Raw genomic sequence first — 116,063 nt, forward strand, 5'->3', positions numbered from 1 at the left:
CTTGGTACACATGATGCCCGTGTTCCTATGCACGTGTACGGCAAAGCAAATAACTCTGGCTTTAATATTTACTTAGTTGTACTTAAAAACAACAGACGAGCTTTTCCGTCGCTCAGCGGCGCTCTTGTTGTTATTATTAATCAATTTCTATGGAAACGTTATACCGCGAAGTATTGCAAGTTGCAACGCAGTTTGAAAGGTACGAGTATGTTATAACATATTAATTTCGTTTCCAGAAAAGCGACCAATTTTGATATAAATGTTCCCTACCTTAAACCGTAATACAAGAGAGAACAAGATATTTTTTCAATTTTCTTAATTTACTTCACAACAATAATCACAATATCACAGATTTGCATATAAAACATGTTTTGAGACGAAGTATGCACATAAAAATAAAAATGCACAATGACATTTTCAAGGCATGAAACAACATATTTTACAAAATGTTCGTAGTAAAACAAAACGATCATATTTAAAACGGTCTCCAGACTTGTTTTTGTGAAGGGGAATCTCCGACGACGCTAACCGGAACTGCAACACGTGGTGGAAGTGCGAGCACGGAACTCTGGGAAGTTTTGCCCTCGGATGTACTTGGCGACATACGTACGGTCGAAGTACAAGTGTCTTTTGGCGATACCCGAGATTTGTCCATTTCCGTTTTCACGTTATGGAAAGGCACGGTCATAAGAAGCGGCGAAAATGCGCTCTCAAAACCACTGTCCGGTGAGCAAGTTACATTACACGGGCTCGTCATACTTTCGACCTTGACTTTGACGGGTGTTTTGTGACATTCACTTTCACTCGAGCGCTGACGGGACACAGATAAATCCGACTGTTTGCTGGAAATAGCCAACCGAGGCTGCCCAAGACCATGTCCATATGGTGCCACTGAGTAGGCGACCTTCGTTGTGAGGTTACTACGCATGCGCATAACCATATCCGACGGGTACGCACGCGACGACTCCATGTAGCGGACGGCCTCCGCGGCGCACTCTGTGTATCCCTCACGGTACTTGTGTACGACAGCGGTGGATGCGGCCATGGCGGCGCTGAGCTGCTGGTGGTGGATCTGACGAAGGTGACTGACAGTCATCTCCAGGATGTCCGCTTTGTCGAGTTTGGAGACCTGTGTGCCGCCCTGAGGAAGAGAGGAAGACGTTGATTATAGAATTCAGCATATAAGATTTCAAACATAAAATAGATTTTCTAAACGTAGGATTATAACTATTCGATGCATCTTATAGTTTTAAACTTGATTTTTTTTCTACAAATATGAGTTATTTCTAGCTCCTTTCTTCTGGAGTACCGTTAAAATAGTCAGCAATTGAATTTATACAATTAAATAATATTCTAATTTAACCGTCTTTGTGAGTTTAAGTATTGAAATGATGTTGGCGACTTACATTCTGTTTAATGTTATCAAGCAGGATGGATTTCAGCTGAGTCAAACAATTGTTGATTCTCTCTCGTCTCTTTCGTTCTATCAATGGTTTCTTGATCTGAAAAATAAAAGGGACATATTTAAATATATTGATTTATAGAAAAGCACTTCGTACATAAAGAAGATCCGATACTTTAAGGTACTTTTAAGTAATAAATTCACACACGAAGTTAAAGTATACTGTCTATATCGACGAAATTCAAATTCTTACAATAAAGTCAATAATATTGCTACAGTAAAATCTTTAATCATATTTATTTTACATTATGATCTATAAAGCTTAAAATTTGAACAAAGCTAATTCAAATCAAGAATGTAAATACCAGGAAGTAAGTTTATTCATATTAGTAAAGCATACCCTTTTCGGGGATATAATATTTGAATCAAACAAAGAAAATAAACATTATACATACCTTTCTGAGATAAGATGATGATGTATCCGGTCTCACGGGTGATACTTCAGCAGACGACATTTTATTATCCATGTATGTCATTCAAAAATCACAGTTATGTAGAAAAATATCCAAGTTTTCGATGTTTATGTATCGGTATGTTGAGCAATAATGATTCCACAAGTCGAATTTCCCTCCTTTATACACCGTCTCGCGCTGGTGTATCGGAATGTAAACATAACGGTCAACTGAACAGATGGCGATACATTCAGCCAATCGCGTAGCAGTTCTCAGCGCGTGCTTCGCTCGCGCCGGTGAAACCCCGTTTCTGATTGGTCGAGAGCGCAGCAGACGATAATTATCTTCACATGACACTGATGGAGAGCGGAAAAGAAGCAAAAATAATCTGATGACAGACGCATTGAATCGACACGTGCCACGCGCATTTAAACGGTACAATATGGCTATAATTCGCCTTACTTGAATAATTTTCTATTATTCCAAATGTTAATTATAACTACATTTTGGTCTAGTGGCAGTTGAAAATAATTAAATTCCGACGGTAAATGTTTCCCGTGTATCGGCATTTCTTGAGTTCTGGGTAAACATCTGGCTGTATATTGTTATGACACGAGAAATTAAATCACAAGCAACAGTCTGCTGGATAAAATGTCATTTTGGAGCAAGACTTTAATTTCATGCATTTACAATAAAAACTCCACGCTTTTTACCGAAGCTCGGTGACATATATTAACGTTACAAATATACTGAGAAGTTTAAATCTATAATGAATAAGATATCTATTTATACAGTCACTTATACACTAGATAGAGCGGGCTTAATAGGTTCATAAGTAAAGAGAGAACAAAACGTTCATAATATTGGGTAATATATTAAAATCAAGTAAAAACAAAAAAAACTGACAGACAACAATTCAGTTAAATTCTATCAGAGTTTCTGGCAAAGTCGAGGTGTTGTTTAATTTAGATATTGTACAAAATCATCATCGGATGTGCCGACGGTGCCAGGGTTCAAAGATTTAACTTTCTTCGTGACCATGTGTCCATGTGTGTACAATAGTTGACAAATTTCGGCAAGATCAAACATTTAGTTTAACATTTAATCTGTACAAAGTGTTTAATATATCACTTCACATCCCGAACGCGTTTTCATATCACCAATGCGTAAATACACTATTGTCGTACCTGTTATACAGATACATCCCACGATTAATTTTATCGTGGTACGGGCCTTAATAAAAGATCTTCGCACGCCGATGTACCAATATTTTGATAACGAATTCACAAGAACGCTTGCGGATCCTTTAGATCTTTGGAAAAACTTGGTTATCGCATTTAGGAAGTATATCTAAGTAACGTTAGAAAATCACACTTATATTCCGAAGACAACAATAAACTGTTTATCGTTCCTGTTAAGGCTTTGCACTTTTGTTCCCCAAACCTTTGTCGGCGGTTCTTATGTCATATTATCGCCGTCGGAGATAACCCTTAAAGGTTTTATTTACACTTTCTTCTAAGGCATCGTAGTGGGATATAGCACGTTGATTCTACAAGTGTTTAATATTTGTTTAATTCATTATCGCTCCAATTATCAAAATAATCGTGTTTCTTTATACCGATGTGTTATACCGCTAAGAAAAGTTATCGTAACTGATTATCAGCCTCGCAAATAACAATAGCCCAACAATCCCTTAAAACAGCAAGAAGCGTCTTATGCCTTTGAACATTGTACAGACGCATCTTTAGAATCACCAACATGTCACACGAATACTGCTGTTTCATTTTGATAATTAAATGGTTCGTAACCACTTCTGAATGCGAAAAAAAAATGCCGTTTTGAATATAACATGATTCCAGTGAATAATTTTTGTTTTCATAGCTATTATGGTTTGCATGCATGTTTGTAATGTACTGGTTGTAACAAAATTTTAAAACAAAGCCACAATTAATATTAAGTTAAATTTGCCTTTCCCGACCGAAAAATGGCCGCAGCCCGAAGGTTTTTTATCCTCTCTAGTGGTATTTTTTTCATTACGGAATTAAGGGATTTGGAATTTTAAAAAAACCTGGCCTACCTACCGACTACCTACCAGTCATTAAAAATGGGGGTCGGGTTTGGTTAAACAATAAACATACACTGTGGACCGATAAAAAAATCATATTCTTAAATATAGCCTAAACTCAATTATTTGTAATTGTATAAACCTATTATTGAAAATTTGGTTAGTTATCTCTTAATCATCAATATTCCTTGACTTCGATGAGGGAATATATCAGATATACGAGTTGTTGTTTTTCGAATACTCATAATGAATTAGTATTCTAGTACTCGGACGATCGATCGAATACTCGGATACTCATTGCCATCCCTAGTTTTTACATTAAAACCGATTGTTTATTTATTCTGGCATCTTTATACCTTTCTTTGTGTATTTCAGAAAAAAGAAGACCCTGTTTTAATTAGTGCCAAAGTCAAACGCTTAGACGAAATGACTGCCATCATCATTGGAAAACCACTTTGCAGCTTCTAGAAATAAGACAACGTAGATTAAGTAGCAAAAGACCGGTAGACGATTTAAACAGGAACACAATGTTCTTCAATCAAAAACACATGTCGGTTTGACTTAGTTTAATCAAGAACGCTAGACGGCAACAAGTAAAGCGTTTAGGAAACCTCGTTCCAGTACAATAAACTTGTCACGCACCTTCACCTGTGTATGCCAAGCCAGTAACATCTGTACGTACGAAGTGTCAAATTATGATATTTCAATGTTTCCCACAAAATCTGCCCTCTCGAGTGTATCGGAATGATAATTTTGCGACAATCCTATTTTACTGCAGACGACTTTACAATGCGCGCGCTCGCGCGAGACGAGACTAGACTGTAGCGGAATGCCATTTGATAGTCGTTCTAAATTTAGGGTCGCGTGCCGATAGAGTTGACATTCGGCGTTATGGGACAGCTGGTTTGCCTATACGAGATGGCTTAATGATAAAATCGTTTAACATGTGATTTATTAAAAATATTGACATAATATAAACAAATTTATACCATTTAGTTTTGACACTTTAACGCGTCTCCGAACAAATGTTTTAAGGCTTTATATTGATACATTCAGTACATTTTTAATATAATTCGTGCAAATTATGCAGGAAATGAAGAGTTATAAATCCCATTGCTTTCAGGTACCATATATAGCGATAAAGCTGTCATTTTTTAAATGATATCTATAAGCGAAACACCGATATATTAAAGGAAATATTGGCGATTTATATCACAAATAAACTTTTTTAGGAAGTAGAAGTTATAAGCGGAAAACGTGGAATTGACTGTTCATCTTTGAGAATAAAGAAACTAAAAACATGATAATATGCTGGTATAGGCACCGATTGTTCATACCTTTGTTAAAGTTAACAACGTTGTTAACGACACAATTGTCAACCTTCAAATCGTTACTGCTCTGTGTACTGGTGTATTTCTCTAAATATTTAGGGCAAATGTTTCAGTTGAACTTATTTAAATGTACATATGTGAGCATATCATCAAATATTTCACGTTTAAAAATTAACAGCGATGTTGTCAATCACGCTGTTATCTTAAGCAAAGTTCTAAACAATCGGCCATTCTTAACATTATATTTTATTTTTGAAGTTGACAACAACAACAAAAGCAACAGCAACAGAAACAACAGAACAACCTTTTCAAATGATGTGCCTTATGACCACATACATTCCGGTCAACCAGTGGGGTCAGTGTTTCAGCGCTAACCTTCCTTAATTACCTTAATGATTATAGGTGCTGATAAGCCCCGACCAGATACACATCCCAACGTGCATTCACCGTTACCGTGCACCGCAGATGACATAATATTTCTCACGTTACGTGCCACATTTATTCATTTCATCACTTTCACTGCGCGCATGTAAAATTATGTTAATTTCTTAATTACTGGGAAATCAATTAGTGTCAGCGTTGGTGTTGAAACGTGGAATAAGACGCCAGTCTTTGGGAAATGATGATTTCTCTTTTAAATCCGAAGAAAGGTTAAGCTCAATGCGGGCCTATCGCGTTTCACATGACTCCAATTTAAACCCGGCGTCATTAATTTTCCAATTCTCATAAAGACTGTGCATGATTATTAAAGACTCATGCCGTCTTAATTCTTAATTCTGTTTTAAATAAACTTTCCCACAAGTTTTTCATAGACGCTTGTTCTATTTATATTAAAGTGTTTGTGGGATAAATAATAATAATAATAATAATAATAATAATAATAATAATAATAATAATAATAATAATAATAATAATGATGATGATGATGATGATGATGATGATGATTTTGTTGATGATACTACTACTGCTACTGCTACTGCTGCTGCTGCTGCTGCTGCTGCTGCTGCTGCTGCTGCTGCTGCTGCTGCTGCTGCTGCTGCTACTACTACTACTACTACTACTACTACTACTACTACTACTACTACTTCTACTACTACTACTACTACTACTACTACTACTACTACTACTACTACTACTACTACTACTACTACTACTACTACTACTACTACTACTACTACTACTACTACTACTACTAATAATAATAATAATAAAGGAAACCATTATAATTCTGCTAATATCTTATCACTGCGCGAGTTGACCGATGTCCTTTCCTGTTACTAAGATACCATATGACCTTAGTGATCCATGTTTGGGGTCTATCAGCCGACCGGCGGAGACTCAACAAGTGGACCCATATCAGTCCTTATTACCATTACGTCACGTCCGTCATAACCGATAATTACCATATCTATGACATCTCAAGTGCCGAATTACCGTAATAGGGGACGTCACAATTATTACGCGGTCAATGACAGGTAATGATGGCATCTTGTCGCGAATGCTGAGTGTTGTGAGCGCCGTCCGTGGGGTCGCGCCCGCGAATTTTGAGTGGTTATAAAATAATTAGAGTTGGTCATAAATTTTGGTTGTATCGCTTTTGAGAATTGCCTATCAAGTTGTTTGCGTTTCAGTAATTAAAGTTTTTCGGGCTTATAAGAAAATAAAACCTTTTTCTAATAATATAAGTCCCCGGGAGGGCACTCGCAGCCGCTTAATTGTGAAAAAGAAATGATAGTATTTTTTAGGAGATGTAAATACCGAAAACGAGAAACTAATTCCTATTGATTAAAAGAAACTGATATTTGACAAAACGAGCTCGGCCGTTTTCATAATGCATCTTAGTGAACAAATTCAACTTAGTGAAATTTAAATTTTAAGAAGTTTTTAAACCTAAGATTTGAAAATTAGAAAAGTGTCCATATTATAAAGCCATGTGAGTAAACTTAATGCAAAAAGGGTATTGAAAAAATGTGTCGATAAAAATCGAACAATTCACGTTTGTTTGTTTTTTCACTTAGAAGCTTTTTGAATACATCCCGTTTTAGCACAATGGGACCGCTGCATGTACTATTATCATTCGAAATTCCTCGGCCATTTTTATTTTCGATGGAAAATGGCAGAGGAGTTCCGAATGGTTCTCGTATATGTCCATATCGGGAGACGGAAACTGTTCTTAAAGTGTTCCATAAATGGAGAAAATGATGAGTAATAAAAATGTTTTTATTCTTATGGTTATATTCGGGTCAGATTGCCTATATTTTACCAATTGTTCAGAACTTTGTTAAAGTTAACAACATGATTAACAACGTCGTTGTTAACGTTTAAAGGTGAACTATTTCATGATTTGCTCATATTTTAAAAAGGACAGCTAAAACAGTTGTCTCAAATCTTGCTTCAAATACTGCAGATCATAAGCGTATCCGTAAACATTCCAGGGTAATACAGATTCGAATGTTAACAACAATGACGTTAACAACGTTGTTAATTTATGCAAAGTTCTGAACAATCGGCCCAGTAGTGTTTTCAAAAGACACGAGGAAGCTTTGAAGACAATATTAGTGGGTATAATTTACACTTGAGATTATCTTAAATACAAAGATCCACATTTAAGGTAAATGTTCATAGTCAGTGGCACATGCTAATGTGTCTGGAGTCAATGGATTAAAGAGCTATGCAAACTGTGCCCGATAAATGGACCCTAGGTAAATAATAAAATAAGATCCGGGTAAATAAAGACGCGCGAATAAGGGTCATGTGTGTGCACAAGGAATTAAGGGTCATGATCGGCTTATATAGATGAGAAGGGGCCGGTGGATTATTGTGTACATACGGGTCTGGACAAAGGGCAGGGCCGAAGGTCAATGTTTGCTTTATCAACGGGGGCTGCTCCCGCCGATGACCAGTTGTTCAAATAGTGATGGTCCACTAACTTGCAGTTTATTCTCCAAACATTTGGTCCTTTTGTGCTGCTTTTAATACTACCGCTGCTATTGTTATTACTGCTGCTGCTGCTGCTGCTAGTGCTTCTGCTTCTGCTACTCGCCTACCGCTACTGCTACTGCAGCACTGTAACGCCGCATAGTAGCATCGCCGCATAAACGTGTTTTTTTCGTTTATGAGATGATTTTCAACGCATAAACAGGGCGACCACGTTTATGCGGCGACGCTTAACGCATATAAAGCTGAAATCGCTTATATGGGGGCAACTGTGCCTTTTTGCCACACAAAGAGGATTAACTTAACCATTTATTATAAAGCTAAGAAAGAGTTCTAATATTTCAACAAAAACGATGGTGATGATAATTATGATGATGATGGTTGTGGGGATGATGATGGTGGTGGTGGTTGTGATTGTGGTGATCATGGTGGTGTTTGTGATGATGTTGTTGATTATGATGATGATTAAAATTAGGGCGTAGCATACTACTGTCATTTTGAGAAAAAAAAAACGGAAAAGGGCAGGCAAATTGGTCAAATTTAAGGTAATATTTTAAAGTTGAGCCAAAATTGAACATTTTCTTGGTTACAAATGACTAGTGTATAAAAACACAATCAATGACAGAAAGACGTCCATGATGACCCTATATCATTCATCTGAGTCCTCTTGTTCAAGTGCCTAAAACAAATGTTGTGTTGAAATTTTTGGAAACAATATAATCTTCAAAGGTTTCTCTTTCGTCGCCCTGGTAACCAGAGATATACGCTGATGACCTAGACGTGAATAAATTTTACAGTCGCACAATTACCAGTGGTTCTTGACAAGGAAATAATTCTAAGCTCATCTGAGTACAAAAAGCACATGTGGAACTGTGAGGATTGTTTGATTTCTGTTATTTGTTCGTCGTTAACAATTGACTTTTCTAAAAACGTTTGAAATGACGTTAAAAGTGCGCATTGTCAAGGGTACGTGTCCGTCAGTCTGACAAAAAATGCCAGAATATATGGTACGTCATACGAAGATTCAATTTTCTGATTGTCCCAAATGACGGTGCTGTGCGTTGTCATAACATATATTCACGCCTTAAGTCGGGCCAAATGTCATTTCAAACGTTTTTGGCAGAAAGATAAATTGGTTTGGTTCACTTTTAAACCGATCTTGCTAAATCTCTGTCAGAATGTAAGTCTCTAAAATTCTAGTTCACAGCCTGGTTAATTGGACACAAACAACTAAGTCCGATCTCGATGAAACTTGATGATCAACCACTATTGTACTAGTATGTAATTTAATTGTTTTTATGCGGCGAAAATGTGCCTTTTTGCCACATAAGAAAGTCCTGTTTATGTGTTGAAAATCACCGCATAAACGTGGTCGATTTCATTTATGCGGCGATGCTGTTATGTGTCGTTACTCAGCACTACTGCGAATATTACTGCTGCTGCTGCTGCTGCTACTGCTAACGATGCTTCAGCTGCTGCTGCTGCTGCTGCTTCTACTGTTGCTGCTGCATAAATACAGTGCATCTATGTGCAATGTCAGTCCTAGGCAAATTAACAGAATGTGGGATGATGATGATGATGATTATGACTATATCATATAAAGAATTCACTGATATACAATGCAGAACCCAAAAGCTGCCCCTATGGATATTGTGTTTTGATTGATTTCGGCTATTAGTTGGAAAACTCGGTAAAATTGATGTGCCTGTTAGCTGTTATTTTGATTTTTCTCTGCAGTTAGAGGGCTAAATACTTCAAATCGGATGATATACTAAAGCGCATGCTGTATTTAGGATTAAAAACATGTCGTCATGTTGCTAAATACATGTAGCTAGGAATTGTAAAGACATATGTTATACTTATGTCATAATCATGTGGTTAGCAAATCGCTGAAATATTAAGGACGTCTTTTTAATAGACTGTTTTTCACATGAATATCTATAAGGCGAATAATGCACATTAGGAAGAGCCTACTCAATGTTACATGCCTTATTTCTTTTAATTGACACATGACAGTGAATCAAAGCATGGTAATCTCAGACCACTTGATCTACTTTTTTATTTACGTTTTCACTTTCACGTTTGTAATCCTATTCAGCGTTATATCGGATTTTGGTCACTTTATCGAAACGAAACACTTTCTCTGACTTTGTTGAATATTTAGTAGATGTCATATGTGTGACTTTCGTCTCATATATGACGTTGGAGGTCGTCAAGCACTAGACATTAGTGTTATTTCGCGTACAAATTTGTTGATTATAGAATATAATTTTATAGGTAATTTATTTAGTAGTCTGTGACCTAAAATTAGACCGGGGAACACTACCGCATTCGTACCGTATACAGTATGGCTACATGAGCGCCTAAGCTCTTTTAGGTATTTTATGGTTACATCATATAGACTATTTTCGAGTTACCACTTTTGGAAGTGTGAGGGGCTAAACTTTAAAGCAATTTATGGTTTAAGGTGGAACGCGACTATGAATTTTTTTTCGAGTTACTGTCTGAAAATTGGTATACGAATAGAAGAGCATATGCCCAATTAGGGACTGTTTTTACAATATTATGTGCTATGGGAACGTTAAATAGTTGTCTCTAACCTTAAACCGGCAAATATGCATATTATCCAAAAAGACAAGTAGTCAACAGGTTTCATCTGAGCTGCAGTGTGTCTGTCACATTTTAGAAGAAAACCAGCTTAGAATGTAGTTTTAGCCGCGATAGTCGTACCGACTGTATCAACTGACATATTTAAATTTTAAACTACCGCAATGGTAGAAAAGTCGATATTGCGGTACAGAACATCTATATATTGTATATTCCCGTTCAAAGTGCGTAGGCCTCGTGGCCTAATGGATAAGGCGTCTGACTTCGAATCAGAAGATTGCAGGTTCGAGTCCTGCCGGGGTCGAACTTTTTCGTATTGTTTTCTCCCTTATTTGCGGCACGAACATTATGATTTATAGGTCCGCTTATGCCAGCTTTGATTTTCATATTATACATCTTGGAAAATAGTACTTCCCTTAATACCAGTCTATTAAACAACAAAATCAATACTTTTCAATGGTATTATTTTGGAAGTCTCAGTGAAGCGATTTGGGAAACCGATAAACATTTACAGCATACACTTGCAATATGAGCAAAGTATGTCTTATTAACAACATGCCTGGCAAAATGGAACTTACAGACGTGGTCGACTGGCCGAGGAAAAACTGAGATAAAACCCTCCTTCTGGGGAAAACTCAAAAACATCTGCCCGTTTGTCATCCAGATTTACAGGATTTGTCTCATACCACTAGATGTCGGGCCTTATCACCCGTAAGCTCCTTAATAATTATGTATAAAAACATATAATTACTATGATTCATGTACTGTATACGTACTATATCAAGTTATACAAGTGTCAATTACAACGCTTTGTATACAAGTGATAGCAAAACATCCTTCATATGACGAAATTGTATAATAACAGAAAACTTTCAACATTTGGTTGTAAAAATTAACAATCAATTGTATAGATGTGAACGTATCGGCTTCCCAGCGCTGAATGCCTTTACATTCATATGCGCATAAAATACTCGTGCATATAAATCACTCGTGCTTTTAATACGCCATCTGGCAGTTATTCCATTACAAACATTTTGATACGAATTAGTGTGAGTCCCCGTGAGGACGTGCATAAATTGCGCTCGCCGCCCATATTTCAGGGCGTCGGCGCGGGGTATTGGGTATAGTTTTCAACTAGCAATAACCACGCCTCGGATAAACCTCATTGGCTATGGTACCGCCACTGCGCAAAGCTGAAGTTTCAATGACAAATTATCCATATATACGAATTTCTTTTATTGTTATTACTTGCCTTGATAGTAAGAATTTATTTAATTATTAAGTAAACACAAAAAATAAGCAAAAATTTTCTTTCTCTGATGTTATAATTATTATGATATTGTACTTTATTATATCCCTTTGAAGTTCGCACAAATAAGATAATACGCTCCCTTGAAATAGTCCTGTTAAATGTCTTTTTAACTAAAATGTAATGTCGCCATAATTCACTTCAGTACGTTTAAGCGTGGCTGTATTTCCTCACATTCTTTATTGTTTTTGTTGATGCTGACTTCGACGTTGCTTATATTTTACATTTGTAATTATTAACGATCGTTTGAACAAGATGGAGGTTATGTACGTAAACACTAATTTAAACCGCCAGTGAATTGTGTTTCAGTGAACTCGTGTTTCAATGACAATTCCATGGCTGTAATTCTACCATTTATTGATAGTCTGTTGTCCACGTTCTTTGTAGATGAGTGTGTGGTTTGTTGTCACGGTGTGTACGTTTGTGCCTCGTTTAGTGCCCTTCAAGTTTCTAAAAAGGGTTTATATTTGGTATGTTTTACCACTGAGCTTGTCCCTGTAGTTTTCATTGTATTATTGATAACACTTATCTACAGTTGTCCAAACAACGTTAACTTTACTTTTCAACATTCACATCATTAGGTTTTAGGATATTGTTTCTTTATAGTTCCAAAGAGTGAACGTTTATCATTGTTCTACAAGTTCATTGTGAAATAGAGACCACATTTTAGACTGAAGATGGTCCCAACTTGAATTTTGGTTTAACAGTATTGTAAAGAAACAAAAATATATAGCTGGTGTGAAGTACGACCCCGGCAGAATTCGAATCTGCAATATTCCCCTCCCCCTTAAATCGTCCAAGTTTACTTTATATTTTAGGAGAACAAAATTATGTTATAACATACGCCCAATATTCACCATTTCGGACAAGAAATTGTCTTAAGTTTCATGGGGGAGTACCCCCAAACCCCTGTGCCATAACTTTAAACCAAATAAATTTCGGTTCTGAGAACGGGTGCAAATCAAAAGGTAACGCACCTAAGTTACGCCCCATTTACGTCAAATCCTGGAACCGGCGCTGCATGTCATGATGAAAGTTATTTTTTTTTACTAGAATACTAAATACATACGTTTTGCAATAGAATTACACTGGTTAAATATAAACAAATTTTTACCAAGTGCAAAGTAAACTAGTTGGATTTAAAATGGATAAGTTTAAGTCCCCGTAAGGACGTTCATAAATTGCGCTCGCCGCCCATATTTCAGGACGTCGGCGCGGGGTATTGGGTATAGTTTTCAACTAGCAATAACCACGCCTCGGATAAACCTCATTGGCTATGGTACCGCCACTGCGCAAAGCTGAAGATTCAATGACAAATTATCCATATATACGAATTTCTTTTATTGTTATTACTTGCCTTGATAGTAAGAATTTATTTAATTATTAAGTAAACACAAAAAATAAGCAAATGTTTTCTTTCTCTGATGTTTTAATTATTATGATATTGTACTTTATTATATCCCTTTGAAGTTCGCACAAATAAGATAATACGCTCCCTTGAAATAGTCCTGTTAAATGTCTTTTTAACTAAAATGTAATGTCGCCATAATTCACTTCAGTACGTTTAAGCGTGGCTGTATTTCCTCACATTCTTTATTGTTTTTGTTGATGCTGACTTCGACGTTGCTTATATTTTACATTTGTAATTATTAACGATCGTTTGAACAAGATGGAGGTTATGTACGTAAACACTAATTTAAACCGCCAGTGAATTGTGTTTCAGTGAACTCGTGTTTCAATGACAATTCCATGGCTGTAATTCTACCATTTATTGATAGTCTGTTGTCCATGTTCTTTGTAGATGAGTGTGTGGTTTGTTGTCACGGTGTGTACGTTTGTGCCTCGTTTAGTGCCGTTTAAGTTTCTAAAAAGGGTTTATATTTGGTATGTTTTACCACTGAGCTTGTCCCTGTAGTTTTCATTGTATTATTGATAACACTTATCTACAGTTGTCCAAACAACGTTAACTTTACTTTTCAACATTCACATCATTAGGTTTTAGGATATTGTTTCTTTATAGTTCCAAAGAGTGAACGTTTATCATTGTTCTACAAGTTCATTGTGAAATAGAGACCACATTTTAGACTGAAGATGGTCCCAACTTGAATTTTGGTTTAACAGTATTGTAAAGAAACAAAAATATATAGCTGGTGTGAAGTACGACCCCGGCAGAATTCGAATCTGCAATATTCCCCTCCCCCTGAAATCGTCCAAGTTTACTTTATATTTTAGGAGAACAAAATTATGTTATAACATACGCCCAATATTCACCATTTCGGACAAGAAATTGTCTTAAGTTTCATGGGGGAGTACCCCCAAACCCCTGTGCCATAACTTTAATCCAAATAAATTTCGGTTCTGAGAACGGGTGCAAATCAAAAGGTAACGCACCTAAGTTACGCCCCATTTACGTCAAATCCTGGAACCGGCGCTGCATGTCATGATGAAAGTTATTTTTTTTACTAGAATACTAAATACATACGTTTTGCAATAGAATTACACTGGTTAAATATAAACAAATTTTTACCAAGTGCACAGTAAACTAGTTGGATTTAAAATGGATAAGTTTAAGTCCCCGTAAGGACGTTCATAAATTGCGCTCGCCGCCCATATTTCAGGGCGTCGGCGCGGGGTATTGGGTATAGTTTTCAACTAGCAATAACCACGCCTCGGATAAACCTCATTGGCTATGGTACCGCCACTGCGCAAAGCTGAAGTTTCAATGACAAATTATCCATATATACGAATTTCTTTTATTGTTATTACTTGCCTTGATAGTAAGAATTTATTTAATTATTAAGTAAACACAAAAAATGAGCAAATGTTTTCTTTCTCTGATGTTTTAATTATTATGATATTGTACTTTATTATATCCCTTTGTAGTTCGCACAAATGAGATAATACGCTCCCTTGAAATAGTCCTGTTAAATGTCTTTTTAACTAAAATGTAATGTCGCCATAATTCACTTCAGTACGTTTAAGCGTGGCTGTATTTCCTCACATTTATTATTGTTTTTGTTGATGCTGACTTCGACGTTGCTTATATTTTACATTTGTAATTATTAACGATCGTTTGAACAAGATGGAGGTTATGTACGTAAACACTAATTTAAACCGCCAGCGAATCGTGTTTCAGTGAACTCGTGTTTCAATGACAATTCCATGGCTGTAATTCTACCATTTATTGATAGTCTGTTGTCCACGTTCTTTGTAGATGAGTGTGTGGTTTGTTGTCACGGTGTGTACGTTTGTGCCTCGTTTAGTGCCGTTTAAGTTTCTAAAAAGGGTTTATATTTGGTATGTTTTACCACTGAGCTTGTCCCTGTAGTTTTCATTGTATTATTGATAACACTTATCTACAGTTGTCCAAACAACGTTAACTTTACTTTTCAACATTCACATCATTAGGTTTTAGGATATTGTTTCTTTATAGTTCCAAAGAGTGAACGTTTATCATTGTTCTACAAGTTCATTGTGAAATAGAGACCACATTTTAGACTGAAGATGGTCCCAACTTGAATTTTGGTTTAACAGTATTGTAAAGAAACAAAAATATATAGCTGGTGTGAAGTACGACCCCAGCAGAATTCGAATCTGCAATATTCCCGTCCCCCTTAAATCGTCCAAGTTTACTTTATACTTTAGGAGAACAAAATTATGTTATAACATACGCCCAATATTCACCATTTCGGACAAGAAATTGTCTTAAGTTTCATGGGGGAGTACCCCAAACCCCTGTGCCATAACTTTAATCCAAATAAATTTCGGTTCTGAGAACGGGTGCAAATCAAAAGGTAACGCACCTAAATTACGCCCCATTTACGTCAAATCCTGGAACCGGCACTGCATGTCATGATTAAAGTTTGTTTTTTTAATAGAATACTAAATACATACGTTTTGCAATAGAATTACACTGGTTAAATATAAACAAATTTTTACCAAGTGCACAGTAAACTAGTTGGATTTAAAATGGATAAGTTTAAGTCCCCGTAAGGACGTTCATAAATTGCGCTCGCCGCCCATATTTCAGGGCGTCGGCGCGGGGTATTGGGTATAGTTTTCAACTAGCAATAACCACGCCTCGGATAAACCTCATTGGCTATGGTACCGCCACTGCGCAAAGCTAACATTTGCACGACAAATTATGTTTATATAAAAGATTTTTATTTTTAATATTCTTTGCTTTATTGTTTTGAATATATTTAGGTTTTAAGTTGTATACATCAAATGGCCATATTTTTATTTCCTTAAGTCAAAACGATCATGAATATAAATTTTATTATATCCCTTTCATGATCGAGGAAATGCAACGGTACGCTCCCTTTGAATGTCAACGACAATATATAGTCTACTACCAGCCTGGTTAAATTCACTTGTATAATGTTATATCCCCATAATTTACTTTATTATATTTAAGCGCGACAGAATTTACTCTATATATCATAGTTTTTAAGTTGGTGTTGAATCAAGGCTTATATTATAAGTTTTGTAATAATTGACAAATATTGGACTTGTGTGTGTTAATTTTAAGGAATGAATTGCGGGATTGATGTCATTATCGGGGTATGCACGCAATTGGGCTGGTCAAAGTGTGTGGAGGCCGAAGAAATACCTCATTTCATTTAAGAAAACCAATCATTAATCCTTTCTTACCCATTCTGTAATAGAACGGCCCGACTGTAACCGGAAACATTTTTTTCAAATGACGTCACAATAACGCGGGAAAAGATCAACCTCTTGAAATCACCTTTAAACGTAAAAAAATAAACGATTATGGTAACAATACATTTAAAACATAATCAATTAACATTTTCTAAAATGTTGATTTATATTTTACGGGACCTGCTGACACAATACAAACAATAAACAGATCAATAGTTTTCATGTATAATGTTATGCGATGAATTGCGATCCGAACAAATCCGAAGATGCGTTCATCGATTGCAGTTCATTTATGAAATGGAAGTTGAGGTGTAAGTATATGCATATCAACTAGTTATCAATTAACTCTTGTTTCACTGATATTTTAAAGACATTTTGATGCATGTTTGGATTGTGGCGAGTTTACGTCTCTCTCGTTCAGTGTCGTTTTTGTTCTGATCCTGTGCCTCTAAACAGCGTCTACAGTTGAAAGTTTTATTATTGGGCTCGACCTGTAGTTTACATTGTATTCTTGATTATCCTTTCCTCAAACGAAAAATAGTAATGCAAATGACATTGACTTTACAGCAATCATGTCATTCAGTGTTGGTGGGTTGCAATCTTCTGACTGCAAAGAGAGAACGTATATCATTGTTCTAAATGTTCACGGTGAGCTTGCTTTCGCATTCTTGGTCGGGGTTGGTCCCACCTTGAATTCGGGTTTGCATATCAGTCACTGAAGTGTTAACGAGAAAGAAACAAAATCATAGCTGATGGGAAGTACGACTCCGGCAGGACTGGATTCTGTAATATTCTGATTCATAGTCAGATGCCTTTAGGTTACGATGCTGGCAATACTTTAAATCAAGTGCACAGTGTATTAGTTTGATAGAATATGTTTAAGTGTCAGTCCCCGTAAGAACGTTCATAAATTGCGCTCGCCGCCCATATTTCAGGGCGTCGGCGCGGGATATTGGGTATTGCTTTCAACTAGCAATAACCACGCCTCGGATAAACCTCATTGGCTATGGAACCGCCACTGCGCTAAGCTGATTATTTTAGGACAAATTCTGTTTATTTAACAGTTTATTTTATTGTTATTGCATTCTTTATTATCTAAAATGTCTCGGTTTTAAGTTATATACAACAACTAGCAAAATTTGTTCTTTTCTTATGATGATATGATAATAAATTTACATTATATTATATCCGTATGAAGATCGGACAAGTACGATAGTACATTCTCTTTAAATGTCAACGACAATAGGATCGACTACCAGCCTTGTTAAATTACCTTATTAAATGTAATATCGTCATAATTGACTTAAGTAACAAGTGCGGCTGAATTTACTTCATTCTTCATAGTTTTGAAGTTGATGCTGTTGATGATTAGGCTTATATTTTTAGTTTTGTAATAATTGGCAAATACTGGACATGTGTGTTAATATGCATATCAACTAGTTTAAACCCCAATTAACTCGTGTTTCACTGATATTTTAAAGCCATATTGATGCATGTGTGGACTTTTTGTGGCGAGTATACGTGTCTCTCGTTCAGTATCGTTTTTGTCCTTATCTTGTGCCTCATTACAGCGTCTATATGTAAAGGCTTGTTCCTTTAGTTTTCATTGTATAATGTACATCCTCATCGAAATAGAAAAATAGTAATTATAATAACATTGACTTTACATCATTCATGTCATTCAGTTTTGGTGGGTTGCATTCTTCTGGTTGCAAGGAGAGAACGTATATCTTTGTTCTAAATGTTCACGGTGAGCTAGCGATCGCATTCTTGGTCAGGGATGGTCCCACCTTGAATTCAGGTTTGCATATAGGTCACTGAAGTGTTAACAGAAAAAAATAGGTTGTGGGAAGTACGACTCCGGCAGGACTCGATCCTGCAATATTCTGATTTATAGACAGGCGCCTTATCCATTAGGTTACGGTGCTGGCAATAGTTACTGTTATATCTTTTTACGAACATAGTTTATACATATATCTTTTTGTCGTATAATTACACTGACTGAATATAACCATATTTATACCAAGTGTTCAGTTCAAAAGTTGGATTTGATATGAAGTAGTGTCAGTCCCCGTAAGGACGTTTATAAATTGCGCTCGCCGCCCATATTTCAGGGCGTCGGCGCGGGGTATTGGGTATAGTTTTCAACTAGCAATAACCACGCCTCGGATAAACCTCATTGGCTATGGTACCGCCACTGCGCAAAGCTAACAATTGCACGACAAAGTTTGTTTATATACAATATTTTTTATAATTATTCATTGCTTAATTTTTTGAATATATCTATGTTTTAAGTTATATACAAAAACTGGCAAAAATTAATATTTTCTTATGTCAAAATGATTATGAATTTAGATTTTATTATATCCCTTTAAAGATCGGGCAAATGCTATAGTACACTCCCTTTAAATATCAACGCTAATATGGTTTTCTATCCAGCCTTGTTAAATTACCTTACTTAAAGCTGCACTCGCACAGATTTACCGTTATTGACAGCTTTAAAAAAATTGTCTTCGAATGAGCAAATCTTGTGTTAATATCTGCAAACCAGTGATATAAGACAGCTAACAAAAAAGATCAGATCGCAGATTTTCATACTTATTTAAGTTTTATAAATTGATGTTTTATGCATTTTTCTTAAACCGTAAGTAACGCTTTGAGCCAAAAAACATTAATTGTCGAACGGAAATATTAAAAATTTAAAGCCAGTTTGATGCATGTGGGGAGTGTTTGTGGTGAGTTTACGGCCTTGTCTCTCGTTCGATTTCGTTTTGTCCATATCTTGTGCCTCTTAACATCGTTTATGTTTAAATGTTTGACAACTGAGCCTTGCCTGTAGTTTTTATTGTATTATTGATAATCCATTTCTAAATCGTAAAATAGTAATGCAAATGACATTGATTTACAACAATAATTTCATTCAGTTTTGGTGGGATGCATTCTTCTGGCTCCAATGAGAGAAAGTATATCATTGTTCTAAATGTTCACAGTGAGCTTGCGATCGCATTCTAGGTCAGGGATGGCCCCTACTTGAATTTGGGTTTGCATATCAGTCACTGAAGTGTTAGCAGAAAAGAAACAAAATCATAGCCGGTGGAAGTACGACTCCGGAAGGACTCGATCCTGCAATATTCTGATTCATAGTCAGGCGCCATTAGGTTACGATGCTGGCAATACTTACTGTGTTATCTTTTTACGAAAAATATTTATACTTATTATACCTCACTTCTATAGAACATATAGTAAAAACGTCAGGGCAATATTTTCGACTATCAACCCGCACTATCACCCTCTGCCGCACTGTCACCCTCTGACGTCATGAAATTGAAAATACGCTACAAATACGCCGCCATGTTGGATTTGTATGTGAAAAATTATGATTAATATAAAACTGGCATTGCAACCTTAAAACGCACTAATTATAAAACCTCACTTCTATAGAACATATGAAATTGGCAATACGGTACTAATATGGGATTTACTGATAGTATTTTACTTAAAGTCTGTATTATCTGAGCGCTTTGTTTACCAGCCAACAATTCTTGCAGCAAGATTCGCAGCTGTCAGTGAAAATGGTATTTTTAGTCTTTAAAATACTACAGTTTTTATTCGGTATAATAAAATAGATATTGTATAATGTATGATTTTAAGCTGGAATGAAAAATAGATAAATGTAAACAATTGATAAATAATTGGAGTAAAAGAAATCTAACTGTCTTTGGCAAAATAACTGTTATAAAATCTTTACTTTTTCCAAAACTTGTATATCTTGCTTAAAATATAGTAACGTCTGATTCAATTATAAAGACTATAAAATCCATGGTTTTTGAATTTCTTTGGAGTGGAAAAAAGATAAAATCAAGCGTAAAACAGTTATGGGAAACAGACTTGAAGGTGGTTTAGAGATGCAAGATTTTGAATATTATTCTAAAACAATGACATTAAAATGGGTGATTAATCTGACTAATACAGTTGATGCAAATTGGAAAATTATACCATCAGTAATATTAGACCAATTTGGAAAGAATTTTCTTATTTTTCATATGAATTTAGACTCCATTAAGTCTTTACCTATTAAAACAAACAAAATCACACTGTTCTATAAGCATTTGTTATTAATATGGATTCAGTTTAAGCAACTTCCAGTTAATCAAACGAAAACACCCAAAAGTTACTTCAATGTTAGAAAAGAAATAATATGGAGTAATAAACTCATAAAAAAAAAAGTCTTCTATTTAAGAACTGGATTGATTCCAACATACTATACATAAACGATATTCTTTCGAATTCGGGCATCTTAGACGCTAATTGTATTCTTGATAAGCTAAAAAATAAACAAAATTGGATTGCAGAAGTAAATATTTTAAAACAAGCAATTTCTAACACTTGGAAAGAAACTCTTACATCGGATATATCTACAAAAACAAACGTCAATTCAAAATTACTAATAAGTATCCAAAATAAACCTTTTAAAGATATGACGAATAAGCAAATATATCAAATATATATAAAGCAATTTTATGAAAAGCCTTACATTTATGGTTATTGGGATCGGCGGATGCAAGAGCATATTTGCTGGAACTCTTGGTACTATATTGTTCATAAGTCCATTGGGGATAATAAAGTAAAACAATTTAAAATAAAGTTATTGCATAATCTTGTAGCAACGAATTTAAATTTATTTACTTGGAAATTGAAGGATTGCCCTTTATGTATTTATTGTAGTGAAGTAGAAGACTACGAACACTTCTTTATTAAATGTCCATTTTTGACAACTTTCTGGAATGCTATGCATGATATCTTTAAAAGATGCGGAATACAGAAAGAAATTAAGAATTTAAGATATACAGTAATAGGTTACAAAATCAACCAAAAAGAGTATAATATTGTAAACATTGTTTTAAGTCAGATTGCCTATTGCATCTATAAGACCTACTTTATTTGTGAAAGGAGATCCAAACCAATAAATATTATGTACCATTTATATAATGATTTGAAAGTTCTTCAAACTCACTTGAACAATAAAAGCATTTCTAAACGTTTTTTAAACGATTTTGTTAATAAAATTACAATATAATGTTAAGGCATTTTCAAAATGTTTAATATTTACCTCAATTGTTAAATGATATTGTTCCACTTCGATATATATACTTATATATATTGTATGTAATGTTCGTTTTATAAAATAAATAAAATAAACGGGTTGTCATGAACTGGCAATTCCAAAAAAAAATAATAAAATAAAAATAAAATAGATATTGACTGCCTTGAGAGTGACAGTGCATATTGTCAACCTTCGGAAAACACTGTCAACGTCGGCTTCGCCTCGGTCGACAGTATTTACCTCAGGTCGACAATATGCACTGTCACCCTCAAGGCAGTCAGTATTTATATAATATTTGTTTGTAGTATAATTACACTGATTGAATATAGCCATTTCAATACCAAGTGTTCAGTTCAAAAGTTGGATTTGATATGAAGTAGTGTCAGTCCCCGTAAGGACGTTTATAAATTGCGCTCGCCGCACGTATTTCAGGGCGTCGGCGCGGGGTATTGGGTATAGTTTTCAACTAGCAATAACCACGCCTCAAATGAACCTCATTGGCTATGGTAACGCCACTGCGCAAAGCTAACATTTGTACGACAAATTCTGTGCATATACTATATTTTTAGTATTAATATGCTTTGCTTTATTGTTTTAGATATATTTCGGTTTTAAGTTGTATATATCAACTAGCCATATTTTTCTTTTCTTTTGTCAAAATGATTATGAATTTAGATTTTATTATATCCCTTACAAGATCGGGCAAATGCGACAGTACGCTCCCTTTGAATATCAACAACAATATAGTCTCTTACCAGCCTTGGTTATTTCACTTTTTTAACGTAATATCCTCATAACTCACTTTAATACATTTAAGCGTGGCTGAATTTACTTTATTCTTCAAAGTTTTGAAGTTGATGTTGGATCAGTTAAGGATTATATTTTATTATTTATATGTATTGACAAATGTTTGACAAGTGTGAGTTAATGAGCTTATAAAATAGTTTAAACCCCATTTAACTCTTGTTTCACTAACATTTTAAAGCCATATTGATGGATATGTGGACTCTTTGTGGCATGTATACGTTTGTGTCTCTCGTTCACTGTCGTTTTTGTCCTTATATTGTGCCTCAAAAACAGCATCTATAGTTGAAAGTTTTATTACTGGGCTCGACCTGTAGTCTTCATTGTATTCTTGATCATCCTTTCCTAAAACGGAAAATAGTAATGCAAATGACATTGACTTAACAGCAATCATGTCATTCAGTGTTGGTGGGTTGCATTTTTCTGACTGCAAGGAGAGAACGTATATCATTGTTCTAATTGTTCACGGTGAGCTAGCGATCGCATTCTTGGTCGGGGTTGGTCCCACCTTGAATTCGGGTTTGCATATCAGTCACTGAAGTGTTAACGGAAAAGAAACAAAATCATAGCTGGTGGGAAGTACGACTCCGGCAGGACTCGATCCTCTAATATTCTGATTCATAGTCAGATGCCTTTAGGTTACGATGCTGGCAATACTTACTGTTATATATTTTTACGAAAATAGTTATGCACATCATTTTGTAGTATTAATATACTGGTTGAATATAACCAAGTTTACACCAAGTACTCAGTTCAAAAGTTGGATTTGGTATGAAGTAGTGTCAGTCCCCGTAAGGACGTTCATAAATTGCGCTCGCCACCCATATTTCAGGGCGTCGGCGCGGGGTATTGGGTATAGTTTTCAACTAGCAATAACCACGCCTCGGATAAACCTCATTGGCTATGGTACCGCCACTGCGCAAAGCTGATATTTGTACGACAAATTATGTTTATATACTATATTTTTTATTATTAATATTCTTTGCTTTATTGTTTTGAATATATTTAGGTTTTAAGTTGTATATATCAACTAGCCATAATTTTCTTTTCTTAAGTCAAAATGATTATGAATTTAGTTGAATTATATCCCTTACAAGATCGGGCAAATGCGACAGTACGCTCCCTTTGAATATCAACGACAATATGTCTACTTCCAGCCTTGTTCAATTAACTTATTTATGTGTAATATCCTCATAAGTTACTTTAATACATTTAAGCGATGCTAAATTTACTTTATTCATCATAGTTTTGAATTTGATGTTGGATCAGTTAAGACTTATATTTGTATTAGTATTAATATTTTTTTTTGTTTGCATTTATTGAAAAAAGTTTGACAAGCGTGAGTTAATGAGCATATCATATAGTTTTAACCCCATTTAACTCGTGTTTCACTGACATTTTATAACCATTTCGATACATATGTGGACTGTTTGTGGCGAGTATACGTTTGTGTCTATCGGAAAATAGGAATCATAATGGCATTCACTTCATAACATTCATGTCATTAAGGTGTGGTGGGTTGCATTCTTTTGGTTTAGCGATCGCATTTTAGGTCAGGGTTGGTCCTACCTTGAAATTGGGTTAACATATTGTAATTGAATCAGATGTAAGGCAATATTAAAACTTGAACAGTCCTTATGCTTTAAACCAAAGCCTCAGATGTTCGATATATGGTGAATTTACTATCGATGTGTGGTTCTTAATGTTTCAACCTGACCACATTGAAGTTACATCCATTGTAGTGTTAACAAGAAAGAAACGAAAACATTGCAAGTTGTAAATACGACCCAAGCAGAACTGGAACGTGCAAAGTCAGACGCCTCAACCATGGGGCCTCGATGTCGGCAATGCATACTGTTATATCTGTTTACGAGAATACTATATACATACTTATATGTAATATAATTATACTTGTTTAATATAACCAAGGTTAAACCAAGTGCACAGTGCACTAGTTTTATGGAATATGTTTAAGTGTCAGTCCCCGTAAGGACGTTCATAAATTGCGCTCGCCGCCCATATTTCAGGGCGTCGGCGCGGGGTATTGGGTATAGTTTTCAATGAGCTCACCGTGAACATTTAGAACAAAGATATACGTTCTCTCCTTGCAACCAGAAAAATGCAACCCACCAAAACTGAATGAATGAATGATGTAAAGTCAATGTTATTATAATTACTATTTTTCTATTTCGATGAGGATGTACAATATACAATGAAAACTAAAGGAACACGCCATTACATATAGACGCTGTTATGAGGCACAAGATAAGGACAAAAACGATACTGAACGAGAGACACGTATACTCGCCACAAAAAGTCCACACATGCATCAATATGGCTTTAAAATGTCAGTGAAACACGAGTTAATTGGGGTTTAAACTAGTTGATATACATATTAACACACACATGTCCAGTATTTGCCAATTATTACAAAACTAAAAATATAAGCCTAATCATCAACAGCATCAACTTCAAAACTATGAAGAATGAAGTAAATTCAGCCGCACTTGTTACTTAAATCAATTATGACGATATTACATTTAATAAGGTAATTTAACAAGGCTGGTAGTCGACCATATTTTCGTTGACATTTAAAGGGAATGTACTATCGTACTTGTCCGATCTTTATAGGGATATAATATAATGTAAATGTATTATCATATCATCATAAGAAAAGAACAAATGTTGCTAGTTGTTGTATATAACTTAAAACCGAGATACATTTTAGATAATAAAGAATGCAATAACAATGAAATAAACTGGTAAATGAACAGAATTTGTCCTAGAATAATCAGCTTAGCGCAGTGGCGGTACCATGCGGAGTCGGTTTCGTCGGCTTCGTCGGTTCGTTTTATCCGAATACTAGCTCACTTTTATAACAACAACATCGGGGACAGTGATCAAACACATGTGTTGAAACACCATTAAGTTCAATCGATCATCTGCTGTATCCTTTTTTAAGATATTTAAAAAGAATGGCTACATGCAGAAGCTCTGTCATGCTGTTGATACTGTACACAAAACCATACATTTGTTACTTTAAGCAAACTTTCGAAACAGGTTTACCAAACCCCGAAACCCTTGAAACCCAAGCTTAATCTGGTTTGGTATCAACAAAAAAGCCAATTATGATTACACTGGCTAACTACAACCAAGTTTATACCAAGTTCATAGTGCATTTAGACGTCGGCGCTGGGTATTTGGTATATTTTTCAACTAGCACATCACACCTCGGATAAACCTCAGTATTTAAGAATACTATTAATCCCGCTCACAATTGGAATATATTTCAGTATTCTGTTTAATACAAATATATAGCAAACTGCATTTGTTTAAAATTATAAATGTCTGTTTATATTTTGTATTGAATCCCTTTAGGTTTGACAAATAAAGGAACAGTTAGCTCCCTTTATTGATATAATTTATGTTCGTCGGCAGTTGTATAGGATACCACGGCAACTATGAACGCCACTAACGTTCGCATTATTCCACTGGCCTTTTGCTGTCATTAAACACTCTCAAACTAATCTAAAATGTCGGTTTAATACTTTGGACGTATTTTGTTATTCCGACTGATATATCTTCGTTCATCAAATGTCAATTGGACGTTTACTTGAACAAAAAAACGGACCCCGCTAAAGAAAAGATCATGGTTGAACTGACATCCATCATACTAAGTAGGGATATTAAACATGGACAATAGATAACCAGTTTGATTTTATGAACAGTAGGTAAGAAATGAAGGCCAGTCTTATTACCCATTGTACATTAAAATGGTATGCAATTTGGTTCGACAATAGTGGGTGCTCATGATAGTCGACTTGTCCAATTCCGCACAATATTAGATTTTTATTTGTGTAAGTACATACTTACAACCTTTACTATTACAAAATGCATATTATACACCTTTACAATCAAAATTAAAGCGCTTAAAGCGATTTGTGAGATAGTCATGTACAGTTAAACACCTCTAAGACTATATTAATAATTTAGTTATGGGACTTTGAGAAAATGGTTATATAATAGCAGGTTGGTCTCTTTACTGAAATTGTGCAGATAAGGGTTGGCATAGCACAGTAAACATTTTAGTTGTGTACCAGGCAACATGTGCCACATTATTTAAAAAAATATGGAAGTATAGTTTGAGTTTGCATCTAGCCGAGTAAATAATATTCAAGCAGAGACAATAAATAAAACGTAATGTCATTTATTCATTACATCATAAATTATTCCATAAATAACATGTATCAAAATAACACAGTTTCAATGTTCGCATAGCCCTTAGAATAGATGTATGTTTGTGTCAGTAACATATGATTTTGCCTTACTCATGCATTTTTAATTGAAACAACCACTTAAGGGCATCCTGGTGAGTGTTTATCAACAATGACTCAGTAGCATCAGAGTCATCAGCATTGGCAAAGTAAGTCTCCTCGAAATCCGATCATAAGCATTAAATCAATCAAAAACCCTTCAATTATCAAACATTTCCGTGTTTTTCACTCTTACTATGATCTCTATTAAATCTGTAATATCGAATGGAACGGAAAGTGTGTGAAGATTTCTTAATTGTCCCAGTAGTTTCAGCCCAGAGTCTTGAGCATGTTGCGTATTGTTTAAAAAGTGGTAACAAATTGTTCATTTTGTCTACGAGTGAAATAGGTTGATGGCAATATTAAGATACATCAAAACATACAGGCAAGATAGTATGTGGTTGATTCGATCCAGAGAAAGTTTTTGCGAGGATCCTGCCTTTGTAGAAAGGGATATTATACAAAAACTTTATAAACTTGTCCTACGTATTTTGTTGGGTGCATTTGGTTTAGCGAGCATCCCCTGGTAGTGGATTAAATATGTCAGTCATGTTTGAAGTGTAAAGTAGATTTTACTAAAAATGACTAAATGCTTTATCCGTGACAGTGAATTGTTTTATGAATCCAAAGTTCCATACTTTTTAATGATTATTTCAAGTGACTGATATTCCATGATTAAATTTACTGATTTAATTGAGATAAAAGTATTTGCGAACGCATTCATGAGCATGCATACACTATCTTCAGATGTTTATGTTAATTTGTTTTACAATTACATGACTACAATATTCAACAATGACACAAAACGTAGCATGTCGAAAGCCTTTCAACGCTTTGGTTTACTATCTGTTCGTAGTCGGGTGGTTCAAGCCCTGTGTCGAGTGCTGCTAGTCTTTACAAACATTTAGAACTAATTTTGAATATTATTCTTGTCTGAAAAGAAATGCTCATCCATTTGATATTTGGCTTCAACCCTAGACGTTTGACTAATTATACAGTTTTACAGTTACTTATACCTAGTATGCAGAGGCAAAAAGCCAAATCTATTTAAATTACGAGCCCGGCAGAACGCGAACCTGCAATTTTCTCATTTGAAATCAGACACCTTTTATATTTGTCCAGTAGGTTTGTTATCATGTTCCTGATATCCGTTAAAGAAAGTAAATGTGTTTTTAGTAGTATAGTAAGTTATTGCTTTTAAAGCTGCTCACGACCCCGGCAGGACTAGAACATGTTCTCTTCGTATCCAAAATTAAACGCCTCGTCCATTTAAGGCTGTCAAATACTTACATCATATATATTAGATTCATATTGTATGTAGCATCAATAAACAACTGTGACGTGGTGCGAACGTCAACGCTTGTTTTAAGCGTCGAGCAAAAGGGCTCAAATATTATTAAATCAAAAATTATTGCCCAAGCTTTACATGTGCGTATTGTCTCTTTAAACCAATTTGATTTTGATATCTTTAACGTATTTTAAGTTATGGCAACGGTTGAAAAAAGATTGTTTGCACGACGACGAGTACACCCCGCCAACAACAACGACACCAAGGCTATAACAATACCGTCGAAAACAAACGAGTTGAAACATTGACTGATTGAATCACGGTGTAAGGTTGAACGAGTGGCTTATTTTATATGCATTGTAATCAGATATGAATACATTCAACTGGTGTAAGAAAGTTACCGTAAGGAACTTCATAAATTTTGCTCGGCGTCCATATTTCAGTACATCGGACCTGGGTATTTGGTATAGTTTTCAATGCTGCATATATTAAAACTACTTAAGCATGCTCACGTGTTTAAGCGTGTCTCTGAGCTCTTTAGTTTATCATATGTTTTAAATTTAAAATCAAGACTAATACCTGAGTAGGAACAGTTGGATGAGTGGTGACTACGTCTAAAGTATAAGCAAGAGGCAATAGCAACATAAATGACAATGGATTACTCAAGTTTTTTTAACAAATTAACCATGAAGCGAAGGCCAAGCCCTCTGTGGGAACTGCGTAAGGCATTGTTCTTATTCTTATTTTCGTTGATTATTAAATATATTTGATATTTATTACATATATAAACTTATTTTCGAGAACATAGCAGACATTGTTCTCATTGTTTTTTTCAGTTGATAATTTGAAATGTTTGAAATTGATTGCATATGCAAACTTGATTTTGAGTTTCTTTTCTATCATTGACAAATGTCTGAGTTTGTTATAATATCGGGAGTGTGAACTGTTGGCACCGGGTGTAATAATAGTGTACTATATAATTTGCGGGACTACTTTCACTGCGCCATGGACTTTCCACGAAGCGCAGAGAGTGATGTTACGTCAGTTTCTTTATTCTAAAAATCTTATTGCGGAAGACGAAGCAAGTTGAATCGCGTCCCACTATATCTTGAATTTCTTACTTTTCAGTTTACCCTAGATTTTCTGTCATTATTTTTTGAAACTTTAAAATAGAAGCAATCATTGTTTTGCATTGTCAATTTTCTGTTTTAAGCGCACTAAATAACCGTTTGTAATTTATATACTTTATGTACTCATACCTTCCTGTATATGCTGCTGATTCTTATACGTCAATGTTGATGCGAAATAGTAATGTGTCCCTGGCCGAAAAGTCTCGAAATTTCTAAAGCATAACAAGATTGAACGTCTCTTTGTATTTAACCAAACTACTCAGTAAACATTAATTTTATCAAACCAAAAATAGTTTATCATGATTATCTTAGATCTTAAAATTTTCAGAACTCTTTAAAATGATATTAAAACACAAATAATAACCAATATGTAACTGAGCTTTATCCTATTTAGAGCGAGTGGTTCGAAAAATTAGGACTGGCCTTGCTCGATATTACTCCACGCTATAACCGTTCGTGCAAAGTATTGAATTTGTAATTATGCTGTTTTATCAATCCAATTACTTATTTAACGCACAGCTGATTGATCAGTCCACCATTGAATCAAATTTTATGAATAAATTGTCATTTTTATTTTGTGTTTATTTTTACAATCGTTAAGTGACCTGCATAAAGTATGGCTCCTATGCAATTCAACATAGATATTGAAACATTGGGACCCATTCATTTAGTTCAAAATATCCCCCGCAAGGGAAATAGGAACTCGATATAATAAATATGAGCATGATAAAACAGATTAGTAGAACATGTTATTTCATGTAGAGAGAACCACGGTAATAATACATACACGTATGCGGCAATGGATTAAAGTCAAACACAAGATTATCGACAAAGTTACGACGAACCTATCATGTATTCAGCTTATGCACGTTATGCATGCGTACATGTCAATTTTTTAATATTATTTAAATGTAGCAAAAGTAATGAATACATAGAAAGCATATTGCACATAACGAAAACTGAGCTTGCATAACCAACTTGATTACAGTCTTGATTAGTTGCTTTTGACAAGATGTGCAATAGTGGTATTCTATGGATCATTCGGAACAACTCGGCCATTTTCCATCGAAAACAACCTCGGAGGTATATGGAATGTTTTATTATGTCAGAAATCATTGCAGTTTAACTTTCTGCAAGTAGATCGCTTAGTAATTTCAATACAGCAGTAAAGCTTATTGACGTTACAAAAAACACATGTAAACGCACAATTAATTATTACCATTATTTTTTTCCCGAACTACTTCTACTAAAGAATCGGAATACATCCGAGGTTGTGTTCGATGGAAAATGGCCGAGGTGTGCCGAATGTCTTTGTTTGTGACTATACATTCAACTAGCTCAATATATGGTAATGGGGTTGTCTAGTGGTGAATGTCCTCCGATCATCTGAAATTACAATGATGCGTGCATCACTAGGACCTCTGATGATTGGTACAAGTACTGGCTTCCTGCAAAACGTCGAACTCGAGCGTGGTGTGATCTCAAATTTATTTTTTAGCTACCAGTCCTGAGTTCATTTACCGCTTTGCTCGCTCAAATTATGAAACTATGTGCTTATGTGTCCGTGTCACATCGCAGCTCATAGATTTCAAGCGGGAAACCAAATCGCAAACGTTTTTGTCAAACACCTCAAGTTTGCCTTCACTGAACTCATGGCTGCGTTCTTCGTCATCGAGCTTAAGGCTTTTTCTAATAGGGAACGATAGTGAGATTGTACTTATAAGCTATCAGCTTTCGTCGCACTCAAGCTTAAATTCGTTTTTAATGCAGATGACAGCTTGAATATTGACGCCAGTTATGTTTTGATGGCCAGCGGCATGCCAAACCCGGATGTGTTTCCTTTGAAATCTATGGAGCTGACATTACCGTAAGTCTGTAGATGGGATAGCAATACAATATTAATTTCAGGGACAAGCCCAATAGCCGAAAATTCAAAAACTAAACCCTGTGTTAAGTGGCACAAGGCAAGAGCACGAACGATAATGAACTAGAGACACAAACATATAAAAACCATATACACAAATACAAACACCACAAACATACCACACACACATTAAAATAGCTTTACCGATAAATGGTGGGATAACGGCCTTGGAAGGCTCAGTGAAACACGAGTTGACTGGAATCCAAATCTTCTTGGAGCTTAAACTAATTCATATTGCCATTAGCTTGCACTAGTCCCAACATAAATCAACAAATTATTTGCAGTATGACTTAACGGCAAACGTGAAGACCAGTTTAAAAAAGTTTTTTGCTCTGTCACATGATGATTTCTCGACCAATTATATGAACAGAAATTTAGAATTTTCTATTTAGACTTCAGTCTTAAGAAATGCGTTCAAATAATTACATACACATTGTCATTCTAAACTCTTTTAACTTTAGAGAGGGGACGAAGGTGGAGATTGGTCAGAGAGATCTTCATATTGGTCTGCAGTACCAATCAACGAGAGGGTGAGACATTTACTTTAAAGATATTAAGCTGTTATGTGACCAGTCGCCAGTTGGCTATCATATAATCAGTTCGCCATATATAGTAGGATTATATTGTTAATGTTTAATACTAGTAGCATACACATTATCTTGAGCCTCACAAAGCGACAATGCATTCGCAGTAATCATCGACATAATCCTGTTAATTTAACCAATTGACCAATCAGCGGGCTTAGCCAACACGGCCTCAGACCAGCTCTGCGAAGCATTATTATTCAATGCTGTTTTGATAGTTTATTTCGTTTTTTTTTTCGTGTTAATTGGACGAATTATAACAACCACTGTTAAATTGGTACACAGTCAAAGATCTTTTAAGAAAATAGTTTATGTATTATGGTTATTGAGAATATAATCTAGTATAACAATTGCTTATTATTAAAGTTTTATATGTTAATAATAAATATTATTTAGACAGAATTTGCTCTTGAAAATAATTGATATTGATGTCAAATTCACAATACTATATATTGTAATAAGTTTGTTTAACTTAATAGAATAAATATACTTTGTATTATGAAATGTTAAGCCATCGGGCGAAATTTAAATTGATTGAATTGCAATTGTATATTTTTGCAGATTAGCTGAGCTCATAACGTTTATAACAAGTTTGGTAAAACGTCTCCATGATCCTCCGACATGGAACATTCCCGGGTGTTCAGGCGCGCATTGCATTACAACGTCATGTGGTGCACAAGACGGACTATATAAGGTTTTAATTTTATAATCTAATTTGTAAAAATTAAGGCTTATTTAGAATTAAGAATTTAAAACTTGTAAATATAATTCTACATGGGAGAGAGCTGTTATCGGCCGTTAGTAAGGTCGTTACCCATGCCAAAATGTGGACTCCTTTAGAATACGTTCTGCAATACATTCTGAAAGAAAGAAGAATTATACACCCAAATGTCGGTGTCGTTCTTTCGTCGAGATCATATTCATCTTATTTTCTATCCGGGAAATTCAGGTATGGTTTCCAACTTGGCAGAGGCATCTGTAACGATTATGTTACCTATACAGGTGTTGAGAAGTTGTGTAATAGGCTGGTAGCTCAATCGGTAGAACAATCACCATGTCAGCGAGAGGTCCCGGCTTATGGTACCGGTCTGGCTGAACATTTTCTCTCCCTGTGACAAGTGGCACCCACCGTGAGACCGGAGCTGTAATATATCCTACCTGTGTTTTCATCGAGGTCATGTTCACCTTGTTCATTATCCTTGAAATTCAGAGACGAATTCCAACTTGGCAACATGTGTTGAGAATGAGTGTAAACGGCCCGGTAGCTCAGTTGGTAGAGCACTCGCCATGTTAGGAGGCTTTCTCAGATTCGAGCACTGCTCTGGCTGCACATTTTTTCACGTTGTGACAATAATAAAATGGCAGTATGGCTTGTTATTGATACAAATGTACTACTTTATACGCAATATTCTGAACTACGTCTCTTTTTTTCCCTTACAGTGATAATTATCTGGTGTGACTGTATTTCTTTCGGTGTACCATGTTAAACTCATATACAATTCATCGATTTTGACGAACTTAATCGTTAACTATGACCTTTTAGTTATATAAGTTTTGATCGCAATCTAAATGTTTAAGTGTTCACACAATCAAGCGGCTAGACCTCTCTACACTCTGACTTTCACTTTTCAAATAAAATTAAAGTGTGGATAAAAAATACCAAAAAATTCAATCTTAAATTACCCATATCTCATGTCCAATGATCCCGAAAAAATAGAAAAATAACTTCACTCGGATTTTGCCTTTTCTCGACAAAATTTATGACAGTTTAACATTCATCATATCATGTAGGTCTGTGTTCCTTTCAGACGCTGGAGTTGTTGCTTGAAGATGGGGACATAATACTATCTGAAGAATTTACCTACCCGTCCATGATTGGAACGGTAAGAAAACCATGCAAAAACATATTTTTAAGCTCTGATATTTCCTAATAAAACACCAAAATGATATCGAATGACTCCATTTTGAAATATGATATTTCGGAGATATGACTTTGCCGAAGAATTATAACCATTGGATCAACCGAATGGCTGTAAACCACTTCTAGCATTTATTTATTCGTTAGCTAGATAATGGTTTGAATGTGTACACTTCTAGTCGAGGCCATTCGGTGCTGATGTACAGACTGTACGAACAGACAAACACGGAATCGTGCCTGAAAGTCTAGAAGCACTCCTGTCCCAGTGGCCAAAACCGGAACCAGGCAAGCTGACTGCCGGGAAAGTGAAGGTCTGATTGTTTACACAGTTACTCAATTTGCGTAATAGAACAAAATGCTTTACTCATCTTACCAATCTGTAAACATAAGTACAAATCAACCAACGAACCATCTAACCATTCAATCAACAAAATGTCAAGCAAAAATAATAACCTTTCTATCTATTTTATACATCCAACCAACCAATAAACTTATGTATATACCAACCAGTAAACGCATTATCTAACCATCAATACATCCATCTGTCAATCAATCCATCAATCATCCAATCATCAAACCTCCAAGAAAGCACACACAAAAGAAATAATTGAAATAATGAAATAAGCAACCAACAAACCATACAACCAACCTGAAATTTTACGAGTATGGATAAGTTGGCGAACATTTCGTTAAAAACTCTTATTTTGACAGGCCCTTTACTGTGTACCAAATGGTGATAATCCGACCGGTATACGGTACACAGTTGAGCGAAAGCGAGCAATCTACAAGCTGGCATGCCAGTACAACTTCCTCATCATCGAGGATGACGCTTACTTCTTCCTTGAAGAAAGGGTAAGAGCAGTATTTACTGGTCTGAACACTTCTTTTACAAATAACAAACACCTTTGCCGGGGCAGGACATGCGATAGAATTTACAAATGTTAGTGAAGTCGGCAATCAAATTCAAATCGTGAAACATTCATAATTTAAGTTGTTTTGTGATGAACAATTTTTTCTCTAGACAATCATCAACATAGCCGTCTTTGGCCGTATCTGTCTTCCATCGACCGTGTCTCTTTAAATACCGGTCTGAAACTCCGTCAGCATTTGCTGCTACAGTAGCTCCACTTGCTCTTAAAGAATGAGTCCCCAAGTTTAATGTTGGAGCGACTAATTGTAACTTTGAAACTATGCATTCTCTAGCGCGGGTATAACTGATATTTTTGTTCTTTTTTAACAAAAAACATTTTTTGCCTGATCTGCATGCTGGCCTGAATAAAAACATATCTGAACCGATTACTAGCCCGGCGCATTTCATGTGACGCTCCAACATAAAAACTGGACAAGCCGATGTCGAACCCTTTGCAATTAAAACCTCTTTTCCCCCACGATAAATGTCTGTTTTGCTCTTCTTTATGCTAATAACTAAGTGTTCACTTTCAAATTTAACGTCATTACAAGTCAGTGCACTAAGCTCATCAAAACGTAAAAATCCAGCATAAGAGAGAAGAATCATTGCGAGATCCCGTAGAACTATCACATCCGTTGATTCAATAAACATGTCACAAAGCTTTATCAAATGCTCAGAATTTACAACGTCTTTTTTCTTAATGGGTTTTGAGTTTAAACGCTTTGCACATTCAAGCATTGATTTTACTACATTATTCTCGGTTGGATCTCTAAAATCATTTACAGAGTGGTACCACTTGATGGCATAAAACACTGCCGAAATAACACTGGCAGATTTGTTATTGTCTATCAATGATGATAAATACATTGCAATATGAATGGAATGCGCTGGTCTATATTCGAATCCTTTCTCTATACAAAAGTCTATAAATCCCTTTGCTTGGTGGTGATATTTCAAAACGGTGTTGTCCGCCCTAGCAGCTAAAAGGTGGCTTGCCATTCTGACGACCACATGTTCAGAATTGTCAATAATCGCCCCGGCTTCCTCGAACTTCCGTTTTAGCGTTTGTCTCAAGCCAATACCTGCAATATGTATATATCATGATACAACATGTACGTGTTCCGTATTCGCTTATGATTTAGATACGCGTACGTCAGTCTGTACCTGTAAAACCGTAATCATGACGTTTCTTCTAAACGTCAAGCATATCACAATTTAGCGCCAATAATCTGAAACTCAAGGGATCGTGCATAAATATTCCGTTTTTCCCTTTTCCCTGTAAGACTGCGCCTGTAAGGGGAAATTCATAAACATCTTTTACAAAACTTTTAAAACAATGTTTCCCAATAGTGAGTAACGGCCAAAATGGAGCCGATATCCACCTAGGAACAACCACTGTTCCTCTGCACTTTTCAGCAACCATCTTGTTTAAACATTCAACGATACGATTCGGCGGTGGAACAATCCAATTCATCTCTCCTACCCAGCTTTGCGTAAAGCAATCTATGGCTTCCGTACCTGGTACCCACCACCTTGAATTGAAACGATCACATTTATTGTTATAATGTGACGCAAATCTATAAACTGTAAATGGTCCCCATTTTGTGTCTAAAATTTTAAAATTATTATCACTTATTGACCAATCATCTGAATCTAAGCATCTGCTTAAATGATCTGCTTCTGCGTTATCCTTCCTCGGAATCCATTCTACAAACAAAATGATGTGGTTAACATCGCATATACGATGAATATCAAGACATATTTCGTGTAAATCGTCTTTTTTGCTTCCTGAAATCAGAATGTACTTTACATTTTTGTTATCTGTGTAAACCAGAACATTTTTACCCACAAAATTGTGCAGATTACTAAGCATAATTCGGCGTACAGCTTCCAATTCCCGCCAGGTAGAACTTTTTACCTTCTCTGCATCAGACCAAGTTCCGTGTACTTTTGAATTTTCTGCTACATCAGGAACTTTAATGTGTGTATTCAATTGCGATAAATCTAAACATTTAGACTCACATTCGGGAGCCTCGAATATGGGAACATGTCTTTGAGACGGAAACCGTCTCTCGCTAACATAGCGAACATACTCACTTCCGGGAGCATACCTCTGAGACTCGACCGGCCTCGCGCTATCTGAGCGCACCTGCCCACTTCCGGGAGCATATCTCTGAGACTCAACCGATCTCGCGCTATCTGAGCGCACCTGCCCACTTCCGAGAGCATACCTCTGAGACTCAACCGGTCTCGCGCTGTCTGAGCGCACCTGCCCATTTCCTTGGGCTATGTTCGAATAAACTAAGCAATTATTCTGAAAATACCTCTTTTCCGAGAGCAAACCATCGCAAACCCAGTCTGTGCGTGAGCTGCAATCCGTTTCGTCATCTGATGACGTCACTACCACATTAACTAGTAAACCTGAGGTACGATTATCATCATGATAGAAATCTACCCGTGAACCCTTACCAGAAACTACTCCACTAATCACGAATCCGCCGTAGCCCAAACTGCTTGCGTCTGACCAAAGACTAAACTCAGTGGTTTTGTCATATACCAAAGACTTGCCTTCTATGTTTAATCGTCTTACATTTTCCCGCCAAAACGTCAATTCATTTATGGCGTATTCGTTTACCTTGACTGGAGCATTCCAACTAGCTCTACTATCAATACAACGATGCAAATATCTGGTCATTCTACAAACGATCTTACCGAGCACACTTTGTAATGAAACAATTTGGCCAACGATACCTGCTAAAAAGGCACTCTGACCAGATCCAGCTTATCGCATGCGAGCTGAAACTTTGTAGAGTCTATCGCTATTTCTAGCCTATCTATCCGTTCACAAGAAATGAAAATTCTATTTGATTCATAGTCTAGCGTGTGACCTAACCAGTTACCGATGCGTTTCGGGTACCAATTGCATTTGTCTTCTGCCAACAAAAAAACCAAATTCCCTTACTGACTGGTGAATGAATGAACTTGCTAACATTGCTTTTGTTCGGTGAATGTGGCCGCCTATGTCGTCATCAAGGAACATACTAATCTTGTGACCTTGAGATCTCCAATATTTGACCAACACCCTTAAAGTTTTACTAAAAATAAACCCAGCGGTGGAAATACCGAATGGCAAAGATTTATATACATACCATTTATCCTCCCAACAAAATCCGAGATATATACAATGATCTGGGAAAATATCGATATGGTGATAGGCGCTTTTTAAATCAAATGTGAATATGTATGTGCCTTTTTCAAATAATGTTTCTGTAACCTTAATGTCCTCGTATTTCATTCGAAACAGATGCAAACATTTATTAATGTGTCTACAGTCTAAGACGACTCTAGGCTTACCATTTCTATTATATGCTACTGTAAGAGGATTCACTATATGAGGTTTCTCCTTAACCTCTGAAACGACACCCTTTCTAACCAGGGAAGCAATTTCTCCCTCTACAAAACTGGGATTAGCCCTTGCAGACTTATTATTTCTCATCTCGATTCTCTCTGGAATCACCTTAAATGGTAACTTATAACCATTGGCAACCACATCTAAAATGTATTGATTGTCGGACGTTTCCGACCACTTACTTAGGTGTTTCTTTAAACTACCGACTGGAGTTACGTCATTTATGCTAGAGTCCACCCTATCTTCTTTTAAAGGGTTGATGTCTATAGAAGGACTTACTTGCCTCTCCACTTCCGCTTGAGTAGGTTCCGGATGATTCGTACCTGAATCTTTTACGTCAGTAACCAAGCAATTCATAAAACTACTTATCTTGTTATTCTGCTGGCTTGTGTTCTGCGGGCACTCCATTTTCCAATGGCCAGATTTCCCACACATGAAACACAATCCGGGACGCTGCCTGCTCGTCTGTGCGATGTGCAACGCATGTTGTAATCCCGGCTGCTGTTCCGGTCGGCGATACGGCCAGTTCTTACGCGGCCGCTTCTTGTCCGACTTGGCCTTCCTACTGGCTCGAGCTTCAGCCTTGTATATGCGCTTCTCGTCATCGCTGTCGTCTGCAATGGGATTGGCCTCGTACTCCGAAACAACACGGACGTGTCGGCCAAAAACACCAGTTTCTGGCGGTGTTTCAGCAATTCAGTAGCTAGAAAAACACAACGTAATTGGCGTTATAATGCGCTTTATATGAAGTACTTATTATTTATACATGTGTATATTGACTAAGATGCGCAATGCTTCCAATCTTATAAATGACCATGCATGTGGTCACTATAATCCGTGTTATGTACACAGATAAATTGTTATCGAAAAAGAAAATATCGATGTTATGTTAACCTTGAACAATAGCCTCGTGTGCGGCGGTTAAATTTTGCGCCTGGACGTGCGACCCTGCCGTTTCAATTTTCTCTAATACCCTAGAATTAATCTTGTACTGCTCCTCGTTACTTTTCCTTTTAAATTTAGGAATGTCAAGTAAAGACGAGGGTTTATCACTTATCTTAGATATCATCCCGCTGATGCTTCCGAGTTACTCCTGGTTGTTTGTCCTCATCACTTCCATGATTTTTTGTTCAATCCGTTTGTCCATAACATCTGACATTTCGGACGTCGCCGTGTTTCAAGCAAAAGTTGACCGTTCAGATCGCTGTCGAGCATAGAACTAATCGCCACGACCATTATCCCGCCTAAACCGCCGACCAATAGCCATTGGTCACCTGACTTTTACACCCGATTAAACCGCGCACTAATATTTGCGCGCCAAAATGTTAAGACAAAAGTTTTGCGCTATACTACGTAACGCACAGAACTAGTAAATATAATGGTTTTGGAAAGCGAGGTTGTCAGGATGCTAGAGCCATGACTACGAACATGTTAAGACACAAGTAGCAAAACTCTTTATTCCTTTCTAGTTGAGGTTTGGTTCTAAAACTTGCTGAGTTGTATAACTATTCCGAATTGTACAAGTATACACATTTTGTTTTGTAAAACGAATAAAAGAAAGATGTTGTGTAATAATTTATTGAATGTGCTTTTCTTATTATTTTATTTATTTCTTTATTCCTGAACACGTATGCTCCCCATGCTTTAGACCATATTATTGCTATAGGTCGGGGGCTGGACATCCTTTAACATGTATGCAGCATTTCCATCGGATACCCCCGATACACATTACGCTTTGCTTCGTTGTGTACCGAAAGCAATTTGGCTACAAAAATCTCGTTATCATGAATAATTAATGAGGCAGTTTCATTGGTTCCGCAAAGTACCAGATGCTTTACGGTTAAAATTTATTCTGGCTATTGCCGGAGTTGAACACATGCGAATTCACTGGAAGAAATGTTGTCTCTACTGCCTCATACATATTCATTTAACCAAGATTTTGTCTGTCAATTGTCCCACGATATGTATAAAGTTTAACGGAAGAAAGTACCGTGGTTGCCGACGATTCATATATATAGTAAAAGCGGCAACTAAAATATTCAAGGGGTTAACGTTGACTCTACGAAGCCCCTGGTCAATCAATGGACGTCGACTCATGTGAGAGTATCAGTCTTATCATATCTTTGGTCATATATATATAGTGTCATAATACTTATGTGCGGCATATACCAGTATGTCGGCCTGTGTAAGGCCGGACCAAGACTTCTTTCTGTTTTACATATCTTTGCCTTCCGTTACGTTTTCAGCCACTCACTCAAAGTTTCCTTTCCCTCGACACTGAAGGTCGGGTGATTCGTCTGGATACGTTCTCCAAGACAATGGCGCCCGGATTTCGACTGGGTTTTGCGACGATCCCTCGACCCCTCTACCAGAAGTTTAATCTTTCCGCTCAGGTGTCCACGCAGGGAAGTTCAAGTCTGAGTCAGGTAAGTCCGGTTATATAAAACTTAGGAATGCGGGCTTATTGTTACGTTAATTGCAAAGCGTCTTAATATTTAATTGTGAAATTGCCTAAATACTCGTTGACGCTGTGCATTTTTTAATGTATTGTGTAACTACATAATTATTTAATAGGGACTGCCTCATTGAAGTATGCGATGTTATAAATACTACATTGTCATTAATTGCATATAAAGCTGACTTGATATTGCCTCTGCTACTCGTAACAAATGCTAGTGCTAATTTAATTACTGTATTCAATGTTTGTGCTTGAACATTTATCAATGAATAAGCTCTTAAGTTCCGGAAGTGGCACCTGAATATTTCCCTCGGTGGAAGGGTTGTGGTAACATTGCAGAACATGTTGGGAGTTGCGGAATCGTTGGCGAATGAATGCTGAAAAGTTCCCGATTAAAAGGTTATGGTATATAAACGATGCCAAACTGCTATTTTGTGATCAGTTGCTAGTGGGACAACATGGATGTTAAAGGCCTTCACATTGCCCTTCATTTTTAAATCCAAGCTGAAATGGATGCCATGCCTGCCTTGGCATTGTATTTCAGACGGAGAATGATAAGACGTCATCGATGTTTGGTCCGCCCCAGGCTCACAGACGACAGGACGCTTCAATATGGACAGTAATATATATATATATATATATATATATATATATATATATATATATATATATATATATATATATATATATATATATATATATATATATATATACTACAAACCCCAGCGTCTTACATTTAAATAACGGGTTCCAGGTTTTAAAAAGCCCTTCCTTCTGGCCTAATGGTTTCGATGACACTGAGGTGCATTGCATATGGAAACACTTAGGCCTCTGTAGCGTATGTATTTCGTGTTGCTGCCAAAAGTGTATGCCCTTTCGTCCCAGATGTGTGTACTGCTCTGTTTCAGAAATATAATGATGAAGTTTTCTCCAATGCCAATACTCCAGAGGCCTGGCGTAAAGTGAACTCCGAATTTCAGAGAAGATTAAACTGGCCCCATTCTCTGGGTGCAAACACGTGTCAATTTAAAAGCCATCGTGTTCGGGAAGTTTGTAACTCAATAACAAGATATTTTTAGCATAGTGCTTCTGGCGTTTGTTGATGCAAACTACAATTGTATCTGGAGTGGCCAGGGGGCATGGGATTCATGTCAGGCTGCCAGATATTTATTTATTCTGATTTGAAGTGTATGGATTCTAATTCTGTTGGTTTCTCGTAACCTTCACCAATCACCAATGATGACAGTCACATGCCCTAAACCAATATTATGAAGCCTTCCAAGCAACACAACTTGAACTATAGACGATCTTTAACTACAGACTCTTCAGGGCTAGGGGAATAGTGGAGAACGGGTTTGACATATTTACTGCTTTGTCAGGATGCTAGATCGGTAGCCATGACGAGACAGACTGGTTGAGTATACAGTTAGAAGTTAGGACGAGGGCCACGGACTGTTTACATATGATTAACACTTTCGTATACCGGTGATCGTTAACCAATCGAATCGCCACAAATGACATCGTAAACGTTCGGGAACGCTGACTAACGTGTCGAAAATAGCCAATGACGTAATGACGTTGTTAGGATATCCTAGCTTAAGCAAGTTCTAGACAAACCTGCCTTTAGAAACAAAAGTTAAGTCAATTCCATAAAGTAACATTGAAACAAGTATAAAGTATAACGTTTATAATAAACACATCAGTAAGGTAACGTGCAGGAAATATATCAGTGCACATCCAACCGCACTTTCAGATGAACGTATTGATATTTCTTTGTCGCATTCGGCGTCAAAATTTTGAAACTTTTAAAATTTGGATGCCGAGCTTTTCGATCCCAATTTGGCCCAACGTGCCGAGAAGATTTCCAGAAAAACACGGAAGGGTTCCAGAACATCGCGAATCCCGATTATGCGAATTCAATCTGTAGTTGGACCAAGATTCTTTTTACCAAAACGATTCATACAAAATTTCATTGGATATATCATGTAAAGATGAAATGAAAAGAGACCATTGATTTATGTGGTGGAAATATAATTTGTGAGCATTTTCTCATTTTTTTTCGATAATTAAAGAAGGAATTTTTAGAATTTTGTTATAAATCAATACACGATGAAGAAAATATGGTCGCTGTTGTATGGTATCTCATTATGCATGGTTATATAGTTTCAAGACATATTGGATGAAAGATAAAGTGAAAACCCCAAACTTGAGCATTTTCATGTTGTTGTTTTGTTCAATAGTTTTAGTAGGAAATTTCTGGTATTTCGCTATTAATCAATACACAAGAAAAGGGAAACTTTTATCACAATTTGTAGAATAGCTTATGTTACATTGTTCTATTATAGACAGACATATTGGATGTATAAATACCATAGTAAAACGCACAACAAAATGGCAATTAAAAGTTGTTTCGTTAATTTTCAAGAGTAGGAACTTTTGGAATTTCACTATATATATCAATGATCTGTCGCGCTTTAATTTACATAAGGTAATTAAGGCCATATTACATTTAATAAGGTCATTTCGCAAGGCTGCTAGTCGTTGAAATACAAAAGGAGCGTATTTTCGTATATACGTCCAATCTGCAAAGGGATGTAATAAAATATAATATCTGACGTAAATAAATTTTAAATACGTTTACATTTTGTTAGTTTTTATCAAAGTAAAAATTTAAATATATATATTCTACTTATCCAAGCAATAAATAGTTATAAAAAAATTGTATATAAATCGACAACTTCAAGTGAAAATCAGCTTTGCGCAGTGGCGGTACCATAGCCAGTGAGGTTTATCCGAGGCGTGGTTATTGCTAGTTGAAAACTATACCCAATACCCCGCGCCGACGCCCTGAAATATGGGCGGCGAGCGCAATTTATGAACGTCCTTACGGGGACTGACACTACTTCATCTCAAATTAAACTCTTGAACTGACCACATGGTATAATCTTGGTTATATCCAATCAGTGTAATTACACTTCAATCATATATGTATAAATTATTTTCGCAAAAAGATACTATTGCCATCATTGTAACCTAAAGGCGTCTGACTATGAATCAGACTAATGCAGGATCGTGTCCTACCGGAGTCTTACTTTCACTAGCTATGACTTTGTTTCATTCCTGTAAACACTTCAGGACTGATATGCAAACCCGAATTCAAGTGGGGTCCAACCCTGACCTAGAATATGATTCAATCTCACCGTGAGCATTTAGAACAATGATATACGTTCTATTATTGCAACCAGAAGAATGCAACAAATAACTGCTTGACATGCATATTATATAGTCAATGACATACTATTTTCCGATTTAGGAAAGGATTATAAATAATACAATGTAAACTACAGGGAACGGCTCAGTTTCGAACATTTAAACTAAACACTGTTTAGAGGCACAAGATATGGACAAAGCGACATCGAACGAGAGACATATTCGTGCGTTGGCATTTAAAGGGAGTGTACTGTCGTACTTGTCCGATCTTCAAAGGGAAATAATATAATGTAAATTCATTATAATATCATCATAAGAAAACAACACATTTTGCTAAAAGTTCTATATAACTTAAAACCGAAATATATTCGTAATAATAAAGAACGCAATAACAATAAAAAATAGTATATAAGCATAATTTGTCCTAGAATAATTAGCTTTGCGCAATGGCGGTACCAAAGCCAATGAGGTTTATCCGAGGCGTGGTTATTGCTAGTTGAAAACTATACCCAATACCCCGCGCCGACGCCCTGAAATATGGGCGGCGAGCGCAATTTATGAACGTCCTCACGGGGACTGACACTTAAACATATGTCACTAAACTAATACATTGTGCATTAGGTTTAAACTTGGTTATATTTAACAAGTGTAATAATGTTACATACAACATAACGGAAAGACCCTCCATTTGAGCATAACGCCATTTGACCAGGAATCCATCTATTTTCACATTGTTTACAAATATGAAGGCAACGGAATTAAAATTATTTGATTTTATTTTTTGGTTGTTCATATTGTATTGCATTTTCTTTCTAAAAATGGGGAATTCCTGATACACATATGGGGGAAATCAGGGTCCGCCACGCTTACTACATGTAGCTACGACAAAGTATGGTTAAATACCCCAGCTATTATTTAAGCGAATAATAATTATAGTTTATTTCAACTTCTAAAATATTATGTATTTTAGCAATCGAATACTAGTATTCGAATATTTGTTCGAAAGGATTACCGAAAATTCTAATATCAATTTTGCCAATTTTTCGTTTGCAACCCTACTTTATATGAACAATTGAACTATCGGTTACGTTTGATTGATCGTGTGTGTATTATTGCTGCCAGGATTGATACAAACCTGTCGGCGTGAATGTTGTGATGGTGGAGTTGCACGAATGAACAAGCATAATGTACATCCTCATACCCAAACTTATGTTGTTTTTTGGTGTAATTCAATTTCCATTAAAGCTGCACCCTCACAGATTGAGCATTTTGACAACTTTTTTTTTTATCTTGGAACGAGTCAATTTTTGCGAAAATCCATGGAAACATGTTATATAAGAACGCTGACAAAAAGTTAGATCGCAGATTTTTATATTTAAGTTCCAAAATTGATGTTTTATGCTAGTAACGGTTTAAGCCATAAAACATTAATTTTCAAACGGAAATATGTAAATCGGTGATCTGATTTTTTGTTAGCAATCTTATATCATTGGTTTGCACATATTTATTACATGTCATATATATTCGAGACATGTGGTAATTTTCAGAGTATTCTAATGGCACTGTTACGTCGATGGGGCGTTGACGGGTACCTTGATCACTGTGAGCGCGTGTGTGAATTTTACGCTAACAGACGCCAGACGTGCGAGAGACTGGCTCGGAAGTACCTGCAAGGTCAGATGCCTTTATAGTTTGCTCCATTCATATCTCATATGATCAGACATATTTTGGTTAAAATCCCCCCACACACAAACTTTTGACTGGCTGTAAAGGTAGGTGACATGTTTTATTTCAAGAGTATACATGTATGATTGTAAAGGTCTGCATTCGCTCGATAAATATCTTAAAATTTAGTTTATATTTGATAAGATGTTTATGTTAACTTAGGGAAATATATAGGATATATCTTTATACAATAAATATACAAGTTTATAATAGAGATAAGGGAGACTGTCATCTTTAAAATAAAATATATAGTTTGGCTTAAATTCCATTATGATAAGTGTAAAATGTATTTGACTAGTATTTATTTTATATCTCTATATCTTGTTTAATATAACCGTCACGGATTTATTTACATTTATGTTTTACACCTGTATAAAATATCATTGCTCTATTTCTATCGGTCAGAAAATAGATAGCTCCGCATATTTATTAACAAATTAATTTGAAAAAATGTTTTCTCATTTATGAAAATTTCCAGCAAAAGATACGTAAACTTCTCATTTTTTAATTTTATGGCAGTTTAACAACATTAATTTCTTTTTCGACTAAATATTAAGCGGAAAACATAATATTTCGTCTTACATAGTGAAAAAGATTTTTAAAAACGTCTGGTATTTAATTTGCTTTAACAGAAAATGACGTCATAAACGTCTGACGAAATCTTATCGGATATGACGTCGCAATTTAAAGTAAAGCGAATTTCGTTAAAAGTATAATAATAATAATAATAATAATAATAATAATAATAATAATAATAATAATAATAACTTTATTTATAGAAGGTAACACATTAAGACATAGGCATCATATTATGAAAAACATAACACACGTCTTATTTACAATGCGGCCATCTGAAAGAACATACACAGACACACACACACACACTAAATAAGATGTGATGCAAATAATTAATACTCAAAACACAAATGTGAAAACACATTTTGAACAATACCGCAACAATACATAGTTATATGGCCTATAACTAGAATTAATGATCGTTTTAACATGTAAAATGCTTAGAATGGGATTTCAGAAAGGTACGTATTAAAATGTAATATGAAAACATAAAGAAACATGAATATAATACATTCATTTAACACATCAATGCTTAATAATACATCAATTTGTACCTAAATGTTAACAAGAAAACTCATCAAAATTGTTTAATTGAGTAAGTAGGACAGTCACACATTTATTTAACACCTTACTCAACAAATACATACGTATAAACTATACCTGTGGTATGCATGGAATTATGCATATAATTTATTACAACGGATTTTGCGATTGATGATGTAAATAGAACTCCTTACAGCGGGTTTTAAATGTCTTTTCCGTGTTAGACTTACGTATTTCTTCTGGTAAAAAATTCCAAACTTTCCCACTGTAGCATGCAAACGAGTGTTTCTTGTATTGTGTTTTATGTCGAAAGTGAGCAATGTCTTGTCGCATGGAAGATCGTAATCCATATCTTGTGTTGCTAGATATCTTAATAATGTCTCTTATGTAACTCGGTGTAAGATTATTAATAGATTTAAATACCATAACAGCCGTTTGATATCTGCAACGGTATTCAAATTGAAGCCATTCTAATTTTTTTAAATAATTCATGCGATGGCGTTCTAATAGGCTTAAAGAGAATAATTTTTGCAGCTCTTTTTTGAAGCAAGGTGATTCTTCTCATATGCGTTTGCTTACTTTTCCCCCAAACGCCACAACAATAGTCAAACATAGGAAGTATATACGATTTATAAAACAATTGTCTCATTTGATCCGTTAAAAAATAATTGAGTCTTTTTAAAAGGCCTATCTTTGCAATTACTTTCTTGCAGACAAATTCAACTTGCAGATTCCACGACAATGATGAATCAATAATAATTCCAAGCAATTTCTTCGAAGTTACATTTTCAATTAGTACTTTGTCTACATACATACATACATACATACATACCTACCTACCTACCTACCTACCTACCTACCTACCTACCTACCTACCTACCTACCTACCTACCTACCTACCTACCTACCTACCTTCCTACCTACTCACACCACAAACAGGCCACACATCCATCAAAATAGCTTCATCAATAAATAATGGGATAACCAACTTGGAACAGTCAGTAAAACACGAGTTCACTGGAACATTAGCTCAGCCGGTTAAGGAGCGTCGTCTTCGTTTTTTATTACCAAAGTTTAATAAGGTGACTCGTTTCCTAAAACACTTCGACAAACCTGTTTCCAAAATAATGTTTTGACAGTGCTTCGTCAGACCGCCGTATTTTGAAAAGGTTTGTCGAAGTGTTTCAAGAAACTAAACTCTCAATCAACCTCTGGTGAAAGACCAAAGGCAGGGCTCCGTAAGCGGCGTGGACTGCTCTATGTTTCATTTAAAATGGTGAAAAAAAAATCAAGTTATCTTTGTTTAAAGTCTTCATTCGAAGCAAATTATTGCCTTCCGACGTAGCATTTATGACGCAATTTATCACGTTTTATGCACACTGTACCCACCACCTTCACAAATTTGACGCCATTTTGTTCAAGATGAAGCAGAGTGGGAATCCCCGAGCGGTGGCATGTTCCTCTGGCTGAAGTTTAAGCGCCTGACCGACTCCTCCCCTCTTATTATGGAGCGTCTTCTAAACCGGAAGTTGCTCATCGTGGCAGGATCTGAGTTTTCAAAGGAAAATGGAGTGCAGTCGCCTTATGCTCGTATCGCATTTTCATTGGCATCTGATGAACAAATGGAGAAAGTATGTTATAATACTGTTTTGAACATGTATACCAATTTGTTTGTTTGTTTTTTCAGCAACAAAAACATGTTACATAAATAAAAAAATCGTTATCAATAAATATCAGGAGTAACACATTCGAAAGTCTAGTGAAAATAATAAAAAGTATTGTTCGGTCCTGTGTGTACACATTAATCATGTTACTGCTACTAGTGTATTGTTCGATCTCGTTTCTGTTACTTTTGTACTGTTATATTCTTTTACTTGAATACTGTTAGGTCCTGTAACTTGTGTTCCGTTCGGTCCTGTTACTTGTGTACTGTATGGTCATGTTACCTGTGTAATGTATGGTCCTGTTACTTCAGTACAGTATGGTCCTGTTACTTGTGTACTGTATGGTCATGTGACTTGTGTACTGTATGGCGCTGTTACTTGTGTACTGTATGGTCCTGTTATTTGTGTACTGTATGGCCCTGTTACTTGTGTACTGTATGGTCCTGTTACTTGTGTACTGTATAGCCCTGTTACTTGTGTACTGTATGGTCCTGTTACTTGTGTACTGTATGGTCCTGTTACTTGTGTACTGTATGGTCCTGTTACTTGTGTACTGTACGGTCCTGTTACTTGTGTACTTTATGGTCCTGTTACTTGTGTACTGTATGATCCTGTTACATGTGTACTGTTTGGTCCTGTTACTTGTGTACTGTTAGGTCCTTTTACTTGTGTACTTTATGGTCCTGTTACTTGTGTACTGTATGGTCCTGTTACATGTGTACAGTATGATCCTGTTACTTGTGTACTGTTAGGTCCTGTTACTTGTGTATTGTATGGTCGTGTTACTTGTGTACTTTATGGTCCTGTTACCTGTGTACTGTACGGGCCTGTTACTTGTGTACTTTATGGTCCTGTTCCTTGTGTACTGTATGGTCCTGTTACTTGTGTACTGTATGGTCCTGTTACTTGTGTACTGTATGATCATGTTACTTGTGTACTGTATGGCCCTGTTAGTTGTGTACTGTATGGTCCTGTTACTTGTGTACTGTATGATCCTGTTACTTGTGTACTGTTAGGTCCTGTTACTTGTGTACTGTATGGTCCTGTTACTTGGGTATTGTATGGTCCTGTTACTTGTGTACTTTATGGTTCTGTCACTAGTGTACTGTATGGTCCTGTTACTTGTGTACTGTATGGTCCTGTTACTTGTGTACTTTATGGTCCTGTTACTTGTGTACTTTATGGTCCTGTTACTTGTGTACTGTATGATCCTGTTACTTGTGTACTGTATTGTCCTGTTTCTTGTGTATTGTATGGTCCTGTTACTTGTGTACTTTATGGTCCTGTTACTTGTATACTGTATGGTCCTGTTACTTGTGTACTGTATGGTCATGTAACTTGTGTACTGTTAAGTCCTGTTACTTGTGTACTGTATGGTCCTGTTACTTGTGTACTTTATGGTCCTGTTACGTGTGTACTGTATGATCCTGTTACTTGTGTACTGTTTGGTCCTGTTACGTGTGTACTGTATGGTCCTGTTGCTTGTGTACTGGATGGCCCTGTTACTTGTGTACTGTATGGTCCTGTTACTTGTGTACTGTATGGTCCTGTTACCTGTGTACTGTATGGTCCTGTTACTTGTGTACTGTATGATCCTGTTACTTGTGTACTGTTAGGTCCTGTTACTTGTGTACTGTATGGCCCTGTTACTTGTGTACTGTATGGTCCTGTTATTTGTGTACTGTATGGCTCTGTTACTTGTGTACTGTATGGCCCTGTTACTTGTGTACTGTATGGCCCTGTTACTTGTGTACTGTATGATCCTGTTACTTGTGTACTGTATGGCCCTGTTACTTGTGTACTGTATGGTTCTGTTACTTGTGTACTGTATGGCCATCTTACTTGTTTACTGTATGTTCCTGTTACTTGGGTACTGTATGGTGTTGTTACTTGTGTACTGTGAGGTCCTGTTATTTGTGTACTGTAGGGTCATGTTACTTGTGTACTGTATGGCCCTGTTACTTGTGTACTGTACGGTCCTGTTACTTGTGTACTTTATGGTCCTGTTATTTGTGTACTGTACGGTCCTGTTACTTGTGTACTTTATGGTCCTGTTATTTGTGTACTGTAAGGCCCTGTTACTTGTGTACTGTATGGCCCTGTTACTTGTGTAATGTATGGTCATGTTACTTGTGTACTGTATGGCCCTGTTACTTGTGTACTGTACGGTCCTGTTACTTGTGTACTTTATGGTCCTGTTACTTGTGTTCTGTATGACCCTGTTACTTGTGTACTGTATGGTCCTGTTACTTGTGTACTGTATGGTCCTGTTACTTGTGTACTGTCAGGTCCTGTTATTTATGTACTGTATGCTCCTGTTACTTGTGTACTGTACGGTCCTGTTACTTGTGTACTTTATGGTCCTGTTATTTGTGTACTGTATGATCATGTTACTTGTGTACTGTATGGTCGTGTTACTTGTGTACTGTATGGTCCTGTTACTAGTGTACTGTACGGTCCTGATACTTGTGTACTGTGAGGTCGTATTACTTGTGTACTGTATGGTCCTGTTACTTGTGTACTGTATGGTCCTGTTACTTGTGTACTGTATGGTCCTGTTACTTGTGTACTGTATGATCCTGTTACTTGTGTACTGTTAGGTCCTGTTACTTGTGTACTGTATGGTCCTGTTACTTGGGTATTGTATGGTCCTGTTACTTGTGTACTTTATGGTTCTGTCACTTGTGTACTGTATGGTCCTGTTATTGTGTACTGTATGGTCCTGTTACTTGTGTACTTTATGGTCCTGTTACTTGTGTACTTTATGGTCCTGTTGCTTGTGTACTGTATGATCCTGTTACTTGTGTACTGTATGGTCCTGTTACTTGTGTATTGTATGGTCCTGTTACTTGTGTACTTTATGGTCCTGTTACTTGTGTACTGTATGGTCCTGTTACTTGTGTACTGTATGGTCATGTAACTTGTGTACTGTTAAGTCCTGTTACTTGTGTACTGTATTGTCCTGTTACTTGTGTACTTTATGGTCCTGTTACTTGTGTACTGTATGATCCTGTTACTTGTGTACTGTTTGGTCCTGTTACGTGTGTACTGTATGGTCCTGTTGCTTGTGTACTGTATGGCCCTGTTACTTGTGTACTGTATGGTCCTGTTACTTGTGTACTGTATGGTCCTGTTACTTGTGTACTGTATGGTCCTGTTACTTGTGTACGGTATGATCCTGTTACTTGTGTACTGTTAGGTCCTGTTACTTGTGTACTGTATGGCCCTGTTACTTGTGTACTGTATGGTCCTGTTATTTGTGTACTGTATGGCTCTGTTACTTGTGTACTGTATGGCCCTGTTACTTGTGTACTGTATGGCCCTGTTACTTGTCTACTGTATGATCCTGTTACTTTTGTACTGTATGGCCCTGTTACTTGTGTACTGTATGGTCCTGTTACTTGTGTACTGTATGGCCATCTTACTTGTGTACTGTATGTTCCTGTTACTTGGGTACTGTATGGTGTTGTTACTTGTGTACTGTGAGGTCCTGTTATTTGTGTACTGTATGGCCCTGTTACTTGTGTACTGTACGGTCCTGTTACTTGTGTACTTTATGGTCCTGTTATTTGTGTACTGTACGGTCCTGTTACTTGTGTACTTTATGGTCCTGTTATTTGTGTACTGTAAGGCCCTGTTACTTGTGTACTGTATGGCCCTGTTACTTGTGTAATGTGTGGTCATGTTACTTGTGTACTGTATGGCCCTGTTACTTGTGTACTGTACGGTCCTGTTACTTGTGTACTTTATGGTCCTGTTACTTGTGTTCTGTATGGCCCTGTTACTTGTGTACTGTATGGCCCTGTTACTTGTGTACTGTATGGTCCTGTGACTTGTGTACTGTGAGGTCCTGTTATTTATGTACTGTATGGTCCTGTTACTTGTGTACTGTACGGTCCTGTTACTTGTGTACTTTATGGTCCTGTTACTTGTGTACTGTATGATCATGTTACTTGTGTACTGTATGGTCGTATTACTTCTGTACTGTATGGTCCTGTTACTAGTGTACTGTACGGTCCTGATACTTGTGTGCTGTGAGGTCGTATTACTTGTGTACTGTATGGTCCTGTTACTTGTGTACTGTATGGTCCTGTTACTTGTATACTGTATGGCCCTGTTACTTGTGTACTGTATGGTCCTGTTACTTGTGTACTGTATGGCCCTCTTACTTGTGTACTGTATGTTCCTGTTACTTGGCCACTGTATGGTGTTGTTACTTGTGTACTGTGAGGTCCGACTGCTTTGGTACTGTATGGTCATGTTACTTGTGTACTGTTTATTCCTGCTGCTTGGGTACTGTATGGTCATATTACTTTTGTACTGTATAGTCTTGTTACTCGGGTACTGTATGGTCATGTTACTAGTGATCTGTATAGTCACGCTACTTGGGTACTGTATGGTCATGTTACTTGTGTACTGTATTGTCCTGCTGCTTGGGTACTGTATGGTGGTGTCACTTTTGTACTGTTTAGTTATGCTGCTTGGGTACTCTATGGTCATGTCACTTTTGTACTGTTTAGTCATGCTGCTTGGGTACTGTTTGGTCATGTCACTTTTGTACTGTTTAATTATGCTACTTGGGTACCGTTTGGTCATGTCACTTGTGTACTGTTTAGTCATGTTGCTTGGGTACTGTATGGTCATGTCACTTGTGTACTGTTTTGTCCTGCTGCTTGGGTACTGTATGGTCATGTCACTTGTGTACTGTATTGTCCTGTTGCTTGGGTACTGTTTGGTCATGTCACTTGTGTACTGTTAAGTCATGCTGCTTGGGTACTGTATGGTCATGGTACTTGGGTACTGTTTAGTCCTACTGCTTGGTTACTGTTTGGTCATGTCACTTGTGTACTGTATTGTCCTGCTGCTTGGGTACTGTTTGGTCATGTCACTTGTGAACTGTTTAGTCATGCTGCTTGGGTACTGTTTGGTCATGTCACTTGTGTACTGTTTAGTCATGCTGCTTGGGTACTGTTTGGTCATGCTGATTGAGTACTGTACGGTCATGTCACTTGTGTACTGTTTAGTCATGTTGCTTGGGTACTGTATGGTTATGTCACTTGTGTACTGTTTAGTCATGCTGCTTGGGTCCTGTATTGTCCTGCTGCTTGGGTACTGTTTAGTCCTGCTGCTTGGGTACTGTATGGTCATGTCACTTGTGTACTGTTTAGTTATGCTGCTTGGGTACTGTATGGTCATGTCACTTGTGTACTGTTTAGTCATGCTGCTTGGGTACTGTATGGTCTTGTCACTTGTGTACTGTTTAGTCATGCTGCTTGGGCACTGTTTGGTCATGTTACTTGTGTACTGTATTGTCCTGCGGCTTGGGTACTGTATGGTCATGTCACTTTTGTACTGTTTAGTTATGCTGCTTGGGTACTGTATGGTCATGTCACTTGTGTACTGTTTAGTCATGCTGCTTGGGTACTGTATGGTCATGTCACTTGTGTACTGTATTGTCCTGCTGCTTGGGTACTGTATGGTCATGTCACTTGTGTACTGTATTGTCCTGCTGCTTGGATACTGTTTGGTCATGTCACTTGTGTACTGTTTAGTCATGCTTCTTGGGTACTGTATGGTCATGCTACTTGGGTAAAGTTTGGTAATGTCACATGTGTACTGTTTAATCCTGCTGCTTTGGTACTGTATGGTCATGCTACTTGGGTACTGTATGGTCATGTCACTTTTGTACTGTTTAGTCATGCTGCTTGGGTACTGTATGGTCATGTCACTTGTGTACTGTTTAGTCATGCTGCTTGGGTACGGTATGGTCATGTCACTTTTGTACTGTTTAGTCATGCTGCTTGGGTACTGTATGGTCATGTCACTTTTGTACAGTTTAGTCCTGCTGCTTGGGTACTGTATGGTCATGTCACTTTTGTACTGTTTAGTCATGCTGCTTGTGTACTGTATGGTCTTGTCACTTTTGTACTGTTTAGCCATGCTGCTTGGGTACTGTTTAGTTATGCTACTTGGGTATCGTATGGTCATGTTACTTTTGTACTGTTTAGTCATGCTGCTTGGGTACTGTATGGTCTTGTCACTTTTGTACTGTTTAGCCATGCTGCTTGGGTACTGTATGGTCATGTTACTTGTGTACTGTTTAGTTATGCTACTTGGGTACCGTATGGTCATGTTACTTTTGTACTGTTTAGTCATGGTGCTTGGGTACTGTATGGACATGTCACTTTTGTACTGTTTAGTCATGCTGCTTGGGTACTGTATGGTCATGTTACTTGTGTACTGTTTAGTCAAGCTGCTTGGGTACTGTATGGTCATGTTACTTTTGTACTGTTTAGTCATGCTGCTTGGGTACTGTATGGTCATGTCACTTTTGTACTGTTTAGTCATGCTGCTTGGGTACTGTATGGCCATGTCGCTTTTGTACTGTTTAGTCATGCTGCTTGGGTACTGTATGGTCATGTTACTTTTGTACTGTATTGTCTTACTGCTTGGGTACTGTTTGGTCATGTCACTTTTGTACTGTTTAGTTATGCTGCTTAGGTACTGTATGGTCATGTTACTTGTGTACTGTATTGTCCTGCTGCTTGAGTATTGTATGGTCATGTCACTTTTGTACTGTATAGTCATGCTGCTTGGGTATTGTTTGGTCATGTCACTTTTGTACTGTTTAGTTATGCTGCTTGGGTACTGTATGGTCATGTTACTTGTGTACTGTATTGTCCTGCTGCTTGGGTACTGTATGGTCATGTCACTTTTGTACTGTCTAGTTATGCTGCTTGGATACTGTTTGGTCATGTCACTTGTGTACTGTATTGTCCTGCTGCTTGGGTACTGTATGGTCATGTCACTTTTGTACTGTTTAGTTATGCTGCTTGGGTACTGTATGGTCATGCTACTTGTGCACTATTTAGTATTGTTTTTTGTGTAATGCTTGGTCCTGTTACTTGTGTTCCATTCCTACCTTCTAATATATACTTAATTCTGATACTTACCAAAGAAATTATTTCAAGCTGTATTAATAAGCTTTATTATGAGTAAAACGGATGGTTCTGGTTTCCCGATTCACCCATTATTTTCACCTGACGGCCTTAATGTTTTTATTACCGTCGTATCGATAATTAATTTCGCTAGGTTTTTTAACGGGAAAGATGGCGAATGTTAAAACACAAAATTTCTGAAAAGAAATGACAAAATTAATACCTGCATACCCTATATCGGTCGGTAGTGATATAAAAAATATCGATTGATATATATTTTGGCCTTATCATGAAAGGAAGACCTTCTTAATTTCCCTCATACTCATACTAACACATACTTTTCACCATAAAGTAAACGTTTATAGGTCCGTGACTGTACGATAAAGGTTACAATTTATTGATTTCGTCTTGTTTCAGGGCTTTGCCATCATTGCTGAAGAACTCAAGAAAATCCACGATGAGAAGACTGACTAGTATATTGAAATTTCTTCCTGGAACTTACTGTTAAAAAGTTTTAAAATGTTTGACGTTTAGTTTTAGTTTGAACACTATCCTGTTTTACTTGCAAACATTGATCAAATCTAGTTTCATACACCAGATATATTTAAAATCAATGAATATTAAACTTGCAAGATGTTACAGTATGGTACTGTCTTTCGTAGTCCAAAATCTATATGACTATGTTCGTTTTTTATTACATTATGTACCAAGTGCTTTAATTTTTTTGCAAACATATCTATGTTAATGTCAGTATATCGTTACATGTTTTGTACTCCGGTTTCCCCTACAACACAAGACCACACTCTCGCGTAACATCGTGCCAACGAGAGTTATTAATATAATATAATATAATATATATATATAATGTTGTAATAACTCACAATCGTTGTAAAAAAAGGTTTAAATTAAATTAAAAGAAAACCTAAACAAAGGACGTTCTTTTGTTGAAGTTGTCCGTTATGCCATTATTCCAAATGCGCCAAGACACCGTGAAATGCATTCGGAACTCCTCTGCCATTTTCAATCGAAAACAGTCTCGGATATATATTGATGGTTTACAATGTCAGAAATATTTACATTTAACTATGCTGTAAGTAGATCGCGTAGTAATTTCAATAAAGCAGTTAAACTTAAAGACTTTACTCTTGGGAATCTTAATTATTTATGAAATAATTTGCTTCATTGGCAATCAATTTAAACTTAGATATACAAAATGCATGTTGAAACACTACAATTGAGTGATGATATTATGCACAAATTTACGAATGACTTCACTGATGTACCGGCATACATACGAGGTTGTTTTCGATGGAAAATGACCGAGGAGTTCCAAACGGGTGGAATGATTCTGCAACCGAACAACGTCCCTTTTGAGTATGAGACTAATGCATGGTTATCGAGTACAGGTCACGATGTAGCCATTTGACAATCGGGACCTAAATTAATGCGCCACATGAGCGCAACCAAATTCCACGAAGTGTTACTTCCCTAACATAACAATAAAATAGATATTTAAAATAACATATCTGTAAAGATTGTAAATGATCTTTTATTTTAATTTTATTGGGAAAACAATTAAAAAATAGGGAAGAAAAAACAAGTAAGAAATAAATATAGCTGAAATTCAGGGACTATGATTACGAACAGTCTCAGACTCAAATAAGCATTTTTATAAAGAAACAAAAAACAACTTCTTTATTCCAATTCTTTTACAAAATTTATGTTTATAATAGTAAAACATTCAAACAGTTATAGTTCAGCAAATTTTACCCATATGCCCTGGTAAAATGAAAATTACAATGAAATGAAGTTTTGCCATAATGAGTCTTGAGTCTGAACTCAGACTTGAGACTGTTCGTAATCACCGCCCAGTCAGCATGCCAGGTTGGGGATCTGCAAATGCTTCATTAGAAATTAAGGTGAGTTCAAACGAGCGAGGCATTTTTTTCCAAGATGCGTTTCGGTCCGTGGCATTGAATCAACGGCTAAATTATATACAAATACATGCAATGTTCAAAACACGTAATTTAATAGAACACGGCCATATGGTAAAGAATGATGCTGAAACAAAAACTGACAGCAACAAAGAGTTCTCACTTGCATTTCTAACGCATGGTTATTATCATCGGCATTATTGTTAGTTGTTTAACAGTGCAATAACTATCATATTCAGCGTTATTGTTAAAATAATATGTAATAAATCAGTATTATACACTTATGTAAGAAACGAAGCCGAACGAATCTTTGAATTGAAGTTCCAGATACCAAACTCTTGAAATCGTTCATGTGACAAACCATGAAATTATTATGCTCGATCACTACATTTCGTCTTTGTTCGCTGCTATATTCTTTAAAGGATTTCCGTCCTTTCGAAAAGTGCGTGCTGGCGAGTCCCTTGATTCGTATTTTGGCAAAGCCCTCTCGTGCTAGTTTGTTAAAAAGGTCATTTACTTTTTGTTCTAACTGCAGACGTGTACCCCATTCTTTAACAAATACCAGAGTTCTGTTTGTTTTTTGAAATGCTTTAAATCCTGCACAATATGTGTTTATGTCCACATAAAATGTCATAACTATCTACGAAATCGTTCAAGTGTAGATACGGAAGTGGATTTGACTTCCGCACTGTATCGACATTGTAAAATAGCACACACGTTGATTCTTGTAATGCTGCTTAAATATGTCCTGGCCGTTCTCTCATAAGTTGCTTAAATTCATATGAAATAATATTCAGGGCTGCGTTTGAATTTGTATCGCTATTTCTGCTTAACCTGGCCCTGATATTGTCTCGTTAAAGCTTTGTAACTCATGAAACACCTATATATCTTCGGCTATTACGGTGACATTATTTCGTAAAGAAAGTCCGACGAAGTGTCAAAGCCAATTATAGAAAACATCTACAAAGGCGTGGTTAAGAGTAAAAAGAATATTCCATTTTAACTCCGGATTTTGCCCTACTGTACTTTAGGCGCGATGCACTGGTCTAAACTTGCCAATATTTTCCACTATTGAGATTTTACTTAAAACCAAAACAAAACAAAAACAGCTACACAAAACTTCAGAAGGAAGATTTGTTTCGACGTCTTCATCACTGTTGTTTAGTATTATCTCGTGTCACAGTGAGTTTCTTATCTTACAACTGTGACATGGTTTTAAATATTCCAATTTTCTATCTGATGTCTACCATCTGTCTTTTTGAAGTTCTATAACTTTAATTATCACTACAGCAATTGGCAGTTATATTGTCAATGAAATATTATACATGTACTCTGGAAAAGACCAAAGTCGTACAATCTTTACTACATTAAAGGGGTCAAAGTCGTACTTTTTAACTACATTAGATGGATCAAAGTGGTATAAGTTTTACTACATTACAGGAGTTAATGTCATACGCTATTTTTACTTCTTTACAGAGGTTAAAGTCGCACAACTTTAGGTACAAAGGGGTAAAAGTATCACAATTTTTACTACGTTCGAGGGGTCAAATACGTACAATATTTATCGCGTTAGAGGTGCCAAGACCATCCAAGTTTTACTACTTTAGATGAGTTTAAGTCGTCCATTTACTATAACATTAGAGGGGACAAAGTCTACATTTTTATGACGTTAGAGGGATCTAAGACGTACAATTATTACTAAATACATTAGCTTGGTAAAGGTCGTACAAAAATTTCTACTCTAGAGGAGGCTTAAAACTCGTACAATTTTACTTCGTTAGAGGGTTTTTAGTCGTACACTTTTTACTTTATAGGAGGGATAAAGTCGTACAATTTTTACTTCGTTAGAGGGATAAAGTCGTACAATTTTTACTTCGTTAGAGGGATAAAGTCGTACAATTTTTACTTCGTTAGAGGGATAAAGTCATACAATTTTTACTTCGTTAGAGGGATAAAGTCGTACAATTTTTACTTCGTTAGAGGGTTAAAGTCGTACAATTTTGCTTCGTTAGAGGGGTTCATGTCGTACAATTTTACTTCGTTAGATGGTTTAAGGTCGTTCAGGTTTTACTTCATGAGATGGTTTAAGGTCGTTCAGTTTTTACTTCGTTAGATGGTTTAAAGTCGTACAGTTTTTACTTCGTTAGATGGTTTAAAGTCGTACAGTTTTTAATTCGTGAGATGGTTTAAGGTCGTACAGTTTTTACTTCGTTAGATGGTTTACAGTCGTACAGTTTTTACTTCGTGAGATGGTTTAAAGTCGTACAGTTTTACTTAGTTAGATGGTTTAAAGTCGTACAGTTTTTACTTCGTTAGATGGTTTAAAGTCGTACAGTTTTTACTTCGTTAGATGGTTTAAAGTCGTACAGTTTTTACTTCGTTAGATGGTTTAAAGTCGTACAGTTTTTACTTCGTTAGATGGTTTAAAGTCGTACAGTTTTTACTTCGTTAGATGGTTTAAAGTCGTACAGTTTTTACTTCGTTAGATGGTTTAAAGTCGTACAGTTTTTACTTCGTTAGATGGTTTAAAGTCGTACAGTTTTTACTTTGTCAGATGGTTTAAAGTCGTACAGTTTTACTTCGATAGATGGTTTAAAGTCGTACAGTTTTTACTTCGTTAGATGGTTTAAAGTCGTACAGTTTTTACTTCGTCAGATGGTTTAAAGTCGTACAGTTTTACTTCGTTAGATGGTTTAAAGTCGTACAGTTTTTACTTCGTCAGATGGTTTAAAGTCGTTCAGTTTTACTTCGTTAGATGGTTTAAAGTCGTACAGTTTTTACTTCGTTAGATGGTTTAAAGTCGTACAGTTTTTACTTCGTTAGATGGTTTAAAGTCGTACAATTTTTACTTCGTTAGAGGGATAAAGTCGTACAATTTTTACTTCGTTAGAGGGATAAAGTCGTACAACTTTTACTTCGTTAGAGGGATAAAGTCGTACAATTTTATTTCGTTAGAGGGTTAAAGTCGTACAGTTTTTACTTCGTCAGATGGTTTAAAGTCGTACAGTTTTACTTCGTTTGATGGTTTAAAGTCGTACAGTTTTTACTTCGTCAGATGGTTTAAAGTCGTACAGTTTTACTTCGTTAGATGGTTTAAAGTCGTACAGTTTTTACTTCGTTAGATGGTTTAAAGTCGTACAGTTTTTACTTCGTTAGATGGTTTAAAGTCGTACAATTTTTACTTCGTTAGAGGGATAAAGTCGTACAATTTTTACTTCGTTAGAGGGATAAAGTCGTACAATTTTTACTTCGTTAGAGGGATAAAGTCGTACAATTTTATTTCGTTAGAGGGTTAAAGTCGTACAATTTTGCTTCGTTAGAGGGGTTCATGTCGTACAATTTTACTTCGTTAGATGGTTTAAGGTCGTACAGTTTTTACTTCGTGAGATGGTTTAAGGTCGTACAGTTTTTACTTCGTTAGATGGTTTACAGTCGTACAGTTTTACTTCGTTAGATGGTTTAAAGTCGTACAGTTTTTACTTCGTTAGATGATTTAAAGTCGTACAGTTTTTACTTCGTTAGATGGTTTAAAGTCGTACAGTTTTTACTTCGTCAGATGGTTTAAAGTCGTACAGTTTTACTTCGTTAGATGGTTTAAAGTCGTACAGTTTTTACTTCGTTAGATGGTTTAAAGTCGTACAGTTTAGATGGTTTAAAGTCGTACAGTTTTTACTTCGTTAGATGGTTTAAAGTCGTACAGTTTTACTTCGTTAGATGGTTTGAAGTCCTACAGTTTTACTTCGTTAGATGGTTTAAAGTCGTACAGTTTTTACTTCGTTAGATGGTTTAAAGTCGTACAGTTTTACTTCGTTAGATGGTTTAAAGTCGTACAGTTTTACTTCGTTAGATGGTTTAAAGTCGTACAGTTTTTACTTCGTTAGATGGTTTAAAGTCGTACAGTTTTTAGTTCGTTAGATGGTTTAAAGTCGTACAGTTTTACTTCGTTAGATGGTTTAAAGTCGTATAGTTTTTTGTTCGTTAGATGGTTTAAAGTCGTACAGTTTTAACTTCGTTAGATGGTTTAAAGTCGTACAGTTTTTACTTCGTTGGAGGGGGTCAATTAGCACAACTTTTACCGCATAAGAGGGGTTCAAGTAGCACAACTTTTACTTCAAAAGAGGGGTTCAAGTAGCACAACTTTTACTTCATAAGATATATAATACTATATAAGAGGGGTTCAAGTCATACAATGTTTACTAGATAAGGAGGTTCAAGTAGTACATTTTATACGTTAGATGAGTTCAAGTCAACACTTTTAACTACATATAAGAGGTTGAAGTAGTATATGTTTACTACTTAAGAGGGGTTAAAGCCGTACAATTTTATTACATATGAGGGTGTGCGAAACCCCTCCTGTACGTAAAGCTACTCGTACATGTAAAAGTTTCAGTTTGCCTTAAAAGTTGCTTTCCACGTTTACCCAATAACATACGTAAAACAATGTATGTCGATGAATACTAAATATATCTGAGCAATTTGCCATCGCCTGTGAATGTGTTGATAGTTACTCGATAGTTAGATGATGAAAACGCGACATCACGAAACTACAATAACGGAAACGCGACAATACATAACGAAAACGCGACAGTACATAACAAAAACGCGACAGTACATAACGAAAACGCAATCAAACGATAATATGACGATGACAATGCGATATACAATCGTGTTTTCCCCATCGTATCATCGCGTTTACACCATCGTAGTTTCGTGATATCACGTTTTTATCATCGTAGAATCGTACTGTCGCGTGTTCTTCATAGTACTGTCGTGTTTTCATCTTCGTACTGTCGTAGTTTCACCATCGTACTGTTGCGTTTTCATTATTGTTCTGCCGTGTGTTCAGCATGGTGCTGTCGCGTTTTCATCATCGTATTGTCGCGTTTTCATTATCGTACTTTTATGTTTTCATCATCGAAGTATCTTACTGTTGTATTTTCATTATCGTGTGTTCATCATCGTGGTGTCGCGTATTCATTTTCGTACTGTCGTTTTTTCATCATCGCACTGTCGTATTTTCATCATCGTGCTATCGCCTTCCGGTGCGCATTGAAGATTTTGTTTGGAATCGTGTCTTCCACTGGATATTTTATCATCACCATCATCATCATCATCATCATCATCATCATCATTATGAAAACCTGGGGGTGCATAATTATTTGAGAGTTATAAGTACAGGACCACATTTAACAGACTCCACCCACTTTAGTAGTGTAGTGGTTGAGGCTGTAAAATTTGGTCTAATTATACAAGTTCAATAATGTTATAAGGGCACAAATAGGCTGATGCACAAATTATGGAAATATTGCATAATTACCCCAACCCTGTTCGCGCTGACATTTCATTTGGAGCGAGCTAAAATTTCAAAACAATTAGAAATATCAAAATGTTGTTTTTTTCAGCGAATACTCATTTTAACAGTCAGGAAAGCATAAAATAAAATCTGATCCATGATAGAAACAAAGAGTCATTGTTTGAACATAAATATGAAAACCTGCGATCTGATTTTGTCAGCATTCTTATATCACTCGTGTTCGTTCATGAATTTCCGCATAAGTCGGCTCGTTCCAAGTCAAAAAAAAAGTCAGGTGTTTTTCTGGGCACATGAAATGATGTAAAACCTGTTGCCTGTTTCTTTGCAACATAAGGATGCAGTTTTAAAAATTGTTTTCAAATTGGCGGCCTCAATTGAGCTGAGATCATTAAAAAAAATCTCATTTTCAACATACCATCGGCATTTTAACATTGTTTTTTGTTAATAAATGAAAACTCAACTGGAAGCGATGTAATTGCTGCTATTAATTTATAATATTTTGATCTTTTCGTTTTGGGTTTCCCCACAAACGCTATGAAAAATACATGCATTGTAAAAAAATTAGTAACTTACAAGCCTTTTTTTGGCACCATCTGGCCAACATATTTTCAAAAAATCCGTTAACCAATTAATAAAAAAATTGGCCTAATAAATACTTCAACATATTGGCGTTGCATAAAAATAGTCCAAGTCAAGTCAAAGTTTTATTAGCAAATTCAATTAGAACATTGCGAGTACACAAAGAACATACGAGATGGCATTAATGACAACAAAATAGAGAGAAATATAGATATGAAATAAATATGAGATCATTTTTACAACATTTTATCCAATAAAGAAAATAGTATTCTTATATAAAGCCTAAAAAGGCTACCTATTTTTAAAAATAATGTAACCCTAACCATACCTTTTTTAGGCCAAAGCGTTAGATTGCATACAGTCGAACCCGAGGCTCGAGGTATTTTTGACGGTCCCTTGGATTTCGAGCCAACGGGGTTCGACTGTATTAGGATTGACTGATCCGTTTAGTTATTGATGTATTATTATGATATGTTTCACTTTACTACGTTTGCATGAGTAATTATATGAGAACATATGTGTTGTTGACTATTGGGCCGAGTGTTCAGAACTTGGTTGATGTTAACCACGTTGTTAACGGCATTGTTGTTAACTTTCAAATCTTTAATGTTCTGGAAGTTTAATGGATACCCTATACGTGTTTTATTTAAATATCTAAGCACATCATCAACTATTACAGCTATTTCAGACTAAGAAATGAACACAGATGTCGTTATTCACGTTGTTAAATTTAACGAAGTTCCAGAAACTCGGTCAATTCAGTAATAACGGTAAAACGGTATTATAAAAAGGCATGTTTTTTTGGCTAGCCGTGAACATAACTTACACAATACACTTATATGTGGACCAAATGGTATTGAGAATTATTCAAATATGGCTTGTTTTTATACATTTGAACATTTGGTCGATTACTATATTTTATGAAACGAATTGCCCGACAACGTTTCTTGTTTTATGAGTTTAAAGCTGCACTCTCACAGATTGTCATGTTAGACACCTTTTAAATAAAAAAAATATCTCAATATAGGCTTATATGGACATCAATGATTTCAATTCAGTCATTTTACAATTCACCATCGAACAAATCTCAAATATTTGATAAAACCGCGGAATAGTTGATTTACCTTAAATCGTTTGTAACGGTTATAGTCATAAAATTTATTTTTTCCAACATAAATATAATGAACTACGATCTGATCTTTTTTCAGCACTCTTATATTACTTGAGTCTAGACATGTACGCAAAACTCCATTCATTCAAAGAGTAACTTAAAAAATAGTCAAAACGATCAATGTGAGAGTGCAGCTTTGGAAGTAAATGCTCTTGTCGAAAGTGTGATATGGTGAGAATCAAACATACGCCTTATAAATCTGGTATAATGTCTTTATGACTTCATTGGCTCGGAGCACGCGATGACTCACAAGTTTGAATGAAAGTCGATTCTAATTGGTCAACAAATAGTATCATTCGCCAAACATGTTTTGCAAGGTCATCAAGCATTATATAGTTTATTTTTTCGATCATAAAAAGCTTCATAGTGATACCAAACTAACATTCGATGTAGATCTTTTCGATAATTAGGGACGAATCTCATCTCCGGCTAAGTCGGACGAATCTTTTCGGAAATAGCTGGGAGCTGAGAATGTGAAAATTGTGAAGTTGTAGCAGAAATGTATAGAACATATTAATATATGATTCCAAGCTCTGTTAACGCTTTTGGTACGGGGGTTTTGCATCAACCAATTGAGTTTAGGGACATACATGAGTATATAAAAGCATGCACCGGTTCGAATGTTGTTGTGAATCCGTGGTCTAGTGGTAACTAACTTGTCCGTCAATACAGGGGTCACAGGCTCAACTACCCGCCGCAACACCAAAGCAATACTAATCGTCTTCTAGGAGGCACTTTAAATAGTTAAATAGGGGTCCTGATATACAAAAACGGCTCATTTACATTCTCGTGTGACAGTTCTATACTTTGATTCATGTTGAAGAACCAGTGTGGCTTTAACCATGGTTACATTCTGACTGTGCGCTATGCTCCAACAAAACTAAAATTACTAATAATCTAATCAGAGCACTCTCCGACTAGGCAAGGCCCAGTGCGAGTATAAATAGGTTTACACACCACCAACCGAATGTTTGCCTTGAGCTTTCCGCAGCATTACTTTTACACGATATTTTTCCGTGATGCCAATAAACGCGGGGAGAACAGTGTTTGATTTTCACAGTATTGGCAACAACAAATATATTGTCTGTCGTCAAGTTAAACGCACCTATTTGTTTCTGAAAATGTTCAAAAAAGGGATATTTTTTTAGCAGGAGACAATGACAAAAATGCGTATGGCATTCATAGTTCAATACAATTAAACTTCACAATAGTCATAGCTTTCTTGCGAAGCAATGCTGCAGAAAACGAAGACATCTGTGTTTGTAAGACAGCAACGACAGTAATAAAACGCTGTCATTCACAATTGTGAGGGTATCTTGAATTATGATGAAAGTACGATATTCACGTTTGGAATGTTAATAATATACAAAAAAGTGTTCGCAATTTACTTCAATCTTTTACATTTGTTACGTATTGCCATTAAACTTTGTGAATTTCTGAGCAACACGCAAAATTTAAAAACGATGATGTCTGAGTAGATAAAAATGATAAGAAAAGTTAAGAAATAGTAAATATAACAAATAAACAAATCTCAAATGATGCAAATAAACGTCATCATTCACTTCATTTACTGGCGTGATTTTTAAATATTGTTTTTGATGGTTTGCTTAATTAAACCCTCGAAATCGATACAGATTTTATTTCCTTTTGTATATTGTTCTCAACGAAAAGGACCTCCGCTGAACTGTTCCCTAGAGGACAACATAAGAAATTTTTAAATCGTTTGTTTACCGTCGAAGTACAAATACTCAATTTACAGTCTGAAAGGTTACTTTTGCAGCAAATGGAGTCCTTTTCAGACTTCAGTTAAAACAAATCCGCTTGATTATTCTGCAATGGTCAAACCACTAACTACCGAAGGTCACTACTTTAAACTTAATAGACATATCGACATGATAAAGAATATAAGTGGAATCAGATGCTAGGAAAATATTTTCGAGACAAATATTTATAATGGAATATTTACATTGCAATTAATATGAAAAATTACTTTTAAAAACAACTTCACTATCTTTGGCCATCAAACATATTAAAAATAAACATTTACAAAACGCCATTGTCTAAACGCTATCTGCTGGTTCAATATCAGACTTTTTCTGTTTGGGAGTATGAAAACAAATCCAAATACACAGCGGACATAACTGATATTGACAAACAGTTTATTTTTATAAAAACAACCTCAGCATTTTCAATAGTGGAACAGAACGAGCTCGAACGATAGCGAAATACTGAATAAGTTGTTCTTTAAAACCAACAGCACAAAGAATATATTTTATCTTTAAGAGTTGATCTATCAAACTTGCTCCGGAAACAGACTTATAAATAATGCAGAACCAAGAACAGCACCCGCGGCGGCTACTGGCATGCTCACACCCAAAGCTGCCATGCGCACCGCGGCGGCCCTCCTACTCGTCACCGCAAGGCTCTGTAGAGGCTCGTATTGCGACGTCAAATTTAACGATGTCGCAAGCAGTGCCTTTACGAATACGAATGCTCAGAGAGTTTTTTGTTATGATGTCCAATATGAATAAAACACATTCCAATGTAAGATTTTTAGTGACGTCATGTTTCAGTTGATCAGATATCAGGAAAGCTGGTTGATCTACATTTATGTTGGAAAACGGTACTATTTTGTCAACCATTGCCCAACTTCAGAGGTACACTATTACACTCTGCTTCGTTGTCTTCGCAGAGTCTCGTAATCATGAACACAGAATGAGGCCGTTGAATTGGTACCGGAAAGGAAACCTATTTGAAATTTAAGACAATAAAATTGTATCGTGTGTTTTTCCTCTGTTTAGTTACGGTTTATCTTCTATTTTAAAGTGTATTAAATTGTATCATGCGATTACACAATCGGAACACATCGGTTAGTATCTAACAGGAATTGTCTCTCTCGAAGCTTGCCGGAGATGGCCGAGTCATTTGTTCATGGGCTAGATAAGGATTTTCAGCATGGCCAAATATTAAATTGGATCTTCTTATCTGGAATGGGAGAATATAAGTATCTTCCATGGCCAAGAGTGTAAGATTATAAGTATCTTCCATGGCCGAGAGTGTAAGATAGGTCCATTCCGACCCGAGCGTGGGGTGTTTTGCGGAAATGAGGTTTACCGAGTTTCTGCAAAACACCCTGCGCGAGGGTCGGGATGAACCTATCTTACACGAGCGGCTATGGTAGATGCTTTTTCTCCCACCTCAGTTAAACAAAATTAAGTAAAAATGTATTTTTTGCTGCAACTCTTTTGTGCTTAGTGAAAATAATTGCCTACGGATATGCGACAATTCGTCGTTGTCATGGATATTCGTGTTGTGATTCAGAGTATGTAAATGATCTGATCGGTCTTTAAATAGTTCTAAGAAGAGTGAAGCATTATTTCTTGAAAGGTGCTTGAAAACTGTTTTCTGGTGACATTTGAAACGAGAAATAATTAAATAGCGTTGTAAATATTGCCACAAGACAATGTTTCCGCAAAACACTATGCGCGAGGGTCGGGATGAACATAACTTACACGAGCGGCTATGGTAGATGCTTTTTCTCCCACCTCAGTTAAACAAAATTAAGTAAAAATGTATTTATTACTTGAACTCTTTTGTGCTTAGTGAAAATAGTTGCGTATAGATATGTGATAATACGTGGTTGTCATGGATATGCGCGCAGCGATTCAGATTATGTAATAGTCAATTCGGTCTTTAAAAAGTTCTTAGGAGAGTAAAGCATTATTACTTCAAAGGCGCGTGAAAGCTGTTTTATGGTGACATTTGAACAGAGAAATAAATAACTAGCGTTCTAAATATTACCACCAGACAAGGATTTCATGATGCTACAGACGACAGTCTTCAACAAGGGAGGTAATTACAACGCGGTGACCATTAAAAAGGAGTTCCATATGGGCATTTTATCCTCGCCCGTGGGCAAGATAAGAATTTCTAGCATGGATGAATTATTGGATCTACCTATCTGAGGTGAGAGAATATGTAGTCCTACGCTGTACTAACAAAATGTAAATGTAAAAAGGTCAGGGTTGCCGACGATGCTGTTAACTAACATTTCTTTGTGCTTTTAATCCGTATTAACTTGCTTTATATTTTTTATCAGCTAGTCAGATCCAAAAGAAAGTGCATAACATCCGCATAAGTCAAACTGAAACGGAGCGATATTTTATAACAAATATAAAGTAATTCATTCTTTTAAGCTTATAAATAGTTTCGTTTATCAGTTAATGGGAACAATAATTACCGAGAGTCATCATTTTCTAAACTTTTTTAGTTTAAAGGACATACCTTTACATTAAAACACTTTATTCATGTCTTTAAATTTAACTTTATTTTATAAATCGACTGTCGTTAGGATATGACTCAATATGCCTTATGTAAACGGCCCATTGATATTTTTGTAAACGTTCAAAGAGTGTTTTTTTAGCGTTCAATACGATGCTCTGCCTGTTCTGAGTTCTCACGAATTCGAATCCACCATTAACACTAACACTTAAAGGACGATTTGTGAAAAGTATTTTTATTGTGTAAATTGGATTGTTTGATATGAGGACAAAGATTTATGTGTTTCATTATTCTTATAAACGTGTACATATTTCACCATAGGTGTTTTTTTTCTTTGTAATAAGTTAAGTGCTATTTTTGGAGTTAATTTTGGAATCAGTTGTGGTATGTGTTTTCACTCATTTTAACTCTCCTGGCCAATTGCGCGGCGTCCATCGCGCCTCTGTGAACAATTGCTTCGAAACGTTTGTTAGAACAAATAATCAAAATCTTCTTGTCTTAAACCACAAGGCCGAGAACTGTTACACTTGTTATGTAGCATTATATGACAACCCTCTACCAACTTTGTACACAATATGTCTATGGGACAAAGCTGGCACCACTCCAAAGGAATTATGACCGTGTGTACCGTTTTGAGAGCAAATATTAATGCTGTCCTTGTATGATATTGACTGTGACATTAAGACCTATTTATCTTATTTTTAAATCTAGAGCACTGATATTTGGACCATGTGAACAGTTTTGAAATCAAATATCAATGTTGTCCTCGGTTGACCTCGACTGTGGAATTTTGACCTACTTTCATATTTTTAAATCAACAGCAAAACATTTGGATAACTGTGTGCAGACAAATAATACTGGTGTACATTAATGGCCCTTTGACGAACAATCTAATGTTTGAAGCTACAGCATTGAAAATTTGACCATGTGTACAGTTTCGCAAAACAAAAATCAATCTTATGTTCGGATGACCATGACAATGACCTTTTGACCTACTTTCTATAGCAATGAAATTCGTACCGTGGGTATAGTCAATGTTATGCCTGAAATAACAGTGATTTTGACCTTTGGTCTACTTTTGACCTCATAATTTGAAGGCACTGCAACGAGCCTATATAGTTGGTGTTTTTCTAACATTATCTAATGGTCGTCCACCTAGTTTATTCAAAGTATGCCCATGGATTCAAAATTGGCTCCTGTGTTGAAGGAAAATCACTATCTGAAACCGAGAGTCTAAGAGCTAAGATTGTTGATGTGAAACATTGTTCAGTGGTAACAAAGGCTTAAAACGTTCACTCAGGTGAGAAAATGGTCATCATGGCATTGTCGGTCAATATAACATAAACAATAGTTCGAAATTCAAGAGTGCTCGGTTCGTTTTGAAAGCCAGCTCGATCCATTCATGTGTGGATGGATTATGACTCTTGATCGTGTGTAGCCTTATTTAAGTATATCTAAGGGAAACCAATTTTACCGAAATTTATTTGTGTTTTACTGTCGTGTTTGTCTCCTTTTGCCATTTGAAACATTGTTAAGTTTAAATTAGGGTTCAGTGCATTGCCTGTATATGAACTACATGTACTGTCAATGAAACATATCTAAATTGTTTAATACACTCTCTGTCCGTTGAACATGCAACGTTTTCAGCTAACCCAAACACAAAATGTTCCAAGTGAACTATTACCTATGACCCATGCATACATTCTCTTGATTGAAAATAGCCACAGGAGCAATGCCCGTACAGCATAGGCCCTCGCCTCACGGTCCTCTTGATTAGAGTTTCCAGACTGTCAATGCATCTAGCAGGTCTCCCGTTGTTGTTGTGTTTACATATCATACTTATGTTCTATATCAAACCACAACAACAAGAACCTTTAATATTGAATAGACGATTAACATAACAGCAAATGATTATTACAATTCAAATAATCGCATTAGGGTAGCAACACCAACAAACACAGATGCAACCTAAACTAAACTACGTTTCATAAGCACATGTGGTATTATAAAATCCCTACGGGAACATAAGAATTACTTTTAAGGTTGAATTATAAGTATTCATCAGTTTAAATTAAAGATGTCATTCATGTGTTACGTATTACATTGAAAAATTAAACAGTTCCATATTTGCATTATTTACAGGAGTCGTTTTGTAATTGATATAAATTTTGGAACAATAGACGGCATTATATAGCACATATTTGTTTACAATCAGACATGGTAATTATAAATGAACACGCAGAAAAGACAACCTACATGTTATACAGTCGACTTACATCGTGATTCATTCACGAAAACAAATATTAAAACTACATACTGAATTTTATTTGTTAACAAAATAAGCACGAGGACCACGCTTTACTATCAAAAGCTAATAAATGAAATTAATAAACGGGCCACTATGACTTGTCAGTTTAGGATGATGATAAAGTTAATCTTTATGCAAGGCACCAATTGTTTAAAATGAAAAAAAAACAACAATAAAAGGTAGAAATTAACAGAATGGAAGTAAACACAACGTCGACGTTTGGTTCTCAGAAATTTTCACAAATATTGGCTCTTTCTAAGGTAAACAAGTTGTCGAAACGGTCTTTATGTGAGAGTGCAGCTTTAACCACTCCTAGACATGTTTTAAAGCTGCACTCTCACAGATTAACCGTTTTTACAACTTTTTTTTATTTTTTGTCTTGGAAAGGGCAAATTTTAGCGTAAATATCTGCAAACCAATGATATAAGATTGCTGACAAAAACTCACATCGTAGATTTTCATATTTCCGTTCAAAAATTAATGTTTTATGGCTTAAACTGTTATTAATGCTTTAAGAAAAATGCATAAAACATCAATTTTTGAACCTAACGATAAAAATCTGCGATCTTATTTTTTATCAGCAATCTTATATAACTGGTTTTCTTGGATTTTGCAACAATTGGCTCGTTCCAAGACAAAAGAATAAAATAAGTTATTAATAAGTGAAAACGTTTAATCTGTGATAGTGCAACTTATCCGAGGTGTTTCCGTTGAATGGGGGCACATATCGCAAGGTTTGCCATCAGCCGAGTGGGATTCAGCCGAATTGCACAAGTTGCTAAATTCACAAACACATCAAGTGGTCGTGGGCTTGAGCTTGATCCACTCGTAAACATAGGCGATATCTGGTGCCCTACTATAATGTTGTTAATGATGCCAGTACACCAAAAAGGTAAGTAAGTGCCTAAACTTCGGTTCATGATACGCTTTCCACCAGAAATATACATTACAAAAATGATCAAATATTGCTACACCCACGAGCTTGTAAATCTAGTTCCAGTGCCGGTTTCAGGATTCAACATAAGAGGGGCGTAACCTTTTGAAATGTGTCCCTCCCTATGAACCGAAATTCATTTCGTTTTAAGAGTTGGGTTACACTGGCTCTTTCCTTCTTTCAAAATAGCATGACACATAAAGTTGGGCAAATCAGATTACTAAAATTGTATTCTTCCTTGATGCTGCTCTGCCAAAACGAAAATATCTTTTTGTGGCAAAGTACACCCTTAGTTTAAATTCTAATACTCTTCGCGCAAAACTTCAAGGATGTGCTACAAATTTCGGCTTACAACAAGGTCATATATTCTTCAAACAACTAGGAAACATATTAATCAACAGCAATTATAAAGATGGAACCAGTCAACTCTTTAATGAAGTGGAAGAAACGAAGGGACGTTTTGTATTGTTATGCAAGGAGCAGTTGCGATGGAAAGTATACATGCTCCCATTACAGTGGACATTATTTCTGAGTATAACATAGGGTTAATATTCCTTTTTGAGGTCATTTTTATCTGCAAAGGCCCGTTAAATGGTCAGCTTTAGTGCATAGCTTGTATAATTATGCTTTTATTTAAATCACTTATTTTTGTGGTAAAAACAATCAACTGATAAATGTTATGATATTCCAAAAACAATAAGTTCAAAATAACCTCTTTAAAGGGACAGTACTCTGTATGATTAAACAGCGAAAAAGACGAAACATGTCAAAAACTGACATAGACTTGGCATCGATGTGTGCAATGCATTAAAACTTACTAACTGAAGTACCACATAGTTTACAATTAATTTATTTTTTCGCAGTTTTTTTTCGATTTTCCATCAAAAATATTACTAGGTATGACTACCTAGTAGAATTCATTTCTTATGCGTGATTGGCTAGTCGGTGTTATTACGTGATATTACCGAGGTAGGAATATAGTTTAATTATGTCACCAATTAGAGTAACCCGTCGTACCTCAATGGATAAGACGCTGGATTGCAATTTTTGCGACACGGCTTCGAACCCGGTCTCCGACATAATATTTTTTTTTACATTTTGCTACTTTTTTACAATTATGATATCAAAGCGTAACACATTCTATTAGATAATTCAAATAACTCAACAAAATAAACAATGAAATATAACAATAGAAAAGCTAACACAATGTTTATACAATGCAATAAATCACACCAATAGCAAAACATACATGACAACAACATGACATTTATCTTACCAATTTGTGGAACTGAATGTCTTGCACACTGTACCATTAGCTCTAAATAAGATTGGAATGTCAACATGCAGAATACAAATGTCATCATTCAATACGACATGTCATAATACATATTGTAAGGTTCAATACCCGAACGGGAATGTCAACATGCAGAATACAAATGTCATCATTTAATACGACATGTCATAATACATATTGTAAGGTTCAATACCCGAACGGGAAGATCAACATGCAGAATACAAATGCCATCATTCAATACGACATGTCATAATACATATTGTAAGGTTCAATACTTTAAAGGTATACGAACGGCAATGCGTCAGTTTGTATGCACATGCGTCGAATGTTAGTTTAGTATCACTATGTAATTTTTCATGAACGGAAAAATGAACTACATAATGCTTGATGACCTTGCAAAAGATATTTATCAGATGCTAATATTTGTTGACCAATTAGAATCGAGTTGTATTCAAACTTGTGACTCATCGCCTGCTTCCGAGCCAACGACGTTAAACCAGATTATAAGGCATATGATTGATTCTCACCATATCTACAAACTTTTGACAATAACATATACCTCCAAAGCTGCACTCTCACATTGATCGTTTTGACCATTTTTTAAGCTACTCTTTGAATGAATGGAGTTTTGCGTAAATGTCTAGACTCAAGTAATATAAGAGTGCTGGCAAGAGATAAGATCGCAGTTTATCATATTTATGTTTGAAAATATATTTGGTAATGGCTTAAAGCGTTACAAACGATGTTAGGTAAATCAACTTTTCGGCAGTTTTACCAATCATTTGAGATTTGTTCTATTGTGAATTGTAATATGACTGAATTGAAAGCATTAATGCCTATATAAGCCTATTCTGAGACATTTTTTTAAAAGGTGTCTAACATGACAATCTGTGAGAGTGCAGCTACAAACTCATAAAACAAAAAACGTTTCATAAAATATAGTAATCGACCAAATGTTGAAATGAATAAAAACAAGCGATATTTGAATAATTCTCAATCCCATTTGGTCCACATATAAGTGTATATCGTAAGTATGTTCATGGCTAGCCAAAACATGCCTTTTTATAATACCGTTTTACCATTATTACAGAATCAAATAAACACATATTCAATTGGCCGAGTTTCTAGAACTTTATTAAAGTTAACAACGTGTTAACGACATCTGTGTTCATTCATTTTTATTCATTTTGAAATAGTTGATGATGGGCTCATATTAAAATTAATAAAACAGAGACAGCTGAATAAGCTGTCTCAACGCTTGTTTCAAACACCGCAGATCACTAAGGTGTCCTTAAAACTTCAAGAACATTAAAGATTTGAAAGTTAACAACGATGCCGTTAACAACGTGGTTAACATCAACCAAGTTCTGAACATTCGACCCAATAGTCAACAATACATATGTTCTCATATAATTACTCATGCAAAAGTAGTAAACTGAAACATATCATAGTAATACATCAATAACTAAACGGATCAGTCAATCTTCATCACCTGTATGTATTTTAGGCATTAAGTTCTCGATCAAGACAACGATCATCCCAATGATATAAGTATCATCAATGGCCGAGAGTGTAAGATAGTAAACCTCGTTTTCGCAAAACACCATACGCTCAGGTCGGAATGAACATATCTTACACACACGGCTATGGTAGATGCTTTTCCTCCCACCTCAGTTAAACAAAATTAAGTAAAAATGTATTTTTACTGGAACTCTTTTGTGCTTAAAGAAAATAATTGCGTATGGATATGCGATATTTCGTGGTTGTCATGGATATGCGCGCAGTGATTCAGATTATGTTAATAGTCAAATCGGTCTTTAAATAGTTCTTAGGAGAATGAAGCATTCTTTCTTGTAAGAAGCGTGAAAACTATTTTATGGTGACATTTGAAGCGAGAAATAATTAATAAGCGATCAAAATATTGCCATAAAACATGGTTTCCATGATGCTACGGACGACAGTCTTAAACAAGGGAGGTAATTACAATGTGGTGACCATTAAAAAGGAGTTCCATACGGGCATTTTATATTCGCCCGTGGGCAAAATAAGAATTTCTAGCATTGTTAAATTGTTGGATCTACTTATATGAGGTGGGAGGATGCGAGTCTCTCACATACAAATGGATCACGATCTAGCAAACACTCATTATCATTCCAATAATCCACGTATCTATATGTACCAAAAATATTCACACATTCCTCCCTCACGTCGCTTGGTTCAAATGGCGCCCAATTGTCAAAGTCCCATGGTTCACCGTTGGCCCAAACAAAAGTGCCAGCAACTGTAGAAGAACGTTTCCCTCCAATCCAGAGATACCGGCCCGGAAAAGGTCGGTTCTCGACGATGAATTGGTGTTCATCTATGCTGCGGATAGTCGCCAGATGACTACCCAAGTTTATACAGTGGTCCTCGGCATCGTTCCAGTTGACAAAATTAGTTGAGAAGTAGTAACACGACTTGTCGAAAGCGACCCACCCTTCGGGGCAACCCTGAAATACAAAAACAGTTCGTCCACATTTAATAACCAGTAGTGTTGGGAATCGGTTCCAGTTTGACTATCGATAATCGTTTCCACTTAAATAGCAGATAATCGACAGTACAATCGTTTTTTGAAACTACTTTAATTGTAGTTTTATTCTTGTAAAATAACTCGTAATTCTTAACTATTCTGATGTTATGCGTAAGTTATTTAGTGTTCGGCCATATTGTTATGATACCAACTGAATCATAATAATAATCATATAATCATATAATCCTAATGCATAAACTCAAAGAGAAAATTATAAAATTATTTACAAAATATTAACTTATCATTTTATTATAAAAAATATTGTTCTGAAAGAAAATAAAAACTTTTAGATATGTTGATGCTGACTTCGACGAGGCTTATATTTTACATTTGTAATTATTAACGATCGTTTGAACAAGATGGAGGTTATGTACGTAAACACTAATTTAAACCGCCAGTGAATTGTGTTTCAGTGAACTCGTGTTTCAATGACAATTCCATGGCTGTAATTCTACCATTTATTGATAGTCTGTTGTCCACGTTCTTTGTAGATGAGTGTGTGGTTTGTTGTCACGGTGTGTACGTTTGTGCCTCGTTTAGTGCCGTTTGGGTTTCTAAACAGGGTTTATATTTGGTATTACACTGGTTAAATATAAACAATTTTTTACCAAGTGCACAGTAAACTAGTTGGATTTAAAATGGATAAGTTTAAGTCCCCGTAAGGACGTTCATAAATTGCGCTCGCCGCCCATATTTCAGGGCGTCGGCGCGGGGTATTGGGTATAGTTTTCAACTAGCAATAACCACGCCTCGGATAAACCTCATTGGCTATGGTACCGCCACTGCGCAAAGCTAATGTTTGAAAGACAAATCATGTATATATACGAATTTCTTTTATTGTTATCGATTTCCTTCATAGTAAGAATGCATTTAATTATTGAGTTAAATACTAAAATTAGCCAAGACGTTCTTTCTCGAAGGTCTAAATAATTATGATATTGTACTTTATTATATCCCTTTCTCACAAATCTCACAAATGAGATTATAAGTACCTTCCATTGCCGAGAGTGTAAGATAGGTTCATTCATACCCGAGCGTAGGGTGTTTTGCGGAAACGAGTTTACCGAGTTTCCGCAATACACCCTGCGCGAGGGTCGGGATGAACCTATCTTACACGAGCGGCTATGGTAGATGCTTTTTCTCCCACCTCAGTTAAACAAAATTAAGTAAAAATGTTTTTTTTTGCCGGAACCCTTTTGTGCGTAGTGAAAATAATTGCGTACGGATATCCAATAATTCGTGGTTGTCATGGATATTCGCGCAGTAGACATTTGAAGCGAGAAATAATAAACTAGCGTTCTAAATATTGCCACAAGACAGGGTTTCCATGATGCGCTACAGACGACAGTCTTCAACAAGGGAGGTAATTACAATGTGGTGACCACTAAAAGAAGTTCCATACGGGCATTTTATCTTCGCCCGTGGGCAAGATATGAATTTCTAGCATGGTTAGATTTATGGATCTACTTATCTGAGGTGGGAGAAAATACTCTCCCTTGAAATAGTTCTGTTAAATGACATTATTAACTATTTAAAATGTAATACCCAATGTATCGCCATAATTCACTTCAGTACGTTTAAGCGTGGCTGTATTTCCTCACATTCTTTATTGTTTTTGTTGATGTTGGTTCCGACGGGGCTTATATTTTACATTTGTAATTATTAACGATCGTTTGAACAAGTTTGAAGTTATGTACGTAAACACTAATTTATACCGCCAGTGAATTGTGTTTCAGTGAACTCGTGCTTCAATGACAGTTCCATGGCTGTAATTCTACCATTTATTGATAATCTGTTGTCCACGTTCTTTGTAGATGCGTGTGAGGTTTGTTGTCAAGGTGTGTACGTTTGTCTCTCGTTTAAATCCGTTTATGTTCCTAAACAGGGTTATTTTTTATTTTCAAACTACTGAGCTTGTCCCTGAGGTTTTTACCGAATCATTTATAACACATATCAAAAACAGAACATGTAGTTTAATTAAGGAATGAATTGCGGAGTTGATGTCAATATCGGGGTATGAACGCAATTGGGCTGGTCAAAGTGGTGGAGTCCGCAAAATAATTGCACTGGTTAAATAAAACCAAGTTTTACCAAGTGCAGAGTAAACTAGTTGGATGTTTTATGAGTAAATGGCAGTCCCCGTAAGGACGTTCATAAATTGCGCTCGCCGCCCATATTTCAGGGCGTCGGCGCGGGGTATTGGGTATAGTTTTCAACTAGCAATAACCACGCCTCGGATAAACCTCATTGGCTATGGTACCGCCACTGCGCAAAGCTAACATTTGCACGACAAATTATGTTAATATACTAGATTTTTATGTTTAATATTCTTTGCTTTATTGTTTTGAATATATCTTGGTTTTAAGTTGTATACATCAAATGGCCATATTTTTATTTTCTTAAGTCAAAATGATTATGAATATAGATTTTATTATATCCCTTTCATGATCGAGGAAATGCAACGGTACGCTCCCTTTGAATGTCAACGACAATATATAGTCTACTACCAGCCTGATTTAATTCACTTGTATAATGTTATATCCCCATAATTTACTTTATTACATTTAAGCGCGACAGAATTTTCTCTATACATCATAGTTTTTAAGTTGGTGTTGAATCAAGGCTTATATTATAAGTTTTGTAATAATTGACAAATATTGGACATGTGTGTGTTAATGTAAGGAATGAATTGCGGGATAGATGTCATTATCGGGGTATGCACGCAATTGGGCTGGTCAAAGTGTGTGGAGTCCGAAGAAATACCTCATTTCATTTAAGAAAACCAATCATTAATTCTTTCTTACCCATTCTGTAAATAGAACGACCCGACTGTAACCGAAAACATTTTTTTCAAATGACGTCACAATAACGCGGGAAAAGATCAACCTCTTGAAATCATTTTTAAACGTAAAAAATAAACGATTATGGTAACAATACATTTAAAACATAATCAATTAACATTTTCTAAAATGTTGATTTATATTTTACGGGACCTGCTGACACAATACAAACAATAAAAAGATCAACAGTTTCCATGTATATTGTTATGCGATGAATTGCGATCCGAACAAATCCGAAGATGTTGCGTTCATCGATTGCAGTTCATTTATGAAATGGAAGTTGAGGTATAAATATATGCATATCAACTAGTTTAAACCCCAATTAACTCTTGTTTCACTGATATTTTAAAGCCATTTTGATTCATGTTTGGATTGTGGCGAGTTTATGTGTCTCTCGTTCACTGTCGTATATGTTCTGATCTTGTGCCTCTAAACAGCGTCTACAGTTGAAAGTTTTATTACTGGGCTCGACCTGTAGTTTACATTGTATTCTTGATTATCCTTTCCTAAAACGAAAAATAGTAATGCAAATGACATTGACTCTACAGCAATCATGTCATTCAGTGTTGGTGGGTTGCATTCTTCTGACTGCAAGGAGAGAACGTATATCATTGTTCTAAATGTTCACGGTGAGCTTGCTTTTGCATTCTTGGTCGGGGTTGGTCCCACCTTGAATTCAGGTTTGCATATCAGTCACTGAAGTGTTAACGGAAAAGAAACAAAGTCATAGCTGGTGGGAAGTACGACTCCGGCAGGACTGATTCATAGTCAGATGCCTTTAGGTTGCGATGCTGGCAATACTTACTGTTATATATTTTTACGAAAATAGTTATGCACATCTTTCTGTAGTATAAATACACTGTTTGAATATAACCAAGTTTATAAAAAGTGTTCAGTTCAAAAGTTGGATTTGATATGCAGTAGTGTCAGTCCCCGTAAGGACGTTCATAAATTGCGCTCGCCGCCCATATTTCAGGGCGTCGGCGCGGGGTATTGGGTATAGTTTTCAACTAGCAATAACCACGCCTCGGATAAACCTCATTGGCTATGGTACCGCCACTGCGCAAAGCTAACAATTGCACGACAAAGTTTGTTTATATACAATATTTTTTTATTATTATTAATTGCTTATTTTTTTTGAATATATCTATGTTTTAAGTTATATACAAAAACTGGCAAAAATTCATATTTTCTTATGTCAAAATGATTATGAATTTAGATTTTATTATATCCCTTTCAAGATCGGGCAAATGCTATAGTACACTCCCTTTAAATATCAACGCTAATATGGTTTTCTATCCAGCCTTGTTAAATTACCTTACTTAAAGCTGCACTCGCACAGATTTACCGTTTTTGACAACTTTAAAAAAAAAATTGTCTTCGAATGAGCAAATCTTTGTGTTAATATCTGCAAACCAGTGATATAAGACTGCTAACAAAAAAGATCAGACCGCAGATTTTCATAATTATTTAAGTTTTATAAATTGATGTTTTATGCATTTTTCTTAAACCGCAAGTAACGCTTTGAGCCAAAAAACATTAATTGTCGAACGGAAATATTATAAATATGAAAAATTTAAAGCCAGTTTGATGCATGTGGGGACTGTTTGTGGTGAGTTTACGGCCATGTCTCTCGTTCGATTTCGTTTTGTCCATATCTTGTGCCTCTTAACATCGTTTATGTTTAAATGTTTAACAACTGAGCCTTGCCTGTAGTTTTCATTGTATTATTGATAATCCATTCCTAAATCGGAAAATAGTAATGCAAAAAACATTGATTTACAACAATAATGTCATTCAGTTTTGGTGGGATGCATTCTTTTGGCTCCAATGAGAGAACGTATATCATTGTTTTAAATGTTCACAGTAAGCTTGCGATCGCATTCTAGGTCAGGGATGGTCCCTACTTGAATTCGGGTTTGCATATCAGTCACTGAAGTGTTAGCAGAAAAGAAACAAAATCATAGCCGGTGGAAGTACGACTCCGGAAGGACTCGATCCTGCAATATTCTGATTTATAGTCAGGCGCAATTAGGTTACGATGCTGGCAATACTTACTGTTTTATCTTTTTACGAAAAATATTTATACCTATTATACCTCACTTCTATAGAACATATAGTAAAAACGTCAGGGCAATAGTTTCGACTATCAACCCGCACTATCACCCTCTGCCGCACTGTCACCCTCTGACGTCATGAAATTGAAAATACGCTACAAATACGCCGCCATGTTGGATTTGTATGTGAAAAATTATGATTAGTATAAAACTGGCATTGCAACCTTAAAATGCACTAATTATAAAACCTCACTTCTATAGAACATATGAAATTGGCAATACGGTACGAATACGGGATTCACTGATAGTATTTTACTTAAAGTCTGTATCATCTGAGCGCTTTGTTTACCAGCCGACAATTCTTGCCAAAATGGCAGCAAGATTCGCAGCTGTCAGTGAAAATGGTATTTTTAGTCTTTAAAATACTACAGTTTTTGTTCGGTATAATAAAATAGATATTGACTGCCTTGAGGGTGACAGTGCATATTGTCAACCTTGGGAAAACACTGTCAACCTCGGCTTCGCCTCGGTCGACAGTATTTACCTCAGGTCGACAATATGCACTGTCACCCTCAAGGCAGTCAATATTTATATAATATTTGTTTTTAGTATAATTACACTGATTGAATATAGCCATTTCAATACCAAGTGTTCAGTCCAAAAGTTGGATTTGATATAAAGTAGTGTCAGTCCCCGTAAGGACGTTTATAAATTGCGCTCGCCGCCCATATTTCAGGGCGTCGGCGCGGGGTATTGGGTATAGTTTTCAACTAGCAATAACCACGCCTCGGATAAACCTCATTGGCTATGGTACCGCCACTGCGCAAAGCTAACAATTGCACGACAAAGTTTGTTTATATACAATATTTTTTTTATAATATTCATTGCTTTGTTGTTTCGAATATATTTAGGTTTTAAGTTGTATACATCAACTGGCCATATTTTTTTTCTTAAGTCAAAATGATTATGAATTTAGATTCTATTATATCCCTTACAAGATCGGCCAAATGCGACAGTACGCTCCCTTTGAATATCAACGACAATATGTCTACTTCCAGCCTTGTCAAATCCACTTATTTATGTGTAATATCCTCATAATTTACTTAAATACATTTAAGCGATGCTAAATTTACTTTATTCATCATAGTTTTGAATTTGATGTTGGATCAGTTAAGACTTATATTTGTATTAGTATTAATATTTATTTTTTTGTTTGCATTTATTGAAACATGTTTGACAAGCGTGAGTTAATGAGCATATCAACTAGTTTAAACCCCATTTAACTCGTGTTTCACTGACATTTTATAACCATTTCGATGCATATGTGGACTGTTTGTGGCGAGTATACGTTTGTGTCTATCGGAAAATGGTAATTATAATGGCATTCACTTCACAACATTCATGTCATTAAGGTGTGGTGGGTTGCATTCTTCTGGTTTAGCGATCGCATTCTAGGTCAGGGTTGGTCCTACCTTGAAATTGGGTTAACATATTGTTATTGAATCAGATGTAAGGCAATATTAAAACTTGAACAGTCCTTATGCTTTAAACCAAAGCATCAGATGTTCGATATATGGTGAATTTACTATCGATGTTTGGTTCTTAATGTTTCAACCTGACCAAATTGAAGTTACATCCATTGTAGTGTTAACAAGAAAGAAACGAAAACATTGCAAGTTGTTAATACGACCCAAGCAGAATTGGAACGTGCAAAGTCAGACGCCTCAACCATTGGGCCACGATGTCGGCAATGCATACTGTTATATCTGTTTACGAGAATACTATATACATACTTATATGTAAGATAATTACACTTGTTTAATATAACCAAGGTTAAACCAAGTGCACAGTGCACTAGTTTGATGGAATATGTTTAGGTGTCAGTCCCCATGAGGACGTTCATAAATTGCGCTCACCGCCCATATTTCAGGGTGTCGGCGCGGGGTATTGGGTATAGTTTTCTATTAGCAATAACCACGCCTCGGATAAACCTCATTGGCTATGGTACCGCCACTGCGCAAAGCTGAATCATCAGGGACAAATTCTGTTTATAAACCAGTATTTGTTTTATTGTTATTGCTTTCTTTATTGTTTATAATATATCTCGGTTTTAAGTTAAACAACAGCTAGCAAAATTTGTCCTTTTCTTATGTTGATACAATAATGATATAATATTTTATTATATCTATTTGCAGATCGGAAAATACAATAGTATGCTCCCTTTTAAGCTTAACGACAAGACAGTGTTATACCAGCTTGTTAAATTATCTTATTTAATGTAATATCGTCATTATATACTGTAGACCATAGAGGCACGGCTGAAGCTAGTTTTTCATCATGGTTTTGAGGTGATGCTGGCTCCGATAATTTTGCAATTATTGACTAATGTTGGTCAACTAGTTCAAATTCTCACTTCACTCTTGTTTCACTGACTGTTTATAGCCATTTTGATGCATGTCTGGACTGTTAATGGCGAGTATACGTTTGTGTCTCCCGTTCAGTCTCGTTTTTGTCCTTATCTTGTGCCTCTTTAAATCGTCTATGTTTAAAGCTTGTCTCTGTAGTTTTCACTGTATTATTGATAATCCTTTCCTAAATCGGGAAACAGTAATTAAAATGGCATTCACTTCACAACATTCATATCATTCAGTTTTGGCGGGTTGCATCCTTCTGGTTTAGCGATCGCATTCTAGGTCAGGGTTGGTCACACCTTGATTTTGGGTTTACATATTGTAATTTAATCCGATGCATGGTCATATTAAAACTTGAACAGTCCTTATGTTTGAAATAAAAACCTCAGACATTTGATCCGATTTAGGAAAGGATTATCAATAATACAACGAAAACTACAGGCAAGGCTCAGTTGTCAAACATTTAAACGATGTTAAGAGGCACAAGATATGGACAAAACGAAATCGAACGAGAGACATGGCCGTAAACTCACCACAAACACTCCCCACATGCATCAAACTGGCTTTAAAATTTTCATATTTCCGTTCGACAATTAATGTTTTTTGGCTCAAAGCGTTACTTACGGTTTAAGAAAAATGCATAAAACATCAATTTATAAAACTTAAATAATTATGAAAATCTGCGATCTGATCTTTTTTTGTTAGCAGTCTTATATCACTGGTTTGCAGATATTAACACAAAGATTTGCTCATTCGAAGAAAGCAGCTTTAAGTAAGGTATAAATTCAACAAGGCTGGATAGAAAACCATATTAGCGTTAACATTTCAAGGGAGTGTACTATCGCATTTGCCCGATCTTGAAAGGGATATAATACAATCTAAATTCATAATCATTTCGACATAAGAAAATATTAATTTTTGCCAGTTTTTGTATATAACTTAAAACATAGATATATTCAAAAAATTAAGCAATGAATAATAATAAAAAAATATCGTATATAAACAAACTTTGTCGTGCAATTGTTGGCTTTGCGCAGTGGCGGTACCATAGCCGATGAGGTTTATCCGAGGCGTGGTTATTGCTAGTTGAAAACTATACCCAATACCCCGCGCCGACGCCCTGAAATATGGGCGGCGAGCGCAATTTATAAACGTCCTTACGGGGACTGACACTACTTCATATAAAATCCAATTTTTGAACTGAACACTTGGTATAAATATGGTTATATTCAGTCAGTGTAATTATACTACAAATATATGTATAAATGTATATATGTTCGTAAAAAGATATAACAGTAACTATTGCCAGCACCGTAACCTAATGGATAAGGCGCCTGACTATAAATCAGAATATTGCAGGATCGAGTCCTGCCGGAGTTCGTACTTTCCACAACCTATTTTTTTTCTGTTAACACTTCAGTGACTTATATGCAAACCTGAATTCAAGGTGGGACCGTCCCTGACCAAGAATGCGATCGCTAGCTCACCGTGAACATTTAGAACAAAGATATACGTTCTCTCCTTGCAACCAGAAGAATGCAACCCACCAAAACTGAATGACATGAATGTTGCAAAGTCAATGTTATTATAATTACTATATTTCTATTTCGATGAGATGTACATAATACAATGAAAACTACAGGGACAAGCATTTACATATAGACGCCGATATGAGGCACACGATAAGGACAAAAACGACACTGAACGAGAGACACGTATACTCGCCACAAAAAGTCCACACATGCATCAAATTGGCTTTAAAATGTCAGTGAAATAAGAGTTAATTGTTGTTTAAATTAGTTGATATGCATATTAACACACACATGTCCAGTATTTGCCAATTATTACAAAACTAAAAATATAAGCCTTATCATCAACAGCATCAACTTCAAAACTATGAAGAACGAAGTAAATTCAGCCGCACTTGTTACTTAAGTCAATTATGACGATATTACATTTAATAAGGCAATTTAACAAGGCTGGTAGTCGACCATATTTTCGTTGACATTTAAAGGGAGTGTACTCTCGTACTTGTCCGATCTTTATAGGGATATAATATAATGTAAATGTATTATCATATCATCATAAGAAAAGAACAAATTTTGCTAGTTGTTGTATATAACTTAAAACCGAGATACATTTTAGATAATAAAAAATGCAATAGCAATAAAATAAACTGGTAAATGAGCAGAATTTGTCCTAGAATAATCAGCTTAGCGCAGTGGCGGTACCATGCGGAGTCGGTTTCGTCGGCTTCGTCGGTTCGTTTTATCCGAATACTAGCTCACTTTGAAAACAACAACATTGGGGACAGTGATCAAACACATGTGTTGAAACACCATTAAGTTCAATCGATCATCTGCTGTATCCTTTTTTAAGATATTTAAAAATAATGGCTACATGCAGAAGCTCTGTCATGCTGTTGATACTGTACACAAAACCATACATTTGTTACTTTAAGCAAACTTTCGAAACAGGTTTACCAAACCCCGAAACCCTTGAAACCCAAGCTTAATCTGGTTTGGTATCAACAACAAAGCCAATTATGATTACACTGGCTAACTACAACCAAGTTTATATCAAGTTCATAGTGCATTTGGACGTCGGCGCTGGGTATTTGGTATATTTTTCAACTAGCACCTCACCCCTCGGATAAACCTCAGTATTTAAGAATACTATTAATCCCGTTCACAATTGGAATATATTTCAGTATTCTGTTTAATACAAATATATAGCAAACTGCATTTGTTTAAAATTGTAAATGTCTGTTTATATTTTGTATTGAATCCCTTAAGGTTTGACAAATAAAGGAACAATTAGCTCCCTTTATTGATATAATTTATGTTCGTCGGCAGTTGTATAGGATACCACGGCAACTATGAACGCCACTAACGTTGGCATTGTTCCGCTGGCCTTTTGCTGTCATTAATCAATCTTAAACTAATCTAAAATGTCGATTTAATACTTTGGACGTATTTTGTTATTCCGACTGATATATCTTCGTTCATCAAATGTCAATTGGACGTTTACTTGAACAAAAAACGGACCCCGCTAAAGAAAGGATCATGCTTGAACTGACATCCATCATACTAAGTAGGGATATTAATCATGGACAATAGATAACCAGTTTGATTTTATGAACAGTAGGTAAGAAATGAAGGCCAGTCTTATTACCCATTGTACATTAAAATGGTATGCAATTTGGTTCGACAATAGTGGGTGCTCATGATAGTCGACTTGTCCAATTCAGCACAATATTAGATTTTCATTTGTGTAAGTACATACTTACAACCTTTACTATTACAAAATGCATATTATACACCTTTACAATCAAAATTAAAGCGCTTAAAGCGATTTGTGAGATAGTCATGTACAGTTAAACACCTCTAAGACCATATTAATATGAGAAAATGGTTATATAATAGCAGGTTGGTCTCTTTACTGAAATTGTGCAGATCATAGCACAGTAAACATTTTAGTTGTGTACCAGGCAACATGTGCCACATTATTTAAAAAATATGGAGCTATAATTTGAGTCTGCATCTGGCCGAGTAAATAATATTCAAGCAGAGACAATAAATAAAAAGTAATGTCATTTATTCATTACATCATAAATTATTCCAAAAATAACATGTATCAAAACAACACAGTTTCAATGTTCGCATAGCCCTTAAAATAGATGTATGTTTGTGTCAGTAACATATGATTTTGCCTTACTCATGCATTTTCAATTGAAACAACCACTTAAGTGCATCCTGGTGAGTGTTTATCAACAATGACTCAGTAGCATCAGTGTCATCAGCATTGGCAAAGTAAGTCTCCTCGAAATCCGATCATAAGCATTAAATCAATCAAAAACCCTTCAATTATCAAATATTTCCGTGTTTTTCACTCTTACTATGATATCTTTTAAATCTGTAATATCGAATGGAACGGAAAGTGTGTGAAGATTTCTTAATTGTCCCAGTAGTTTCAGCCCAGAGTCTTGAGCATGTTGCGTATTGTTTAAAAAGTGGTAACAAATTGTTCATTGTGTCTACGAGTGAAATAGGTTGATGGCAATATTAAGATACATCAAAACATACAGGCAAGATAGTATGTGGTTGATTCGATCCAGAGAAAGATTTTGCGAGGATCCTGCCTTTGTAGAAAGGGATATTAAACAAAAACTTTATAAACTTGTCCTACGTATTTTGTTGGGTGCATTTGGTTTAGCGAGCATCCCCTGGTAGTGGATTAAATATGTCAGTCATGTTTGAAGTGTAAATTATATTTTACTAAAAATGACTAAATGCTTTATCCGTGACAGTGAATTGTTTTATGAATCCAAAGTTCCATACATTTAATGATTATTTCAAGTGACTGATACTCCATGATTAAATTTACTGATTTAATTGAGATAAAAGTATTTGCGAACGAAATCATGAGCATGCATACACTATCTTCAGATGTTTATGTTAATTTGTTTTACAATTACATGACTACAATTTTCAACAATGACACAAAACGTAGCATGTCGAAAGCCTTTCAACGCTTTGGTTTACTATCTGTTCGTAGTCGGGTTTGGTTCAAGCCCTGTGTCGAGTGCTGCTAGTCTTTACAAACATATATAACTAAATTTGAATATTATTCTTGTCTGAAAAATGCTCGTCCATTTGATATTTGGCTTCAACCCTAGACGTTTGACTAATTATACAGTTTTACAGTTACTTATACCTTGTATGATAGTATGAAATAGCAGACACTCTTGTATGCAGAGGCAAAAAGCCAAATCTATTTAAATTACGAGCCCGACAGAACGCGAACCTGCAATTTTCTCATTTGAAATCAGACACCTTTTATATTTGTCCAATAGGTTTATTTTCATATTCCTGATATCCGTTAAAGAAAGTAAATGTGTTTTTAGTAGTATATAGTAAGTTATTGCTGGTAAAGCTGCTCACGACCCCGGCAGGACTGGAACATGTCATCTTCGTATCCAAAATTAAACGCCTCGTCCATTTAAGGCTGTCAAATACTTCCATCATATATATTAGATACATATTGTATGTAGCATCAATAAACAACTGTGACGTGGTGCGAACGTCAACGCTTGTTTTAAGCGTCGAGCAAAAGGGCTCAAATATTATTAAATCAAAAATTATTGCCCAAGCTTTACATGTGCGTATTGTCTCTTTAAACCAATATGATTTTGATATCTTTAACGTATTTTAAGTTATGGCAACGGTTGAAAAAAGATTGTTTGCACGACGACGAGTACACCCCGCCATCAACAACGACACCAAGGCTATAACAATACCGTCGAAAACAAACGAGTTGAAACATTGACTTATTGAATCACGGTGTAAGGTTGAACGGATGGCTTATTTTATATGCATTGCAATCAGATATGAATACATTCAACTGGTGCAAGAAAGTCACCGTAAGGAACTTTATAAATTTTGCTCGGCGCCCATATTTCAGTACATCGGACCTGGGTATTTGGTATAGTTTTCAATACTGCATATATTAAAACTACTTAAGCATACTCACGTGTTTAAGCGTGTCTCTGAACTCTTTAGTTTATCATATGTTCTGAATTCAAAATCAAGACTAATACCTGAGTAGGAACAGTTGGATGAGTGGTGACTACATCTAAAGTATAAGCAAGAGGCAAAAGCAACATAAATGACAATGGATTACTCATGTTTTTTTAACAAATTAACCATGAAGCGAAGGCCAAGCCCTCTGCGTGAACTGCGTAAGGCATTGTTCTTATTCTTATTTTCGTTGATTATTAAATATATTTGATATTTATTAGAAATATAAACTTATTTTCGAGAAAATAGCAGACATTGTTCTCATTGCTTTTTTCAGTTGATAATTTGAAATGTTTGAAATTGATTGCAAACTTGATATTGAGGTTTTTTTCTATCATTGACAAATGTCTGAGTTTGTTATAATATCGGGAGTGTGAACTGTTGGCACCGGGTGTAATAATAGTGTACTATAGAATTTGCGAGACTACTTTCACTGTGCCATGGACTTTCCATCGAACGCGCAAAGTCATTTCCACGAAGCGCCGAGAGTGATGTTACGTCAGTTTCTTTATTCTAAAAATCTTATTGCGGAAAACGAAGCGACCCACTATATCTTGAATTTCTTACTTTTCAGTTTACCCTAGATTTTCTGTCATTATTTTTTGAAACATTCAAAAAGAAGCAATCATTGTTTTGCATTGTCAATTTTCTGTTTAAAGCGCACTAAATTTATATACTTTATGTACTCATACCTTCCTGTATATGCTGCTGATTCTTATACGTCAATGTTGATGCGAAATGTTAATGTGTCCCTGGCCGAAAAGTCTCGAAATTTCTAAAGCATAACAAGTTTGAACGTCTCATTGTATTTAACCAAATTACTCAGTTAACATTAATTTTATCAAACCTAAAATAGTTTATCATGATTATCTTAGGTCTTAAAATTTTCAGAACTCTTTAAAATGATATTAAAACACAAATAATAACCAATATGTAGCTGAGCTTGATCCTATTTAGAGCGACTGGTTCGAAAAATTAGGACTGGCCTTGCTCGATATTACTCCACGCTATAACCGTTCGTGCAAAGTATTGAATTTGTAATTATGCTGTTTTATCAATCCATTTACTTATTTAACGCACAGCTGATTGATCAGTCCACCATTGAATCAAATTTTATGAATGAATTGTCATTTTTATTTTGTGTTTATTTTTACAATCGTTAAGTGACCTGCATAAAGTATGGCTCCTATGCAATTCAACATAGATATTGAAACATTGGGACCCATTCATTTAGTTCAAAATATCCCCCGCAAGGGAAATAGGAACTCAATATAATAAATATGAGCATGATAAAACAGATTAGTAGAACATGTTATTTCATGTAGAGAGAACCATGGTAATAATACATACACGTATGCGGCAATGGATTAAAGTCAAACACAAGGTTATAGACAATGTTACGACGAACCTATCATGTATTCAGCTTATGCACGTTATGCATGCGTACATGTCAATTTTTTAGTATTATTTAAATGTAGCAAAAGTAATGAATACATAGAATGCATCTTGCACATAACGAAAACTGAGCTTGCATAACCAACTAGATTACAGTCTTGATTAGTTGCTTTTGACAAGATGTGCCATAGTGGTATTATATGGGTCATTCGGAACACCTCGGCCATTTTCCATCGAAAACAACCTCGGAGGTATATGGAATGTTTTATTATGTCAGAAATCATTGCAGTTTAACTTTCTGCAAGTAAATCGCTTAGTAATTTCAATAAAGCAGTAAAGCTTAATGACGTTACAAAAAACACACAAAAAAAACACGTTAAAACGCACAATTAATTATTACTATTTTTTTCCCCGAACTACTTCTACTAAAGAATCGGAATACATCCGAGGTTGTGTTCGATGGAAAATGGCCGAGGTGTGCCGAATGTCTTTGTTTGTGACTATACATTCAACTAGCTCAATATATGGTAATGGGGTTGTCTAGTGGTGAATGTCCTCCGATCATCTGAAATTAAAATGATGCGTGCATCACTAAGACCTCTGATGATTGATACAAGTACTGGTTTCCTGCAAAACGTCGAACTCGAGCGTGGTGTGATCTCAAACTTATTTTTTAGCTACCAGTCCTGAGTTCATTTACCGCTTTGCTCGCTCAAATTATGAAACTATATGCTTATGTGTCCGTGTCATCGCAGCTCATACATTTCAAGCGGGAAACCAAATCGCAAACGTTTTTGTCAAACACCTTAAGTTTGCCTTCACTGAACTCATGGCTGCTTTCTTCGTCATCGAGCTTAAGGCTTTTTCTAATAGGGAACGATAGTGAGATTGTACTTATAAGCTGATCTTCTAAGCTATCAGCTTTCGTCGCACTCAAGCTTAAATTTGTTTTTAATGCAGATGACAGCTTGAATATTGATGCCAGTTATGTTTTGATGGGCGGCGGTATGCCAAACCCGGAGATGTTTCCTTTGAAATCTATGGAGCTAACATTACCGTAAGTCTGTAGATATTTTAGTATTACAATGTAAATTTCAGGGACAAGCCCAATAGTCGAAAATTCAAAAACTAAACCATATGTCAAGTGGCACAAGGCAAGAGCACAAACGATAATGAACTAGAGACACAAACATATAAAAACCATATACACAAATATAAACACCACAAACATACCACACACACACATTAAAATAGCTTTACCGATAAATGGTGGGATAACGGCCTTGGAAGGCTCAGTGAAACACGAGTTGACTGGAATCCAAATCTTCTTGGAGCTTAAACTAATTCATATTGCCATTAGCTTGCACTAGTCCCAACATAAATCAACAAATTATTTGCAGTATGACTTAACGGCAAACATGAAGACCAGTTTAAAAAAAGTTTTTTGCTCTGTCACAAGATTTCTCGACCAATTATATGAACAGAAATTAAGAATTTTCTATTTAGACTTCAGTCTTAAGAAATGCGTTCAAATAATTACATACACATTGTCATTCTAAACTCTTTTAACTTTAGAGAGGGGACGAAGGTGGAGATTGGTCAGAGAGATCTACATATTGGTCTGCAGTACCAATCAACGAGAGGGTGAGACATTTACTTTAAAGATATTAACTGTTATGTGACCAGTCGCCAGTTGGCTATCATATAATCAGTTCGCCATATATAGTAGGATTATATTGTTAATGTTTAATACTAGTAGCATACACATTATCTTGAGCCTCACAAAGCGACAATGCATTCGCAGAAATCATCGACATAATCCTGTTAATTTAACCAATTGACCAATCAGCAGGCTTAGCCAACACGGCCTCAGACCAGCTCTGCGAAGCATCATTATTCAATGCTGTTTTGATAGTTTATTTCGTTTTGTTTTTTCGTGTTAATTGGACGAATTATAACAACCACTGGTAAATTGGTACACAGTAAAAGATCTTTTAAGAAAATAGTTTATGTATTATGGTTATTGAGAATATAATCTAATATTACAATTGCTTATTATTAAAGTTTTATATGTTAACAATAAATATTATTTAGACAGAATTTGCTCTTGAAAATAATTGATATTGATGTCAAATTCACAATACTATATATTGTAATACGTTTGTTTAACTTAATAGAATAAATATACTTTGTATTATGAAATGTTAAGCCATCGGGCGAAATTTAAATTGATTGAATTGCAATTGTATATTTTTGCAGATTAGCTGAGCTCATAACGTTTATAACAAGTTTGGTAAAACGTCTCCATGATCCTCCGACATGGAACATTTCCGGGTGTTCAGGCGCGCATTGCATTACAACGTCATGTGGGGCACAAGACGGACTATATAAGGTTTTAATTTTATATTCTAATTTGTAAAAATTAAGGCTTATTTAGAATTAAGAATTTAAAACTTGTTAATATAATTCTACATGGGAGAGAGCTGTTATCGGCCGTTAGTAAGGTCGTTACTCCATGCCAAAATGTGGACTCCTTTAGAATACGTTCTGCAATACATTCTCAAAGAAAGAAGAATTATACACCCAAATGTCGGTGACGTTCTTTCGTCGAGATCATGTTCATCTTATTTTCTATCCGGGAAATTCAGGTATTGTTTCCGACTTGGCAGAGGCATCTGTAACGATTATGTTACCTATACAGGTGTTGAGAAGTTGTGTAATAGGCTAGTAGCTCAATCGGTAGAACAATCACCATGTCAGCGAGAGGTCCCGGCTTATGGTACCGGTCTGGCTGAACATTTTCTCTCCCTGTGACAAGTAGCACCCACCGTGAGACCGGAGCTGTAATATATCCTACCTGTGTTTTCATCGAGGTCATGTTCACCTTGTTCATTATCCTTGAAATTCAGAGACGAATTCCAACTTGGCAACATGTGTTGAGAATGAGTGTAAACGGCCCGGTAGCTCAGTTGGTAGAGCACTCGCCATGTTAGGAGGCTTTCTCAGATTCGAGCACTGTTCTGGCTGCACATTTTTTCACGTTGTGACAATAATAAAATGGCAGTATGGCTTGTTATTGATACAAATGTACTACTTTATACGCAATATTCTGAACTACGTCTCTTTTTTCCCTTACAGTGATAATTATCTGGTGTGACTGTATTTCTTTCGGTGTACCATGTTAAACTCATATACAATTCATTGATTTTGACGAACTTAATTGTTAACTATGACCTTTTAGTTATATAAGTTTTGATCGCAATCTAAATGTTTAAGTGTTCACACAATCAAGCGGCTAGACCTCTCTACACTCTGACTTTCACTTTTCAAATAAAATTAAAGTGTGGATAAAAATAGAGAAAAAATCAATCTTAAATTACTCATATCTCATGTCCAATGATCCCGAAAAAATAGAAAAATAACTTCACTCGGATTTTGCCTTTTCTCGACAAAATTTATGACAGTTTAACATTCATCATATCATGTAGGTCTGTGTTCCTTTCAGACGCTGGAGTTGTTGCTTGAAGATGGGGACATAATACTATCTGAAGAATTTACCTACCCGTCCATGATTGGAACGGTAAGAAAACCATGCAAAAAACATATTTTTAAGCTCTGATATTTCCTATTAAAACACCAAAATGATATCGAATGACTCCATTTTGAAATATGATATTTCGGAGATATGACTTTGCCGAGAATTATAACCATTGGATCAACCCAATGGCTGTAAACCACTTCTAGCATTTATTTATTCGTTAGCTAGATAATGGTTTGAATGTGTACACTTCTAGTCGAGGCCATTCGGTGCTGATGTACAGACTGTACGAACAGACAAACACGGAATCGTGCCTGAAAGTCTGGAAGCACTTCTGTCCCAGTGGCCAAAACCGGAACCAGGCAAGCTGACTGCCGGGAAAGTGAAGGTCTGATTGTTTACACAGTTACTCAATTTGCGTAATAGAACAATGATTTACTCATCTTACCAATCTGTAAACATATGTACAAATCAACCAACAACCCATCTTACCATTCAATCAACAAAATGTCAAGCAAAAATAATAACCTTTGTATCTATTTTATACATCCAACCAACCAATAAACTTATGTATTTACCAACCAGTAAACGCATTATCTAACCATCAATCCATCCATCTGTCAATCAATCCATCAATCATCCAATCATCAAACCTCCAAGAAACCACACACTAAAGAAATAATTGAAATAATGAAATAAGCAACCAACAAACCATGCAACCAACCTGAAATTTTACGAGTATGGATAAGTTGACGAACAAATCGTTCAAAACTCTTATTTTGACAGGCCTTTTACTGTGTACCAAATGGTGATAATCCGACCGGTATACGGTACACAGTTGAGCGAAAGCGGGCAATCTACAAGCTGGCATGCCAGTACAACTTCCTCATCATCGAGGATGACGCTTACTTCTTCCTCGAAGAAAGGGTAACAGCAGTATTTACTGATATAATGGTTTTGGAAAGCGAGGTTATCAGGATGCTAGAGCCATGATTACGAACATGTTAAGACACAAGTAGCAAAACTCTTTATTCCTTTCTAGTTGAGGTTTGGTTCTAAAACTTGCTAAGTTGTATAACTATTCCGAATTGTACAAGTATTCACATTTTGTTTTGTAAAACGAATTAAAGAAAGATGTTGTGTTATAATTTATTAAATGTGCTTTTCTTATTCACACAAAGTTCTTTATTCCTGAACACGTATGTTAAAAAACTCCCCATTATTTAGACCATAGTATTGCTATAGGTCGGGGCTGGACATCCTTTAACATGTATACAGCATTTCCATCATCGTCGGATACCCCCGATACACACTACGCTATGCTTCGTTGTGCACCGAAAGCAGTTTGGCTACAAAAATCTCGTTATCATGAATAATTAATGAGGCAGTTTCATTGGTTCCGCAAAGTACCAGTTGCTTTAAGTTTAAACATTATTCTGGCTATTGCCGGAGTTGAACACATGCGAATTCACTGAAAGAAAATTTGTCTCTACTGCCTCATACATATTCATTAAACCAAGATTTTGTCAGTCAATTGTCCCACGTTATGTATGAAGTTTAACGGAAGAAAGTACCGTGGTTGCCGACGATGCATTTCCATAGTATATATATAAAAAATAATATATATATATAATTATTTTTTTCACTGATCAACTAAAAGCGGCAACCTAAATATTCAAGGGGTTAACGTTGACTCTACGAAGCCCATGGCCCATGTGCGGCATATACCAGTATGTCGGCCTGTGTAAGGCTGGACCAAGACTTCTTTCTTTTTAACATATCTTTGCTTTTCGTTACGTTTTCAGCCACTCACTCAAAGTTTCCTTTCCCTCGACACTGAAGGTCGGGTGATTCGTCTGGATACGTTCTCCAAGACAATGGCGCCCGGATTTCGACTGGGTTTTGCGACGATCCCTCGACCCCTCTACCAGAAGTTTAATCTATCCGCTCAGGTGTCCACTCAGGGAAGTTCCAGTCTGAGTCAGGTAAGTCCGGTTATATAAAACTTAGGACTGCGGGCTTTTGTTACGCTAATTGCAAAGCGTCTTAATATTTCACTGTGAAATTGCCTAAATATTCGTTGACGCTGTGCATTTTCTTTAATGTATTGTGTAACTACATAATTATTATTTAATAGGGACTGCCTCATTGAAGTATGCGATGTTATAAATACTACATTGTCATTAATTGCATATGAAGTTGACTTGATATTGCCTCTGCTACTCGTAACAAATGCTAATGCTAATTTAATTACTGTATTCAATGTGTGTGCTTGAACATATATCAATGAATAAGCTTTTAAGTTCCGGAATTGGCACCTGAGTGTTTCCCTCGGCGGAAGGGTTGTGGTAACATTGCAGAACATGTTGAGAGTTGCGGAATCGTTGGCGAATGAATGCTGAAAAGTTCCCGATTGAAAGGTTATGGTATATAAACGATGCCAAACTGCTATTTTGTGATCAGTTGCTAGTGGGACAACATGGTTGTTAAAGGCCTTCACATTGCTCTTCATTTTTAAATCCAAGCTGAAATGGATGCCATGCCTGCCTTGGCATTGTATTTCAGACGGAGAATGATAAGACGTCATCGATGTTTGGTCCGCCCCAGGCTCACAAACGACAGGAGGCTTCAATATGGACAGTAAAATATATATATACTACAAACCCCAGCGTCTTACATTTAAATAACGGGTTTCAGGTTTCAAAAAGCCCTTCCTGCTGGCCTAATGGTTTCGATGAGGTGCATTGCATCTGGAAACACTAAGGCCTCTGTAGCGTGTGTATTTCGTGTTGCTGCCAAAAGTGTATGCCCTTTTGTCCCAGATGTGTGTACTGCTCTGTTTCAGAAGTATAATGATGAAGTTTTCTCCATTGCCAATACTCCAGAGGCCTGGCGTAAAGTGAACTCCGAATTTCAGAGAACAGGCCCCATTCTCTGGGTGCAAACACGTGTCAATTTAAAAGCCATCGTGTTCGGGAAGTTTGTAACTCAATCACAAAATATTTTTAGCATAGTCCTTCTGGCGTTCGTTGATGCAAACTACAATTGTATCTGGAGTGGCCAGGGGGCATGGGATTCATGTCAGGCTGCCAGATATTTATTTATTCTGATTTGTATGGACTTTAATTCTATTGTTTTCTCGTCACCTTCACCAATCACCAATGATGACAGTCACATGCCCTAAACTAATATTATGAAGCCTTTCAAGCAACACAACTTGAACTATAGCCGGACGATCTTCAACTACAGACTATTCATGGCTAGGGGAATAGTGGAGAACGGATTTGACATTTTTACTGTGGCAGTGCTGTGCCAACTACATTTTCAACGTATAGAGGTGGTCCGCAAGATCAGCAGTGCCTGTATATGCATGCACAACCTTATCAAGATGCAGTATTCTGCACTTGACCGCGGCCAGTTTCATACTGATGACAACAACCATGACTTAGTGCCTGTAACCTTGAGGGCAGAAAAACGACTTCCAAGAGGTAGAGCGAGTAGCTGGAAGAGGAAATACGACATTGCCAGCGGGAAACCATTAGGCTCTGCTTTGTCAGGATGCTAGATCGGTAGCCATGACGAGACAGACTGGTTGAGTATACAGTTAGAAGTTAGGACGAGGGCCACGGACTGTTTACATATGATTAACACTTTCGTATACCGGTGATCGTTAACCAATCGAATCGCCACAAATGACATCGTAAACGTTCGGGAACGCTGACTAACGTGTCGAAAATAGCCAATGACGTAATGACGTTGTTAGGATATCCTAGCTTTTAAAAGCAAGTTTTAGACAAACGTGCCTTTAGAAACAAAAGTTAAGTCAATTCCATAAAGTAACATTGAAACAAGTATAAAATATAACGTTTATAATAAACACATCAGTAAGGTAACGTGCAGGAATTATATCAGTGCACATCCAACCGCACTTTCAGATGAACGTATTGACATTTCTTTGTCGCATTCGGCGTCAAAATTTTGAAACTTTTAAAATGTGGATGCCGAAGCTTTTCGATCCCAATTTGGCCCGACGTGCCGAGAAGATTTCCAGAAAAACACGGAAGGGTTCCAGAACATCGCGAATCCCGATTGTGCGAATTCCGTCGTGGACCTAGTGGACGGCAAGTCTTGCCAATCTGTAGTTGGACCAAGATTATTTTTACCAAAACGATTCATACAAAATTTCATTGGATATATCATGTAAAAATGAAATGAAAAGAGACCATTGCTTTATGTGGTGGAAATATGACTTGTGAGCATTTTCTCATTTTTTTTCGATAATTAAAGAAGGAATTTTTAGAATTTTGCTATAAATCAATACACGATGAAGAAAATATGGTCGCTTTTGTATGGTATCTCATTATGCATGGTTATATAGTTTCAAGACATATTGGATGAAAGATAAAGTGAAAACCCCAAACTTGAGCATTTTCATGCTATTGTTTTGTTCAATAGTTTTAGTAGGAAATTTCCGGTATTTCGCTGTTAATTAATACACAAGAAAAGGGAAACTTTTATCACATTTTGTAGAATAGCTTATGTTACATTGTTCTATTATAGACAGACATATTGAATGTATAAATACCATAGTAAAACGCACAAAAAAAATTGGCAATTAAAGGTCGTTTCGTTAATTTTCAAGAGTAGGAACTTTTGGAATTTCGCTATATATATCAATGGTCTTCGCGCTTTAATTTACATAAGGTAATTAAGGCCATATTACATTTAATAAGGTCATTTCGTAAGGCTGTTAGTCGTTGAAATACAAATGGAGCGTATTTCCGTATATATATAAACCAATCTGCAAAGGGATGTAATAAAATATAATATCTGACGTATATAAATTTTAAATACGTTTACATTTTGTTAGCGTTTTATCAAAGTAAAAATTTAAATATATATCATACTTATCAAAGCAATAAATAGTTGTAAAAAACTTGTATATAAATCGACAACTTTAAGTGATAATCAGCTTTGCGCAGTGGCGGTACCATAGCCAATGAAGTTTATCCGAGGCGTGGTTATTGCTAGTTGAAAACTATACCCAATACCCCGCGCCGACGCCCTGAAATATGGGCGGCGAGCGCAATTTATGAACGTCCTTACGGGGACTGACACTACTTCATATCAAATTCAACTCTTGAACTGACCACATGGTATAATCTTGGCTATATCCAATCAGTGTAATTACACTTCAATCATATATGTATAAATAATTTTCGCAAAAAGATATGTGTTACTATTGCCATCATCGTAACCTAAAGGCGTCTGACTATGAATCAGACTAATGCAGGATCGAGTCCTACCGGAGTCTTACTTTCACTAGCTATGACTTTGTTTCTTTCCTGTAAACACTTCAGGACTGATATGCAAACCCGAATTCAAGTGGGGTCCAACCCTGACCTAGAATGTGCTTCAAGCTCACCGTGAGCATTTAGAACAATGATATACGTTCTATTATTGCAACCAGAAGAATGCAACAAATAACTGCTTGACATGCATATTATATAGTCAATGACATACTATTTTCCGATTTAGGAAAGGATTATAAATAACACAATGAAAACTACAGGGAACGGCTCAGTTTCGAACATTTAAACATAAACACTGTTTAGAGGCATAAGATATGGACAAGGCGACACCGAACGAGAGACATATTCGTGCGTTGGCATTTAAAGGGAGTGTACTGTCGTACTTGTCCGATCTTCAAAGGGATATAATATAATGTAAATTCATTATAATATCATCATAAGAAAAGAACAAATTTTGCTAAAAGTTCTATATAACTTAAAACCGAGATATATTCATAATAATAAAGAACGCAATAACAATAAAAAAAATTAGTATATAAACATAATTTGTCCTAGAATAATCAGCTTTGCGCAGTGGCGGTACCATAGCCAATGAGGTTTATCCGAGGCGTGGTTATTGCTAGTTGAAAACTATACCCAATACCCCGCGCCGACGCCCTGAAATATGGGCGGCGAGCGCAATTTATGAACGTCCTCACGGGGACTGACACTTAAACATATGTCACTAAACTAATACATTATGCATTGGGTTTAAACTTGGTTATATTTAACAAGTGTAATAATATTACATACAACATAACAGAAAGACCCTCCATTTGAGCATAACGCCATTTGACCAGGAATCCATCTATTTTCACATTGTTTACAAATATGAAGGCAAAGGAATTGAAATTATTCGATTTTATTTTTTGGTTGTTCATATTGTATTGCATTTTCTTTCTAAAAATGGGGAATTCCAGATACACATATGGGGGAAATCAGGGTCCGCCACGCTTACTACATGTAGCTACGACAAAGTATGGTTAAATACCCCAGCTATTATTTAAGCGAATAATAATTATAGTTTACTTCAACTTCTAAAAGATTATGTATTTTAGTAATCGAATACTAGTATTCGAATATTCGTTCGAAAGGATTACCGAAAATTCTAATATCAATTTTGCCAATTTTTCGTTTGCAACCCTACTTTATATGAACAATTGAACTATCGGTTACGTTTGATTGATCGTGTGTGTATTATTGCTGCCAAGATAATAATTGATACAAACCTGTCGGCGTGATTGTTGTGATGGTGGAGTTGCACGAATGAACAATCATAATGTACATCCTCATACCCAAACTTATGTTGTTTTTTGGTTTAATTCAATTTCCATTAAAGCTGCACCCTCACAGATTGAGCATTTTGACAACTTTTTTTTTATCTTGGAACGAGTCAATTTTTGCGAAAATCCATGGAAACTTGTTATATAAAAACGCTGACAAAAAGTTAGATCGCAGATTTTTATATTTAAGTTCCAAAATTGATGTTTTATGCTAGTAACGGTTTAAGCCATAAAACATTAGTTTTCGAACGGAAATATGTAAATCGGTGATCCGATTTTTTGTCAGCAATCTTATATCATTGGTTTGCAGATATTTATACCTATTTATTACATGTCAAATATATTCGAGGCATGTGGTAATTTTCAGAGTATTCTAATGGCACTGTTACGTCGATGGGGCGTTGACGGGTACCTTGATCACTGTGAGCGCGTGTGTGAATTTTACGCTAACAGACGCCAGACGTGCGAGAGACTGGCTCGGAAGTACCTGCAAGGTCAGATGCCTTAATAGTTTGCTCCATTCATATCTCATATGATCAGACATATTTTGGTTAAAATTCCCCCACACACAAACTTTTGACTGGCTGTAAAGGTAGGTGACATGTTTTATTTCAAGAGTATACATGTATGATTGTAAAGGTCTGCATTCGCTCGATAAATATCTTAAAATTTAGTTTATATTTGATAAGATGTTTATGTTAACTTAGGGAAATGTATAGGAGATATCTTTATACAATAAATATACAAGTTTATAATAGAGATAAGCGAGACTGTCATCTTTAAAATAAAAATATATAGTTTGGCTTAAATTCCATTATGATAAGTGTAAAACGTATTTGACTAGTATTTATTTTATATCTCTATATCTTGTTTAATATAACCATCACGGATTTATTAACATTTATGTTTTACACCTGTATAAAATATCATTGCTCTATTTCTATCGGTCAGAAAATAGATAGCTCCGCATATTTATTAACAATTAATTTTAAAAGATGTTTTCTCATTTATGAAAATTTCCAGCAAAAGATACGTAAACTTCTCATTTTTTTAATTTTATGGCAGTTTAACAACATTAATTCCTTTTTCGACTAAATATTAAGCGGAAAACATAATATTTCGTCTTACATAGTGAAAAAGATTTTTAAAAACGTCTGGTATTTAATTTGCTTTAACAGAAAATGACGTCATAAACATCTGACGAAATCTTATCGGATATGACGTCCTAATTTAAAGTAAAGCGAATTTCGTTAAAAGTATAGTGTCTATGTTGCGGTTCGTACTGGATATCATCTTAATATTCACTCCACTTATACACAGAATTAAAACGAAGTTTTTATTGTTTTACGTTAAACCTGGGTACTACATTTCTGCACTGTATTAACCGCGAGAAATTGCCTTGTATTGTGGTACTAGGCTCTCCACTAAAGCAGGTGAAACAAGTAGGTATGTTAGCTATTTTTAGCGGAGGAGCATTTGATGACATAAGACATGACATTCGTCAAATTGTAATGCTCATTTTGTTTTCAAACTCGTCCAGTTAATATGTTTGTAAGCTCGCCAAAGACTTTTTTCATGAACTGGTTGGGTATTTTGTTTTCCGATATGGCAACTCGTGATAGAACATTATATATACATATCATCGATAATACGAGATAGTTTTAATGGTCGCGTTGATTTAACACTACCTTGAGGTTCCGTTGCAAAATGTAATGTGCACGTTCGGACTCCAATTTACTGGGATTGGACCCTCTATTTATTCCCCTTTGAGGGTTATGTGACGTATTAGATGTCAATTGTGGTTGTTACACGACCACTTGTTTGGCAGTTATTATTAAAGCTCTTCGATTGTACATCTCACCAAGTGTTTGAAGTTTAATTGCTCCTTCAGGCCTTCAAATTCCTCTTTAATACAGATATAAAAATGCGATCGAGTCAATAATACAATTAAAACTACAGGGACAAGCCGAGTATTCAGTACAATCAAGTATAAAACCTGATTAAAGGCACACAGTAAGGACACATACGACACTGAAAGAGAGACACAAACGACACAGTGTGTTTAAACCACGGAGCGGGAGGTCGTGGGTTCGATCCCTGGCCGCGTCATACCGAAAGACGTTAAAAGTTAGTACAAGTAGCTCCCTTGCCTGGCGCTTGGCATTTAAAGGGTAGTGCTTGGAAAAGTGGTGTACTCAGCACTGGTTTAACCCAGGAAAGTTGTACCCCGTGTATCGGTGCTTTACACCGAGCACGTAAAAGAACCAAGGGGTCCCTTCGAAAAGAGCTAGGGTATCGAACCCGGACTTCCTTGTATCCCACCACTGTCTCTTCCGCGTGCTGTCCCTTCAGCAAAAACAAAGGACCCCGTTGTAAATAAGTGCTTGCCCTTTCACGGGTTATCCTTGACCGCAAGGTCTAAAGGAATACATACATACATACATACATACACGCACGCACGCACGCACGCACGCACGCACGCACGCACGCACGCACGCACGCACACACACACACATACATACATACATACATACATACATACATACATACACCACAAACAGGCCACACATCCATCAAAATAGCTTCATCAATAGATATTGGGATAACCAACTTGGAACAGTCAGTAAAACACGAGTTCACTGGAACATTAGCTCCGTCGCTTAAGGAGCGCCGCCTTCGTTTTTTATTACCAAAGTTTAATAAGGTGACTCGTTTCCTCAAACACTTCGAAAAACCTGTTTCCAAAAAAAATGTTTTGACAGTGCTTCGTCAGACCGCCTTATTTTGAAAAGGTTTGTCGAAGTGTTTTAAGAAAGTAAATTCTCAATCAACCTCTGGTAAAAGATCAAAGGTAGGGCTCCGTAAGCGGCGTGGACTGCTCTATGTTTCATTTAAAATGGTGAAAAAAAATCAAGTTATCTTTGTTTAAAGTCTTCATTCGAAGCAAAATATTGCCTTCCGACGTAGCATTTATGACGCAATTTATCACGTGGTATAAACACACTATACCCACCACCTTCACAAATTTGACGGCATTTTGTTCCAGATGAAGCAGAGTGGGAATCCCCGAGCGGTGGCATGTTCCTCTGGCTGAAGTTTAAGCGCCTGACCGACTCCTCCCCACTTATTATGGAGCGTCTTCTAAACCGGAAGTTGCTCATCGTGGCAGGATCTGAGTTTTCAAAGGAAAATGGAGTGCAGTCGCCTTATGCTCGTATCGCATTTTCATTGGCATCTGATGAACAAATGGAGAAAGTATGATATAATACTGTTTTGAACATGTATACCAATTTATTTGTTTGTTTTTTTCAGCAACAAAAACATGTTACATAAATATAAAAAAAATCGTTATCAATAAATATCAGGAATAGCACGTTCGAAAGTCCAGTGAAAATAATAAAAAATATTGTTCGGTCCTGTGTGTACACATTAATCATGTTACTGCTACTTGTGTATTGTTCGATCTTGTTTCTGTCACTTTTGTACTGTTATATTCTGTTACTTGAATACTGTTAGGTCCTGTAACTTGTGTTCCGTTCGGTCCTGTTACTTATGAACTGGTTGGTGCTGTTTATTGTGTACTGTTAGGTCCTGTTACCTGTGTACTGTATGGTCATGTTACTTGTGTACTGTATGGTCCTGTTACTTCGGTACAGTATGGTCCTGTTACTTGTGTACTGTATGGTCATGTGACTTATTTACTGTATGGTCCTGTTACGTGTGTACTGTATGGTCCTGTTACTTGTGTACTGTATGACCATGTTACTTGTGTACTGTATGGTTCTGTTACTTGTGTACTGTATGGTCCTGTTACTTGTGTACTGTATGGCCATGTTACTTGTGTAATGTATGGTCCTGTTACGTGTGTACTGTTTGGTCCTGTTACGTGTGTACAGTATGGTCCTGTTACTTGTGTACTGTATGGTCCTGTTACTTGTGTACTGTATGGCCATGTTACTTGTGTAATGTATGGTCCTGTTACGTGTGCACTGTGTGGTCCTGTTTCTTGAGTACTGTATGGGCCTGTTTCTTGTGTACTGTATGGTCCTGTTTATTGTGTACTGTATGGCCCTGTTACTTGTGTACTGAATGGTCCTGTTTCTTGTGTACTGTATGGTCCTGTTTCTTGTGTACTGTATGGTCCTGTTGTTTGTGTACTGTATGGTCCTGTTACTTGTGTACTGTGTGGTCCTGTTACTTGTGTACTGTATGGCCCTGTTACTTGTGTACTGTATGTTCCTGTTACTTGGGTACTGTATGGTCTTGTTACTTGTGTACTGTGTGGTCCTGTTGTTTGTGTACTGTATGGTCATGTTACTTGTGTACTATATCGTCATGTGACTTGTGTACTGTATGGTCCTGTTACTTGTGTACTGTATGGTCATGTTACTTGTGTACATTATGGTCCTGTTATTTGTGTAATGTATGGTCCGGCTGCTTTGGTACTGTATGGTCATGTTACTTGTGAACTGTTTAGTCCTGTTTCTTGGGTACTGTATGGTCATATTACTTTTGTACTGTATAGTCTTGTTACTCGGGTACTGTATGGTCATGTTACTAGTGATCTGTATAGTCCTGATGCTTGGGTATTGTATGGTCATGTTACTTGTGTACTGTATAGTCCTGCTGCTTGGGTACTGTATGGTCATGTCACTTGTGTACTGTTTAGTCATGCTGCTTGGGTACTGTATGGTCATGTCACTTGTGCACTATTTAGTATTGTTTTTATGTAATGCTTGGTCCTGTTACTTGTGTTCTATTCCTCCCTGCTAAGTATATACTTAATTCTGATCCTTACCAAAGAAATTATTTCAAGCTGTATAAATTAGCTTTATAATGAGTAACTATATCGATTGATATATATTTTGGCCTTATCATGAAAGGAAGACCTTCTTAATTTCCCTCATACTCATACTAACACATACTTTTCACCATAAAGTAAACGTTTATAGGTCCATGACTGTACAATAAAGGTTACAATTTATTGATTTCGTCTTGTTTCAGGGCTTTGCCATCATTGCTGAAGAACTCAAGAAAATCCACGATGAGAAGACTGACTAGTATATTGAAATTTCTTCCTGGAACTTACTGTTAAAAAGTTTTAAAATATTTGACGTTTAGTTTTAGTTTGAACACTATCCTGTTTTACTTGCAAACATTGATCAAATATAGTTTCACACAGCAGGTATATTTAAAATCAATGAATATTAAACTTGCAAGATGTTACAGTATTGAACGCCGGTACTGTCTTTCGTATTCTAAAATATATATGATTATGTTCGTTTTTTATTACATTATGTACCAAGTGCTTTACATCTTTTGCAAACATATCTATGTTAATGTCAGTATATCGTTACATGTTTTTGTACTCCGGTTTCCCCCACAACATAAGACCACACTCTCGCGTAACATCGTGCCAACGAGAGTTATTAATATAATATATATATCATATATATATAATGTTGTAATAACTTGTTTCACAATCGTTGTAAAATAAGTTTAAATTAAATTAAAAGAAAACCTAAACAAAGGACGTTCTTTTGTTGAAGTTGTCCGTTATGCCATTATTCCAAATGTGTCAGGACACCGTGAAATGCATTCGGAACTCCTCGGCCATTTTCAATCGTAAACAGCCTCGGATATATATTGATGGTTTACAATGTCAGAAATATTTACATTTAACTACGCTGTAAGTAGATCGCGTAGTAATTTCAATAAAGCAGTTAAACTTAATGACTTAACTCTTGTGAATCTTAATTATTTATGAAATAATTTGCTTCATTGGCAATCAATTTAAACTTAGATATACAACATACATGTTGAAACACTAGAATTGATTGATGATATTATGCACAAATTTACGAATTCCTTCACTGATGCACCGGCATACATAAGAGGTTGGAAAATGGACAGAGGAGTTCCGAATGCGTGGAATGATTCTGCATCCGAACAACGTTTTCGAGTACAGGTCACGATGTGGCCATTTAACAATCGGGACCTAAATTAAACATATATTCGATCGCAATTACCGACGAGTTCGTTAGCACCAAGTCATACATACACAACAAAACATAACGCAGTGAGTATTCGACGATGCAGTCCCTCACGTAACTTACGTTAGTCTACCTTTTTGTTTTGTATCCATTGCAAGCGGGGAACCAAACGCAAACATATTTACTAAACGTAAGGCAATGCTGCACAATTTGGACCGGGAGCAAAAACGCCGAATGAGCGCAACCAAATTCCACGCAGGGTTACTTCCCTTACATAACAGTAAAACAGATGTTTAAAGTGACACTCTTATTCAAAATCAATACATACCCATGCATGACAAAAATCAATTTTAACTGATAAACCTTTATTTACTTACTAAATAATGCATTTATGGAGAGTATTAAATACTGATAACAAGATTGTAACCGTGTATTTAATAGCAGAAAGCGCAAAAATATTAAATGATTGGTGAATGCTTAAAGATTTAGGGTGATCTACTATCGTTTCATTACATAGAAGTACCATGTTTTCTGCACCTTTCCTTCACTTTAAACTCGGTATCCTTCATTAGAATCATTGATTTTGATATTTAGTCATCCTTTTTGGTATAGTAAAACAATTTTAATAAGTGGTAACTCTTATTTGGGAGTAAGAGCGTAACTTTAAAATATCATATCCTTAAAGATTGTAAATGATCTTTAATTTAATTTTTATTGGGAAAACAATTTAAAAAATGAAGCATGTAAGAAATAAATATGGGACAATGATTACGACCCCCTCCCCCTCCCGATTATGACAGCACAGTTTATCGTAATATTTAAAAAATGTTCTGCAAATTTAACCTTTTTATTTTGTTGGGTACCTAAATCAACTGCTGATTTTTTTTCTGCGTATTATATTGTTTTTTTCTTATTGAGTATTATATTTTAAACACAATTAATTAAATTTGAACCTTCTCTTGCACCATTTCAAAATCAAGTAAGCAAGTCCTTCATTATAATTTAAGGTTAGTACAAACCAGAGTGGCAATTTTTTTCCAAGATGCGTTTCGGTCCGTGGCATTGAATCAACGGCTAAATTATATACAAATACATGCAATGTGCAAACACGTAATTTTATGGAACGCGGCCATATGGTATAGAATGAAGCTAAAACAAAAACTGGCAGCAACACAAAGTTCTCAATTGTATTTCTATCGCATGGTTATTATCATCAGCATTATTGTTAATTGTTTAACAGTGCACTTACTATTATAGTATAATGTTATTAATTATGTGATTTCATATTGGCCTAGTAATTTGTCCGAGGCTAGCTGACCGTGGACAAATAACTGGGTCAATATGAAATTACATAATTAATAAGTATTTTATTAATTAACTTTATCCATTTTGGTTAAAAAACATTCTAATCACTTACCTTTAGTTCACATTGAAGACGTATTTTAATACCCTTTATTCATTCATGGTGTCAGTCTGCTTTTCTAGACTTGACTTTGCTGATTTTGACATGCATCCTTAAAGTGACATTGCACATACTTATGAATAAAGCATTGTACATTGTAAGGAAGCATGTCTTTTCGTCTTAATTTTGTAAATCGTATGCCAAAACGTCAAATGTTTCACCTTCGTTGTCCATTTTGTCGGTGTACAAAATCATAATAGTCATAAAATCCACCAACGGGTTAAATACAACTGTTATATCAAACCGTACATAGTGGTTCAAATATTCCAAAAAGAGTTATACGAAGCACAATAATTTCAAAACAGTTGGAAAACGGAAAACAAAATAACTAACTTTAAAAATAATTTCCAGCATATTTCTCATATTAGGCGAGTTTTGACAGACAATAAATGGTCCATTTCTCAAATCCTATATTAGGCGAGTTTTGTAGCCAATCAAAACGGAGGAAACTCATATTAGGCGAGTTTGGTTGATATTGGCCGAGTTTGATCGATATTGAGCGAGTTCTGGCATATATTGTCTTCAATTGTCTGGTATTGGTACAACAATTGTCTCTGTATCTCGTCAAATACGTAATAGTTGATTAATAATCAGCGGTATTGTTTAAATAATATGACATTTTTTAAAAGGTGTCTAACATGACAATCTGTGAGAGTGCAGCTACAAACTCATAAAATATAGTAATCGACCAAATGTTCAAATGAATAAAAACAAGCGATATTTGAATAATTCTCAATCCCATTTGGTCCACATATAAGTGTATATCGTAAGTATGTTCATGGCTAGCCAAAAAAACATGCCTTTTTATAATTCCGTTTTACCATTATTACAGAATCAAATAAACACATATTCAATTGGCCGAGTTTCTAGAACTTTATTAAAATTAACAACGTGATAACGACATCTGTGTTCATTCATTTATAAGCCTGAAATAGTTGATGATGTGCTCATATTAAAAATAATAAAACAGAGACAGCTGAATAAGCTGTCTCAACGCTTGTTTCAAGCACCGCAGATCACTAGGGTATCCATAACACTTTCAGAACATTAAAGATTTGAAAGTTAACAACGATGCAGTTAATAACGTGGTTAACACTCGGCCAAATAGGCAACAATACATATAACACTCACTAATTACTCATGCAAACGTAGTAAACTGAAACATATCATAGTAATACATCAATAACTAAACGGATCAGTCAATCTTTACAAATTTTAGGCTTCATATAAGAATGTTATTTCCTTCATTGGAGAATAGTGTAAAAGTAATATACTGGGTTAAGCGTTCAATGCATTGAGCTACAAACTAAAACACACTTCAAAAAACCTTCTTTTTAAGTTTTTCATTTTTCTTTTTCAAACTGATTATAAAACAGGTCGTGTCGGGTAACCCAAACCAAATGTATTTATAGACCTTGTAACGTGGTTGTTGCATTATCGCTAGAACTGTTCATCACCTGTATGTATTTTAGGCATACAGTTCTCGATCAAGACAACGATCATCCCAATAATATAAGTATCATCAATGGCCGAGAGTGTAAGATAGTAAACCTCGTTTTCGCAAAACACCCTACGCTCAGGTCGGAATGAACATATCTAACACACACGGCTATGGTAGATGCTTTTTCTCCCACCTCAGTTAAACAAAATTAAGTTAAAATGTATTTTTACTGGAACTCTTTTGTGCTTAGAGAAAATAATTGCGTTTGGATATGCGATAATTCGTGGTTGTCATGGATATGCGCGCAGTGATTCAGATTATGTTAATAGTCAAATCGGTCTTTAAATAGTTCTTAGGAGAATGAAGCATTATTTCTTGTAAGAAGCGTGAAAACTATTTTATGGTGACATTTGAAGCGAGAAATAATTAATAAGCGATCAAAATATTGCCATAAAACATGGTTTCCATGATGCTACGGACGACAGTCTTAAACAAGGGAGGTAATTACAATGTGGTGACCATTAAAAAGGAGTACCATACGGGCATTTTTTCTTCGCGCATGGGCAAAATAAGAATTTCTAGCATGGTTAAATTGTTGGATCTACTTATATGAGGTGGGAGGATGCGAGTCTCTCACATACAAATGGATCACGATCTAGCAAACACTCCTTATCATTCCAATAATCCACGTATCTATATGTACCAAAAATATTCACACATTCCTCCCTCACGTCGCTTGGTTCAAATGGCGCCCAATGGTCAAAGTCCCATGGTTCACCGCTGGCCCAAACAAAAGTGCCAGCAACTGTAGAAGAACGTTTCCCTCCAATCCAGAGATACTGGCCCGGAAAAGGTCGGTTCTCGACGATGAATTGGTGTTCATCTATGCTGCGGATAGTCGCCAGATGACTACCCAAGTTTATACAGTGGTCCTCGGCATCGTTCCAGTTGACAAAATTAGTTGAGAAGTAGTAACACGACTTGTCGAAAGCGACCCACCCTTCGGGGCAACCCTGAAATACAAAAACAGTTCGTCCACATTTAATAACCAGTAGTGTTGGGAATCGGTTCCAGTTTGACTATCGATAATCGTTTCCACTTAAATAACAGATAATCGACAGTACAATCGTTTTTTGACAATACTTTAATTGTAGTTTAATTCTTGTAAAATAACTCGTAATTCTTAACTATTCTGATGTTTTGCCTAAGTTATTTAGTGTTGTTGTTACTTTCGGCCATATTGTTATGATACCAACTGAATCATAATAATAATCATATAATCATATAATCCGAATGCCTAAACTCAAAGAGAAAATTACAAAATTATTTACAAAATGTTAACTTATCATTTTATTATAAAAATATTACTCTGAAATAAAATCAAAACTGTTAGATATGTTTTACCATGGGCGGAGAAATATAAACAAACAGCATTTTTTTGAGTTTATGATTTTTTTTTCGAACTAGCCCCAGTGGGACTTTAAGTATTATTTCAATGTCACCCGCAATTACAGTCACTTTCTTTTTATATCCCTTTCATGGACGAAGTCTATTCATGTGGATTCATAATTGTGGTAGGGGGTCCGGAGCCATGCCCCCTCTGATTTTTTTTAAAAACAATGGTGCAATCTGTTGGATTCTAGGCGTTCAGAGGTGCTTTATTTAGTTTTGGAAAATGGACATTTTTAGGAGCATGTAGTCCAGTACGCATACTGCAACTTTGGCTGATTTTTTTTAAATATTTCATTTTTCCGAAATCATGAGGATTCAGTCGCGTACTCGCGTAAAATCTCTTAAGTGTTATGGAACACATTTGTTAGTCTCTTTGACTAAAAGTAACAATCTCACAACCAAAACAGCTCGTTTATAAATAATTATTAAATGTTATATGTCCATGCGCGAAAAAAAGAATCTTGTATGTCAAAAAGTAAAGTACATGTGTCTCCCTGTAAATATTTGTTTCGAGTTATGCTTTGCGGCCAAAGCTGTATAAGATATCGGCAATGTGGGGTGCATGAACAGTGCATTTACATCGTTCATCGTGCACATCGTGCTTGGAAGAATCGCCTTGAATAACGTATAAATTTCCTCATGAAAAGCAAGCTGTTAAATGGATACAAAACAAACCGCACCTTAACTTTCTGATATGTCAACCAGTTAGCGTCACTTCCGGATAACTGAAGGATGACGTCACTCAACATCTGGCATTCGGATGTGCTTCGTCCATATCGAACAGCCTCACAATTCTCCTCTCCTGAACACGCAAGAAGGCACTGCTCGCGACTCTTATCCAACTTTCCAGAGGTATAATCAAGTTGATTTCCAGATATTGTTCCAGCAACCTTTTGGTATTGCGTCATTTCCATAGCAGCATACATTTTAAAAAACATTCCCAAATATAAAGCCGCTTGGATCATAGTGATTTTTAAAATAGTACAATACCCGTTATTGGTGGCTGCAACTTGTAGTCTGTGTTGAAACGTATGTAATGTTTATTTTAAGGCAATTTGTCGTTCAACTTCAACCAGTAAATTTCCAGGATCTAAATTAATGTTTTACATCACGTTGTGTTCTCCCAGTTTGTACACGGCCTGTTAATGCCAGCTCCACCACTTAAAACTCCAGGCTTCACAGTTCGCACAATATTAAAAAGAAATCGCTTCCAACCTGCAGTTTGTTCTCACACGTTACCACATTTTCCGACTTTAGAAACATTTAATAAAAATATCAACTAAAGTATAAATGAACATCGCGTGTGAAAATGCAAACATAGGGCACATCTGCACCACGGAAGTGTCGACAGCTTTTTTTATGCACCACCGTTATGTGGTGGAGCTGGCGTTTAGAGATCGTGTATGTAGTGTAATTACAAAATTGCTAATCCCTTTGGTCAGAATGAATCTTTATATCAATAATGGACACAACCGAGATCTAAACACGTCTTAATGCACATTAATTGTGAAGTTGGCATTCAGTACTAATTGCTATGCTTCTTTGTGTATCGTGGGAGATTTGGAAAGGGACATCAATCTCGTAATAATGAACAATTAATGAAGTAGTTTCTCTAAATACTCCTTATACTCTGTTGACAACCCATGTAATGATATTCAGTTGGAGTTAAATGAATTGATCTCTAAATATAAGCTTATATCTTTGGGGATTACAAAGTTTCAAAGTTTATTGGCAGATCGGCATAAAATAGCCTTAACAACATAAATATGACAAAAACATAAATAAACTATAAAGAGAAACGGAATAATAATAAATATACATAATGTAATTAAATGTGACATATAAATTGTTAAACACTTAGAAGGAAAAAGCATAAATAAACAAAGGTTAACATAAGGAGCATTACTATTGTACAAGGAAAGTATTTCTTAAATTCATGGCTTCTTTAATGTAGATTGTTATCTTAGTTTGTCTTTTGCTTAACAAAAGTCGTTTAAACATATTTAAATTTGGCCATGATATATTACCTAGATATTTTAAGCGTAAGAGTCTAAATTTACTACAGCATAATACAAAATGGTATTCATTTTCTATAACATTAGCGTTACAGCTTTTGCAAAGTCTGTTTTCTCTTGCAATACCGGTATATCTACCGATTTCGATTTCTAACTTGTGAGCAGGCAACCTCATGGAAGAAAAATGTTTGCGTAAATTATCATTTTCAATTCTATCAAGATATTTTTCGTATTCAGAATTTGTTTTCAATGAGCAATATGTTTCTAATTAAGTCATGCTATTTATCGATCCGCGCCAATCTTGGATACACTGGTCACGGAGTCTAGCTTTTAACACAGGAAAGTATTCGGCATTTACATCAAAATTATCAGTGAGAAAATTTAATCCTAAATGGTTTATAATATATTTCATCTTAGTCGCCCAGCAAGGGCCATTAATATTATTACACTGATCGAGATACATATAATTCATTGGAGAGTCACCATTTTTCAAAATCTTTAACCAGAATTTGATTGCCCTTTCCTTGCATACGATAGATTATGGTATTTCTACAAATTCACCGTATACAGCAGTTAGGAGTCTGTTTTTTGACACAAAGTAAATGCTTTAAAAATCAAATTTGCAGTTTATCAACTTCTTTAAAATTATAAACTCCTCAGACTTCTGACCCGTATACAAGAATAGGCACAATCATGGTATTGAACAACGATAACTTGGTCTTAACATCTAATTTGACTCGATCGAACAACATCAGTAGACTATTATATGCCCTAAGGGCTTGATCATGTAAATATAATGATATGTTAAAAAACTTAAACCAAATCATTTACGCAAGAGGATGCTGAGCAAATTGTAAATAGTATTTCCGACATTTTTGTAAATGCTCGCAAAACGACATTTGGCTTCAAAACGTTTCGTAATAGCACTGATTGCAAAACTACACAGGGATAGTTTGGTCCCAAATGCAGTAAGGCAAGAAAAAAATTCCGTAGAGCACGATATGTTTATAAAATCAGAAAAACCGAAACAAATAGAATATTAACTTAAACGAAAGAAGTAAACTGTATAAAAATACAATGAGTCATTTCATAATAAACATTAAAATAACGATATATTAAAATTAGGAACTCTTAAGGTCACAGAACCTCGTAAATACATGTTGTATTGGAAAATATTGGATTTGGAGACCTGTCTATTTTTTTTTAAAAGCGTTAACTATAAGGATATACAACCGTCAAGTAACCAGTCTGGTGAACTAAATGTAAATGCGGTAACTAATGATGAAATTAATATTCTAATCACGTTGAAAGAAATTGAAAAAATAAAAAAGCTAGTGGACTAGATAAAATAAAAAATGAACACATTAAAACTAATTTTGATGCTCTTGAAGCTGTTCTCTCACAGATTGAACGTTCTGACCTTTTTTTATTTTTTGACTTGGAACAAGCCGATTTATGCGGCAATTCATGAACACGAGTGATATAAGAATGCTGACAAAAAATCAGATCGCAGATTTTCATAATTATGTTCAAAAATGTTTAATGCATCCGAGGGATGGGGTATTAGTTGAAAATAGTATATAAAGAAGATATTACATTCAATAAGATGATTAAACAAGGCTGGTATATGACCGTCTTGTCGTTAACCTTTAAAGGGAACGCACTTTTGTATTTTTTCGCTCTCCAAAGGGATATTATAAAATAGTACTGTATATCATTATGGTATCAACATTAGAAATGAACAAATTTTGCTAGCTGTTGTTTATAACTTAAAACCGAAATATATTCTAAATAATAATGAAAGCAACAACAATAAAAATACTGGTACATTTTAACCAAAATGGTTGTGCCATTTAATAACAAATTTTAACCATTACTTACAGTAAAACCATTGCTTTTAAGTATACAATAAACAGTATGGAAGCCAAGCAGAAAATCCGTAATGCAGAGTTTCGTTGTTTTACTTTGTTTTTCAGATATCAACGGTTTATATTAATCGAAAGTTCCTTATTGAGTGGATTAGTTCGACTGTTTTAACAGAAAATGATTAAGCTATATAAACAGGTCAGTGAGTGAAAAGCTACGGGGTTTTTTAACGATAAAAGGGAGGTAATATTAATTAGAGTTTTACGAATCATTCAATAAAAAAAAGAAATTTATTAAAATAAACATCATGAAATGAGTAAATATAGAAACAATTTAACATATTGTTTTTCATATTTGTTTTAAAACTTAATAATATATACTGATATTCCCATTGTGCTTCAGCTTTGCGCAGTGGCGGTACCATAGCCAATGAGGTTTATCCGAGGCGTGGTTATTGCTAGTTGAAAACTATACCCAATACCCAGCGCCGACGCCCTGAAATATGGGCGGCGAGCGCAATTTATGAACGTCCTTACGGGGACTTATACTACTTACCAAATCCAAGTTTTGAGCTAAGTACTTGGTATAAACTCGGCTTATTCCAATCTTGTTAATGATACTAAAAAAATATATATAATAACTATTTTCGTAAACAAATATAACAGTAACTATTGCCAGCATAGTAACCTAAAGGCGTCTGGCTATGAACTAGAATATTGCAGGATCGAGTCCTGTCGAAGTCGTACTTCCACTAGCTATGATATTATTTCTTTTCTGCTAACACTTCAGGACTGATATGCAAATCCGAATTCAAGTAGGGACCATCCCTGACCTAGAATGCGATCGCTAGCTCACCGTGAACATTTAGAACAACGGTATACGTTCTCTCCTTGCAGTCAGAGGAATGTAAACCACCCAGCCTGAATGGCATGCTTGTTGTAAAGTCAATGTCATTTGCATTACTATTTTCCGTTTTAGGAAAGTATGATTAAGAATACAATGAAAAGTACAGGTCGAGCCCAGTAATAAAACTTTCAACTATAGACGCTGTTTAGAGGCACAAGATCAGAACAAAAAACGACACTGAACGAGAGAGACGTAAACTCGCCACAAAACCAAACATGGATCAAAATGGCTTTAGATATCAGTGAAACAAGAGTTAATTGGGGTTTAAACTAGTTGATATGCATATTAACACACACATGTCAAATATTTGTCATTTATTACAAAACTAAAAATATAAGCCTCATCGGACCCAACATCAACTGCAAACCTATGAAGAATGAAGTAAGTTCAGCCGCACTTGTTACTTAAGTAAATTATGACGATATTACATTAAATAAGGTAATTTAACAAGGCTGAAAGTATTCCAAATTATCGTTGACATTGAACGGGAGCCTACTATCGTACCTTTCCGATCTTCAAAGGGGGGTTCAAGTCGTACAATTCTTTACACATAAGAGGGGTTCAAGTCGTACAATTTTTACTTCATAAGAGGGGTTCAATTCGTACGATTTTTACTACATAAAAAGGGTTCATGTCGTACAATTTTTACTACATAAGACGGGTTCAAGTCGCACAATTTTAACTTCATAAAAAGGGTTCAATACGTACAATTTTTACTACATAAGAAGGGTTCAAGTCGCACAATTTTTACTACATAAGAGGAGTTCAAGTCGTACATTTTTTATTACATAAGAACGGTTTAAGTCGCACAATTTTTACTACATAAG

The 116,063-nt window shown here is 35.8% G+C and overlaps 4 protein-coding genes and 20 non-coding genes across 24 annotated transcripts; 9 read left to right on the top strand and 15 right to left on the bottom strand.

Annotated features, from left to right (window-relative positions):
- Positions 1–326: 326 nt before the first annotated feature.
- On the bottom strand, positions 327–1,985 carry LOC128245424 (enhancer of split mbeta protein-like). The gene is made up of 3 exons (XM_052963560.1): positions 1,858–1,985; positions 1,407–1,502; positions 327–1,141 (listed from the first exon to the last, which is right to left on the bottom strand). The coding sequence occupies exons 1-3, from the start codon at positions 1,936–1,938 to the stop codon at positions 476–478; spliced, it is 843 nt and encodes a 280-aa protein (XP_052819520.1). The 5' UTR covers positions 1,939–1,985; the 3' UTR covers positions 327–475.
- Positions 1,986–11,025: 9,040 nt separating this feature from the next.
- On the top strand, positions 11,026–11,098 carry Trnar-ucg (transfer RNA arginine (anticodon UCG)). The gene has a single exon. It is a non-coding gene; the product is annotated as a tRNA-Arg (tRNA).
- Positions 11,099–11,848: 750 nt separating this feature from the next.
- LOC128203805 (U4 spliceosomal RNA) lies at positions 11,849–11,989 on the bottom strand. Its single transcript, XR_008256059.1, has one exon. It is a non-coding gene; the product is annotated as a U4 spliceosomal RNA (small nuclear RNA).
- A 1,273-nt stretch (positions 11,990–13,262) lies between these two features.
- Positions 13,263–13,403, bottom strand: LOC128203804 (U4 spliceosomal RNA). Its single transcript, XR_008256058.1, has one exon. It is a non-coding gene; the product is annotated as a U4 spliceosomal RNA (small nuclear RNA).
- Positions 13,404–14,675: 1,272 nt separating this feature from the next.
- LOC128203810 (U4 spliceosomal RNA) lies at positions 14,676–14,816 on the bottom strand. Its single transcript, XR_008256064.1, has one exon. It is a non-coding gene; the product is annotated as a U4 spliceosomal RNA (small nuclear RNA).
- Positions 14,817–16,087: 1,271 nt separating this feature from the next.
- Positions 16,088–16,228, bottom strand: LOC128203816 (U4 spliceosomal RNA). Its single transcript, XR_008256070.1, has one exon. It is a non-coding gene; the product is annotated as a U4 spliceosomal RNA (small nuclear RNA).
- Positions 16,229–17,654: 1,426 nt separating this feature from the next.
- Positions 17,655–17,795, bottom strand: LOC128203814 (U4 spliceosomal RNA). The gene has a single exon (XR_008256068.1). It is a non-coding gene; the product is annotated as a U4 spliceosomal RNA (small nuclear RNA).
- Positions 17,796–18,833: 1,038 nt separating this feature from the next.
- On the bottom strand, positions 18,834–18,974 carry LOC128203807 (U4 spliceosomal RNA). Its single transcript, XR_008256061.1, has one exon. It is a non-coding gene; the product is annotated as a U4 spliceosomal RNA (small nuclear RNA).
- Positions 18,975–22,255: 3,281 nt separating this feature from the next.
- Positions 22,256–22,396, bottom strand: LOC128203815 (U4 spliceosomal RNA). The gene has a single exon (XR_008256069.1). It is a non-coding gene; the product is annotated as a U4 spliceosomal RNA (small nuclear RNA).
- A 1,063-nt stretch (positions 22,397–23,459) lies between these two features.
- Positions 23,460–23,600, bottom strand: LOC128203803 (U4 spliceosomal RNA). The gene has a single exon (XR_008256057.1). It is a non-coding gene; the product is annotated as a U4 spliceosomal RNA (small nuclear RNA).
- A 5,269-nt stretch (positions 23,601–28,869) lies between these two features.
- LOC128203543 (kynurenine/alpha-aminoadipate aminotransferase, mitochondrial-like) lies at positions 28,870–56,147 on the top strand. Its single transcript, XM_052904996.1, has 11 exons — positions 28,870–28,994; positions 31,175–31,271; positions 31,790–31,858; positions 32,474–32,606; positions 33,721–33,795; positions 34,010–34,141; positions 34,542–34,682; positions 40,396–40,575; positions 45,365–45,491; positions 48,084–48,292; positions 55,681–56,147. Exons 1-11 carry the CDS (start codon positions 28,922–28,924, stop codon positions 55,735–55,737), a joined length of 1,293 nt encoding a protein of 430 aa, XP_052760956.1. The 5' UTR covers positions 28,870–28,921; the 3' UTR covers positions 55,738–56,147.
- LOC128203799 (U4 spliceosomal RNA) lies at positions 43,360–43,500 on the top strand. The gene has a single exon (XR_008256053.1). It is a non-coding gene; the product is annotated as a U4 spliceosomal RNA (small nuclear RNA).
- Positions 44,253–44,393, top strand: LOC128203811 (U4 spliceosomal RNA). Its single transcript, XR_008256065.1, has one exon. It is a non-coding gene; the product is annotated as a U4 spliceosomal RNA (small nuclear RNA).
- A 20,153-nt stretch (positions 56,148–76,300) lies between the features above and the next one.
- LOC128203818 (U4 spliceosomal RNA) lies at positions 76,301–76,441 on the bottom strand. The gene has a single exon (XR_008256071.1). It is a non-coding gene; the product is annotated as a U4 spliceosomal RNA (small nuclear RNA).
- A 1,342-nt stretch (positions 76,442–77,783) lies between these two features.
- Positions 77,784–77,924, bottom strand: LOC128203819 (U4 spliceosomal RNA). The gene has a single exon (XR_008256072.1). It is a non-coding gene; the product is annotated as a U4 spliceosomal RNA (small nuclear RNA).
- Positions 77,925–79,417: 1,493 nt separating this feature from the next.
- On the bottom strand, positions 79,418–79,558 carry LOC128203800 (U4 spliceosomal RNA). Its single transcript, XR_008256054.1, has one exon. It is a non-coding gene; the product is annotated as a U4 spliceosomal RNA (small nuclear RNA).
- Positions 79,559–81,234: 1,676 nt separating this feature from the next.
- LOC128203808 (U4 spliceosomal RNA) lies at positions 81,235–81,375 on the bottom strand. Its single transcript, XR_008256062.1, has one exon. It is a non-coding gene; the product is annotated as a U4 spliceosomal RNA (small nuclear RNA).
- A 1,053-nt stretch (positions 81,376–82,428) lies between these two features.
- On the bottom strand, positions 82,429–82,569 carry LOC128203813 (U4 spliceosomal RNA). The gene has a single exon (XR_008256067.1). It is a non-coding gene; the product is annotated as a U4 spliceosomal RNA (small nuclear RNA).
- Positions 82,570–83,980: 1,411 nt separating this feature from the next.
- LOC128203812 (U4 spliceosomal RNA) lies at positions 83,981–84,121 on the top strand. The gene has a single exon (XR_008256066.1). It is a non-coding gene; the product is annotated as a U4 spliceosomal RNA (small nuclear RNA).
- Positions 84,122–88,561: 4,440 nt separating this feature from the next.
- Positions 88,562–105,611, top strand: LOC128203700 (kynurenine/alpha-aminoadipate aminotransferase, mitochondrial-like). Its single transcript, XM_052905224.1, has 11 exons — positions 88,562–88,695; positions 90,890–90,986; positions 91,505–91,573; positions 92,189–92,321; positions 93,435–93,509; positions 93,724–93,855; positions 94,254–94,394; positions 95,273–95,452; positions 100,469–100,595; positions 103,148–103,356; positions 105,106–105,611. Exons 1-11 carry the CDS (start codon positions 88,623–88,625, stop codon positions 105,160–105,162), a joined length of 1,293 nt encoding a protein of 430 aa, XP_052761184.1. The 5' UTR covers positions 88,562–88,622; the 3' UTR covers positions 105,163–105,611.
- On the top strand, positions 98,438–98,578 carry LOC128203809 (U4 spliceosomal RNA). The gene has a single exon (XR_008256063.1). It is a non-coding gene; the product is annotated as a U4 spliceosomal RNA (small nuclear RNA).
- LOC128203802 (U4 spliceosomal RNA) lies at positions 99,342–99,482 on the top strand. The gene has a single exon (XR_008256056.1). It is a non-coding gene; the product is annotated as a U4 spliceosomal RNA (small nuclear RNA).
- A 3,991-nt stretch (positions 105,612–109,602) lies between the features above and the next one.
- On the bottom strand, positions 109,603–111,357 carry LOC128245952 (type-2 ice-structuring protein-like). The gene is made up of 2 exons (XM_052964171.1): positions 111,130–111,357; positions 109,603–110,010 (listed from the first exon to the last, which is right to left on the bottom strand). Exons 1-2 carry the CDS (start codon positions 111,355–111,357, stop codon positions 109,603–109,605), a joined length of 636 nt encoding a protein of 211 aa, XP_052820131.1.
- A 3,373-nt stretch (positions 111,358–114,730) lies between these two features.
- LOC128203806 (U4 spliceosomal RNA) lies at positions 114,731–114,871 on the top strand. Its single transcript, XR_008256060.1, has one exon. It is a non-coding gene; the product is annotated as a U4 spliceosomal RNA (small nuclear RNA).
- The last annotated feature ends 1,192 nt before the right edge of the window (positions 114,872–116,063 follow it).

Source organism: Mya arenaria, chromosome 9, assembly GCF_026914265.1.
Source record: "Mya arenaria isolate MELC-2E11 chromosome 9, ASM2691426v1".
In the NCBI taxonomy this organism is placed as follows: domain Eukaryota; kingdom Metazoa; phylum Mollusca; class Bivalvia; order Myida; family Myidae; genus Mya; species Mya arenaria.

Coding starts and splice junctions, on each gene's coding strand:
- LOC128245424 (XM_052963560.1), bottom strand. CDS start 1,938: ATGACATACATGGATAATAAAATGTCGTCTGCTGAAGTATCACCCGTG. Junction 1,503..1,857: donor CATCATCTTATCTCAGAAAG/GTATGTATAATG, acceptor TTTATTTTTCAG/ATCAAGAAACCATTGATAGA. Junction 1,142..1,406: donor TTGATAACATTAAACAGAAT/GTAAGTCGCCAA, acceptor TCTCTTCCTCAG/GGCGGCACACAGGTCTCCAA.
- LOC128203543 (XM_052904996.1), top strand. CDS start 28,922: ATGACAATGGATTACTCAAGTTTTTTTAACAAATTAACCATGAAGCGA. Junction 45,492..48,083: donor GGCTCGGAAGTACCTGCAAG/GTCAGATGCCTT, acceptor ATTTTGTTCAAG/ATGAAGCAGAGTGGGAATCC. Junction 48,293..55,680: donor CTGATGAACAAATGGAGAAA/GTATGTTATAAT, acceptor GTCTTGTTTCAG/GGCTTTGCCATCATTGCTGA.
- LOC128203700 (XM_052905224.1), top strand. CDS start 88,623: ATGACAATGGATTACTCATGTTTTTTTAACAAATTAACCATGAAGCGA. Junction 91,574..92,188: donor CAGTACCAATCAACGAGAGG/GTGAGACATTTA, acceptor ATATTTTTGCAG/ATTAGCTGAGCTCATAACGT. Junction 94,395..95,272: donor ACTTCTTCCTCGAAGAAAGG/GTAACAGCAGTA, acceptor TTACGTTTTCAG/CCACTCACTCAAAGTTTCCT.
- LOC128245952 (XM_052964171.1), bottom strand. CDS start 111,357: ATGACGCAATACCAAAAGGTTGCTGGAACAATATCTGGAAATCAACTT. Junction 110,011..111,129: donor TGACATATCAGAAAGTTAAG/GTGCGGTTTGTT, acceptor TTTGTATTTCAG/GGTTGCCCCGAAGGGTGGGT.